Source organism: Conger conger, chromosome 11 (genome assembly GCF_963514075.1).
Source record: "Conger conger chromosome 11, fConCon1.1, whole genome shotgun sequence".
NCBI lineage: Eukaryota > Metazoa > Chordata > Actinopteri > Anguilliformes > Congridae > Conger > Conger conger.
Genome location: NC_083770.1, coordinates 35,867,468 through 36,010,982, shown reverse-complemented (window position 1 = coordinate 36,010,982; position 143,515 = coordinate 35,867,468). Strand labels below are relative to the sequence as shown.

General features: G+C 42.3%; 7 protein-coding genes and 1 long non-coding RNA gene across 11 annotated transcripts; 5 read left to right on the top strand and 3 right to left on the bottom strand.

Annotated features, from left to right (window-relative positions):
• Positions 1–16,547: 16,547 nt before the first annotated feature.
• On the top strand, positions 16,548–19,743 carry LOC133140068 (uncharacterized). Its single transcript, XR_009709986.1, has 3 exons — positions 16,548–16,641; positions 17,634–17,702; positions 19,368–19,743. It is a non-coding gene; the product is annotated as an uncharacterized LOC133140068 (long non-coding RNA).
• Positions 19,744–59,520: 39,777 nt separating this feature from the next.
• hscb (HscB mitochondrial iron-sulfur cluster cochaperone) lies at positions 59,521–62,759 on the bottom strand. 2 transcript variants are annotated; one of them, XM_061259890.1, is made up of 6 exons: positions 62,272–62,757; positions 61,957–62,053; positions 60,745–60,834; positions 60,248–60,392; positions 59,938–59,985; positions 59,521–59,794 (listed from the first exon to the last, which is right to left on the bottom strand). In XM_061259890.1, exons 1-6 carry the CDS (start codon positions 62,637–62,639, stop codon positions 59,697–59,699), a joined length of 846 nt encoding a protein of 281 aa, XP_061115874.1. In that variant the 5' UTR covers positions 62,640–62,757; the 3' UTR covers positions 59,521–59,696. The 2 variants fall into 2 exon arrangements, with proteins under 2 accessions (XP_061115874.1, XP_061115875.1); XM_061259891.1 differs by lacking the exon at positions 59,938–59,985 and having other exon boundaries at positions 62,272–62,759.
• A 245-nt stretch (positions 62,760–63,004) lies between these two features.
• chek2 (checkpoint kinase 2) lies at positions 63,005–75,018 on the top strand. 2 transcript variants are annotated; one of them, XM_061259888.1, is made up of 15 exons: positions 63,005–63,114; positions 63,997–64,241; positions 64,960–65,084; positions 65,334–65,466; positions 65,557–65,647; positions 65,755–65,851; positions 65,965–66,018; positions 67,176–67,240; positions 68,548–68,647; positions 68,862–68,948; positions 69,346–69,509; positions 71,424–71,539; positions 71,909–71,994; positions 74,436–74,495; positions 74,770–75,018. In XM_061259888.1, the coding sequence occupies exons 2-15, from the start codon at positions 64,001–64,003 to the stop codon at positions 74,857–74,859; spliced, it is 1,509 nt and encodes a 502-aa protein (XP_061115872.1). In that variant the 5' UTR covers positions 63,005–63,114; positions 63,997–64,000; the 3' UTR covers positions 74,860–75,018. The 2 variants fall into 2 exon arrangements, with proteins under 2 accessions (XP_061115872.1, XP_061115870.1); XM_061259886.1 differs by lacking the exon at positions 63,005–63,114 and adding an exon at positions 63,216–63,270.
• gstt2 (glutathione S-transferase theta 2) lies at positions 74,941–79,320 on the bottom strand. Its single transcript, XM_061259892.1, has 5 exons — positions 79,116–79,320; positions 78,348–78,435; positions 77,415–77,565; positions 76,033–76,209; positions 74,941–75,561 (listed from the first exon to the last, which is right to left on the bottom strand). The coding sequence occupies exons 1-5, from the start codon at positions 79,237–79,239 to the stop codon at positions 75,415–75,417; spliced, it is 687 nt and encodes a 228-aa protein (XP_061115876.1). The 5' UTR covers positions 79,240–79,320; the 3' UTR covers positions 74,941–75,414.
• Positions 79,321–79,730: 410 nt separating this feature from the next.
• On the bottom strand, positions 79,731–94,389 carry slc2a11b (solute carrier family 2 member 11b). The gene is made up of 13 exons (XM_061259889.1): positions 94,326–94,389; positions 92,896–92,951; positions 91,192–91,290; positions 90,094–90,254; positions 88,437–88,561; positions 87,712–87,841; positions 86,152–86,300; positions 83,770–83,957; positions 83,165–83,275; positions 82,416–82,517; positions 82,026–82,101; positions 81,413–81,540; positions 79,731–81,193 (listed from the first exon to the last, which is right to left on the bottom strand). Exons 2-13 carry the CDS (start codon positions 92,941–92,943, stop codon positions 80,990–80,992), a joined length of 1,521 nt encoding a protein of 506 aa, XP_061115873.1. The 5' UTR covers positions 92,944–92,951; positions 94,326–94,389; the 3' UTR covers positions 79,731–80,989.
• A 3,407-nt stretch (positions 94,390–97,796) lies between these two features.
• Positions 97,797–105,862, top strand: nelfb (negative elongation factor complex member B). Its single transcript, XM_061261089.1, has 13 exons — positions 97,797–98,660; positions 99,105–99,265; positions 99,450–99,549; positions 99,782–100,012; positions 100,633–100,818; positions 101,176–101,288; positions 101,626–101,728; positions 102,343–102,438; positions 102,783–102,925; positions 103,219–103,325; positions 104,138–104,279; positions 104,888–104,996; positions 105,273–105,862. Exons 1-13 carry the CDS (start codon positions 98,559–98,561, stop codon positions 105,429–105,431), a joined length of 1,752 nt encoding a protein of 583 aa, XP_061117073.1. The 5' UTR covers positions 97,797–98,558; the 3' UTR covers positions 105,432–105,862.
• A 1,106-nt stretch (positions 105,863–106,968) lies between these two features.
• LOC133140035 (P2Y purinoceptor 2) lies at positions 106,969–116,108 on the top strand. Of its 2 annotated transcripts, XM_061259554.1 has the most exons (4): positions 106,969–107,416; positions 108,142–110,986; positions 113,869–113,919; positions 114,424–116,108. In XM_061259554.1, exon 4 carries the CDS (start codon positions 114,472–114,474, stop codon positions 115,540–115,542), a length of 1,071 nt encoding a protein of 356 aa, XP_061115538.1. In that variant the 5' UTR covers positions 106,969–107,416; positions 108,142–110,986; positions 113,869–113,919; positions 114,424–114,471; the 3' UTR covers positions 115,543–116,108. The 2 variants fall into 2 exon arrangements, with proteins under 2 accessions (XP_061115538.1, XP_061115539.1); XM_061259555.1 differs by lacking the exon at positions 113,869–113,919.
• Positions 116,109–118,425: 2,317 nt separating this feature from the next.
• Positions 118,426–143,156, top strand: arrdc1a (arrestin domain containing 1a). The gene is made up of 8 exons (XM_061260285.1): positions 118,426–118,635; positions 133,372–133,482; positions 136,815–136,865; positions 138,115–138,269; positions 138,433–138,615; positions 139,164–139,340; positions 139,912–140,362; positions 140,784–143,156. The coding sequence occupies exons 1-8, from the start codon at positions 118,518–118,520 to the stop codon at positions 140,831–140,833; spliced, it is 1,296 nt and encodes a 431-aa protein (XP_061116269.1). The 5' UTR covers positions 118,426–118,517; the 3' UTR covers positions 140,834–143,156.
• The last annotated feature ends 359 nt before the right edge of the window (positions 143,157–143,515 follow it).

The window sequence follows — 143,515 nt, the reverse complement described above, 5'->3', positions numbered from 1 at the left end:
TTGCAGTTATGCATTAAAGGTCAATGAATAAGTAGCTGTTGTTTATTCCTGTAGGATGCCGAAACACGTTGGAAATGCAAGGGAATGTACTTTTTAAGACACCCGGGAGGATAATCCATAAAACCAGTGCATGCATCTGTTGACATTAAAAATGCTGTAAGACAAAAATCAGATAAGACAAATCTCCTCTGCGAAGCATTAGTGAACGCGGATGCAGCCTGTTTTGCATACATAATGAGCACAACACCTTTATGCCTTGGTCGATATCTTCATTAAAGCCTCCACTTGCAGCTCTATTTCAGATTTCACTCGGTTGCGATTAGCGGGAAGTGTTGTTCTGGAACACCGTGTCTATGCCGAGGAGGGAGGGAGCACAGTCTCGCGGATGCAGATTCACGCCGTGTATCATAATAACACCACAAGCAAGATGGAGATGTCTCACCATCCATCAGATATTAATTGCATGCAAAATCATTCTTGTACGTTCTCTGGTTGGCCGTGTCACAGAGAAAAACAGTTGCTGCGGCGACAGTAATTGATAGCTACGGACTGCAACTTGCATTGCTTTTGCTAAAGCTAATTCAATGATGCCCCGGTGTTGCAACCAGACAAACTTGTTTCAACAATAGTTTGAAAAGATGTCCACCCTGAGCCAGTACAAAGCTTGCTGGGTGATTTGTGTCCAAAGAGAGGCAAGAAATGATGAATGAATCCTTTAGTGGTGTTGCCAGATTGAGTATAACAGCAAAATCATTACAGTAAGTACAATTACAAGTACCTTCAAGGAGAACCGTGTTTAATTACTGAGTAATTAATGACACTACCGCTGTGTTCCATATGTCACCTCTTGAGGGTTTCATGTTTTCTCCCCCTAGTCTGAGTTAGAAGTTGAAATATGTGGTTTCTAGGGATACTGGGTGGCTCATCCTGTTAAGGCGCTGTTCTTGTGTGTGGATGAACCCCACGGTATTTTATTGAGTATGCTGGGACAGTGGTTGGCACATAAAGGGCTGTAGCATCAGCCGGGGAGGGAGAGATCTCAGCCAGCTGGACATCGCTTCCTCTTTATGCACCCCCTGGTGGTCAAATGGGTATCTGCAGTCTATTTGCACGAGCTGCACATGAAGGATGGCCTTCGAGTCACTCATGCTGTAGACGGTCAGGCAAAGCGTGAATCCTGCAACCAGGTGATTGAGTCCCGGTCATGCCATTGCCAGCTATGGCTCAAGGTCCACATTAGCGAGGCAAGAATTGGCACTGCCTCGCTGGGGAATGATAGGGGGTAAGCCAGACATTTCTGTTGGTCTCATCGCTTTCTCCAGCCACTCCTGGTCAGACCATGCACCTGCAGATGCACAAACCAGGAATTTGCTGACCTCACTCTCCTCCTCCTCCTCCGGGCAGTGTATGATTTGTGGTACACCTGCAGTGAGAAAAATAGCAAGAAAAATTTGAAATATCAGGAATAAAATATGAATTAAAAAAGCTGCAGATGAAGTGCTCTCCTCGGACTGAAATGCCTGTGTGAGCTTAACTGCTGAACAGTGTAGCGAAACCAACCAGCAGGTGACATGTTTCCGGCAGGTTTGTGTGTGCTCTCTGAAAATTGAGAGGGTGTTGTGACAGTGGGTATGAGTGCACAAACACAAAATGAAAAAGAAAAATATAAGGTTTGAATCTAACCGTTGCAAGATGACACTACTAAGGTAAGGAGAAGTCTGACCGAGACAGATCTTCCCCAAGCTTATTATTAGATTATCCTAATTCTCCCTACAAGAACAGTGTTATTGAGGGCATAATTGTTCTATTCCCCCCTCCTGAGTCTTGAGGCCTTTATAGTGGCAGTTATAGTAGTGACAGTTACAGTGACAGCAGAGTCCTCACCCTTGCTGAATTGGCTCCAGTCGTGTTCCAGAAGGGGAGAAATGGATGACGGCTCATTTTTTTGTGTTGTAATATCTGCAGGGTGACTGTTGAAAACACCCTGGGGAGATGAAGAGGGTGGTGTGCGTTGCACAGTATTAAAACTGTCCATCCTTGCTAGCAATGTCTGCCTCTCTTTATTCTGCATGGTAATGGCGTTGGGGGAAGGGGTTGATGTTTTAGCTGTCAGCTGAGTTTACCCGACCAGTATACCAGGCCCCAACACGGCGGTCCCGGGCGGACGTCTCCGGTCCCCCTGTGGGCGTCACGACGGCCCTGTCAACCCACCATGCAAAGTGGGAATGTCAGAATTAAAGGCCTGGGTGCACTTCCACCATAGACTGAAGCCCTCGACAGCTTTCCTAGCACACGCTGGGATGAAAGGACCATCCAGGGGAAGGTGGCTCCAGCACACCCTCGACAGCGGAGGACATGTCAAAGTCAGCTTAACACAGCTATACGGCACAAATGAAGGATAGCTCGCAGACCCCGTACACGTAATTGGCGGTCGCGCTTGCCTAATGAGGATGTTTTTGAAGTGATAAGGAGGAACATGAGGGAAAAAATCACATTGATGCTCTACCTGTGAGTCACTAACGGAAATTCAATAAGGAAAATGTCAGGGCAATGTTCTTGTCAAAGAAAAGGCATATTAAAAAAGGTAAGGACAGCGTAACTTTTTCAGATATATGATTGTGTGAAAGGTTAGGTGAACACAATACAACGGAGGACATTTTGTGAAAGCTCTGTAAAAGATCAGGTGTAGCCCTGTGTGATGATGTTGTTGTTGTTGTTGTTTTTTTGGGGGGGGGGGGTTTTCCACTCCCAGACACAAATGCTTGTTTTTCTTAGCTTCTGTACAGCTCAGGTGAATAGCTTACTTTCAGTGCTATGAAAAAGTATGTGCCCACTTCCTGATTTCCTCTGTTGTTGCACTTTTGTCACACTGAACGGTTTCAGGGATCTTTTGTGACTTCCTGGATGAGTTGTCACCGCACCCCTGGTGAAATTTTGGCATGCCAGCTACATTTAGGATGATTCACCGCTCTTCTAATTATTCTCCATTCGGAGATAACGGCTTTCACTCGGGTTTGGTGGAGTCCCAGAGCCTTAGCAATGGCTTCGTAACCCTTTCCAGACTGAAGTATTTCAACAACTTTTCTTTCTGGTCTCTTCTGGAATTTCCCTTGATCGTGGCATAGAAGCGTTGTGGTGACTTCTTCACTCTGATGGTGAGTTTCAATATGAGTGAGGTTTCGATTGAACAAGGCTAGCTGCAGCAAGCCTGGTTGTGTTCAATCAGCAGAATTAAATTATCAATTACATTTGGTTGATTGAGGAAATTTCTTTTTCACATGGGTGATATATCGGGTGACCAGGCACCCTGGTTTTCTTGGAACAGCCCTTGACTTATTCTGCTAAAATCGTGATTTCTGCTTTATTTCAATTGTTCCATATATCAATGGGCTTTCTAACTAATTGCAATTTCTGTCATCCTGGTCCGCTCTGGTCACCCTACGACATTTACATTTATATTACATTATATAAAAATATTACATTTCGTCTAAAGATGACAAATATGCAATGATAGAGGGGGAAAATGAAGGGGGCAAATGCTTTTCCAAGGCACTGTAGCTCACGTATTGCATGTAAGGTCTCACTACAGCTGTTCTGAAATCAGAGGCGGTCTGGACCAGACCTGGCCCCAGGCAACTGCTTCTCTGCTTATATTTAATTTCTCAAAGGTTTCAGGGCTCAGTGGGGGGGGTCATATCGATTTTAAACTGAGCTCCTGCTGTTGTTGTTGTGCTTTGGTGTTGCTACAATGTGTGTAATTTATCTGTTTTCCTGGACTGAGATGTGTGTTTTTCCTCCAATGAGATTCAAGAAGCTCAAAGTAACATTTGAAATCCAAAGCTGTTTAGAATGGAGCCAGCTTGCCTATCCAGGACCATCTGTAAGTGGAGAATCTCACTTGATTTCAGACTAAAGTCAAGATGTCCTGAAATTTCCCGCTCTGCGATAAAGGTATTGTTAAAATAATCTTGAGGAGACACTTTCAGAGCCCTGTTTGATCTTGCAATGTTTTAAAAGGTTGGATAAGCAGGCAATGTTTTGCCACTGCTAGTTTCAGAAAATCCCCCAAATCTCCTTTTTTTATCATCTTCGCAGGAAACATGGTCTCAGCCTTGTGCTATGCTTTGAAATCGTTATTGTTCACTACATCGTAGTTACAACTTAGTTTGTGGATGACAAATATTTTTCAGTTTGCAGGTGATTTTTTTCTTCTTTTTATCATGTGCAGTACACATTCATTTTGAAATTAATTTGAATAAATAACATGAACACTGCTAAGAAGGTTCGGGTAGAAACTGTTCACTGTAAGCAGGGATTAAGGCAGTTATTTATTCTGTTCAGAGAAGTACTTCCCAAGATAATAATAGTACTCCACCTATGTTGCCTCTAAAATATATCAAGTGTCTGAGTAGTTGTTCTGTATAAGTAGAAGCAAATTAAATAAATAACCTTCTCATTGGCTCAGAGAATGTGTTTGTGGTAGGGAGGAGAGGTACAGTGCAGGGGGGAGGGGGGGTTGGTTATTCAATAATTCAATTTGTTGCTTGATATTTGGTGTTCTTTTCGCCCTTTTTCCACCACAAATTTTTTTGAATCACCACTCCGGCTTGCCTCAGTCGACCCTCTAATTTACGGGGCCTCCTTCCCCCGCGTAGGAAGCCTCGAATGCGGCCGGTATATCTCAACACTCTCGCCCGTTCGCCGAGGGATATTTTTCTCTCCACACACCGTAGAGCGAGCTATTGGGAGGGCCAGCATTGATTGGAGAAGAAGTGCAACTCTCGCCCGGGGCAAAGTTTGGGAAAGCTGTACGTGCCCTGCCAGCTGCAGGGAGGAGCCCAAGCAGAGATGACTGCGGGAAAGCCTTCGATGTGAGCCCAGCCCATCCCAGCAGGATGAATCCAATTACATCCTGCCACTCCAGCCTTCTGGTCACAGTCAGTGAATTACACAGCCCAGGCTCCAGACTCGTGATGTCCAAGGCGATATATCTCAGCCAGTGTCCAGACCGGGCTGCATTGGAACCCCAGTTAAGGCTCTGTGAAAACAAGTGCTTGAGGATTCTGGAGTGGATTTTGTTTTGAGGACGTATGGCAAATATATGTTTTGTATACTGGACTCTCCCCGCTGAGAAAGCACAAAGTCTGTATTGATTTTAGGGTGGCATGATGGTGCAGCGGGCAGCTCTGCTGCCTCAGAGCAAGAAGGTCCTGGTTCTGAATCAGACAACACAGGGCCTTTCTGTGTGGAGTTTGTATGTTCAATGTGGGTTTCCTCCACTCTGGTTTCCACCCTCTGTCCAAAGACTTGCATTACATTACATTTCATTTAATTTAGCAGACACTTTTATCCAAAGCGTGTATGTACAAAAGCGTGGGTTGCAATAAAAACTTGCAGGTTTGGCTAATTGGAGAGTTGAAATTGCCTGTAGCTATGAGTCTATGAGTGAATGGTGTCCTGCAATGGATTGGAAGATATGTCCAGGGTGTACTCCTACCTCTCGCCCAATGCATGCTGGGATACGCTTCACCCCCGGCAGAATATCCTTACCGGGAATAAGCAGGTTAGATAACACATGGACGAATGGATGGGTGGGTGGGTGGGTAGATGGATATATTGATTTTAACCAAACAAAAATAACATGCAAAAAATATATATGTTTGAAAGTAACCATGACTAAAAACTGCATTAGAACTACCAATGCTGAGTCATAGGAAGCACAAACAAGTTCAAACTAAATTAAAGTGCAAGATGACAAGAAAGTAGCATAAAAACCCTGCTGTATCAAAACATACAGTTATAAAGCATGAAAGAGTAAGTTATTTGGTATTTATTTGAGTTACAGTTGGTATGTGTAAATTGAAGGGTGAAACTTTTTTAATATGGTGTCCTTTTTCTAAGCAGCCAAACAGACCGAGCAGTGAGCTAACCTGGGCTGAACTCCTCAATGTGGCATTTTTGCTTGACAAAAAGATTAAAGTCAGACATTTAATCTTTTTCTCAAGCAATGGGAGAAATATGCTAACAGAATGGAGAAAATATGCTAACAGAATGTAACCAGAGGTGAATGAAGGTATGTTTCTATTAAATTAAAGGCTTTAAAAGAGGCATCATCTTAGATAATGATCAAAATTAATTAGAGCCAACTAAATTGCGCCGTAGATTGAGGATTTAAGAAGCTCCCAGTGTAATTACTCACGTCACGCACAGTGATCAGCCCTGTTATATTTTTGTTGTAGCGCGGCCACTAGACACGCGGCGGATTTATTACTGTCGCGTTTCTGCTTTCCTCCGATGCTTCTGATCACGCGGCTGACTGCGCTCTCCTGCGGCAGATATGAAGGCTTTTTAGGTCTTGTTTAGTGAACTCTGCATTAATGCTGCACAGTGAGTGCTTTAGCATGTCTTTTATTTTGTTTTTTAACAATTTCCCAAAGAGTAATGAATATCATCTGATCCTCATCTATAACTCTCACGGCTGCCCCAAAAATGTCATACTGTACCATCATTTCTCCCTCAGGGCCAGGTTCGCTGTCTCTTCTGCAGTCTCTGAACGGCCCTGCTCAACCCCACCCCACAACCAACACCCTCACCACCTTATTTCATGCTTTTAACTGGTACAAGGATCTGCGAGCAGGCTTACAACGATGTGCCCACTTGATTGAACATTAATCTAAAAGATTAAAGAACCACTTCATGGTCTGCACACTGGTGCCATATTTACACATGTACAATAACTATGTGACATACCGCCACACACTCTTTAAAGCAATCTGTTATTATTAATCAGTGAATTGATGAACGTATTCATTCACTTTAGTCCAGGGGAAAAACTGCTCCGGCACACAAAAACAGTACCAGATGTAATGCGCTGATGATGAATTGCAAGAATTAACATTATTAATTACAGCGTGATTGTAAGATGAAGTGCTTTGGTCTCTGCCGTAGCAGCTCTCTGTGTATTGCGGATGCTGTAAATGCGCTGAATCAGCAGAATGTCACTCAGCTATTCAGCATGGCGTCGTTCGCAGTCCCTATCTCAAGGCTGCAAACATCTCTCCCGTTTTGTTATCCTGCCACAGTGTGTCTCTGTCTCTCTCCCCCTCCTTTTCATTAGCTCTGACTGCAGCATATCTTGTAACTGTCAGTTCTGAAGAGGCCTAATGCCAAACAGTCCCATTTTACTTGCCGGCCAAGATGCAATGATAGCTAGTTATGGGATAGAGGGGATTTCTTCCCCCTGCCTAGCAGATTAGCAGATGTTTCACTGCTATCTGGAGATTTAGCTCTCACCCATCGACGTTATTATTTGATCCTCACCGTGGGAAGGCAGGCAGTTTTGACTGCTGGAGGTTGGCCACTTGCAGTTCCCACTGAAAAGCTTTTTAATGTTCTCATTTTTTAATATCGTTTGATCAATATTTGATAGACCCATAGAAGCATTTCTCGCCTATAACCCAAAAGATATTTAATCAAGGGATGAAGACTCAATGGGTCATTAGGTTGTGGAGCTGTGTCCCTTCCTAGTCCCTGGAGAAAGAGCCTGATGTTTGTTATAGCCACAGTAAGTTCCAGTAAGCTCCAGAAGTGTGAGCAGAGCACCACTGGCTGGACGACCCTGGAGTAGAGGCATATAAATCTGGTCCTGGTGAGCGAACAAATAGGCTCTATAACAGGCAACCTTGGTCTTTCACCCAGTAAGCTTGTTATGTCGTTGAGGAGCTGCTGTTTATGGGAGAGCATGGGGGTTGCGGTAGTGGGGGGTCAGCTCCAGTGTGTCTGTGTGTGAGACTGCTCCAGGCCACACAGGCCTGTAGGCCTCCCTAGCTGTGGGAGGGAACAGGAACAAGTGATATCAATGAAAGAGGAAAAACAGCCCTGTCTGCTCCTCCTTTCAGGCCTCTTGTATCTCAATGGCTTGTTTAAAAAGCCCTATATACATGTACAGTACATACAGGGTGATACAGTGGTGCAGTGGGTAGCACTGTTTCTTCACAAGAAGGAGATCCTGGGGTTGAGTCCCAGCTCGTGCAGATCCCCCCTGTCGGAGTTCACGTGTTCTCCCCGTGTTCTCCCTGTGTTTGCGTGGGTTTCCTCCCACAGCCAAAACATGTAGCCCAAGGACTATAGATGGCTAACTATCCATTGACCCTGTCAATTAATTTAAATTTAAAGTATGCCTGAGAGATCCCTATATGCACATGTGTGTACATTTTGTACACATGATCATGCATTCCTGTATGCAGATAAATGTACATTGTGCCTGTGAGATCATACATGGGTGATGCATATTCCTCCTGCAGTAAAGGGTAAAAATATTTGTCATAACCACACGCAAATGTGCTATTAAACACACCAGATGTGCACTTTTTTCTGTGTTACAATTTTGAGCACTTCTATAATAGCTCAAAATTGACGGAACATTTTTAATAGCCTAACCTTGACAACAAATGATTTTATAGTAATTAATCTACCAAAAACACGATAGATTAAATAATAACACAAATTAAATAATTCTTTGGTCCTGACAAAGTGCATCCCTATGTTTGGCAATAGTTTACAATGTGAAACATGGCACAGCATGTTCTGGGAGACTGTCATGGACAGCTCTTACATTTACAATTCAGTGTTCCATTTAATGACTCCTAGATATGATAATAATTCAACCAAATCATATTCATAAGTTCACACACATTGCAGTTCTTAAGCATTCTCACATACAAACATACTCAGCTACTTAATGCTCATCAACGAGCACAAAGTCTATTGCTCATAGAACTTTTGCAGTTTCTTTCTCTTGTGTGGCTGCAACCATTAGGTCCAAACTGACCTGAATGGCTATGATTTCAAGACAAAATAAGAACATTATTCATATTTGAATGCATTGTATATATTGATCAGCTATTTTACAAATGCATAAATAATACTTTTCTGGCTGAAGAGAAGGTTTTCACCCTTTTCCAGTCACTAGAGATTTGGCCAGTGCTTTGAACTCTAATCATTATTTTTGTGAAATATATTTTTCCATAAATAAAACTGCATTCGGGCATATTTTTTTGCACAATGCTGTACTTTGTACTCCGCTGTGTTGCCCTTGAGTCCGTTCAATAATATTTGATAGACAATGCATTGTTAAGACCAATAAAATTATTTACATTGTGTTCTTGTCCTATTGGAATACATTGCTGCATGTTTGACTTATTAAGGTTACTACAAGCCTCTGTTACTGTATATAGGTATATTGGACTATGCACATAAAATATTTACATGATTAAATTCCATATCACATCCATGTAAAAAATAAAATACTCAAAATGGATTAGGCTAATTCTACATAGGCTCCTCTTTGAAGCATGCTTGACACTCACAGGCTACCAGTTATGAGGGTTTGTATCTTCTCCACTCAGGGAAGGATAAAGGGTGTAAGTAAGTCCACAAAAAGTAAGAATGACTTAAAAAAGTAAGAAAGAAAACTTTGGGGACACTTGTCACAGAAGATAAGTTGTGGCCAGATTCATAATAGGAAGCACTTGGGAAAAAAGGTTATTTCATGTTTTTGTTATAGTTTTTTTCCCCTTTCTCCTGTGCAAACTAAAGTGTGGAACAAAAGTATAAACGTTTATAAGTCCCTGTACACAATAACGATTTAGATGACTGTTAGCTTCAAACAAGGTTTTGGTCTTTCTAATTTATATTTATATGCAAATTGAAAGAAATGTTTTAGGTGGTTTTCTTGAGGATTTTCCTTTCCCTATTTGTTTTGCATAAAAAGAGCCTCTTTGGAATAAGAATTAAGATTCTGATCATATTTCAATTCAGACGTAGCTTAAAGTTGTTTATGCTACCAAACAGACATCAGAAATTTAGGAACAATGACTTAAATTCATGAAGCAACTGAGGATATAACGTGGAGGGGTTTTCCGATGTGCAAATAAACTGGAGAAAAAGTTGTCTTTTGTAGCCTTGTGGAAGTTGCAGATTTCTGCGGTCGTACATCTGTGCTGACTGTGCACCTCAGAACACAGCTCTCATAAATAAATCCCGTTATTGACCAACTTCTTATTTTGTGGCAGCCGTGCTGATGGCGGTCTGCCACAGATGAGTGTATGTTGGGGAAACACTGGTACACACATGGCTTGTGGTTGAAAAGAAGCATTGAGTGATTTGTATTTCAACAGTCTGAGTTAATGTGATGCTGCAGAGAAGCTAGATAATTTTTTCTAAATGTCTACAGATACATGACAAAGCAATATTATATAAAGTGTAATATTGTCTTAGATTTCAAGCATGCACAATATGCAGTCAAAGTATTTCAGACCAACGTAATTAATCAAGTTTTAGCAATCATTTTAGCAATGCAGCATATCCTAGTGGCTAAGGTATAGCCACAAGGAGATCTGCACAGCTGTTGGGCCCTTGACCAAGGCCCTTAAACCTGCATTGCTCTATGGGGGATTGTTCCCTGCTTAGTCTAATCAACTGTGAGTTGCTTTGGATAAATATGATAAATAATTATAATAGCTTCTGTCTCTGTGTGGCTTTGTATTGTGATTGGCCATTGTACAAGCTGTAATGTGTTCCCCAGATTTTTTGCTATATAAGATACATCCTGTTTAAATAAAATATTAAAAATATGCAAATGCTTGCCATCCCTGCAGGTGGAGGAGATAGGAGATCTCCTATCTGGTCATCTGGCCAGCACAGTATACTGTACAAATCTTGTTACCATGGAAACACCAAATGGCATCCATATCTACTACATCCATACCTCACTGACCTGCTTTCTTTTTTTCTTTTCAGCCCCTTGTGTGCCCCAGGGTTCATCAATCCTCCTGCTCAGAGAACCGTGACCTAGATCTTCTTTCTGAAGGGGCAAAATTGATGGGAAGCTACCGCTTCTGGAAAACGTCACCCCTTGTAACACGCATCAACCTTTTTTTTTTCATGACTACGCCACCCGGCGTTCTCTCCGCACCGCCCTGTCCCTCTGTAACGGACAAACAGTGTCCTTACGAGACAACCCCATCCCATTCCTGGACCTCTTCCAGAACAGCACAATCGACCTTTCCTATCTTGTCCACCTAATGTGTGCTCAGTGTGACACAGTGAAGGTGATGGGAATGGCTGTAGTCAGTGCTAGTCAGATGATAGATGGTGTGTACTTCTGTGCCACATTATACAGCAAGAGGAGGCCTTGCACTGCAGGGGTAACTAAAGTTATGCCTACCGTATTTTGTCGACATGTAGCAACTTCCTTTGACTTTTTTCTTCTCCTGTTGTGAAAATGTAAAAAGATTAGTAAATGAATGCGTATTTTCATAGTTCTGTAATACACTATTAGGGAGATAATGAGATATATCAGAGTGCAGTGGCACTATATGTGTGTGTGGGTGTGTGTGTGTACACAAGCGTGTGCATGCATTTGTGTGAACAGGCGACAACTAACCCATTGACAGTCAACAGGCAATTACTGAGATTCATTATTCAATGTGCACTTTTCTGTCACAGATGGGTGCATAATTCACCTTCGCCTCTGTCTTCTGTGTTACTGTTTTGGATCACTAATCACATCATTCTCTCTGCAAAGACTTCCCAAATGTTGGGTGAATTTACTGCTACTTATTGTGCAAGGTCAGCCATTTTTGCACTCCCAACGTACTGTATCTGTGCCTATAAATACTGAGAGTGGCTCATAATTCACAGAGCTCAAAAGATGCTTTACCCCTGCCGGCATTCAAACAGAAATAGCATTTTGATTATTATTACTGTTGAGTTTGAAGGGTACATCACATTGCCTGTGTTAAATTTCAGAATCTCTAGCAGAATATTTTTATTTTAAGTGTTAGTTTTACACCCTGTGTCGACAGAAAGGACACTGGTGTAGAAAAGTTAGTTATTTTATTTTTATTTTTACGGTTTATTTTTAAGGATAAGAGCATCTGCTAAATGCCTTGTAATCTAATGTAATACTGTTAATATTACCATTAGCACTCTGAATTACAACTGAATCTTGTAACTCTTATAACAAACCAGTGGGGTTACAGTGTGTTGCATGCATGGACTTTGGTTCAGCAGATGCTTCTTTCAACCTGCATTTTGTCCATATTTCCTTAAAACGTTGGTAACTTTCTCTATGTAACACCAGCACTCAGTTCACTCTCCTTCTCTATGAAAACCCAATTTCGTGCTCTTCTTAGTTTAGGTACTTCAGTGACCACCTGGTTTGCCTTGCATTGCCCACTACTGGTCAGAGTACCAGTAGCTATTACCCATCTACCCATTCCTCTTTGAGACACAACAGAGTTGTCAAACATACTGATTGATCAATTTCAGAAAATCTTAAAATATGACTTACTTTTAATTTAATTTGTGTTTACCACTTTTAAAACTACCACATCAAAAAGAGGTAAAACATTAAGAAGCCATCCCTCTGGGGCCCAAGCTGACGAATGTCCAATTCCTTACTAAGACGTATTAACACCATGGCTTATCGCCTTGACCCAGATAGATGAGCAACAAGTACTGGAGAGGTAGTGCTTATTTAATTCCACTGACTCATTCAGCTTTTGAAAAAAAATCTTTCATTACAAAAGGGATACATCAATCTCAAAAGCAGTCAATTTTCCCTCGAGACGTAATCACATAGAACATCTAAAAACCCAACATTACTATTTCAGCCACCGTTAGGAAATGAGTCTTTTGAAAACATTAATTTTTGAAGGGTGTTAAAGACTTGAAACTTCATAGATTGAAGGTGTTAGTAGAAGGCTAATGCTGACAGGGAAGACTAATTCTAAATTATATTTTAATCATGTTCTTTTATGTCTGATCTATGATTGAAACTGTTTGTTGGTGTGTTTTTGCTTATCAGCCAATGTCAGTAAACGCTTATAATTGCAAAAATAAATCAAGTAGCTCATATGTGAAAACCCCAGGTATAGCTGTTGGTATTTTCCGGTCAGGTTGAGTTGTCTGACAGGTGGTTTAACCAGTCGTTTGGTCGTTGGGGTCAATTGATTTGATGGGGTTTACCATCAGACCTCTGCACATCACAATGTCCGTTCTATCGTCTTTCTGACATTTTTTACCATTTAAGTCTATTGATTAACAGCTTGCAGGTGACAGCATCCTTGCACCAGGCAATACATCTCCTTCATGTCTCTTACACCTTCCTGGGCGTCAGCAAGGCTCGGTACACAATCCACAGACAGACCCTGCGGTTGGGCCTATCGATCCTATGATTGAGGAGCGCTTGCACTTGAATGCATAAGATCCACTCCGCTGCTATTAACGACGTTAACATATGGCCTAAATGTGACTACTGCTGCATTTAATCATTTTTTAGTGTGCATGTTATGAGCTCAAATTGCAGGGAGATTTGCTGCAAGTAAACCCACCGGTGGCCAATGATCTGATTTTACTGCAAATGGCATCAATGACCCCGTATTTCAGTATACTATATAAACCTGAAGGTGCTTCGGTGACAAACTTTGGTCGCTCTGCTGACTCACATTGGACTTTTTTTCAGGAGTGTAAAAGAGAAAGTATGAAAATGTTACTAACGAGGTCAGAAATGGGCTGGCTCAGGTCTTGCATCTGCGTCAGTTGCAATCGTCAGAAATATAAAGCACTTTGTCACGCACATGAGAAATAGAAAGCACTCTGTCACGCACATCAAAAATAGAACGCACTCTGTTGTCGGCAACACAACAGATGAAGGCACAGCACTGAACACTTTTGCACAGGTGAAAGATCACATACCCACATCTTGGTCATGGATAGTCTTTCATTCTCAGTATCTAATGTGAACTGCTATAATACACTTGGGAGAGAGTCAGAGAAGTGGTCTGTACCTAGAGACCTTTTCTCTTGTTTCAGATCATTTCTTTTCTAAAGATTTTTTGTTTTGTTTTAAGATTTCAGGGTTTAACAGTCTTCTGTGATGTTATCTCTTGCTATGGCTCTTGACTGACAGCTACATGCATGCACAGGACCCCATAGCAGACCTGGGTGAAGTCCTTATTTGTTTTAGATTCAAATACTTTCCCGTGTCCGATTGATCTTGTCTGGTGCAATTGAGCCAACCGAGAGGTGGGGTCTTCACTTTTTCAGAGTAGTTTGTCGATGTCAATATACCAGACAAGCTCAGTAAAGCATGGGAAAGCATTTGAATCCAAGAGTGAAGTATTTGACCCAGGTCTGCCCTATAACCTGTACATTGCCAGCTGGAGCTTTGGCCTCTTGTGACTGTGCCTGGGACTCATCAGTCTAATATAACTTACCAGATCCGGCTGCAGGCGGAAATGTGGTTGGTTAGGGCCAAAACCCTCAGTGAGCCACACAATCCACATTTTAGATGCTTTTTATTTTTTGAAAGACATTGAAATTGTGCAATATTCAGAGGGAGTGAATAGCTTGTTCTTGTGCCGGTTCCCTGTTCCGTGATTGCCTACAGCTGACAACAACCCCCCCACCCCCCGATTCATGACTGCTTCCCACACCCCTCCCTACCCTCACAACCACCCCCGCCCTCCCCTATTTTTCTCTTTTCTCCCAGTTTCTCTGCCTTCATTCTTCTTCAGGGCCATGAGAATCCAGCCGGCACTGCAACTGACTTTGACTTAGACCACCCTACCCTGGTAAGACTGTCAGGGCTGGTGAGTCTAGGCAATTATGGACCATGGTCCTAATCTGGACCAGCTGTGGCCAGCAGCCCTGCAACAAGACCCAAAATTGGCTCTAGCTATGCCCAGGCGTGGTGGTGGATGATGTCACATGCTTTAGAGAAGAGCAATCTTCAATTACTTATTCTGCCCATGTAAACAATGTAGTTGACTCAACAGCGTGATTTTTGTGTCAGTCAAAATGGTTGCGAGCTCGTTCGGTCTATCTCCAGACATAGTGGAGTGCAGACGCTGTATTTACCCGTTTAAGTATAAGAGAAACTGTGATCTCCACATGCCAGTATTTTCTGACAGAACTGAGAAGTGAGGCCAATTGTTTCCCCTCTCTGTGGGGAAATCAATTCCCCTAGCTTGACTGTTCAGCCCCTTTTATACCCTGATATCTTGGTATGTATTGCTCATTTTTTAGCATTTACCAGGATCTTTGAAAAATTTGATAGCAGGCATCTGACTGCTGTCTGCAAAAGTGAGTGTGGTTGTTTGTAACAGCCACTTAACTGCTCTATTCCTCAAGGGGGCGCTGTGGCAGAACACGCTGCCACTTCATTAGGGTCTGCATCTCATACCCTCCTGGGCAGAATTGTGTGATTTGAGTCTAATTTAAAAAGCATGTCTATTTAAAAATTTAAATTTGGTTTTTTTTTTTTTTTTTTCTGCATTTGGCTCCAGGTATTCTCCTGCCATAATATAGCAGTTTAATTTTTACCAGTGCACCCTCTCCAGCTAGAGTGGCCTTTCGATTAGCATCAGAAATGTGTCCATGCTGCTGTGTCACTCATTAGCTACAGTATTCATATGGGCCTCCCCCTGTGGACTCTCATAGAAGATATTCGCTGCTGATTGGTTGATAAATACCATGTGACTATGACATGGACAATAAGTTGCTGGAGTCTGGGAACCGGGATTTGTTTTTGAAGCTCATTTCCTGGTCATGCTGAGAGACGTTGCATGCTAGCGCCAGTGTGGTAGGTTTCAGTATCGGTGTTTCAGGCACCCCTTTCATTGTAAGTCAATGGAATCAATACTGTAAAAATTCTAAGTCAATCATTTTTCCCACAGGAAAATGTAGCTGCAATCATATTATTTTCTTCAGCTAATGTCTCAAATGCTCAGCCGACGAGCTGCACTCGGTGGACTTGGTGCCCATATTAGGGCTTCTCCTTTCCCTACAGGCCCTACAGTCTCTGGCTCCAAATTGTACAAAATGGCAGCACCAGAAAACTTCACTTCTGCGGTTTAAAACTGCTTTTCATAAGCCCACGGGTAATCGGTGGGTAATACACTTGGTCCATATTTTTGGCCGGACTACCCTTCTATTGACTTAACTTGACTGCACATGTTTTAACAACACACTGATTGGCGGTAAATATAACCTTTATTTTTTTCTGTTTGTTTTTGTGCCCCTTGACCGGGTCAGAACCATTAATCTAACCCAACATAAAACAGGCTCTCAAATTTCAAAAAGGTGTATGATAGCGTTCAGCAGAAATTCATGAATGCACACTTCAAAGATGAGTCATGGACATGTCGTTACTTATAATCGAAGTGAAAGTTGTTTCCAACTTGCATGTGTATGGCCCAGGGCCAACGTGCCCTTTTAATGATATCCGGTTTCTGTCCGTCCGTGCATGGAGCAAGCTTGTGTAGTTTGCTCCTTAGGCAGACAGGGTTCGTTATTTTTAGCAAGCCTGTCGCTCAAACCACTGATTGATGCTGCTGAGAATCCTGGCGCATTTCAGTGAATTATCAGTCACCTGTGGAAAAACGTGACTTGTCCATACAGTGCCAAACTTGTGACAGTGAGCGAATGATTGAACAATTGGATGCGCATCTGGAGGGATGATTGATTGATTCTCTGCAGAAGAAAAAAAAACCTACAAAGGCCGGATCCTTGCGACGTGGGCGGCAGCGATCGTAAAGAACAATCTCTCTCCTTATCAAGAAATGGACTGAAAAGGTTGGCCATTATTTTTAATGACCTCTAAAATCCAGCGTGATGTTAAATGTAATCTGATCTGATAAAGGCTGAGTCGGAGGGAGGTTATTAATTTATGCCTCCCCGGAACGCGCCGCCTCCCAGTCACAACGTTCGTTTAAATACGCCGATGCCACGGAGCCACATTCAGCTCCATGCGGCAAAACACAGAGGGAATAACGCAGATAATGAAACAAAACCTGTCCCCTATAATTCCCCAAATTGAAGCTGATTGCACATCCAGTGAATAAATCTTTCTCCGTCAAAACGAATAACCCACGGTGTGCGGCAAAACAACGTTTACCTTCATATGGTAAAACTTAATTAATCTACCATGTATATATATATATATATATATATATATATATATATATATATATTCATTTTGTCTTCCTTTTTTCAATGGCACATGAATACTTAAATATCAGTGCCTTCCCTTACTGCCCATTTCACTGTTCTTTGTGCTCTAATGTACAGATAATGGAGGCCTTGACAGTTGTAACAGCTTTGCATTCACTGCGTGATATGTTCCTCCGTACTGGATTCACTACCTTTTGAAAGCCATTGATAATAACTGTAATGCATTTACTTATAAAGCACATTTTCTCAGAATACCATGCAGCACAGTGTGCTTCACAATAAAAATAAATACAGGATAAAACTAAAAATAAAGGACATAAAATTTAAGTAATCAAATGACAGGAAATAACAAGATATAATAAAACAAGTGTTGGGAACCTAAGGCTATTTCTGAACATCCCAAAGGACATTCCATCTGGTAAACATTTTTTATAATAAATATACTATAAATAAATGAAAAAATACATACAATATATAAAATATGCAACATCACTATATATTTCAAGCAGAGTATACGTTTGTAAAAATGCACTGCATAAACATGCATGTACATACTGTATTTTACAAAAGATTTTTACCAATACCAATCTCTATCCTCTATGTTCTCTGTTCAGTTGGCATTCCTCTTCCATCACTGCAGGATCCCCATCAGCCTATCAGAGAGCAGCACCTTCCCCCCAGAAGTGCGTGAGTCCCATCATCATTTTCTATTCCCCTTCTGCAGTATGCCAGGGGTGAACTGCACAGCCACTTACTCTGAGGTCTGCACATCGTAACAAGCTACGCAGTCAGTGTATCTCAGGTGTACACTTCATAGACAGCTGTGCAGTCAGTGTATCTATGGTGTACACTCTGTGGACAGCTGGGCAGTCAGTGTGTCTATGGTGTACACTCTGTGGTCAGCTGGGCAGTCAGTGTATCTATGGTGTACACTCTGTGGTCAGCTGGGCAGTCAGTGTGTCTATGGTGTACACTCTGTGGTCAGCTGGGCAGTCAGTGTATCTATGGTGTACACTCTGTGGTCAGCTGGGCAGTCAGTGTATCTATGGTGTACACTCTGTGGTCAGCTGGGCAGTCAGTGCATCTATGGTGTACACTCTGTGGTCAGCTGGGCAGTCAGTGTGTCTATGGTGTACACTCTGTGGTCAGCTGGGCAGTCAGTGTATCTATGGTGTACACTCTGTGGTCAGCTGGGCAGTCAGTGTATCTATGGTGTACACTCTGTGGTCAGCTGGGCAGTCAGTGTATCTATGGTGTACACTCTGTGGACAGCTGCGCAGTCTGTGTATCTATGGTGTACACTCTGTGGTCAGCTGCACAGTCAGTGGGTCTGAGGTGCACACTCTGTGGTCAGCTGGGCAGTCAGTGTATCTATGGTGTACACTCTGTGGACAGCTGCGCAGTCTGTGTATCTATGGTGTACACGCTGTGGTCAGCTGCACAGTCAGTGGGTCTGAGGTGCACACTCTGTGGTCAACTGAGCAGTCAGTGTATCTATGGTGGATTATCCTGGATTAAAAATTCTGCTCTTAATTATTTAATTAGCCCAGTCTTATTTCATTGTATTTATTCACATTTTAGTTGTTTCTTCATAAGCTTGAGTGTCCCTGTCTGAGATGATAAACCATCGTTAAACCAGCACTAATGTACACAGATAATCAGCTGTTGCACACTGCAGTTACCTGACCTGTCCTGTTTTTAATGTCGGTATGCATGTTCATCTGATCTGATGATTGATGCCTAATCTGATTCAAGGAATTTACATCAAGGTTTTGGAAATGTGTATATATAATAAAAATTCTGTTTGAAAAGTACATTTTTACCAGCTTGTTTCTGCCAGCGAAAAATATGGTGCACATTTAGGCAATTTTTTGGCTTTTTTATTGAAAGAATTACAGTACACAAAATATCAATATCAGTGATAAATTCAATTTATAGTTTGATTATTCGCAGCATGCATGAACAATTCTCCATCTCACATCTCCGGTTTTCTCCTGTGAGTGAATGGCGTGTGTGTGTGTGTGTGTGTGTGTATAGGTATGAGTGCGGGAGTGAATGGCGTGTGTGTGTGTGTGTGTGTGTGTGTGTGTGTGTGTGCGTGCGTGCGTGTGTGTGGGTATGAGTGTGCGAGTGAATGGCGTGTGTCCATACGATGGATTAACCCTGACCAGAGATAAGGGGATTAGTTAAAGGATAGATGGATGACTGGATCGGGTTTTGTGTCCCATATCTGACAGTCCTATATCGCCCTACTCATAAGCCTTCCGGTGAGTGGCACTTTTCTGTAATGTCTCAATCACTGGACTGTGTGTGCAACTCGCTTTGTCTTTCCTCTTGTTTTTTTACAGAAGGTAAGGTTTGAGGGTGTCAGCAGTGAAAGGTACCATGTAAAATGATGTGACCTGCATAGCTGACCACCCTGTCACAGGATCTGACACGCGGATGTGACCCTTCTCCAGTGCCGGTCAACACCTGAAGTCTTCTGCCTCCTGCTCCTGAGATGATTTCACCTGATGTGGTTTCACCGCGGTACATGGTGTTGTCATTGTGTCTACACTGGCAGATCGGTGATCTCTCGGCCAGACTGTCTACTAGCCAGCGCCTTCGAGGCCAACAGCCATCTCATGAAGTATGCTCTTAATTGTATAGCCACAAGGAGGCAGGGTGATTACAAATTGGATTTCCGAAAAATAGAACTGGCACGGGTGGGAGTTTTGAACAAAATACTGGGTTATTTGTTTATATACATGAATGAGCAAAACCGACCACGGCACTCTTTGTCCATTTTTAACCAATTTTTAGGAATTTAGAAATCCCACCAGGATGCATATTTCCAGTCCTGAAGAGCAGAAATGTACAAATAAAGAGGACATCAGTCAGCCTACAGGGAGATCTTTGATTTGGTCATCCATTGATGCATTTCATCTATGTCAGGGGTGCTCAAACTGTGTGTCAGAGTCCCATGTTCACTCACCTGATTTGAGGATGGGGTCAGCTGAAATTTTGGGGGAAATGTTTTCTTTTTTGTCTCTTCATATAATAAAGCAACAAGACACAAGAGGTCATGGTACATCACCAATATAATATAGTATAGGTGTGTGTCTGTGGGGGGGGGGGGGTGTTGGGGTTGGTTCATTCATTTTTGAACATTCATTTGGGCACGCTTCGGGGAAAAAGTTTGGGAACCTCTGATCTCTGTAATGGTGGACTGTCAGAGAAAAGCACGGCCCGCCTTGGTGAGTCAGTCTACGCTCACTGGGAGATCTTGGGAAGGCAGACTGGCCATTAATGGCACCAGAACAGAACGTCTCTCCTGGGAGTCCGCCGACTGCCGCAACACGAGGACAGTTCCTGGAAATCTGCTTTCTGTTGATAATGTGTCACTCTGTGCTTGTAGAAGCCATTACGGCAGTAAAGTATACCGCCTAATTACCACATATAGTAATGTGCCACATGTGGAAAACAGGCATAATGTGTTTGTGCCCATTAAGGTATAGAAGTACAAAATAACACACTGTCACTAGATTACTCCTGACGAGTCAATTTCCACTGTCTTTTACCGCCTTTTCACTTTCTCAGTCATAATGTATAGTTTTTTGTTTAAAAATAGCAAGCCTAGATGGGCTTACTGTTTTTTTATCATGTCTTATGTTATTATAATCATGCACCAGTATTTCTCACTTCATAATGATTACGTATTCCCTTGACTAACATTTCTATGCAAGGGATATTTACCAATTTTTTTGTTAACATAACATTTGGTGAACAGGTAAAATTGTTTTCAAATCTGGCTACCATAAACAATCTGAATAAAGACTGAGAAGTCACATACAATTAAGACTTAAAATATCGTTATATCAATATCTAAAATTTTTTTATGAATGAGGTAAATTGGTAAGCGCTGCGCTTGTGATCACAGAGGGAGACTGCGGTCAAGGACTCGGGGGCACTCTGTAATAAATATTCTGTTAAAATGATTTAGTAACTCCTTAGCAGCTGGATAGTAATACCCTAGCAGCCACCTGGTACACCGCAGTAACTACCTAGTCAGATCCTTGCAACCACCTAGTGCACAGAGGAAATGACCTAGTCAGACCCTAGCAACCACCTAGTACACAGAGGAAATGATCTAGTCAGATCCTAGCAACCACCTAGTACACAGAGGAAACGATCTAGTCAGATCCTAGCTATCACCTAATAAGACCCTAGCAGCCATGGAGTGGAGACTGGCAAACACTGGCAAAAGTAGAAGCTGTATTCAAAGTAATAGCATTAGCAAGAGCAGCAGCAGTCCACTCATGCAGAGCAATCACACTCCACATTTTCTTTAGGAAATTCATATCTCTAGCTTTAATTATTTTTTCATTATGTAATAATAAATCCAGATGGAACAGAAACCAGAAGTTACTCAGGAAATCAGTATTCTATTTTGTACTAATGAGAGGAAAATGTTTATTTTTTTCCAATTTACGCTGAACAATGATGCATCTGTTCCAACAGATCTCTGAGCAGACGGCTCCTTTCCACCCACTTTGGCTGTTCATGTCCTAAAGACAAAAACATTTTCATGTCTTTATTGAATCTCCGTCGCTAATTTTAGGCGGCGTTTACCTAAGAGTTGTCACACCTCATTACCTTCCAGGAGACTCGTCTGTAATTTCCAGAAAGCCTGCCATTTTGCATTTCCACACCCTGTCGATTTTCATACTCGCATCCATCACAGCTGTCACATCAGAGAGGTTTTGTTTTACCTCCCTTAATTTAATCGCTAACATTTTGGCCTTCTGTCATTCCCTGGGCGATCTTTTTGCAGTTGCCTGAAAATGCTCGCCGTACGGTATGCGCCGTGCTGGGTTTTATGGGTCAGCGTGTGTGTAAAAACTCAGCTAGAGCGCACCGTGCCCTGTTGAGGGCTACAAGGCGGTTTGAGGTTAGCATTTCTCTTAGCAGTAATGAGGCATCCTGTGCTACCATTCCACCCTGACCCCTGTGTTTCCTCCATTAAGCGGAGACCACACTGACAGCTGCTATCTTGCCAAACGCTCTCCCTCTCTCTCTACCTCCCTTTCTCTCTCTCATATGCTCTTTCTTTCTGTCACACACCTTCTTTCCCTCTCTCTTTTTCTTCTCCCTCTCTCTCATACTAATCTAAATCTAATTTCTCTCTTGCACACTATTTCTCACTCTCTCTGTCTTCCCCTTGTTGAAAGGCAGGAAATGAAAATGCCTTCCATTTTGAGAAAGCGAGTGATCAGTTATTTATTTATATTGTTCTATTTATTATTTAAAGATAATGGGCGAGGCGACCGTTGTGCCGCCCGAGGCTCTTAACGGAAGGAGAAGTGCATAACAAGCCATGAAACATGCTAATGCTAAACTCTGAGGCGGCAGCAACGAGAGTGAGCGCACTGGCGTGTCTCCGGCTCTTTCTTAAACAGCAGCTGGTAATTACTTTTTATTTAACATTTGACTTCACAAGAGTCTGGCTGAAACAAATGAGACAAGGGCATCAGACAGCCTCTGCCTTCTCCGACGCTTCTCGACGCCGCTCTCCCTCCGAATGTTTTACGATTCAAGGCAGCCGGCTGCTGCCGTGGAAACCGTGGGCGTCTACATAATGAGAATGTAGACGTCTGACTGACACGATATGAGTCTCTTAAGCCTTTGTGTGCGCTTGACGGTTTGACTGCACGGATATTGCTCTGCCGAGTGAGTGGGCCAGGCTGACTGCAGAATCTGTCTCTGGTGTACGAACGCGGGCTCGACTGCAGCATCGCTCTGCACCACAATTCCCCCATTTTGTTCCCACCCCGGACCTGCCGGGCGTTCGGCGGTAACTGAAACCCCTTTCTAAAATTTGACCTGCGAGATTAGACGAAATAGATTCTTGTTTTTTTTTTTAAAAACCTCAGTGAAAGCAGAGTGCCAGGCCTTGTTCTAAGGCACACTACAAATTGAACCATTAATGTTTTTTTTTTGTTTTGTTTTTTTGGGTGGGGGGGGGGGGTGTAGTAGCTAAGAGCGGAGTGTATTGAAGCTCTGCACTTATTGGATGGACATTTCTCTGTGGTGCAGGCACATCATGTCTTCCTCGCTGGCAGACGGGCAGTAAAGGAGTGAGTCCGGGGGCTCTACTCCCTTATTAACTGTGGCAGATACTGACCTGAAAGCCAGGACTGGGGACTTGCTTGTGGAGAAATCACCTCATGAATAGGTCTCAAGGTCAAGCAAAGCACAAAAGAGCATGGATATAGCCACTGTGGATATTTCTGCTTCTTATACTGACAGCGAAATTCAAGAGTCTATAGTCAATATCCATATGAAACATATATGTTTGCATTTAAATGGCTGGCTATGGTTTCAAAATTCAATTCCATTGCATTACACTGCCATGTTGAGTGGGTCATCGTGGAAATAAGTGTTGCAATGAATTCAGTCTTTAAATGCAGTGTGTAACATGGTAAAATATTAAATACAGCATCAAAAGACTGTGTGTGTGTGTGTGTGTGTGTGTGTTTGTGAGTGTCTATGCTTTCAATACATGCAAAATGCCATAAGAAATCTGTATAGGGGTTGTATTATTTATTTTAAGTGGCTTGTATTAAGTGTATGCCAGGAATATATGGATTCAATTTCCTATAAGAAAGTAGCAATTCTTCACTGATTTTTCATTTATATGCTGTTTTAATCACCTTTGTTTTTTCATTGTCTGTTTCAAAAGTCTGAATTTGCATTGTTTCCTGTTTTTGCGATATGATTTCCTTCTGTAAATTGAGGTTCCTTTTAATGCAAAAGTACAACTAAGAGCTTTTTTCATCCAGCTGATAGTGGAATTAAATTAAATTTGTTGTATAAATTTGGTTCGCAAAACGACGGGACAGGGGTTCTGAATCAATGCAGTCAGGAAACACAGATAGTCACACCTTTTACCTTCTATCTTGGTACAGTTAGCTACATCTCAGTATCCTCGGCAGGGGGTGTGATTCTGTCAGCGTGTTTATCCGTTTTGTCTATTTGAATTATCGTAAATCCTGACCCTGGACCCGTCTCTGCCCTCGCGGTAATTTTGCTGCCTTTGCATCTTATTAAACGAAGGCCCCTGGTGGGGACTGAATGAATAACCCAGCACTTCCACCAGTTCCCGGAGTCAATCCTACCTTTTTACATAAGGAAATTGAGTTTATTGATGGATGGTCCGGAAGACCTGATATGAGATGATTTAGGATCAGATTAACCCAAGCACCATGAAAGGCAGATTATAGTTTATCAATATGTGTACTGTATGTCTATATTTATATCTTAGGGGGGGGGGGGGTGAGTGACACAGCCATGATGTTCTGAGCAAACTGACAAATAATTCAAAGGAAGCTTGTGATCATCGCCCTAGTTTATTATTTATATTTTGTTCTCTATCAGTCTGCCCTTGTCACTTTTTTATTCAATTGTTTTACAAAAAGTCTGATTTAATGGCTGACAGAATTCAGGCATCAGCCCACACAAAAATGTAAAATTATACATGCTTTGATTGATGGAAAGTTTCCCATAAAAAGCAAAAAGCCCCTGGCAGACCAAATTGGTTTGAAATGAGTAATTGGCAAGTGAATGGGCTTTTAGAATTTGATTATGCCTTCAATCAGCTTTGTTTCTGAATAATTATTGCTTTATGCATATCATGCACTTCAGGACTAGCAGTTCTCCATCTCCACAGTAAGTACACACACACCGCACACATACGCACATACACGCACACATACACACACACACACACACACCGCATCCAGTCCTACTACTCAAAACAGTAAACTCAGGCCATTTTCAGTAAAAAAAAGATATTAGCAGAAGATATTAACAGAAGAAATCCATGGACACATTTTTCATTCTTCTTATGTCAAATTGTCACTCAAACTAGATTTCCACTCCTCCAGACATCTAGATTTGAGCTTTTGCTTGCTGGGTCTTAGCAAAAAGCGACAGGTTGTTAGCCAATCAAGTCCTGCTGTGTGTTTTGATCCACCATCATTTTAATTCTAATAAGAAGCAAGATTTCTGATTGAGCTGGATAGCTGCAGCGTCTAAAACCCAGAATAGCTCTTTTTACTTCTGATACAAATCAATCACCAGGCAAAATACTGTATGTCCATGAATAAAAGACCACATAGTCCCTATACAATTACAATTGATAGCGGCAGTTAGGCAAATATGTAAAACAAACATGAACAAATTTTATTTTAAACCTTCTAAGGAGGATTCTTTATCAAATTTGATCTCCGGATTTATGGAACTGACCCAAAGGGTGTATTTTGATCCATCACACCCCTGCAGCATATTCCAAGCTTTCCTTTATAAGTAAAAAAAGTTTGAATCAGTGCCCTGGGGTACCTCTTGGGCCATTTCCCATGCAGCTTTCTAGAGAAAATCTTGTCCTATTGGCATTTCAACAATGCCGTTGACCTTTAACTCCATGATAATGGCTACTACAAAGAAAAATGACAGGGTCAGCTTCTTGTGAAAGTTTTCATAGCTATCACCTTTCTTGTGAAGGTCGGCACCCCTGATATTTGCCAAACATGCTTACAATTTGCAAATATCTTGTTAGGTAGGCTGATCATCTGACAAACCTTAAAACATGAGCGTAGAGAGTTTCTTAGAGTGCTAGCCTCGCACTATTATTACATTTCTGGTCATTGTGAAGCATCTTGGATTTTGACCATGACATGTGATATAAATACACTGGTATAGACAGGACAAATCAGGACATGACAATGTTGAAACTACAGAAGAACTGCAGATATTAAATATGAAATTGCATATCTCAGTCTTGAAGGAATGCCATCTCTGCAAATAATGTGCAAGCTGAACATAGTAAATAACAAACCAAGGGAAAATTCACGCCAGTGGCTTTTAAACATGAAGGAATTCCTGGGAAATCCACTTTGGTATTCTACATCCAGAATCTACTGTTCAGTTGTAATTTTTGTAACCGAGGGAAAAAAAGGTTAAATACAATTTTCTGGAGCCAAATTTCTGGGTGAAATATTGCCATGGGGTAATTTTCTTTCCCAATATAGGATATTCAGCCATACAGGAGAGCCATAGTCGCAGAAAGCACAGCTAATGTGATGAAATGTAATGACTGGAAATCCAAACTTAATGATGAGACAATCTCGCCTGTGTTCATTGCTTTTTCTCTGCTTTTGCTAGGTCAACATCCACTGCCTAAACTGAGATACACAGACACAAACAGAATAAATCTACCTTGAGCAATATGCAGGAGTGGCATGTCATTATGAAATATATTGAATCCGTTCAGAATTCAGGACATATTTTTCTTTTGCTATGGACATTTGTTTATATGTCTGCGTTGTGGCTGTCAAGTTACTAAATTAGAACTGATCAATAGAAGGAATAAAAATAAAGACAAATGAAAGTCAGACCAAGCCTGATTATTGTCTTTGTACTTTGTTATTGATGTACAATAAACAATATGAAATATCAGCATATCTATCTGTCATTAAGTTGAAAAAGGGATGATTATTGTTTCTACAATGCCCCTGTGATCCTTATAGAGGACACTCTGCATTGAAACCATGCTCCAGTATACAAACAGATAGCTTCACAATACATCTTTGATTGGGGTGACCAGCTACAAGTGCTCATACTGTCCCCAAACTATGGCCATGTGGGTAAAATCTATCAACAAACATAATGTATGGCAGGGAGCTGGCCCTCAAATCCAAATCCAGCCCCGGTTTTCTTTTCTCCTGGGCAATTTCCTGAACAAATGGTCCGACTGATTGGCCAGACTGTGTTCACACCTGACTCCCAGGTAAAGGGAGGGTGGAGAACCAGCAGTTATCCGCCCTTAAAGACTGTGATTTCATGATGCCTGGCGTACAGTGCTATATGAACATAGATGGCTATCTAGGTTAATTAATGATATGTCAGTCAGTGACAGGCAAGCCCTTATATCACATCTTATATCAGAGAGTTTCTGACCCAGGAAGGTGAGTAAACGTTTCAAAATGCTCTTTTGAAAAAGGTTTCAATGCAATATGTACTTCAATATCAAGAACCTATTGTTTTTATTCTCTCTATGGCACTACTGGGCTGGAGGATTATTATACTTTCAATGCATTTCAGGAACAAATGTCGAGGGATGGAAATGCTTTTGCATTTATGAACTGGACTTATATTTCCTTCTTGTCCAAGCCTTGTGTTTGGCAAGTATTTTTTTTTTACAAAGGAAAATAGATGAAAATAAAGCACTATGAAACTGAAGTACAGAAGACTGCGTGTGCCTGCTTTTAAATTTCCTTTTGTGTTCAGCGGTAAAGGAAGAGGGGGAGACTAAAAGGGTGTCTGTGTGTAAGGAATGCACCCCTCAGTCTTCATGTTTTTGAAAAGATCAGTTCACAACTCCGATGGCCACGGTGATATTTCAAAAAGGTTACATCGCATCTCCCAGCTTGCTTTGCGTTTGTTCTCGGGGGTTTATCAGAAACGCCAACGTTTGACTTCCAGCGATAACAAATGTGCAGACTAATAGCTGGGCATGGTGCCATTTGAAATTACGTGCAGAGGAAAAATAAAACCTTCTGTGCCTCCACACAAGTCTGAACAGAAACTCTGCGTGACTGGACCAGGTTAGGAGGTATAATTGGATTTACCGTGGTTATTGTTGCCATCTACTCTAATAATTGCATTTACATTCGTAATTACTTATTGTGTAGCAGCGATTAGATTCTTTTTGTGAGATTGTGTGTGCTCAAAGCTGGCTGAGTGTGGAGCATGCCGCTACTGTAGCATCTCTGCGTGGTGCCACTAACAAATCCACAGAGAGGGGGAGCCTGCAGCTTTGGGGGCCTGTGAAGCCGGTGGGGGGGCAGGGGCCCAGGGGGGTGGTGAAATTCCCAACTGAGCTGACGTAGTTTGTCAAATACAGTAGTTCCCCCCATTTTCCAAACAGACAAAGTACTGTACAGTATGTTCCAAAAGGGGACCGACAGATTACAAGGGATGGGAAGGGGGGTGATTACTGTTTTGCTGTTCCAGTACTCAGTTCTTTGTGATCAACATTTTGGGCAGGGGTTACCGCATGGTTACCTGGTGGTCGTGTCTGTACATTTATTTTATTAACCTGGCACACAGCATACCAGGTACTCAGCATACTATTACATTTTCTTTCCCATACCATGCCAGAGAATTACAATGAATGTTCCAAAAGTGAATCATAGGATGTGACCAAATACAGCGCTGTAGAGAGCACAGACAGAGGGTGCCGAGTGTCTGCTGGGTCTTTAAAATCTGTGTCTACCTTTAGCCTTCCTTCCCTTTAACTTCTTATCCAGAGCATCTACGGTACAGTGGTGGTGCCCTACGTGGAAACTGAACCTACATCCTTCAGGTAACAAGCCTTTGGCTATTATACTGCACTGCCACCCCATCCCGATCTCTATCACTGCTCCCAGAATCTCTGCCTGCAATGTATGAGATGGCTGGTATAGTCAGCAGTGCCCGATGCCCACGTTTTCACGCTACACCTTGAAACAAGCCGGTCTGTTTTTTAAACCACTTATTAAACCCTGGTCCTGGCGTTTCCTTCCCCTCTCTCCAGGGGCTCCCCCTGGTTTCCCCCACCCCCGCGGGGGTACCCGGAGCTGTCGCCAGCATCCAGCTGGGCAGACTTGATTTCGTATTACACCTCCCACCTCTTCCTGGGCCTGTGTGCTGTTAGAGATGTGGACGGCCAAGAAAAACACCTCCGCTCCCGTCCTCTGTGCCTTGTGTCCCCCCGTCCTGTTATTCTCGCCTCTCTCTGTTTACACTGCTTACAGAACAGTGAAGCGAAGCGAAGTGCAGCATTAAAACCATCGCTGGGAAACTGGGAGTCATGCCGTCCCTATTGGACTGTGGTAGAGGTGCGTTAACACTGAACGTGTCACACGATCCCCCCTGTCTGCATCTTCATCTTCCATTCCTTTCACACTTTCTTTCACAGGGATCACGTGTACACGTGTGCCCCTTCAATTCATTCACGTGCTTGACAGTGATTACTTTACACCCCATAAAACCTTATCCTTCCTCTGTGAACCTGAGATCAAATGTAGTTAGCAACATAGGCTAGGTTCAAATCGGTTACTATAGGGCAGGGTTTCTCAATTCTGGCCTTCAAATTCCAAATTCAGCCCTGTTATTTTTCCTTGGGTAATTAGTGCTGCTGATTGGCCACACTTCTTCACATTTGAGTTGCTTATCCCTGCTGTAGGGTCAGCCTGCACTCTTTATTCATTCGACTACCAGGTGATCCCTTCTTTTCCACTACTTGTCCTCCTCCAGGTGTCTGAACAGTCTTCCTGAATGAGCCGGCCTCCTGCTTCTCTGCTCTTCAGCCCACAGCTGATTCTGTGAGTGACTTCAGGATAGGTTCTGAAAAGGCTGTAATATTCTGTGAGGGTTTTTTTTCTGATCAGGAATGGAATTGTACTTTCATTTCCTGCATTGAACAGGAAGTGGCAGCTTCACCCACACAGATAGGCTCCTCCCACTCCTCGTGTCCTTTCCCTCATTTGCCGACACAAACCAGGCAGGCGACACAGTGGGGGTGAATTTCACGCATGTGAAATTATGTAAAATATGATCATATTGCTGTGCACTCTCCGTATAATGGTAAGCATTACTGTATTAGCGGGGTAGGAAATGCCTGTCACAATCGTTTCATCACCAAGCGGAGTTACGGCCACCCCATGTTGTTAGCTGGGTATTGTTACCCGTGTTAACTTCATTTATTATGGTCTATAAGCCTAATTTCACTGGATGGAAAAACCCAGATCCGTGCTGCTTCTGTCCTCTTCGCCTTATTGCCATCTACAATGAGACTGGGAATTATTTCCATAATTTCTCATTTTAAAAGGTCACCAGAAGCCATAGATTTGCATGCATAATGTTTGCCCTCTTACGAAGTTTTATTTGTGTCGTACTGCAATTTGCATTTAATGCCATATATTGGTGAATACAATCCACATTTTATGTAACAGTGACTCTTAGTGAGTAGAAATATAGAAATGGAAATATTATTACATAGAAATAATATATAAATAATAATAATAATAATAATAAAGATGTGACCACAGAACAAAGATACAAAACACGATACACAAAGATGCACAAAGATGCACAACATGCTTGGCAATGCAAAGTCATCTGCAGCAGGACCTTTTTTCATACAGATCCTGTGCTTCCAAAATGTCCCTTCCCCCACAACCCTTAATCAGCGAATGCATTGCCTCTGACCCAGCCCTTACAGGAACACTGCATGGCATGTACATGATAGTTAGTGCAACGATGTAACAAAGACGGTGTGCTTTTGAAGAAAAATAATAACTTTCCATCTTCATTAACAGGTGTGCTAAAGTGGAGATGAAAGGCAAATCAGCAGTGTTCAAAAGACCTAAGAAAGGTTGGGGGAGTCTGAACCGGCTTTGAACTTTTAGCACCACCTGCCCCCCCCCCCATCCCCCCCCCCCCCCTTAATGTTGTACCTTCTGAGGTCCAAAACATGGCTACGCTTGTTGTGAAAGGACCCAGAAGGCCATGAACAACACCTTCATGTCTGTGGGATCAAAGAAAAACAAAATAAAACTCCAGGCACCCAAGATCAATCAATCGCCCGTTCTCTCATCGAAATTTTCCTGCGGAAAGAATCTCGACTGGCTTATAATGAATGAATCATGAACACATTACGCTTTCCAAAAGTGAACAGAACGTTCCTTTCGAAAAACACTGATCACACATAACTGTATTTGCAATAAGTGCAGTACGCATCGTAATTAAGATTTACTTTCTCGTTTCTCGTGAGTTCCAGAGGCAAACTAGTAATTGGGATACGCACCTCATTTTCCAATGTTCAATACCTAAATATCCTATTCACACCCTTCTTGTTGAAAACTTAAAAGCGGTTTCTCCAGTCTCTGTAATTTTTATTTCTAATTGACGAAACTGAAAGCAAACCGTGGAGTCGTTTGTAAAATAATATGATTATGTCTTCCCTCCAACTCATTTGCCTCTAAATGGATTACTAGGTTAGTATTGAATGAAAATAATATGAAATGGACACATGTCGGCATAACCATTCACTGCACAAATTGTGGCAGCAATTTATAAGCAAGCAAAATATAAGGCATAGATAACAAATAGCAAATTTGAAAAGGAAGGGTATGATGTGTTCATAGAATGTTCTGTAATACTGCCAATGCAAGCGCATGCATTGGATAGTGATTACTCAATTGCTCAGGTTATGTTGACATGGGGCAAGGCATTCTGGGTAAGTTGAAAAATCGAGAGGGCTGTAATAGGTCTGGGAACCAGGGTTTTTCGAGGTACAGTATTAACAGCATATTTGGAAACCTATTTGGTTGCGTTTTGAAATAAAGACATTTCAGAACCTCACCTTTCACATACATGTTATTCTTAGTATTGATATTATTGTTATGATTATTATCATGATGATCATTATGGATGAACCAAAGAGGAGCCGTTCTAACCTGGCATATAAGGATCACTGCTGGGAAAATGTAGGATCCCCTGAAAGTGTATGGCACTGACTGAGCCTGCTCATTACTTGGGGAGTAAGTAGTCAGCATTTCAATTGAAAACACAAGCCGTCAGCAGTCACCCACCCACATACACACACACACACACACACACACCAGTGCGCACACACAATTTAAATTGCTCAGCGAGAGCCGGGCCAAGCCTCGCTGGCCTGTCAATTAGTGTGTGTTTCCCTCTCCCGTGGTGCTCAGCCACACGCGCTTTCTCCCTTTCTCTCTCCCTCTCTGCTCCTCTCTCTCCCTCCCTCTCGCTCTCCTCCTCTCTCCCTATCCCTGCTCCTCTCTCTCTCCTCCTCTCTCCTCCTCTCTCTCCTTCCCTCTCTCTCTTCCTCTCCCTTTCTTTCTTCCTCGCTCCTTTTCTCTCTCCTTCCCTCTCTCTCTCTCCTCTCTCTTTCCTCCTCTCCCTTTCTCTCCCTCTCTCTTCTCCTCTCTCCCTCCCTCTTCTGGGGAGGGTGGGTGGTGGTGGGAGGTTCTGAGGGGGGTGAGGGGCGGTGGGGGTGTGTGGGGGGTTCTGAGGGGGGTGCGCGGTGGGGGTGTGTGGGGGGTTCTGAGGGGGGTGCGCGGTGGGGGTTCTGGGGAGGGCAGTGGTGGTGTGGGGGGTTCTGAGGAGGGTGAGGGGCATTCTGAGGAGGGTGAGGGGCGGTGGGGGTGTGGGGGGTTCTGCCGAGGGCACACTCACTCCGGCCTCCGGCCCTGTGAGGCAGAGCCATCCACACGCCGCACCCCTCCATCTGTTCACCGCGGCTGCGGGGGGAGAGGGGGAGGGGGGGAGAGGGACTGGCACTGGCGGCCCCGGTTAACAGCAGCCTAACCTCTGGGCAGGAGGCCCGCGGGGAGGGATCGGATCCAAGAGCAATCGACGGCCACCGTATCCCCTCACACCCTGGGGCAGAGCCATGAACCCCAGCACCCCCCTCCCCACCCCGGACACGAATGATCCCCTCCCAGACCCCCCGATGATTACACACACTGTCGTTCCCTATCCAGTACACATAGCGTCCCAGTGCTGAACGGAATACGTCAGCGCTGGCACCGGCATGGCCTGTGACTGCATGCTGCAACCACCACTCCTTTGTAACTGCGACATGTAATGCAGGGAGGTGGTGAAGCTGTCATTCAGTATGCATGCTGTGGAAATGTAATGCGCAATATTTCCTTTAGCATACAATAATTCCCCCCCCCCCCCCCCCACCAGCCCATGTTGCTAATATCAGGGTAAGGGCATCAAACAAACAGTGAAAATGGACTTGAATCAGTAAATTCCACTGAATGACATCGTGCACACAAGACGTCCCCCTAAGTCAGAGAACCCAATCAGAACCAAAAGGGCATTTCCTGCCCCCGGTAAAGCTCAGATGAAATATGCAAAAATAAACCACTTTACACAGAATCAGAATTGCTGGGTACAGAAATCAATTCAAATGCATTTCATAAAAAAGTATGCAGACAAATTTCAGTTGAATAATGTCGAAGGGTTTCAGACCTTGGGCTACAGTATTCTGCTACATTCTTACACATTGCTTTGCATTGTATTGGTTAAGATGACTGATGTGATGAACATTACAGCGTGTTCTTGTTATGAACATGTCATTCTTCCATTTACCACCGTATTTATGTAACCATCTGATACATTCCTTTCAACTTGTTTCATCTCCTGCTTCATTATTGCTTGAGTAATGAAATTTTGCTATTGGTAGGATAGCTGAACTCACTGAGGTCGTTATGCTGGTCATTATTATGGTTAGGGATGAATTATGGACAACAGACATCCCACCTCTCCCAGAAGGCCCACAATTCTCCCTGAATATGTCATCTGATCCCTGACACCCTCGAGTGGTCAGAAATCTTCTGCAAATCAGCACTCTGCACCACAGGTAGGAGTGAAGTTAAGACATTGGCATTATCCCATCGCAATTTGACAAACAGTCAGGAAACCGCAAAGTGGAAGGAAATCCCCCTGGTCATCAGTCGGTCAACAAAGAATCATTTTCGCAAACAGTCTGGTACAGCATACACCATGAAATGGTGGCTTTTGGTATTCCTGAATACCGGAGCCCCGGAGTATTTCAGTCCTGCAGAAGCCATGCATGAACTTTCTGCTTGGAGGAGGTGCTCAGTTGCTGCATCGTATTGTGTTGATTTTAGCTTTCATTGTCATAAACAGTCATTCAGACATTGCTTTGCAAGCTTTGTTCCGTCCATGAACACTTTATTCATTCATGAATACCATTTCATTCCTGACGTTAAGAACTGAGAGACTGCAGTCCCAGTCACTCCATAAATGTAAGGTTTTTTGCTCAAGAATGAATTATGATGTGTTATCCATGCAGGTGTATTTCCACATAGATGGTATATTCCAAATTAGCAGTTTATATGACTAACTATTAACTCACTGTTTAATAGAGGAATAGTCCATGTTTCATACCACGCACTCTACTCCACGCACTATAAACCAGCATACTGGTTTATTTGGGTAACAGTTACAGGAATAAGGTGTTCACATTGCACTGTGATTGATGTTATTGATGGAATATTTCAATAATCCAGTCAACATTGAAATGCATACCTGTATGTTGTGTTCCTTGTATTCAGCCATACAGTTGGGAAAGTGGTGACTTGCAGTAGCCAAAATGCCTCTTTTCAATTCAATAAATAATGCACACAGTATATTTGAAAAAGAATTAGCTGCGAGTGATCCAACATCTGCTTCAGTGTGTGGTTTGGGGATGTGATTTTGGAGGTGTTGAGACTTATGGTTTATCGTGTAGCGCAGTCGTTCAGATAATGGCGCTCTGAAACAGTCCAGTTAACAGTAAGTAATGGAGCAGCTCCTCAGCCTCCCTCATATGTGATTAGACTGGCTGAACGCTGAATTTCACAGACAACTGAAAACCTTATTATTATTATTATTATTATTCAAAAGAGGAGAAACATCCACAGTGGGTCAGTGAGCAGATCACTGATAATTACAGTCAGATTCATTAATTCATCTGAAACTTGGTGAATTCGAGGGCCTGTTCCACAAAGCAGTATTACTGAGTTTTCTGGATAACTGCACAAAGTAAAGCCCAAAACAACTATTCTTACTTCAGTCCATGTTCCAGATTTTGGTAGGGTCCGGGGGTTACAGCAGTTATGGCAGCCAGTGCAGTTATGCAGCTAATTCAGTAATCCTGCTTTGTGGAACAGGGCCATGTTTTTCTGTCTCCGTCATGCCTTCTGTCCTGCTCAACACACTGCAAGAACCAAAAATGAAGTCAATAAAAGTATTTTAGTCTTATATTGAGACTTAGTCATTTTACTTTTATTCTAAATAAGACAAAAAAATGGCCAATGAGGAAGGAAAGCCAGACTCATTTCAAATGTGCCAATGGGATAAGAAAATGTCACTTTTCAAGCAAACGGGAACTTAAAATAAACGAATATGTTCTACTTGAGAGAAAATGGTAAGAGCTTAAGTCTTATTACAAGGCTAAAACACTTGTGAAGACATTTTTTGCAGTGCGTCGACAAAGAACAGTAAAAGGTCTCCTGCTTTCAGAAGCTTGACAAGTGACATTGTGAGAGTCGTTTGGCGGTAATCTACACTGATGTACAGCCTCAGGCCACTGGCATCACAGCGTGAGTTTCTCCGGTGGAGTTTAAAAGCGTAAGTACCCGCCGCGCGTGTAAAAAGCGCGGGCGCGGTCCGAGTCGCCCCTCCTGGACGACGGGGTCCGTGGCCCTCAGCAGCTGGGCGCAGCGGCGTGGGAGATAACGGGGAAAACTCCTCTTCCGGACGGTTTACAGAGCGCTGCGGCTTTATCTGCGAAACCCGCTTAGTTTCACCTGGAGGCTGTGATCTCTTCCGCCACCGCGCTCAGCGCCCAGCCAGCATCCTTCTCTCTGTCTCTCTCCGCTCCGCATTGTTAAACCGAGTTTACTGGCTCGCTCTTATCTACCGTCTCCATGTAGCAGTCCCAACCGTGACAATAAACAGTCTGCCCGCCCCACCCCGCCCTGCGGGCTTAGTTTGTGTCAGGTATCTGGTCTGCAGCGGTGAGGAAAATCCCTCACAAAAACCACCAGCGCCTATATCCCAGAGTTCCATGCGAATGGCTTGGGTGGGTCAGGACCTTCCATTTCCTTTCCTCTTCATGAAGCCATTCTGTATGAACTTCATGCCTGAGACGGGTGCGTGAGGGGTTGGACCCAAAATGCACGACTCAGAAACAGTGGTGTAATAAAGTCCCATCAGGGCTTTATTCAGGGAATATCCAGAGAGCGTAGTCAAAAAACAAGCAATGTTCGTACACGTAAAATCCAGCCAAAACCAAAGTACAGTACCGAGGGAGAAGACAGTCTCGTAATCGGTACACCATGCAAAGAGTCCAGTAGCCAGATAAGCTGTCAGCGGGGCAGAAGTACAGGCGGATGGTTGGCAGGCTCAGGATCGATGACCACGCAAGAGTCAAGACCTAAGTCTGCTCCGCAGGGCAAAAGCACAAAGACAGCAGGCAAAGTCGTGGTACAGGCAGGCAATGCTCAACAAAACAATTTCGCAAAGAAATTACGTGAAACTGAGCTTTATATGCAGGTGTAGACAGACAAAAAAAAAAAAAAAAAAAAAAAAAAAGGCCCTTGTCCTTATCTTTGTTGTACAGGTAGCAGTTGAAATTGTACTTACCTCTAGGGTCTTTCAGCGAACTTATCCCTGGTTATGGGTATGCACTTTGTTGTACGTCGCTCTGGATAAGAGCGTCTGCCAAATGCCAATAATGTAATGTAATGTAATGTGTAGACAATTAGCTTGAGAGCAGCATGAGAATGTAAATCAGGTGTGGAGGATTGACAAGTTAACAAGGTAATTAGTAATCGTTAGTAATAAACCTATCCTGCCCTAGCGTTAGTAAATTAGTAAATGACATGCACAAGAAACGTAAGGTAACATGAACACATGGTTAGAATGTTAGTATTACCCAAACCTGATCTAAAGTTAGTAGATTAGTAAGAAGACAAGGGAAATTTAAACAATTAGGGTGTGAGTGACAGAAAGGGAGAGAGAGAAAGCAGGAATGCAAGATTTGCAGAAAGACAAAAAAAAGTGTATGCTAATCAATGAACAGTACAACATAACATGAAACATAAATTGTGACAAAAGTTTGCAAAACTATGACAATAAACTATATTACGTGACATGACAAGACTAACATAATATGTGACATGACAATAACATAACCAAGACAATAACTAAACATAAAACATGACATGACAAGCATAAAACGTGACAATGCCAGAACATTCATTGTTTCTTTTTTCTTTTTTCTTTTTTGATATGACATTTTCAATGTCATATCATTCACCAAAAATTTCCTTGGTACAAAAACTCCATTCCTAACATAGGATTATCACACTCCAAAAGGTCTGGTCAGATCCCTCACAAGGTTGGTCATTCCCCTTCTGGAGTTGAAGTTGTGGATGTGGACTTAAATCTATGAATGATTGTTCTGACAGCTGATGCATTGCCGACCAGAGCAGAAAGCAGGTAATTAATAGAGGTAAGCTACCATCTTTCCTGCTGACTTCAGCCATTAATTGTATGCAATTTTTCAAAGGTAGACCCTCATACACATGCTCATTTATCTTTCAACAGGATTGACAGGCCCTTTGCATAACATGAAGATGATTGTGTGACTGAGGTGTATTTATTTCTTTATTTGGAATGTATCAGTTAAACAGAATCCCCCCCCCCTCCCCCACACCCACCCCCACACCCACCCCCACACCCACCCACACACACACACACATACAAACACATACACAAGCACCCACCCCCCTGGAAAGAAAAAGAGCTATTGCATAAATGGGGTGAGGGCTCCAATGTAGCTCAGTAATGGAATTTCTAATGGAAATGAAATGGTGGCTGTGGCTACCTGGCTTTCCATGGGAAATAGCAGACTATTTTTCTCACCTGTCATTTGTGAGATGGATTCTCGTGAACGTTTTGTAAAACAAAAACAGAAGCACTTGATTTCTGAATGAGTTCCAGGCAGGCCAGATCTGTCCGCCTGTTCATGTGCACGCAGAGCGTAACCAACCAATGAGAGGCTAGATAATATGCCCCTAAAAGCGAACAAAATAAAGAATGAATCTGTTTTCTTTTGTGTTTCCTCCGGCTGGTAATACCTTTCAGTCTGAACCTAAATGCAGTTATAACGCCCACACAAATTTATCTTACTGTTACCTAACTCTCCACTATACCTAACACTGTGTGCAGCAGCAAATAAATAATGAATAAATATATTTGAACTAAAAGGAATAAATAATTGAATCTGAGAACTAACAATCATTTGTGTTTCCTCTGAATCTCTAGCACCATCTAGAGGTGTCACTTGGTACTGCAATACATTTTTGAAGCATGCGCCTCATTGGTTTGTGAACAGGATTTTAAAGCTTTGCTGGGTGGCAGCCTGGCCACGATTGGTGGGGATTGTGCAGCTGCACACCCCGGATTCATCCAATGAGACGGCAGGGGCGAGGCAGCGAGCCCGCCTCCCAGGAATGGCAGGGCCCAGGGCCGGCACCCTGTTTGGCAGCTGCAGAGACTCCAGATGGTGTCCGGAATAACGAGCGCGCGCGTGTCCCGCCCAATCCGTCACCCCTGACAACGCGCGAGATGCCACGCGTGAAGTTCCGAAGCTTCTGCTGCTTCTGCCGCGCGATCATCCCCGTGCGGCGGGCGGGCCGTGCAGATTGATTTCTTCCCCGTCCGTACCCGGTAACACCTCGCCCAATCCCCTGCTGGCTCCCCTGGCCTCTCACACTCTGACACTCCGCCTCGCAGCTCCGGGAGAGGCCGTCAGCCGCCCCCTCATTCGCCCACGCCTGTCCTTTCCTGCAGGGAAATCATCCTCCCGCTCCGCTCTCTGCTTTTTTTTTCTTTCTTTTTTGGAGGTGGGTAGGGGGGTGGGGGTGGTTTTTGTGAGTTCTGAAGTGGTTTTCACCCCTTCCAGGGCTGCTGACATCCCACCGCGGGCCAATTTAGAAATGTCACCCAGCTGATTCCAATCACTCAATAACAAAAAACGGTCCTTTTGTTGTCTTTCTTTATTACTTTTTTGTACGTTGTTTTGGATAAAAGCATTTGCTCAATAAAATGTAATGTAATCTCTTACAATAATGACTTTTCAAACATTGTATTGTGCAACTGATTCTTTTTGTGTATGTGTATGTGTGTCTGCAGTCAACCTTTCAGTAGGATTTCAGGAGTTCAGGAGGGGTTGAGAATGCTCCCAGTTAAAGGCAACCTTTTTTCTTTGCCGTTGACTTACAAGTCCGGTGTGCCCAGTCCTGTTCTTCTGCCGCCTTTGACTCCTGAGTGCTTTCTCTTTGAGCACACTGTGCTGAACGGGCACTGTACGTCTAACCCACTATATGCTCTAGCAAACATCAATATGTTGTTTCCAAATCCCAGTACAAATCTTCCGAGGAAGGGAGGCGGCAGAACGGATGAAATTGCCTGGGAAAAGCCTCCTCCGGACGGGCAGTGGCGGTCTCCAGTGCCTCTCCCCCCCCCCCGGTGTTTATCGTATGCACACACTCCCGGTGTTAATGAAGCCAGTCAGGGAGAAAGCAGCTCACTGTATAATCTCATCTTCCACGGGCAGGGTTAATGAAAGACGGGTTGGACACCACCATATGCATATGTGCGGTATACAGTGCATCCGGAAAGTATTCACAGCGCTTCACTTTTTCCACATTTTGTTATGTTACAGCCTTATTCCAAAATTGATTAAATTAATTTTTTTCCTCCAAATTCTGCACACAATACCCCATAACGACAACATGAAAAAAGTTTTTTTGAGATTTTTGCAAATTTATTAAAAATAAAAAACTAAGAAATCACATGTACATAAGTATTCACAGCCTTTGCCATGAAGCTCAGAATTGAGGTCAGGTGCATCCTGTTTCCACTGATCAACCTTGAGATGTTTCTACAGCTTAATTGGAGTCCACCTGTGGTAAATTCAGTTGATTGGACATGATTTGGAAAGGCACACACCTGTCTATATAAGGTCCCACAGTTGACAGTGCATGTTGGAGCACAAACCAAGCATGAAGTCAAAGGAATTGTCTGTAGACCGCCGATACAGGATTGAAGGTCCCAATGAGCACAGTGGCCTCCATCATCTGTAAATGGAAGAAGTTCGGAACCACCAGGACTCTTCCTAGAGCTGGCCGCCCGTCTAAACTGAGCAATCGGGGGAGAAGGGCCTTAGTCAGGGAGGTGACCAAGAACCCGATGGTCACTCTGTCAAAGCTCCAGCGTTCCTCTGTGGAGAGAGGAGAACCTTCCAGAAGGACAACCATCTCTGCAGCAATCCACCAATCAGGCGTGTATGGTAGAGTGGCCAGACAGAATCCACTCCTTAGTAAAAGGCACATGGCAGCCAGCCTGGAGTTTGCCAAAAGGCAAAGCTTGTGGCATCATATTCAAAAAGACTTGAGGCTGTAATTGCTGCCGAAGGTGCATCAACAAAGTATTGAGCAAAGGCTGTGAATACTTATGTACATGTGATTTCTTAGTTTTTTATTTTTAATAAATTTGCAACAATTTCAAAAAAAACCTCTTTCATGTTGTCATTATGGGGTGTTGTGTGTAGAATTTTGAGGAAAAAAAATGAATTTATTCCATTTTGGAATAAAGCTGTAACATAACAAAATGTGGGAAAAGTGAAGCACTGTGAATACTTTCCGGATGCACTGTATACCCTTTTTATCCTGCCTTCTGCAGTTCACAGCTTTGAATAACTAAATGCTCCAAAAAACCCTTTACAATCATTTGCATGCAAGCCTGGTGCTAAATGAAATGAAAAATGACAAGCTAATTAAGTTATTGCTGCAGGATCATCGCTGGGCTATCTCCAGTAAAGTTTAAATATTGCATCAGGATATTCGCGCCTCTCTTCCTGGCTCCACTCCCCTGCTTTGGCAAACACAGGCCCGTCCTGTACACAAAGGCCCAGTTTTTATCAAACTGGAGTCTGTGCCATAACATGCATCACACCACCGTCTCAGTTGCCTGTTGCCTGTGCTTTGTCTGCCCAAATGAACCCTAATTTGCATAGCATTAAGAATCATAAAATTAAAACGGGCCCTCTCGGACATTTCACGCTCTTTAATAACAGTAAAAAAAAAAGAAAGAGCAGCAATGTCCTTTTGGCTGGAAGGCGGTTTCTCACAAATGCAGAGTATATTCTTCTCCGAGTGAGCTTGGCCAGGCTTGAGCAGTAGCCTTAGCCAGAGACACTGACACTGGTAATACCCACCAAGCTGCTATGGGAAAAACCACATGGACTGGAGGACGGGAGGTTGAGACCCATCAACAATGAAGCCCAATGACGGACTGAACCGCAGGGCACTTTGGCCGTATTTCTTTTGCCTAAGTGGAGAAGATAATGGTGCTCTTTGCCGCTCGTTTCGGGTTTTTAGCGCAGCCTGAAAGTGATATGGGTCTCCTCCCTGGCCATTCCGGGCTGACCACTACAGCCTTTTGGCCTGGAGCTTTGTGGATCTCTGAGGATCACTGTGGGCTCAAAGTGCTATGAAGACAATCCAGGTGTCAAGCTTATAAATTATTACATATTGATTATTGTCTCTGCATGCGAACAGAGCTAAAAGGTAACCCTTCATCTCAATAAAGGATTTAAAGGATTTTTCTTTGTGTGTGTGTGTGTGTGTGTGTGTGTGTATGTGTGTGGATATGTGTGTGGATGAGCATGCATGTGTGTGTGCATACAGTATATGTATGCAGTGTGTGACTTTGTGTGTGTGTGTGCTTATATGTATGAGGTGTGTGCCTGTGTGTGTGTGTGTGCTTATATGTATGAGGTGTGTGCCTGTGTGTGTGTGTGTGTGTGTGCTTATATATATGAGGTGTGTGACTGTGTGTGTGTGTGTGCTTATATGTATGCAGTGTGTGACTGTGTGTGTGTTTGTGCATAAATGTATGCAGTGTGTGACTGTGTGTGTGTGTGTGTGTGTGTGCATAAAGGTATGCAGTGTGTGACTGTGTGTGTGTGTGTGTTTGTGTATTCTTGAGTGAGTAGAGAGGCAGATTTTTTTTATCATTCTTACAACCTCTTCAGTGAAGGATAATTGTTTTCGGAGGCTACACACACCATCTCAGGGGTAATCCACTAAATTACAAACCAAAAACCGTACTGTCACCCCGCGTTGTGCCTACATCTTTAAACACCCGCTCATGATGCTTTATTCAGCACGTCATTAGAACGTAGCCTAAAGAAAGCGTGACAGATATTTCCAGCGTGATGCATTGTTAACACGGTGTTGGTCCAGGAGGAGAGCCTCAGGACAGCCCTCCCTCACCAGGTTCATTCAGTTAACAACGAGTAAGGTCAGGACAGTGCAGCTTTCGCTCACGCATGGTAATCAGACGCCAGGGCTGACAGACGGCTGGAATCAATATTACAACATTTTGTCTGTAAATGATTCACGTGTTACTGATACATTAAGTGCGTTACGGCGAAACGGGGAAAAAACACAATGTTTTCGTTTGAAATTTATAGCGTTTAAGGCGGTCTTCTGGGAACCTCTTTCTGGTGGATGGTTGTACACCCCGCTGAAAAAAACAGCTCAAGCCAGGTTTTGAAACAGCTGGTAGCTGGTTGACCAGTTTAGACCGTGCTCAACATAGTTTGACCAGTTCAAGCTATGTTTTGAAACAGCTGGTAGCTGTTCATTTCAAGCTTGTCATAGCAGTTGCAAGTGTTTCTGAACATTGTATCTTATCTGACATGTTGGGTTGTTTGTGGTATGACCTGGATAAGCATTGTTTTGTACATTGCTTTGTAGACAAAAGCGTCTGCTAAATAAAATGTAATGTAATGTAATGTAACTGCTTGCCTTCTGGCTACATCAAGAAAAGGGTTTACAGGTTGAAGCCCTCATACCAAAGCTCAAATCCTTGATCCTCAGCAGTGATCTACGTTTTGTATTGCTCGATCTTGCCTTGGCATCATTAGCATTCGTTGCTATCGCTGCGCCTCTGTTGTTGTCCCACCACATCTGGGGACAATACGTTTGCAATTTGGAGCGTCTTGGTGCACATCAGCAGTTTTGTTTGGAGGGTAGGTTTTACTAAATCTGCAGCTGTGACAGGTGCACGGTGTTGGGAAATTGTTATTCTGTGAAACGAGTGTGACAGTTTGCATGCTTGTGCTTTGCATGTAAACAGTGCATTCCCTAGTTGAAAGTGTTGTCATAAAAGTTGGATTAGTCTCAAAATGTATGAGTCACCAGACTGTAAGCACGGATTTCAGTCTGAGAATACTAATGGTAATAAATTTAAAAGGACAAACTCTCTTTATAAGGCGGCAATGATGGTGCAGTGGGTAGCACTGCCGCCTCACAGCAAGGAGGTCCTGGGTTCGAATCCCTGTCGACTGGGGCCTCTCTGTGCGGAGTTTGTATGTTCTCCCCTTGTCTGCTTGGGTTTCCTCCGGGTACTCCGGTTTCCTCCCACAGTCCAAAGACATGCAGGTCAGGCTGATTGGAGAGTCTAAATTGCCCGTAGGTATGAGTGTGTGAGTGAATGGTGTGTGTGCCCTGCGATGGACTGGCAACCTGTCCAGGGTGTATTCCTGCCTTTCGCCCAATGTATGCTGGGATAAGCTCCAGCCCCCCTGTGACCCTGTTCAGGATAAGTGGGTTAGGATAATGAATGAATGAATGAATGAACTCTCTTTCTATTTATCTCCCTCACTATCTTTCATTATCTCTCTCATGCTCTCTTACACACACCACTCACACACACACACACAAACACACACACATACACACAGGGAGAAACAAAGATGCCATTCTCCATATGGGCAAAATAAAAAGTAATGACAGAAAGCAGGGATTAACACTAAAATGAAGACAGGAAGGGCTCATAACTGAATAAGTAATGATAATTAATATCAAGACATTTTACAGCAGTTTCCAGACTCCATTCCACTAAGGGGAGGTGGAAAAGGTTTGTCTCCGACAACCATGAACATATATTTCTGCCCTAATTGTTTTCCCCAGGGATGTCAAACTCAAATCCTGGTTGTGTTTCATTGATTTAAGTCATTGATTAGTAAAAGAGAGCACACCTTGTTTTCAAGACCGAAATCGGCAGTTGATGATAAGGAAATCACAAAAACTAGCAGTGACTGCGGCCCATCAGGTTTCAGACCCCTTCTATTGCATGGATCTTCAGATGAAGGTCTGAGAACTGCTGCTTTTTCACCCTCCCTTTACCTGGGAGTCTGAAGACAGTCTGGCCAATCAGTAGCACTAATTGTTCAGCTAATTACTTTGGTGAAAAGAAAATCAGGCCCAGATTTGGATTCAAAGCCCAGATTTGATGATTGCTGTGTGTTAGGTCCTGTTTCTGCTCAGTTTTTTTCTCTAGATTATGCCTATTTCTACCATTAGGTGGAGCCACACAGCGAGCCTGTTGATGAGTTGATGAAGCACACCTGGGTACCTGCACTTTCATTGACTTGTTCCCCGGAGTGGTGGCTCATATTTAAAAAAAATTTTTTTAAACATTCATACACACACTCACACCGACGGCAACTGGCCTCCACGCAAGGCGCCGACCAGCTCGTCAGGAGCATTTGGGGGTTAGGTGTCTTGCTCAGGGACACAGGGGATCAAACTGGCAACCCGCCGACTGCCAGACAACTGCTCTTACTGCCTGAGCCATGTCACCCCCGTGGTGGCTCATTTAGTGTCTTTGTTCTATCTTATAATGATGTCACCTTTGGTCTTGCTCCAGTTTATGTCCAAGTCTTTCTTTAGCCCTTTGGTTTGCAAATGGCAGGTGCCTTCATTATTATTTTTTTTTACATATTGTTTGTACGTTCTTGTTATGCTTTGGGTCAGAGTAAAAATGAAGACTCACCGTTTTGGTAACTGCTGCTTTTAAGATCATGGCAGTAGTCTTTGTAGACCCTGCTCTGGCCTGTCTAGTTCAACATCCTGAAATGTACACATTTTCTGTGTATTCTATTTTTCTTCCATCTGTATAGTTTTGTAATACAGCTGTTTTGTTTTGATTACATTTGGGGTTTTCAGCACAATACATTATGTTTTGCACATACAGTAACTCTTGGTTTGCTTGTTATGTCTATATCTTTGTCCCCTGGTTATTCTAACATGGGTGTGATTTTGGATGTAACAAGTGGAACATCCAGTGATGCTGGGTATTTAGAGGTGAAAAGAAGGGTATATTATCTTGTTTGGTGTTTTGCTTCTTCCATTGTTTACAAAGGTACAGCAGCAAATTTGAAATTAACATGTTTTTTTTCCTCTTTGTAAAATCACAGTGGTTCCTACATTAAAACTATAACCCACTCTTGATTAATATTTAATTTTTCTATTCACTGCCACTGTCAGCCTTGATGCATGATGTACTAAATCTTTCCCAGAGTGAAAGTCAGCCATGTATCCAAAAATAAGTCCTTCACTCTACGCAGTTAACCCAGAATTCCTTGCAGATTCATCTTGAGAAGTAGCCAAGGACAAGCAGACATTTTTCCCCTGCCCAGGACAATAATTCATGTCCTGCTGCTGATGGAACCCTGAAATCAGGCTGCTCTTCAGGTAGTAATCAGGATAAACCTTCTTGCTGCAGACTCCTCCGATCTGCTGAATTCTAATGACAATGTAACGACCTTAACATCTGCCATTTTAATTGCTGTACTTTAAAATTAATTTAGTGGCGTTTAAAATATGGCAAGAGTAGCTTCCTTCTGCCGGCCCTTTTAAAAGTTGGCAAAACATTTCCGGTGGCGGGGTGGGGCTGGGTTAAGTTCTCGTCAAACTTTCAACACTTCCACAAAAAATGAAATGAATGAAAAAACGGATGTCTTGTGGAGCGAGACGGCAAATATTGACCGACGCCACTCTGTGCCATGTCGGATCTGCTGAAGCGCGTCTCCCCCATGTTTGAGTGCCAGTCTGACTGGCTTAAGTGTAAACCGCTGGGCCAGGACACTGCACAGCCGAGCGTCCTGACGGCAGGCCCCGGACGCAGCGTGCGGAAAATGCGCTTTGGAGACGCCGCGGCGCCGGCTTGTCCTTACCTCGTCCTCGCAGAGTTAATGTAGCTTTTGACAATCTTAAGCTTCCAGTCGGAGCGTGAGTGTTTTCTCTATCGGCTGCGGGGCGAGCCGGGGTGGGCAGGCCTCGGCTGAACTGCTACATCGGCTTGCATTCCCAAATCCCTCCCTGGTTCCGCACAGAGACGGGACCGGCGGACGGAACGCTTTTTTGATTGCGACGCCGGCTGCCTGGAGGTAGCAGTGCCGCGGGTTTCAGTGGAACTGACGGGTTTCAGCCGGGAGAGCTTCTGAACGCCCGCGTGACGACTGCGGGGCGTCGGCCAGCATGTGACGCCCCCCCCGCGCCACTCCAGAGCTCGCTTCACTTAGCGCCGGGGCTCCGGGGTTCTGATCGCGCATTAGCATGCCTTGTAGCATCTCATGGAAAATGTCAGCGCCAGGCCAGAGGCGAGCAAATGATGGTAATCTTCCTGAAGACATACTTCCCATATTCAATAATCTCCTTGATCGAGAAACAAGGCAAACAAAATGGAGCATGTGGCAGAAGATAGAGACAAACAATTATTAACATATAAATGCAAAGTGCTGGGGTAACCATAGTTACCTTTGGAGAGGACTTGCTGGGCTTTTTAAAAAGCAGCTATTGTAGATTAGATAGTATAGCCTGAGGATTTCTGAGACCCTCCCGCTGGCACTACTGATAAAAGCTGCTGAATGTGCTAAAGGCAGGCTGATAGATCTTGTAAGGGTTCGTTAAAGGGTGTCATTTAGGCTAATGTTAATGAATTTTATTAGGGAATCTCAGAGTCGGTTGTTGAGGAGTCTGGCAGGAAGGGCTGGAGTCTTTTGGCAAGCCGCTGTTATGAGAAGCGATGGCAGTAGATTGAGATGTTATTGACTCTTAGGAGGGGCCCCCGTTGGATAAATCAACAGAACATCTGCGGCGCGCTCGTTTCCCTCTCAGGAAGGCTGCGGATGGGGCGGCCGAGCCGCGCGACGCCGTCTGGCGAGGAGAACGAGGCTCCCGCCGGCCGCCTTCATCAGGACGCCACTCACGTCCCGCCAAAGATGAAAGAGAATCTCAAAGACACACAGGCCAATCCAGATTTAACTGCTGAGTCAACCGCAAACCCTGCCGCTTTCTTTATCAGTGAGTCACTACCTCCAGGCACACATAAATCCTCGGCCCGACCTGATCGGCGGTATATGGTTGTTTTCACTCTTTTTAGTTGTTGTTGTTGTTGTTTTGTTTTTTTTTGGAGCGTGTGGGGGGCGGGAGGGGGGTTGTCAACCCGATTTTTGAAGAGAGGTCCCTAAGCTGCACCGGACTGCAAGGACAAGCTGTAGTTCTGACATAGTTCTAGCTTGTTCCCCCTCCCCCCAAACATGAGGGGGGGGGGGTGTTTATGTCTCTCAGATGAAAACATGGCTAAAATGAGATGAAATGAAATCAGATCAGCTTGCAATACACCTGTTTTTGCCGCAAGTGAGAGGAAATAGATTCCTGCCAAACGTGAGGGACCTGTCTACGGTACATCACTGCATTAAATTCCTCTGGGTTGGGTTTCTGACACCTCTTTGCCCTGCCGCCCCCAGACGTGGAAAATCCAGGTTCAAATCCTCCCCAGTATTTTATCCCATTCAGCTGGATTAGCCGATTAGCACCATACAGTCAGCCAGGAGGTGGACCTAATTTCTGAAATAAGGTGAGTTCATGAGTGGAAGAAACACATGGTAGGACATTTACTTTCTGGCCCCCGGACTTTCCACCTCTTGGCCACCATGTTGGATGGAGTAGCTGGAAGCCCTGAGGTACAGTATCTGAACCCCGTGCAAGCAGAGCTCACGTGGGCTCGAGCAGGGGAGATACTGTCACGCTCTACCTACGAGGCAGCTAATCGCGCTTGATCGTTTTCTCATCACATTAGTATCAGTCGGGGGGTGGGAGGTGGAGGGGCTCTGATTATAACCACAATTGCAATTTCACAAGTTCACGGGAGTGTGACAGGACAACACGCAGAACATTGGTGGGGGCGGGGGGAGGTCACAGGGGCATTCTGGGAAAACCCTCTACAGAATGCCTGCTTGTGGCATGTGATTCGTTCAACGGACACATTGCTTTTGTGCTTCAACGTTGTGATGTTATGTTTGAATCTTTGTGCATATCTATACATTTCTGTATGCTGCTGGTAAACATGAAAACATTACTTAAAACCTGACCCTGACCCTAGTAATTAAATGGGAAACGGTAGGTTTTTCTGATAAGGGTTGCTTCAAGCATCTTGTTTAAGGTAAATGTTATAGGTGAACTTTAAACTAATGTAATCTTCAGCTAGATGCGTGGTTTTCACTGTTATAAGGTGAACTGTGAAAATCACATATCTAAAGCTTGAAAACAATGTATTTCTAGCATTCCTTTAATGCAGGCTCCGGGGAATGTGTTTCATATGACAGAAGGCTATGTGGAAATATGGCCTTGCAGGGACTGTTGGCTTTATGTGCTGAAAAGCCTTCGCAAGGCAATATGCATCTGTTCGCAGTTAAATTTGTGTTTTGCCTTGTTAATTCCAACCTCTTATAGTAGATCATAAGCACACAGTAGAATGAACTGTATGGTACGTTTCCCATACCATTACCCCACCCGCCTTATCGCAAACACCAGTAATGACTAATGTAGCAGTACGGACTGCGTAGTATGAGTGAAGCTAAGGAGGTGCATCTTAATACCCACCTCTAAGGAAACCCGATGGATGTGCTGAACCTCTGTAGCATGGGGGGGTCCCTCATTGACCAATCAAACAGCCATTTTACTTATACCTCGGATGGAGAAGGAGCAGCGGGGGAGGAGGAGGAAGCCGTAAATCTGGCCAAAACGAGCCCAGGCCGTGAAGCAACCTCCAACGGGCAATCAGTGAGTAAATCCTCCGGTTGACGGCGATAACCATCTCGGTCTAATACACGCTCCAGCCTGCTATGGGACGTTACGGTTTTCCAACCTGTGATAACTTTAGCTGTTTGTTTTAATGGCCAGAATTAGTGACCACTTGATTTCAGTTGATTTTTTGTTGTTGTTGTTCATCCGATGTCATGCATGCTGAAAATGCCCAGCCCATATGGGCTTATAAGACTTTTTAAACTAAATAAATTGAAAAAATATAAACAATCGAAAATTATTTTGAAATAATAAATATAGCTGCAACATTTATATATATAACAATAGTAATATGCAGCAGCATGTGTGGAAAGCACATTAATTTACCTTGCTACATTTACGTAACCTGCTGATATGACTTGTCTGTAATCGTCAGTCAGTGGAAGACTATAGTAACTCAAATCACAGCCCATAAAGCATGTGAATTTTGCAGTTCCAGCTGTTAATATTAATCCATGTTTCCACAATGTGATTCATGTCAGGGAACAGATCCTCGGGGTTCTGGTCAGCAGAGGGGTTTATGTCCCCATTGATGAGTCCTGTGTAAATGTGTCTCATCTCTGAACTGCAACGTAAATTTGACATTTTATAGCTCATGGAATGACTGCTCCTTAACTTATTAAATGCAACAAAAATTCATGCTGTAAATTCCAACCATTTCAGGTTTTAATGTCTGTAATTGTGTGTGATTTGTAATTGCAATGCTCTACATTTATGATAACTGTGGAACATGTAGCGCTGAAGCATTTGAAAACCCCAGAAAGCAATTTACTAAAGGTAAAGTGACAGGCTATTCAAAAACTATATCACAGCAGTGCATACAGACTGTGGCTTGGGCAATACTTAGCAAACAATACCTTCTTAACTGCAATGCAGGCCATTGAAAGCCTTGTCTGTTAAAAAATATTACAGTGATGATATGTTGAAAATTTACCTGGACATATATTGAAGTTGTGAATATGGTTCGAACCATAATGTTGAATTATATTGTAATAATATAGTATAATATAGTACGTTTGAATGTGACAATAGTGTCATGGTAATTACAGTGTGTTGAAAACGTAGATTTTTTTATTTGCATACCTCATTGTGATATTATTTTATGTAAAATGACCAAAGTAAAACTCAGACACATTTCTTTCAGCTAAGCTATTTCGGAATTTGGAGAAAGATATATCACCACATGGAAAATGGAAAAGCATTTGCATTTAATGAATTTTATTGCTGTAAATGGGCTGTTTACGGTTCCGTTCTTGCACTGTTACTAGTATAAGCTGGATTCATCAATCTACTGTTGTCTCTGATCTGTACGCCCTTATTGTATACCAGCAAATTAATCAAATAAACAGTTCTTGTCAAAGTGCAAACTCTCCGGTCAAAAGATGGATGACTCCTCCCTGACATTAACCAGCGGTTGTGGGAGTATTTCATTTTGTACTTCGTGATTGGCAGAAGACTAAAGCTAAGGACCATATCATTTCTTCACCGTTCAACTTAATGCTCAACTCAAGGTATGGAAATGCAAAGGTGCATGACACACATTTGAAGGTAATATTGTAAGCTGCAGGGCTTAGAAAACTCCAGGTCAATGGTGAAATGCTTTTTCGGGGGAGTTCAATTTGAGTGTTGACAGGAGGATTGAGTTATGTGGTCACCCTCCTGTCAAATGCAATAACCGCAATAAGGCAGACAAAAGGCTTTTATCTCTCTCTCTCTCTCTCTCCCTCTCTCTCTCTCTCTCCCTCTCTCTCTCTCTGTCTGTTTGTGTCTCGTAACACAATGAGCTAACTCCTAAAGTCACATCATTTTCATAATCAAAGATTATGTGCTTTCTACAAAGCCACCTAAAACACCTATTATTACAGTATTAGCATAATATTTATGTAAGTATGCAATTAAATGTCTAGCCACCTATTAAATGAGTAGGATGAAAGGAGCCTGAGCAATTTGCGGTTCCTCTTCTGCAAACAAAAGCAGGTTATGATCAGAATGACCTTCCTGCGTGGAGCTGGAGAGCAGCAGAATGGTCTGTAGAAAGTACACTGTATCAACACTGCAGGTGCAATTATGTATTCATTATTTATTTCTCTGAAACGTAAATGTAAAGATGCTTTTGGTTTGTTATGTATGCAGAACCACTAGCCATCGTTTGTCCAGAGAATGGAGATCAATGGTATGAATATGAAAATCCATAATGGGCCTCTTGTGTTTATTGTGCAGTAACATTACAGGAAAGGCTTGCGTTGGCATGGCAACTGTGAATGTTGAAAAGGTTACTGCCCTGTTGAACCTGCTGAGATATGCACAAAATTATCAGCAGCACTACCCTGGCGTCGTCTTCCCCAGGAAAGTGAAGGGCACGTGGTGTTTGTTTATTTGGAAATAAAGTGCCAAAATAACATGTTCCTTATGGAATTTGAAGCAGAAAAGTTTGTTGTTGCTGAAATTAAGCTGGTGGAGAGAGTCATGGGTAAAAATAAGAAAGTCATAATACCTTCCTGTGACGCAGAGAGGCTGTTGGATTTATGTATGGATTTAGATCATAGGGAATCATTCTTACACCTTAATGTTAATGGCATTAACTAAATTAAAGCTATATAGATAGAAAATATATTACATTTGTTTTCAGTCTCACATTCATCTGATGAATTTAATATTCAAATTAGTGCATGTCCAAAATTTGTTTTGTAATGGATTTACCTTGTAATACTAATGCAATACTAACCCTCCACGCCCCCCCCCCCAGGCCTGCTGGGAGCATTCTCAGTTTTATTAAGTCTTACATTAAGGAGACAGCAGTGTTGCTAATGAGAAGAGAGTGTATAATAATGTCTGTAGATAGTTCACCAGGTCTCTCAATATGACAATCTTTTTCTATCTGTTACAGCAGTGGTCCTCAACAGGGGGCCGGGGGCCCGGAGCCCAAAAGGGGGCCTCAGGGAGCTGCCAGGGGGGCCTTGAGATGATTGAAAGCTTCAATCACAAAATATCAAGACATAAGGAATTATTCAGCTAAACAAATAACACAAGGCAAGTAATTCATAAATATACTGACCTTTTTACTTTCTGTAGTTATCACATTCATATGTTTTGCTAGGAATGGGAAAAAGTAAGTAAGAGGATTACTATGGCCAATATAAAATATTTGTATTGTTTTATGGGGTTAAATGGAATAAGCTTTGTGAACTGCAGTAGGTTCAGATGGAGCTGCATGGCCATAACATTCAATAATGTGTTATGTAGCTGACACTTTTATCCAAAATGACTTACAGTTGATTAAATTAAGCAGGTGACAATCCCCCCTGAAACAATGTGGGATTAAGGGCCTTGCTCAAGGGCCCAACAGTTGGGTGGATCTTATCATGGCTACACTAGGGCTTGAACCACCAACCCTCTGGGTCCCAGTCATGTACCTTAGCCACTGGGCTACAGGCTGCCCCTAGTGGGGAGTGGGGGGCAAAACGGTTCAGAAGCACTGTGTTACAGAACCCTGCTGTGTGCTATCCTGTGTTCTAAGCAGATAGTTCTCAGGGAACCATTTGTATGGCAAGTTTTTAAAGGTACCTGGCTTGCTTCTAAAATGTGAGTCATTCTCCTGGAAACTGGAAAGCTTTAACCTGCTGCTAAGTTGTACACTTTACTGATATTTTATGCATTCCTTTAGGCCTTTATAGACCCTATCTATCAAACAGCACTGTGGTCAAATTTTAGGGGAACCGTGACAACCCTAAAGCCACTCACATGAAACAGAATATCACCTTGATGAGACGGACTCTGAATGAATGTGTTAAGTGGAGCTCAAACAGGTCCGGGGGGGGCTCTCAGATCAGCGAGCAAAACGAGAGAGAGTGCCCATCTCTCAGAGACCAAAAAAGACATCAAACGGAAGCCAGTCAGAAGATAATTCAGTGCCTGTGAAAAACGACACAAAGCATTGATGCACTGAAGTGGAGAAGGGCTTTATCTTTCTCTCAATCCAGTTTCCATAAACAGAAACTCTCATATCATGGGAGACCTAACCTGGAGCCCGAAAGCGTTTCTGACCGATGTGTCTTAAGGGACGCTGACGGATGTCGGCGGTGGCCTCCGTGATTGGCGTGAGCCGGCTGGGAGCCAGCTGTATTGGGAAAGCTTAATTAAGATCTGGGAAAGCATTCCCACCGCAGAGCGAATCCTACTGAGAATCATTTTTTCTAATACATTCAGCTGTTTGATTCTGCATGTTCCTTTTAACTGCATTCACTAACAATCTTATTTGGGATCCATTTCGTTATTTTATCCACTTATTTTCTGAATTGCATCTTGGCTTTGTATTGATTTGGCTTTCATTTAAGGCTTTCTCAGGGCTGGCGATTCCCGTGTTGATAATATCCAATAAAATGAATGAAGGGGCAAGGAAATGAATTCGTAAATTATCTTGCCCATGATGTTGTAAGGAGGGAATTAGTCACACAGTGTTTTTGTTTTTTTCTTCTTATCAGGAAGGGAGATAATATGTTTGATACAGGCAATCATACTTGGAGGTGTGTGTGTGTGCACGTCAGCGTGTGTGTTCAGAGATGAAAGTCATTACTTTACCCTCCAAAAGATAGTTTTTGAGTAGGACGGGGCTGGAGATCTTTCCAAAACTGTTTTCTGCCCTTCCTGGGGTGATAAATTATATGAATGCCTTTTTTTCCCTTTTTTTTTTAACAACTTACTTGCAAGGTCTCCAGAAGACTACAAATCATTACATTGGCACGGTAGGGGTAAATAAGTTGGGTGCCTGCCTTCACAAGTGTGGGATGGATTTATGCGGTCTGCACACACAAGGGATCAGTGATGTGTCAATTAGTCTGAGCCACAGTGTACAGCGCTGCACTCCTAGGGCGCTCTGTGTGTGACAACCAATCATTTATATAAGGTGTGATGATGTCATTCTGACAGAGGACGGTTCTGCGGTGTTCGGTGTTGCTATTACTTCAGCTAAATTTCCCCTCTCTGAAATCTCTCGGATGGGTGCTTATTCAAAACAGAGAAATGGATTTCACACAACTACATGTTTTTCACCTCCGCTGACATTCAGAGTTATCAGTGTAAAAATGTGCTTATTTTCAAGTCTTTTTTTACAGTTGAAAATTGTGTGTTTCTGATTCTGAGAAGAGTAGTCAGACTTCAGCTAGCCACAGTCATACAGGTACATGTGAGGGTATGTAAATTGACGCATTGTTCAGCATAATGTTTGCTCTCATGTAATATTCAGTAAGGCGCAAAAAATTCAGACATGAACTTGAAGTGGAGTGAGGAGAAAATGCTCTGTTCACATGATTAAGTCTAAATCACTAACTGACCTTCAGAGGCTGTTAAGGAGGGATGAGAAAGTGAATTCCAGACAGCATAATCAATTTTTTTTCATTAAAAACACAATGTCACACTATGGCAGATTAATTTTAGCAGTATAGCCAGCTTCACAAGTGCTGGCCAGGAAATGAACGGCTGTAATAAGAGATTTCAGCTGCTACAACAATAACCGGGCCTCGGGGGTTTTTCAAAGACAGACTTTAAAATGTGATGTGCTATCCAACTCTTTTAAGTTCTGTTAGAAGAAGGAGGTGGGGAAAAAAAAGGTTGTGGCTCTAAATGCAGCCTGCGGAGGTATAACCAGCCGTTATGAATGTTGAATGAGTCCTCTGTCATCGCTGTGGTCCCTTTCCCCTCAAAGCTTACTTTTGTGGGAATCCTTTAAGTGAGATTCATAATGATATTCTGTGTAAACCACTGTAAATCCCACAGCAGTGGGGAAATGGAGACTGGTGGGATTCAGCTGTGCTGAGACCTGCAGACGTGCAGGGATTCACCGTGCACAGGGAATGTGCCGGAAGGGGTTAGAATGGGAATTACAGCCAACAATTTAATCTCATCAGCAACAGGTGAGGCGACCCAGTGCAGACCCAACAGCTGCCCTAGGCCGTATAGCACACTGCGGGGATCGTGTGGGGCCAGACCCGGGATGGGGCAAATGGCGATTACGAGAGTAGGGGGTTGCCAAGAAACATGTCAGATACAATTTGATTCAATGCAAAGATTTTATCCAATTCAAAAGCTATGAGTCATTGAATTCATACTGATACAATGTTGAAGGTTTTTCCAGCTTTTAGCTGACCGTGTGCCTATCTGTGTGAATTCACTGTTCATAACTTCAAAACCTAGGATTGGCTAGTATTCCTCAACAGGAATCCTTAAAATCAGGAACAGTGCACTACCTTACATTTTAATTTGATTTTCACACCCGTTGTAAGGCATTCACAACTGCCAGCTTTCATTAGGTTCTTACTATTGTTCTGTTTCTCACAGTGTCACTCAAACCACTCTTGGAACAAGCTGTCTTGCTCACTGGAAAACCATGTAGCCACAGTTGCCTCCGATGCACATCAGCTAGAGATTGTAACAGATAAGGTCCATAAAAAATTCATTTTCAACGGCATCAATAAAAAGGGACCTGCATGCGATTTGACAGCTTTGTTTGTTTGGCAGGTAATTAATGGTCCTTCTTCCTGGACACATAACGGATTATTAACAGCGGGGTGTGCATCACCTACTCTCGATTCTGACACATTCATCTTCAGCCTGTACAATGTTCTAGATAGAACATCTATTGGATTTAATCTTACTTGAGGCAACAGACTTGCACAAATCACGGGCAGCATGCAGCATGACAACATGTTCAAATGTAAACAAACAAAATCCCAGAGGGGAACATACACTATTCATTTACAGCTTTAAATTAATTCAGTTGATGTCAGTCTGGCTGTATAGGCTACGGTCAGCCAGAACCAGCAAAATATGTATTTCCTCTCATCTTGAAATCTGGTTCATCTTGAACCCGTGATCAAGGCTTTGTTTACCATTTTAACAAAATATATTGGTAAGCTAGACTTTTACGAAAATATATCATTTTCATGTATCATGTTGCGCCTGGACATATGACCCTGCCACTAACAGGTTCACTCAACCTCATAAACAAGTTACATTTCACCCAAAATGATGTAAATACGTATCTTGTCAAGCATCAAGCAAATTTGCCAATATTGTAATGGAGCAGAGAAATCTGATGCACAGAACAGCCCAGTTCATTTCTGTCTGCAAGGTCGGTGTGCAATGCTTACAGAAACAATGAGAACCTGTGTGATGTCCGCAGGCAAAACCAGCGCCGTCTGCCTTGTTTATCTGAAAACACGCGTTCAGTTTCTTTCGCTCCATCTCTCCACCTCACCAGCCAACCTCGTTTGGCCCCTTGTGTGTGTTTTCTCAGTTAATTTTCAAAAGAGCCTTTGGAGCTGACAAATCGTGTTTGCTCGTTAATTTTAAGATGCCGTTGATGTCTTCTGATTAGGTGCTAAATGATGAATTAGGCTGCAGTCCACCCTGCAGCAGTTGGGCTCTATTGGGCTCTATTGAACTCATTGTCCATCTGCATGCATTAGCAAAATGGCTTCCCTGCAGTGGACACTGGTTTCTTCACGTTGTTATTCCATGAGCGGCACTCGACCAGTTATCACTACTAATACACAACTGCCAACGATCTCCATCAATGTGCCTGAATATACCTTTACCGCTGTTTTTCTTCATTTTATCTTTTAGTCAGTTGTCCTGAAATGGTCTCATCTGGTCATGAGCATCCTTTTCCAAACCACACTTATACAACACATTATGCTCTTGAGTTTCCGAAAACCGAGTACGAGAATATGAGAGGACTCTCATGCTATCTGAGCGTGTGTAAAGAGCAGCCCTTTCTAATTAGTATGAGATGCGAGTCTTATTGTGATTAAGTCTGCAGTAAGACAAGGGGGCTGAGATTCCTGCTGCATTCTATATTTAAGCTCTATAAAACCAGCTCAAACAACAGGGGGAGAGCAACATGAGATGTTCATTCCACCTTCATTTCGGAAAATAAAAAATAAATTATGCTGCAACCCATCCAATCCAAAAGTGACAGAAAGGGAATATGGGTTGTTGTTGTTGTTGTTTTTTTTTTATCTTTACCGCTTGCTACTTGAACCCGAGTGCTTCGGGCGTGTTGCAGTGCGGAGCATTTTGACTGATCAGGGGGGCTCTCCTTCATCTGCATCTAATAGACTGCAGTTGATTACCATGTCAACTTCATACTGTGAAAATAATCACTGCATGAATAATCTCATAAACCTACTTCCAAGTCCATATTTTTAAATAAATAAATGAATAAATACATTCTCATAATCAGCCAAAGATATATTTTACCTTTGCGTTTCCCATTAGTGCTGAATTTCCCAGGTAATATGGCTCCCTCTAGAGTCCAGACATGGTACAACGCCAGCTTGCATGTAAAAAGGACTTAACAGAGCATAATAAGCCCTGAAATCCTGCCTAGATAAGAGGCATAATCGCATAATTGAATTTTTAACCTCTTTCACAGCAGTACCTCCATCAGCAGTGACATGATTGACAATTTTTCAGTCTTAGTCACATTTAATTACTTGGCTCCACTTCAGATCTCCATCGTATGTAAGCTATTACAGTATGTGTGCATCTGTGTGTCCTATAATGAAGCAATCATACTCGTCTCATTAGTCAGGAATATCATTTTCTAATGAGCTTGATTTCTCTCATTCCAACATAACACCATGAGAACATACTGTATAGTGAAACAAGTAAATTAAGATCACTATTAAAAATAAGAGTCTTAATGACATCACGTTGTCTGGGTCACACCATAATAACAGCTCATACTTGGTTTAAGAAAAGCGACAGCTGGTATTTCCTCCCACTGACGGCTTTCCTATCACCTCTTTTAAATACTATGAATGGCAGCAAATCTATATATTTATCATTCAAATTGATAACGATATGCAAAAGCTTTGTCAAACCGAGTTAGGGGTTGTCGTAGCTGTATACTTTCATGTCGATACGAGTCATGATATTAGGCAATGTGTAAGCAGGGTAAGGTAATTGTGAGGATAGTTTTGCAATTCTAAGGTTGAGGGTTCAGTCCCCAAGTGTAACTCAGCTATTAAGTAAGGTATTTAACCCAAATTGCTTCAGTAAATATCCAGCTGACTGCATATAAAAATTATTTAAGCTGTTAGTTGGTCTAGATAAGACTGCCTGCTAAAATGTAATGTAAAATTCATTTTTCCTCCGCTACGAAGAGATAAGCTTTGTGTAAGTGCAGGAAACTGCCCTCTGATTATATAATTAAGTTGACTTACAGTACCATTATAGGAAGCTTAACTTAACTGAAAATGGATACTTAACTCAAAATGGATTTTTTAACTAAAAATGGGAACAAATTATAAACACAGCAGTTGTTTTGCCAGTGCATAGACTTCAAAAGATCAAAGTGATATGTTCTATTTTACTGGAGTATTAGCTAAAATGTATCCAATTTAGTGTTAGAGCAAGCTTAGAGTAGTTTTGAATACTGAATATTGACATCTGAAAGACATACAAAGAGATCAACGGTCTTGCTATAATATTACACATCACTTTGTTGGACTGCCTATTTTGCCAGCTAATTTGGATGTCTCCAACTGTAAACTGCCACATCCGTTTTGTCGTTTGCTCTGTTAGATCCTTCATTACATTTGTTACCATCTTAACTATTACACTGGGCTGGCCTCCCTCTATAGCAGGGTTCCTCCTGAGATTTCTGGCCATTGGGTAGTATAATCTCACCACCCTTTCAGTGTTTCTCTCTTCTTTAATCACAAATGTTTTTTGGCCTATATTCTGCTGTATTTCCACTGTAAAGCATCTTTTACCAGTGACTCTGTAAATAAAAATGAACTGAATACATGCTTAACCAGAGGTAAACCTATTGAAACGATTAGAAGCATACCCTAACTTGTACCACATTCCATTGTTCAAATTAGTTGGGTTGGAAATAACTTCTAACGTTATTATAAGCTGAATTTATGAACTCTTGTCCCCCCTGTACATTATATCTTCAAGATTGTATTTTTATGTCCTTCCCTTTTGGGGGATGTATTAGCCCAAAATTAAAATGCTCCATCTGCTATCACCCGACACATATATTTATGATCGATAGGCTACTTCATCTTGCATTCATAAGAACGACTGAAGAAAACGTTCATTAGCAACACACAGAAAAGGCACAGAACAGAGCAGTAATTGCAGCATCCTCTGATACCAGAACATACTAAAGAAAAGCATAAATATGAAAAAACCATGTTTGTTTTTATAAATTTCTGGGTTTCTGCCATCCCTCGTTAGAATGACCTTCCTCATTGGTAGCATCCCCACACCCTCTACCCACATCGATTCAGGGGTAACTGAAATATTCATTGGCGAGTCTTACAAAATACACTGGGAGGTCAGTCCGCACAGCTACTCACACATCGCCTTGCTCATATTGCGGTCGAGACGATAACAGACAAATAAAATGCAGGAACTGACTTCACACACCCCAGAAGTGCGACTTGGCGGGGACAAAGGTGCTGTCACATGAATACCATATTTAGCTATTCGGAAAATTCCCATTAATGCAGGGAAAGAGGCTTTCATTAAAAAGCAGACAGCTATATGACAGCTTGCACCACACAAGAGGGCACCCCAGCAGGAGATCTTGGGCTGGAAGAATGCGAAAGAACATCGCCACACAGAAAGGAAATTGAAAGGGGAAAGAAAGAACAGGTTTTTTTTGGGTATGTAATACATGTCTTTCTGCTCCAGAGACTTCTCAATTCAGAGCTCAGTCAACATGGAAGTAGTCATATTTGACAAGGCTGACTACAAGAGATTCGGCACCGTTAAACAAAGCTGTGAGACTCCATACAGCACTTTCTAACCAGTATATACGAACAGAAACGTATAGCAGGGAAACCAATTCTTACTTAAAACTTTATTTCACTGGTTATATAAATACTGACCATTTAATATATATTGTGTAAACATGTACATTAAAAAATGTGATGGTTTGCAAATAGGCACACATAGGATCAGCCTGGCAGGAGACACACAGGATCAGGCTGGCAGGAGCCATCAGAGAAGATGAGAAGATGATCAGACCAGCATCTCAGACAGCTTTTCCTTCACCTTCTCCCGTATATTCACAAAGTACTTCATTTGGCCAATCAGGAGTTTTGCTGATGAAACATCTCCTGAGAATAAAGGACAGTTACATAATGAAGTGTTATAAACAGAAATGACTGCCCACCCCCTCATAATTCCTGGAGCGGATTCATAACACTTCTATACAACTATAAAAAGTGGAAAAATAAACAACAGAGGCTGATGAACATACCTTTGAGAAAAGATGCATTTATTTTCTCTGTTAGGCCCTGCAGTTGATCTGAAGAACAAAAACTGATGTTTTTTTTCCTGTTGCTATTTAATTTTCAAAAGGCCGTCACTCTATCACAGAGATGTAGATAAAGACTATGCACCTTTCTGCTGTGGTACGGAAACAGTATTCCATGATAAGATAATAATATCTAGAGAAATCATTTTTGGAGCGCAAAATGAATATATTTGCCGTTCATATAAATAATCAGGACTGTTTTTGGTCATTGGTAAATGGTGTAATACATGGGGGGGGGTGGGGGGCAAATTACCTTCAACTGAGAACCCAATGTTGTCAACCTCCTCTTTGCTCTGCGTCTCCTCCAGCCTTTCATTAATCTCCATTATGTCCAGGAGAAACTGTTGATCAGCCCCAATGTCAGTCCCTTCCTCCACAGGGACGCCCCCAAGTTCCAGCTGAAACGGATGACTGAAGTCATTTTCCCCGACACACTTGGGTCTCAGACTTTCATTTTCAAACACTGAATATGCAAGAGGAGAGGCCCTGTTCATTTCAGTTCATTTCAGTTCAACAGCCTATGCCGTGTGAACCTGGGACAAGTGTAGTGTATTTTAAATCCAGCTCTCTGAGCAGAACCACAAGGTATGAATTGCGTCAGTGTTAATGAAAATCCAATTGCTTTGCTTGAAAATGGAAATTTAAGAAAGCACAGCACATGATTTTGATAGTGCAGCATGAATGCACAGCTACAGTATATAAAGCACAGTAAATGAAAGGTGTAGGGCCTATACACAGGGCAATGCTTACCATGTAAATACCACGGCTCAAAGGCTTTAGCAGAGTCCTGTAAGCCTTGCTTACCAGCGCTGACTGGGTTTCCGAATACTCCTGCTCTTTCTGTAAAATGGCATATGGAGAAAAAAAAATCACTATTTCGTGGAGGTCACAACCTTTGTTTTGTTTACTCCGTACAAGGGTTACAATGGTAATAAGTGTATACAATGCACACCTACGCAGCATTATCATAATTAGAAGAAAAAATGTTGACATGCAAGGCATAAAATCTTTATTCTGTGAATACTGAGCCACAGGGGAAAACAAAGCAGTTACGTATTGTTTCAAATCTACAATGACAAATCATGCCTGGCCTTGCCAATCGGCTGCTCTGCGTTCTGAATACGCCTGAAGCAGCTTACTACACAAGTGCAGACACCTGCCTCATGGCGGTGATTGGATTTTTTCCTCTTTAAAAAAAATAAAATAAAAAATAAAATAAAAATCCCATCACTCTTTAATGGCGGGATGGCTCAAATCCATCAGTGGACACCGGGTGTGTGTGAAATACGCAAAATGGGATAAGAGAGGAAAAATGGTTCGGAGATGGCTTACAGGGAGAGAATTCCCATTTGTCAGGCCTATACAGTCAGATGGGACCAATAACCTACAACGGAGGCCAACGGGAATTTTCTTAAGGAAATTACTTCGTATTCAGCCCCAGGATTAACCTTCCCCCAATCACAGGTAAAATTATTGGGCCAGTTTAATTATTTAGCAGCTAGTCCCCCTACACCCTTAACTAAAAGCTAATTGGAGCTCTGGAGATTGGAATGTCCAAAGGTACCAATTAATAGCATGTTTCTCAGGTTATTGGGCTTAAATATGTGTGATATCTAACAGTACTTGTTTGAAGAGTAAAGCGAGATTAATACAACAATTTACTGTGTAATAAGATGTGGTAATCGAGGTATAAATCAGCGGTCATGGGTATTTCTACTCTTTCTGTCGTCATACTTTTTTTTGAGAGATTCCATGATCTATTTATTATTGGGTTCGGCTGTCATGGAGCTTACACTCTTAATTGGTGATCAGTGCACCCAATGCCACTGATTTGATTGTAGCTGCTTACCAAAATGTAAGCAAACTCTAGATGTCGGTATGTTGAATGCGCCTTTGTAAATCGCTTGGGCTAAAAGTATCTGTCATATTTAAATTGTACATCGCACGAAAAATCTTACCTACCTGAGTTTTCTGACTGAAGTTGTCAGGGTGAAGAGAGCGTTGAAGGTATAGGTACCTCCGTTGTAACTTCTGGGTATCCAAAGCAAACGCCTTGTCACTGAAAAGATGCCAATACAAATTCTGAAATTCAACTGTTGACACCTAGGCCATCGTTCACTGAGTGTCAAATTGCTGAAATTACGCATTTGGATTAAGAACAAACATTGTCTTTTCATATTTAAGTCCTGTTGCGCAGGATGACAATTGCACGAGTTTTATTCTGAGGCTATAAACATCAATAAAGGCGGCATTAATATAACGTCCGTGAATTCTCACCAGTCCATTATATCGAAGTACGTCGCATGGTCGTCCGGAGCTTGTATAACTTTGCAGGCAGGGCAGAAGAATACGGGAACTACTTGAATTGAACACTCGCACTTCCAGCATTTATCTAAAACTGTAGAGAAAGTCCTCGATTGATTTGTATAAACTGCCTGGTTAGCGTTGAAACGTCCCAAAAGTTGTGATGTGGTGTTGCACAATCCTCTATTGCCTGTTATGTATTTATTATGTAAAGTGAGCTCAGCATTAAGGACTGCGTTTGAAGAGCTGGGCAGAATATTTACAATGTACTTTCCAAAACCATTTGCATTCTGATAACAGCGAGAACTGCAAATCCACCGTAACGTATTCAGTGCCTGCATGATGTACCAGCCTCTACCTAAATCCTCGATCTACCTCGATCAATATGACACTTCCTTGTGTGTCGCTGGAACAGGTTAGCGCATGACGATTTCGTAGAAACAGGAAGTTTTGCGAACATTACCGGGTTGTACCACGTGGTTATTAAAAGTACATGTATAAACAACACACACGCTAGTCTTTTACAATATTCATTGTAGCTAGCTATTTATCTCTGTGTTTCAACATTGCATTCGACGTTACATTTAAAACTACGAGTTAAATGGTACCAATTGGGTAATGTCAAACCGCACACACACTACATTTCCCAGAAGGCAAGTTAAGGGATTTCCATTCTGGCGGTTGCGATTGGCCGAATTTGTAAAACGTTTTGTGGATGTTGTTATGTGTGATGCCAGGCTGTAGGCTGCAATAATAGTGACGAAAATCTATTTTGGCACGTGTGTTCGAAATCGAAAACAGTTCCCAAAAATTCAGGTGAGTGTCAATGTAGCGATTTGAAAAGTGTAGACGGCGCAGTGACAGTGTTTCGATAAACGTGTACGGAAAGCGAGCAGACCTTGAATGATCAAAGAGGTTCATGTGCAGGATCTGTTTCGACCTGTCGCGGGTTTTTCTAAGGCAGCTAGCTCGGTAACTGGGAAGTTAGCCAGCCAGCTACCTCCGGCTTCTAGATTGCTTGCAATTATGTTGAACACGATATAGCTATGTTTCTGGAAGTGACCGAATGCATGTCTTTATTACTTTAATATCTAATATCTAAGTATGACTTATTCTTGAAAATGTATCTGGCATCAAAAATGTTTGCCTGATTTACCCACCGTCTGGTATTGCAACGTTACTTAGCTACATTAAGTTCCAGTTAATGCCCTCACGATGCAGGCAATTTACGTTTTGTTCGTTTGTTTGTATACATATTATCTCCCTGCATTTAAGTTAACACTTAGCTAGCTATGTACGTTTTTGAATGAGCACGACAGCATGCCTGCATTTGAATATTCTCATATTCACAACAGGCGAATTTCTGCAAATCATCACAAATCGGTCAGCAGAAACTATTCATAAGCTATAAATATGTTGTGATTTATAACGGGAGGTGCAGAGACACACCTACTGGAAATGTCAGTGTGTTGTAAAAACAAATAACATGACTTAGTGTATATAGGCAAGATAAGGTATTAACCCACTTATCTTATGTGAGCAGGCATGTGTTTCAGCCAATTGTGTGACAGCAGTGCAATGCATACAGTTATTACAAATATGCCAAAAGGTAGAGGTTAGGGAGCAAACGACGATTCAGTTGGACCCCCAAACCTAACTTGGTGCAATGGCCTGTTGGTGCGCCCTGCCCCTTCTCAGCACTATGTCCCAAGACGCAGACTCCAGCCAAGCTGAGACGCAGTCGCAGCCTCAGACACAGTCCCAGAGTGGCTCCAGCTCTTCCTCAGGCCCCGCATCCGCCAGTCAGTCCTCCTCATCCTCAGGGTCTGGCACCCTCAGCTCGGTGGACACTGCCCCGGTGACCCTGGCATCCATTCCAGAGGAACCGGAACCCCAGCCCTGGGGCCGTCTGCTCCCCATGGAGAAGGGATTCAAAGTGCACAGTGAGTGCCTTCCCCCGCTACACAAAACACAAAAGCAAGCCCACATCTGAATGGCTGATGAGAAACAACATTTCAGTTTTGGAGTGGCCTAGTCAAAGTCTTTACTTGAGCCCAATAGTGCACCTGAAGTGAGCAGATCATTTTCGATCAGATATTTATAGTCTACCAATTTCTCTGAATTAAAGCAGTTCTGCAAAGACTAGTGGGCTAAAATGTGTTCACAGTGATGTGAAAGGCTGATGTCAAATTATAGAAATCCTTTGGTTGCAATTATTGCTGCTAAAGGTTGTGCAACCAGTTATTAGGTTTAAGGGGGTTATTTTTTCCACATGCGTGATATGGGTGTCTGATAACTTTTTCATTGAATAAATGAAATAATTTTTTAAGGGTTTTGTGTTTAATCAGATTCACTATGTTGAATATTACGTTTTGTCTAGAGATCTGAAATCATTTTGTGTGACAAATATGCAATCATAGAGGAAATCAGGAAGGGGGCCAATAGCTACACTAGCAGACTGCAAGTGTATTCTAAAGGTTTTATTGTGGTGAAGTACAGGAATGAACCAACATGGTTTATAGAGCTGTCAGAAAACTAAATCTAAGGTAACTGGTTGGAATGAAAGTCACCACAGACCAGCCCTCCAGGATTGGAGTTCTGCCCCCCTGCTTTAACAATGTGAGTATTGCAATGATTTGTTTTTACCTTTTATTTCTCCAGATTGTATAGAGGAACAGTACTGGTTTGGACGTGACAAGGGGTGCCATTACTGCTTTGATGACCCAGTGTTAAAAATGACTGAAAAGTACACGACTTACAGCAAGAAGCACTTCAGAATCTTTAGGGTAGGTGGCAGTGTACATCTTTGTATTTCAATGCATATATATATCAGAGATATCAGAGAAAAAGCTATTATGATAGATGATGTATTTTTGGTGGATTTTACCCAACCTGCAAAACATTTGGTTCTAGGTTATGATTGATTGTTGGGGACAAATTTTTGATTAATTGTTTGGGACAAGGACGGGGAGGGGGTGGGGGGTGATTGCATGACGTTCAAGAACTGACACTGACTTATTGTCCATGTTTTATAGGAAGGGGATATTGTCTACATTGAGGACACAAGCGGGAATGGCACTTTTGTTGATGGAAAACTCATTGGGAAGGGCAAGAGGCTTCCACTCGCCAACAATGCTGAACTGGCACTTAGTCAGCCCCGCCACAAAGGTTATGACCTCTCTTTATGTTCAACTAGCGGGTCACATCCAGTGAATGTCCAAATATATTAATTTCCCTTTTTTTAATTCTGTCTTGCAGTGTTCGTGTTCATAGATCTCATGGTGGACGAACAGTCAAATCTCCCAAAAGAGTTCAGGGAAAAGTACTTGATTTCCAGAAAAATTGGAGTGTGAGTACACCAGCACGTGCTGTTTTTTGAGGCTGTCCTCCATTTTGGGCTGTGTTTTTGAACCATGTTTCTGTGTCTGCCTTTTAAGTTATTGTGTGTTATTTTAGAGGAGTGTGCGGCGAGGTGAAGCTCGCATTTGAAAGGGCTTCATGCAAGAAAGTAGCGGTCAAGACCATCAGCAAAAAGGATTTCCCATCCAGCGGAGTAAGTGTGAGGGGTGTTAATTTTATTTTCTCCTTTCTTGGGGAAACAATGTTTCGGTTTGGATGAATTTACACTACGCTGTAAGTAATATGTGTTTTTATTTTTCAAAAAAGACTGCCACACGAAATGCAGAGAGGGAAATTGAAATCCTAAGAAAAATAGACCATGTACGTAAGTATATATTTTTGTACAAGTAAAATTGATGTCACAGTCAACCGCGTTCTTAGGCTCATATGAGTACAATATATTGGGTTATTTCGGGGAAGGCTGCATGGTTTGTAAGGGGTTCAGGGGGGAGTTTGAGAATTATATAAAAAAACAAATTACTTGTGTGTTCTCCTCCAAATTGGAACGCTGCACCAGTGGCTCAGACAAGCAGTTTAAGCATTCTCTATATTAATTGAATAATGTATTTGATTATATGCATTCACCAAGCACTTTAGGTATTAGGTATTTATTAGATTTTTTTTACTTCTACTGCTGTAGCCTATCCACTTAAAGTTATGACACGTTGTGTGTTCAGAGATGCTCTCATGCAAACCTCTGTTGTAATGTGTGGTTATTTGTGTTACTATCACCTTCCTGTCAGCTTTAACCAGTCTGGCCCTTCTCCTCTGACGTCTCATTAACAAGGCGTTTCTGTCTGCAGAACTGCTGCTCACTGGGTTTTTAAAGTGTTTTTGCACCATTCTTTGCAAACTCTTACTAGTGTGCGTGAAAATCCCAGGAGATCAGCAGTTTCTGAGATTCCCAAACCACCCTGTCTGCCACCAACAATCATTCCATGATCAAAGTCACTTTCCCCAATTCTGATGGTTGATGTGAACATGAACTGAAGGTCCTGACCTGTATCTACATAACTGTATGCATTGCACTGCTGCCACACAATTGGCTGATTAGATAATCGTGTGAATAAGTAGGTGTAATATAGTAAAAATGTTCCTAATAAAGTGCTCGGTGAGTGTATGTGTGCACTGTAGCATGGGTCAAGTGGGGTGAAGCTTTGCATGTCTCATCTGTATTCCACAGATGCGTTTTGTGTTGATATAGAGCCATGTCTACTTGTGAAAGCATTACCCATGCTTGAGGGCTCTTACTTGACTTTTCCCATTTTCTGGCATTGAAAACTCCCTTTTGAACTATCACTTAAAAAAATAAACTGTCTGGAATTGTGAATTTGAATCCTCTCTTCTCTTTTTTTAGTGACATACGTATACGCACATAGCCATTTAATTCAGCTGTGGGTTATTTGTCTTGGTTAAGTGTGTGCTTTTTACAAAACTCCCTCAAGTCTTTTTTCCCCTCTCTCCCTCACTCTCGGAAGCCATGCTTAATCAAGACGGAAGACTTCTTCCAAACAGAGGAGTCTTACTACATTGTGTTAGAACTGTAAGTAAAACGCGTTGACGGGTGATGCACATTGCTACTTGCCTTGTGCTTCACTGAAGGCACTTTCTCAGATATGTTCCCCACATGTAGGGGCGACATGGCTCAGGCCGTAAGAGCAGTCGTCTGGCAGTCGGAGGGTTGCCGGTTCGATCCCCCACCCGGGCAGTGTCGAAGTGTCCCTGAGCAAGACACCTAACCCCCAAATGCTCCTGACGAGCTGGTCGGCGCCTTGCATGGCAGCCAATCGCCGTCGGTGTGTGAGTGTGTGTATGAATGGGTGAATGAGAAGCATCAATTGTACAGCGCTTTGGATAAAGGCGCTATATAAATGCCAATCATTTACCATTCATTCATTTACATGTGAGCAAGCCAAGGAATTCCGAACTGTGTCATGCACATTCGAAAGTGTCTAGGTGGAAATGGAAGCACACAGTTTGTACGTAAGATCAGTGTTGGTTTAAAAAAAACAATAAAAGGGAATGAGATAATGAAAACATTCATTATTAAAGTGGTCTTCTGGTAGCCATTCCTGTTACCTATCACTGAACTATTTTGCATACTGTAAAGTTCTGGGGAAAAATGCAAATGAGTATTCAAAAAGATAGCAGAAATATTCTACCCATGGTCCATTGTCACAGGTGAAGCAAAACGAGCTTGCTGACAGCTTTTTAAAGAGCCTATCCCAAATAGATCATGACATTATTACAAATCTGAGCCTCTGGCAGCAGAATGGTTTGCCAGGCAGGCTGGTCAACACAGAGGGATTAAGAATAATCTGTGCACCTCCAACTTCCTCAATCGCCTTGTGAAGAGATAAGGTCATGTTATGTTTTATCTGTCCAGCTTTTGCACTTGCAGTGACAAGGTCATAGTTTATGCTTTGTTTCTGCATGATAAACCTAAAAACGTGTGTATCCTTCATAGATTTGTCTCCACCCTTTTGATCTGATCTGAAATCCAATGATTTTCTCTTAATACAAACTGATTTATCGAAATACCATTTGAAAGTGTTTGAAGTAATTTGGTTGATATTAGCAGAGGTGTGCTATCAGGGAGTCAGAAAGTAAACGTCCTTCCATGTTTCCGCTCCACACATGCTACAGCTGAGTTCACAATTGGTTCTACCTCTGAAAATGTCTGTTACTGTAATTAGCAAATCCAGGTGTTTGGAACAAAAATCTGGGGAGGACTTTCACTTTCTTAACCTGGATTTTCCACCTCTGGATTTTAGTTCTGTAAAAAAAAGGTATTTGTCTAAAACTGCTTCCTGGCAGCACATTTTGACGTTTTAATGTTTTTTCTTTCAGCATGGAGGGCGGCGAGCTCTTTGACAGAGTCAAAGCTAAAAAACAACTCCCAGAACCCATTGCCAAGATGTATTTTTATCAGATGCTGCTGGCAGTCGAAGTGAGTGAATCGATATTGTGCTCTGAAGCGCAGTTAATGCTCCGAACCATGATTCTTCCCACTTTCAGCTAAATTGTTTCATTTTGGATTTCATACGCTTCTGCTGTGTGTACGATGCCATCTGAATTTGTGTCTGAAGCTCAAGTGTTGATATCGATGTTTAATACTGGAAAATAATTGCTTAACAGTCCCGCGTCTCTCATTTCAATGGCAGTACCTCCACAGCCAGGGGATCATTCACAGAGATCTCAAACCTGAGAATGTGCTCCTGTCGTCCAACAACGATGTCTGCCTCATCAAGGTGCGCTGGAGTGCTGTTTCTCCTTATTGCCGTTGTTGTTTTTCCTCTTCTCCTTTTTTCATCTGTATTTATCTTTCACCAGTTGTCAGTAAATTACTTTTAACCATTTTTAAACGGGCAGTGTTTCCCAGGCAGCGCCTGTTCGCACTTTCATATGTCAGTTGTTACAATGAGCCACAATGGAAATAAACCTCTGGCTTTTATGCCCGTTTATCCTTTTGTTTATTCTGCAGCCACTCTGGCTAGATGGACCTCCTGTATTTTAAATGAACGATTCAATTAATCTTTTCAATCAATTAAATCAATCAAACGTATCCTAAAGGAAAAGCATGTGACCTTATGATGTCCAGGAAGTGATGTGCGTGACATCGCTGTGACCTCACCCTCCTGTTCCCAGATCACAGACTTCAACCAGTCGAAGATCCTGGAGGAGACGTCGCTGATGAGAACGCTCTGTGGCACACCCACCTACCTGGCACCAGAGGTGTTCACGGACGCCGTGACGGTGGGGTACGGGCGAGCGGTGGACTGCTGGAGCCTCGGGGTGCTGCTGTTTGTGTGGTGAGGTTCAGGGTGGGGTACAGGAGGGCGGGGTGCTGCTGTTCGTGTGGAGAGGTTCAGGGTTGGGTACAGGAGGGTGGGGTGCTGCTGTTTGTGTGGTGAGGTTCAGGGTGGGGTACAGGAGGGCGGGGTGCTGCTGTTCGTGTGGTGAGGTTCAGGGTGGGGTACAGGAGGGCAGGGTGCTGCTGTTCGTGTGGTGAGGTTCAGGGTGGGGTACAGGAGGGCGGGGTGCTGCTGTTTGTGTGGTGAGGTTCAGGGTCGGGCACAGGAGGGCAGGGTGCTGCTGTTTGTGTGGTGAGGTTCAGGGTGGGGTACAGGAGGGCAGGGTGCTGCTGTTTGTGTGGTGAGGTTCAGGGTGGGGTACAGGAGGGCGGGGTGCTGCTGTTCGTGTGGTGAGGTTCAGGGTGGGGTACAGGAGGGCGGGGTGCTGCTGTTCGTGTGGTGAGGTTCAGGGTGGGGTACAGGAGGGCAGGGTGCTGCTGTTCGTGTGGTGAGGTTCACGGGGGCAGCCTAACGAATGCAGCAGGGGATGCGACTTCTGGTGTAACTGGGAGATGTAAAACGGTAATCCTGGACAAAAGCTGCCTCTGAGGAGTAAATGAATGCAAAAACCCAGCACCAAGGATAAAGGCCGTGGCTCCGGGCATGGGATTGTTAAATAGGTGAGAAGACCAACATGTAGGTCTTAATCAGGGTTGTGATATACTTATTTTTCTTGCTCTAGCCCATTTAACAATGGCTTTTTTTTTTTTTTTTTTTTTTTTTAATGTTTTCATTTATTTGTTTTCACCTGAAGAAAGAGTGCCTTTCATCCTTGGTGCTGTACTTTTTGAGGTCATTTACTTCTTAAAGGTGGCTTTTATCAAGGATTGTTGTTTTATGTTTGCCTACCTGCCATTCCAAGGTCCCTGCAGTGCTTCTTCCCCTTGTTTGATTACTTAATTGGGAGAAAGGTTTTTTCCCCCCACAGATTCAGACTCTCATCCTGGGGCAGAGGTCTTGGGGCTGTCATAATGTCCACACACCGACAGCTTGTGCGCATTTAACAGCTGGGTCCAGGATGTTGCACAGTGGAGCCAACTAGTGGAAGCGCAGCTATATTACAAGTTGCGGAGTCAGTATTTCCAAATGAATCAGGAGAAATCAGTGTGACATCCTGACCCCAGCCCTCAGGGGCCCAAACCTTCATTGCGCTCTCCACCAGAAAGGACACTTATTAACGACTGCTCCAATTACTGCTGCAGAGCTATCAATACTCAAATACGTTTACATTTTTACATCTGTACCTTTACCAGAAGCTCATGCCCAGAGCAGCTTAGATGGCTTTGACAGAAGTTTTACTGACTATCCATTTATATCTATATTTATATATTCATATTTGAAAGAATTCAGGTTAATTAGCAAGGGTAAGGGGCACAACAGCAGTGGGAATCGAACCTGCAACCTTTAGCCCTGTTACCTAACCCTTATACTACACTACTATTGGTCTTATTTATCTAACTAAATATAACTAAAATGAAGGAAGGACTCATCCCATACACATGTAAAACACAAGTTTGTTATGCAGTGCATAGCTTGCATGCAGTGTGAATGCATGTCATTACACATTACATGTTCTTCTGAGTTGAGAGAAACATGAGCCAAAATATGCATTCTCAGAAAGTTTCATCTCCCTTCTCAAACTCACCCAGTTGACTAAACCTTGTCTGCACAACAAATCATTAAAAATATGGAATTCATCTGTAAGCCTTCACTGTAAAAAATGTGGAGTCTTATTTCTGTTAATTGGATTTTTTGGTTACATGATCTGATTTAGGCATCCCTGCAAAAACCGTATATATTTTATTGGAGTGTATGTGCCCTTATCTTAGTCCTTCTCTCTGCTCATCTGTGGGATTATTTTAACCCCTCCAGTTTATCAGGGTACCCCCCGTTCCACACGGAAGGGAAGGGAATATCCATCCGGGAACAGATCACTCAGGGCCGCTACAGGTTTATCCCAGCTATTTGGGCCAAAGTCTCTGAGCAAGGTAAGGTCAATATATTCTCATTGCAATCAGTCGCATGTTTGTTTATTTATTCATTTATTCATGTATTCATTTGTTAGAGATTGCCTAGCTCCAGAGGGAACATCTTAATTAGGTTAGGGTTGCACCATCTCTATGTGTGTTGCGGTAGCACCCTGCAGGGTTGAAATAGTTCAGTGGATCCCTGAATTTACTCATTATGACTATGTTTTGAGGCATTCTGCACACAATTCACACGTGCAAAGCATTTATTACTGGTTCTGGATTGCCAGTCATAGTCATGCTTTAATGACAATGCTAATCAGTGCTGGTGCATCCTGAAACACAAATTCAGATATCCACAGAAAATCCCTGATCTGTTTTTATTTTAAGCCAAGGATCTTGTGAAGAAGCTCCTGGTTGTGGACCCCAAACAGCGGCTGACCCTGGAGGAGGCACTGCAGCACCCGTGGATGCAGGCGAGTCCATGCAGAAATGTGCATTAACACCCATAAGTGCCACTGAAATGTTCCTCTTCATTCAGTAACCAATTGGGTTACTGTGAGCTGTCAACCAATCAAAAATAATCACCATTAAACTACCAGATCGCTACTATCAAACAGTAAAATAGTCATGTTTCTAAACGGTCAATTTGCCACGCAGTCCTTTACTTTAAATATTATCACTCCATTATTATTAAATATATTATCATTATCATCAATAGAACTGAAGACATCTGTCGCATCTGCAGTATGGGCCATAAAATGCACTAAAGAAGTAAAACTGTGTACACTGTGTAGAGGTTTGGAACACATTTTGATCATTTGTACACATCCTTTACTGAGTCAGAGATATCAATATATTGTGTTATTAATGGCTGAGAAAGCCCTTTGCTTTCAGTCATATCTAGACTGCCAGGCGCTCCCACTACCCAATAGTGTGCAGTGTGGCAGTGAGTCTGTTTTATTGCACTCTGTAGATTCCTGAGCAAAGCCATATGGTTGTTTATACAGTAAGCGTGTGTAATGACTAGACCACCAGGTCATTTGGTCCAGAGAACAACAAAAATGTACTGTTTGTTCTTAATTTTGGGTAAGCTGGATGGCATTTAGTGAAACTGCTTTACAGGAAGTTATTACTACATTTATTTTTTTTGCTTCCCTCAAGCTTCTAACCAAGATTATGACAGCTCGGGAAGACCATGAAAACCTTGACATTTTTACAGGGTCCTGATATTCCCCAACAAATTATTGAATTTTCTGAAGCTTTTTTCTTACTTTTGTTGTATCAGAAGAATATTGTGCAAACACTTCCTGCTCTGCAACACAAATGGTAAAAGTTCAAGACCTGGATTCAACCAATATTTACCCATAACTTCAAAAATAAATGGATTTTCTAAGCAAGCGTGGTGGGGTTTTTTTAGGTTGGAGATGGCTGAACTTGTCAAATTCTGTTGGTTATATGAAAAAACATGGGTCGTTATGAGTCAAATGTTAAGGGCAAATGTTTATTGAATCCAGGTCTAAATAAAAACTATTTAATACCAGAAAATTCAGTTTGACCTCAAAGTTTTAAAACATGGTTTCAAGGAGAACGCTGTTTCAAAAAGTCCAAGAATCCATAGATTATTTAGTAGCCTTTACAGAATGCATTTTAAATGTTTTTATGCGGAGATATTAGGTTACTGAATAGAGCTCAGCTATAGGCAATGGTAAATTGCTTCCCGTAATGTATTTTTGTGAGGGATGTGTCTAGCATGTTAATGGAAGATCACGTACCATATCTCTCATTCTCATAGCTCTATAAAAATACAAACTGGGGCCATAGAATCCCATGGATCATCCCAGACTCGCATCTCTACATCAGAGTAAACTCTGGATTCTCTGTGCTGTACTATGTGTAACATCGCTGCTAAAGAAAAATCATTATTACAGGTGCAGTATAAAGATCCGTTTCAAATAACTAATTTATTTGTATTATACCATAACAGTTTTTCCTGGTTTGTTTGTCTGCCATTGGTCTTGTAATGAATTGGCTGACTATAAACAGCATTTGACACGCTTAAAGTTGTCTGGACCAGCTCTGTGTGATGAGATTTCCCTGGTGGCTTCACTCGGTGTCCATGTTAAGTACAACAGAAAAGTGGATTTTGGCAACAATTTATCAGTCATAAAAATGCACTGAACATAGTCCATCTGTTTTGTTTATGCTGGTGCTTGATACTATAACCCGCAACTGCTGCTTTGCATTATAAGGGAATGCACACCTATTCATTAAGGCACATTCATTAAAAAAGGAACAAACATTCAAGGCTATAAGGAAAATTTAGGGGGGGAGGGGGGGTCTGTGGATAAAGTGGCCTTTTCCCTGCACAGAAACCCTATTGTAGGATACTATGTCCTGGAGAATTAAATAATTAGTACTTAGTAACTTTCAGCACATTTTTGTTTGTTTTTAGTTAATTTTGTTGCTGCCATTTTTACCAGGTTTTCCATGATAGAGATGTATTCTAAGTATTATTTAAAGGGACTTATTGGTTAATGGGAAGAAATTGCATTACTGACATTTATTTGGCAAATATTGATTTCTTGAGCTTATATATTTATTTAAAAGTATTATCCATTTATACTGTGACTGAGCAGTTTATTAGGACACCTGTACGCCTACTTATCTAATCAGCCAATCATGTGGCAGCAGTGTAATGCATACAATCATGTAGAGACAGGTCAGGAGCTTCAGTTAATGTTCACATTAACCATCAGAATGGGGAAAAATGTGGGTCCCCATTGCAACATTTGGGTTACAAACCCAGTTCCTTAACAATGCTGCCACTCATATACAGTGTAACTGCAGCACACTGGCACGATAACGAGGCCGACCACAAGGGAATAACATGCTTTTACTTTGACTGTCTCCACAGGATGAGCAGATGAAGGCCACTGCCTTTGAAGTGATGTACCCTGACGGAGAAGGTCCTAGGGTAAAGGCTTTCTTCATCGCACGCTGCCTTCCCCTTGCATGCAGTGCATTGTTTGTGTCAATGTCTGCATGTTCACTTGCGTGCCCTGAATTTCTGGATTCTTTTGGAATGTTTTTTTTTTCTTCTTCTTCCACAATTCTAAGCCCATGTTCTAGAACTCTTGCTTGCTTTCAGTTACCATTGGTGATAGTTAGAATGCACAGTTAAGAACATTCTAATCACGTCTGTGATGTCAGACGTGTAAAGGGCTAATTGTGATTGCTTGTATTCGTAGCCCTCCACCAGTCGCAAAAGGCCTCTGGAGGACCAAGAAGAACAGCCAGCGAAGAGACGGCCAGGCCCACCTTCAGCTGAGGGCGAATGACACCACTACCTCCCTACATTTAACCTTTTTTTATTGTTTTTTCATTGTTTCAGAATCGTTCACTAATCACTGTCACTTGAATTCCTGTTTGATTTGTTTAATAAATTATACATTTTGTACAAAGTTTGCTGTTTTTAATAAAATTACAGTATAAATCGATTCAGGCAATGTTTACATTTATTAGAATGCACACACATTCAAGCATTTTGTTCTGTTCTCACCTTTTAAGTATTTCACCTTGGTGCCAATTGGATAATAATGACATTTTATTATAGGTATTGACACGTTTAGCCAAAGCAACATAGCTTTTTAGCCTACATTAAAAATTAATTCAGTGTCTATTTTATGCCTCTTTATTAAACAAGTTTATAAGGAAATTCTGAAATGGCATTGATGCTCCACAGACAAAATTCCATAATTACAACCCATTATTATAACCAGTGTCCCCAGGTGCACACACACACACTCATGTTGCGTGTTTAATATTTATTTCACACACCAGCCGCTCAGAAGAAGCAGCAGGAAATCTCGGTTCTCACTGAGCCCCGGTTTCTCTCATAGCTTTGCTCTGAAGTTGTCCCGGACGCGGTAAAGCACTCCGTGCGCCTCATCAAACGAATCCTTCAACACCGACTGTACCCTGCTTTTCCAAGCCAGGAGCTTGGGCCGCTCCTTCAGGATGTCTCTGTCGCCACCTAGAGGCTGAAAGAGAAGTTGCAGTTAAAAGTCACAGCCAGTTGCAGTGGGCTGGTGCAACACCTGCAGTGGTGTTATTACAGATTCTATATACCAGGGCTGTGCAACCCTGTTCATGGAGATCAACCGTTCTATTGGTTTTCATTTCAACTATAATTTGGCACACCTGATTCTACTAAATAATATTCTAGAGACTTCCAATTCAACAACATCTCTAACTTTGTTGGGGTTTGACTGAAAATCTACAGGATGGTAGAGCTCCAGGAACAGGGTCTGAACAAGACACCTAACCCCCAAATGTTCCTGGCGAGCTGGTTGGTACCAATTGCTGTTGGTGTGAGTGTAAACTGGTGAATGAGAAGCATCAATTGTACAATGCTTTGGATAAAGGCGATATATAAATGCCAACCATTTACCATTTAATGTTATGAACTGGGAGCTTCCTTACTTAGTGGAGTTTTCCAGACAGCCTTTTACCTGCATGATCTCACAGATAGCCAGGAGATCGGCCAGGGTGATGTCATCGCCACAAAGGAAGGGCTTTCTCTTCAGGAACATGTCCTCCAGCTTGTCCAGCATCTCGTTCATCTGCCCCAGAGCCCTCTGCAGCTTCTCAGGGTCTGGGGGCTGCCCGTTCATGCGGGCCAGTAACACCTGAGCAACAAAACCATCCTGTCAGTTCAGTGTCCCCCATCACATCAGCTGTTTCTTTCCCTCTCTGCCATGTGGACATGTTAAGCATTTAAAGACAAGCTTAAATCAAAATGCACTTTTTCTTCAATTTAGTCCATTTTACATAGCCATACACACACACCAAGTATACACTCACTGAGCACTTTACCTATGTGATTACTATACTATGTTATCACTGCCCTACCCAGTATTAGTATAGTTTTCCAAATAAAGTGCTAAAAGTTATATATCCATCCATCCATTATCTTAACCCACTTATCCTGAACAGGGTCGCAGGGGGGCTGGAGCCTATCCCAGCATACATTGGGCGAAAGGCAGGAATACACCCTGGACAGGTCGCCAGTCCATCACAGGGCACACACACCATTCACTCACACACTCATACCTATGGGCAATTTAGACTCTCCAATCAGCCTAACCTGCATAACCACGCATCCTCATTTGACGTCACTCAAATCGACTCCCAGCCCTTCAGAAATTCGCCCAAAAGATCCGTTTCACTTGAGTATACATCATAAGCTGGTGCTGCTCTAACTTCTGCTTCAGCTCTGCTTTTTTTTTTGGAATGTTTCAGAACTCCCTTACTTTCAATTTACAGTACGGATTGTTAGATCAGCATTAGAATGTTAAATTAAGAACAATCCAATCACTTATATGTGATCTTACACCTTAAAGGCTTAAGATCTCCCATGTTGTGATAACTCTCTAAATTTGAATATGGGGCAGCGGTATTAGTTAGACTGAACCATATTACGTAAACATAGTGGAGTACCTGTTGTAGTCTGGCAGTGCTCTTCATGAGAGTTACGATTTGTCCAGTACTAAAAGCTCATTCTTTCTGTTCTTGGCACAACAATCCGACAATTTCAAAGGAACATTTCCAGGCTATTTATTATTGCTAGTTCTCTACTGCAGTGGTTTTCAACTTTTTCTGAGACCCCTTTCATTTCTAATCCAGGGGACCTCCATCAGGAGTTTGACTTTAAAGGTTATATCTTTTGAAATATTTCCCCAAATCTATATATATTCACATATAGCCAGTCAGGTCTGGCCAGAGACCCCCTCCTACAGTACCTTCAAGGCCCCCCAGGGGTCCACAGAACTATTGAAGACCCAGGCTTTAAAGATATTGGTATGGGCACCAAGCTAGGTATGAGTGTCCCTACCTCCATAATGAAGACCTTGGCAGCAAACGGCCGTGTGTTAGTGTGGTGCCAGGCTGTGTACTCATCAACTCTTGCCCTTTTCTCTGGTAGTGTGGGGTACCAGTGCTCAGGAGCATTGTAGTTGGTGGCCAAATACTTCAATATGGCATCACTGTAACCACAGAGTTTAGGTCAAGGTGCATATAATGTGCAATAGCAGTCAACCCATTGTGGGAGAAGCACACTGGAGTGTTGTATGGGGCAGATCACATTTAGTGTTTATAGAACTGGGCTTTTAACCTGACTGGGTAACTACATGTAATCACTTGGACAAAGTGTTTAATAATTGTAACCATTTCTGCATGGAATAGTGTTAAAACAGGGGTGGAGCACAAGGGCCGATCCGTTTCAGGATTTTGTGGCAACTTCTGGTCTTAATTATTTTGTCATACCTTATCTTATCTTAAATGTGTATGAGTACCAGCTACAGCTACAGACTGCAAACTTTGTATCCTAATGATTTTACTGTGCCCAAGTACAGGCTTGAACCAGGGTAATGTATTGAACTGAGCAAATTTAAAGGCAATTGGTTGGAACAAAATCCAGTACGAAGACCAGCCCTCGAGGAGTTGTGCACCCCTGTGTTAAAACCATGAATACAATTTTGACTGCTAAAAATAAGTTGTAAATAAAAAGTCTCCCATTTAAAACAGCCTTATGAAATATATTCATTACAGCCGTCAATTAAGTATGCATTAATGTTAAGATGAATCAATTAACAGGAAAATGAATTGATGGAGTGGAATGAGCAAGAGCAAATCATAATTGATTCATATGCTACCCATATAATTAACATATATTATAAGAAATGTGCCTGATGAGATTTCTATTTAAAGCAAAGAAGTTCCGAATCCTGTATCAGGTAGCCCATACGATGTGTGGTCACACACTTACCTCTCTGTCAGAACAAAGCCATTGTCTACCATTACTGGTACCTTCTGCATAGGATTGAAGCTGGTAAACTCTGGCGTTTTATGCTCACCTAAACGGAACACAATGCACACGGTAACTAGCTACTATCTGTTACCCTATTATATTTAATTGCATTTCTCAAATTGTCTGTTAAATATCACTGAAGCAAATTACATGTAGGCTACATGAGGTGACCATTTAATATCGTGTCCAGATAAAGGGAGTTTGTGTTTTTAACCACTAGATTGTGATATGAGATTTACATTTGTGATACGAGCACAGAAATGTTGTCTCCACAAATATAATGTCTTTGTTTATAAATTGTCAGGTACACATGTCAACGGCATTTCCGAAACATAATGCTATCTTGACGAAAACTAAAGTAAAGAAACAAACTCTAGTCAACACTAATATAAGAGAAGTTAGCATGCATATCCACACCAACCAACAAGTGCAAACACAAGCGCAAACATTTGACTGGCTAGTTCAATAGTTACGGGTCAAAGTAGGACACGGTTCAAGGTGTTTAGCTAACTTCAATGCAGGACACGACTTAACGTTAGCTCTTCTGGGTATATCGAAACAGTAGTTTAAAATAGTTTTTTAAACGCAACGAAGAAGCCATTGACACTAAAGGTAGCCTACTATTTATAAAGACATTTACAGCTGCATATCATGATATTTGTTAGGGTTTAGCAATTGTAGGCTACATAGCCGAGCAACAAATCACCAACTTGGAAATTTTCTCACCTTTTCGCAAGGCTACCATTTTCACCTTATGTGGTATTTTATTGTGATTCAGAAAAATATGTACTGCTCTGCATGGCTGTGATAACAAATCCACATAGATTTCTAGCGCCTTTCTGCCAGCCATGTCGGGTTTCTGAGATCGTATTAGCTAGCTAGTCTGTTTAATCACACTCAGAAATGAAGATGGGACGATGTCTCTAGCAGCCTCGGCAAAAAGATTCCCTAGAGCAGTTGTTTGAAACCATCGTGCTGGTAATTTGTGACAGCTAAACTCTTGAAAAGTTAAAATTGGAGAAAACGTACTTAATTATTAAGCATATCTACTATAAAAATACATAAATGTATTTTATCACAGTGCATGTTTGGCTCGTTTCCAGGATTTCACAATTGTCTTCCTACCCCAGGTATTGCTATTAATTGACCGGGAAACACTGATTGGAGGGCATTCATAATTTGTTTTTATTTTGTTCATGTAATATCATGATCTTATGATCTTGTCTTCTTCAAAGGGGCAGAATATTTAACTTAGATGCAGACCTATATATCCCAACTCTGCTGGGTTATTAATCTGAAAGTAATAATTGAAAACATTGTATTCCTATATTTCCTCAGTGCCACACTCTTCCTTCTTACCATGAATAGGTTCTTTGTTCTGTATTTGCTCTTAGATCACATGCTTGAGTCATGGCTTGGATGCAATGAAGAAGAATCCTATTCCTTTTTTTTCTTCTTTTTTTTCAACCCCAAGGACTATCATCCTTTGAGAAACTTTTAACTACATATTGCAGAATATGTCTGAGCTGGATAAGGCAATGGACATGGTAAGGCAAGAGATGGGTGATAATGACCTGGTGATGGCTTACAAAATTATACCATTGGTCTACCACCTTTTTTTCATACAAACCTATCAAGTTTTAATGTAACCAGATGGTTACAATTTAGTTTTTAGCTTTTGATGATTTTACATTAATCTAGTGATACAAATTCTGAAATGATTGATCAAACCACACAAATAGTACAATCACCTCTCAAAATCATTGTTGAAAATGTGATACTTTCATAACTTAATGGTACATCCGTATGATTACACTTTATAATTGACCAAAACAATATCTAACATTTTTTAAAAGGTGTTATATTACTGTCTAATAAATATTACTTGTGTGAAGGTTCCCCTTCATGTTATCACGTTGATTCCAATTAACCTGTCCAACCCCAATTTACAATTCGAATTTGCAATTTGATATTTAACAGAGGCTCTTATTCAGAGCAACTTATAAAGTAGCACACTATCAGCAGTGAACATTCAACACTGGCACAGTCAAAGTGCCAGATAAACAATTAGTGCATTGGCAATACAGAGTAGAATGCACAACATATGCCCTTAGGACAAAGAAAAAGACAAAGTACACATCCAGCTAAACAGAAATCAAGCAACATGTGTGCATCATACAGTAACACATCCAAGTATAGGTGCATAGTGAGCCAAGTGATCAGACAAGGGTATCGGTTAGGATGGACTATGCCAGGTGCAGTGGCTAAATCTGTGTGTGAGGTGCTCCTTGAAGAGATTTTCAGTTTTCTTGTTCTAGATTCTCATTATCAGGGGTGTTATATGGGAGGGGGTTGGGGGTTAGGATTATTGACTTATATTTATACTGACTGACAGGGGCCCTCAAAATATTGTGCTTTGATTGTGCAGGGATGGGGTGGCCAGTGGTGGCAGGGGCCCAATGGGAGACCTGTTCATGGGCCTCAGAATCCTTGGCAACACGCCTGCCTGCTATGATGATGCAGCTACAACCTTGTTCTGTGCGGTAAGATGGCATGTGCCAAATAAAGTGAACATAAAGGAAGAGACTTAAGCAAGCCGTTCAGATGTGTGTTGACAGCGAGTTCTGTCCAAGGCCATTGCTGCCCTCTGATTTCTGTGTTCTGCTCCTGTCCCTGGACAGGAACTCCTCTTGGATTTCCAGGAAGGTTTTGTTCTTTGTCTCTGGGACGATGCAGAATATGTATATGACCACTAGGACACAGATGACCAGAAACACCAGGAAGCAGTATTGCTGTAGCCCATTCTGTAAAAGAGAGGGTTAAACACGCACACACACAAACACACACAGGTCAAGGTGCTGGCCACATGGTGATGTAGTGATCACTATAATCAGAAGGTTCTAGGTCCAACTCCAGGCTGGCATGACAGACATTGGTTAAAGGATGAATAACATTAATCAACCAGAGTGTGTTCTGCAGACTGTCACAGTATACTGGACAACACTAGAGTGAGATGTACTCACCACAATGAATGGAAACACCATGCCTATGAAGAAGAAGCTCAGCCAGTTGACGGATCCTCCGATTACGTAGGCCGCTGGCCGCGCGGTTTGTGTGAACAGCTCTATGGTAAGAATGTTGGTCACTCCACCTGCAGATCACACAGAACATGAGCCAACATCCGTCAAAGCTTCATGGTCTTCCAAGGAGTTATATTTTCTATTTATTTTATTTTCTATTTCAATTTCATGAAATGCTCCACTGCATAAAGGAGCACTGTCATACTTGTTTCAGTTGATCTTATTTGCCTAAATATCAAAATATCAATATATCAAAACCAGTGAGTGTCCAGTGACGTCACTGGGTGTGTTTGGCTTTAATCTCCAGCAACCAATTGCCTGGATGGATGGCCATCCATAAACCAGTCTCTGCGTTCAAGGGTGCAGTCTGAGTGCTCGTTGCCTTCTGAGAAACACAGGGTGGAGATTCAAGCCAAACACATCCAGTGAAACACATCCTCTTTTAAAAGGCAGTGAAAGAGGGGGTTGCTGATGACCGACAATGCAAATCTATCCCTACAACCACAGGTTTTACAATACAAGTAGCTTGATTATTATTATTAGTTTGCATATTTACCTGGTCCCAAGCCAAAGCTCAGAATGAAGGCAAGTACACAGGCCATGCTAATATATGGAACCCATGGACTTAGGTCCTGTTGTAAAAAAGAATAGAAGAAAGATTTATTATGTTTTTAATTAACATAAGTAATATACAGTATATATATACAGAATTCTTTATAGTAAAAATTTCTAACGATGGCACACGGTAGATTAATTAATTTGAGTATTTACACAGGACACTTACATTAAAGCTTCTCTTCACCTACTGTCTGCCAGCAATATATGTTTCTGAGTGAAAATGCAAAACTAACAGGGCAAGTTTCTACTAGGCTAGGTCTCTAAAATTAGACTCTTCCCTAAGGAATGTTGACTTCTTTTTAAGGCCAAATAGAGAAAAGAACATTACTTGTAAGGTGACGGTTATAGTGATGCAAATGCACCAGACAGCCATGAGTGTATATCCCCCGATGATCAGCACCCTTCGGCCGAGAGAATCAATTAGCATGCCCTGGAAGACACAGTAAAACAGTGTCTCACATGACAGTCTGCCAGACCAGCTGTGGAAGCCAGCTTATGAGCACGTCCAATCCTATTAACACATGAGCCAGTTTGTTTCAAATTTTTCCCTTTTTCTCCAAATTTGGTAGTAAATTGTACCCTATCTATTCCACTTCTTCATGTTAGCTGGGGATACACCACTTACGACCCCGTCCCTCAGCGGCCTGGATGGATCTAGCGATCCTGAGAACAACCCGTCTCATGACCGTGATTTCGAGGCGACCGGGGCGCTGTTGTACTTGCCGAGTCCCTCTCTCGGAGCGGCAAGCCAATTATGGCCCTCCACGTGAGCCGACCAAACTAGGCTTTGGCAGGACCGATAAACGAATCGAATCGGTCGTCGGTGTGCAATTGTACGAACTGATGCCTGCATCAAGGTCCGTTACTTTAGCCGTGTGCCGCCACGGCTCAACCAAGTCAATTTTCTACTGTAACAGTTGTTTTAGTACTACTGGAATGAAGGGGGAAAAAAGGTATTTTTTTAGAACTTTTGAGGGAAACAGGCAACAAATATTTTACAGAGGCATAGGAAGGATGTAACAGGATAAGAGGTGGGGTCATGAGTCAAATGGCCACCAATGACAAAACTTGACTTACACATGTGAGGGCTGTAAGACACTCACAAGCTCCAGTTCCCACTGTAGCATAGAGGATCTTATCTTCAGGAATCCCCGCTTGCCTAAAAATGTAGCTGGCATAGAAGTAAATCTACAAAAGGGGAGAAAGTAAATAATTGATCCATCCACACTTCCGCAGCACAAAAACTGCAATAAAGAATGTGTGTATTTCTCCTGCCATGGGATTCCCACATAGTAGAAATGTTTCTGACTTAAATGAATATGTCACTCAAATTGGTTTAAAAAATATGCATTTCTGTGTACATACTATATTAAGATATATTACATTTATCCAGGATTTAAGAATATGTGCATTATCTTAAGCTATAGTGCTTCTGGTCAGGTTGAGCTTATAAGCTACTGTATGAGCCAACTGAAAAACAACAGCAGGACTATCTTTTCCTAACCCATAAAACATTATTTTGCAGATTAAGTTAGGTAAAAAGATTTTTTTTTAAACATATACTTTTGCCCCCACACAAGGAACTTTCAGAGAAGATTTATTTTTCTTGGAAGGGGGTGAGACATGTGACGGTTGCCAGGAGTAACCAGGCGGGGTGGAATGCGTTGGCAGGGTTCACATACGGCATTGATGCCGTTCAGCTGCTGGGCGGCGTTGATGAGGACCACAGTCACAAGCTGCCAGCGGACACTGCGGTCACCCAGGAGCTCCCAGGGCTTCTTGGCCTGAATGCCCTGAGAGGTGATCCTCTCCTTCTCCATGTCCTCCATCTCCCTGTGATAGTCGTCTCCACCGTGGAGCTGCTTCAGGGCTGGGTTAAGGCAGGTCATGTTACAGTACATTACAATTTCAGCCATTTTGCCAACTTTCTCATCCAGAGCGACTTACACAGCTTTTGCATTTTCACAGAGTATCCATATGGCCATTTATACAGCTGGACATACTGAAGTTTAGGTTGGGGGCAGCCTGTATGGTCCATGACTGGGACCCGGAAGGTTGGAGGTTCAAGCCCCGGTGTAGCCACAATCCACACAGCTGGTGTGCAAGGCCCTCACCCCACATTGCTGCCGAAGGCGCCACAGAGTGGCTGCCCACTGCTCCTAAATAACCAGGATGGGTCGGGATGGGTCAGATGGAGAGGACAAATTTGTGTTCAATAAAGTATATTTAATCTAAAGTGCCCTGCTCAAGAGGACAATGGCAGTGTTTTACCTGGAATCAAGCCTGCAACCTTTTGGTTACAGTTCCCTAGGCATTACACTACATTGCCGCCCAAACAAGGAACATCCACAGCATCTGTCGTGCCACCGATTGGTTCATTCATCGTTGCTCACTACCGCTCGCTAAGCCGGGATCATGGAGGCCCTGGGTCTGGGTAAAGTATTTACCCAGCCAGGCAATTAGCTGCTGTTTTTACAGAGACTGCCAACCCCCTCCCCTCTGCATGGCCTACCATGGCCTACTGGGGGACTGCACTCAAGCATGAAATGGCTTCTGAGGGCTGAGTGTACAGAGAATCACTGCTACTCTGCTAATTGCTTGGGAACATCCACCACTCAGCCGTGGATGCGTTATGACCCTGTGCTCAACCATGCCCATCATGTTGAGGACATTTTGAGGTACCTTCGCTTTAGAACAGGGATCAGTGACTCACAGTCCTCCAGGGCCGAGAACTGCTGGTTTTCCACCCTCCATTGACCTGGGAGTTAGGTTTAAAGACAGCCTGGCCAATCAGTAGCACTAATTACCCAGGAGAAAAGAAAACCAGGGCTGTATTTGTATTTGAGGGCCAGAGTTGATGATCCCTGCTCTACTTCCCTACCCAATGAGCACTGGTAATAAAATGAATGGAAGGCTGCACAATACTGTATGGAACAGAAGCTCAAGTGATTCTTCCAGAATTATATGGAACTGATAGGGCTGGGCTTTTCAGTTAATAAATACAGGCCTCAATATCATGACCTTAACCTCTTTTTAAAATACTTAATTGCCCTTCTCCCCCCCCCCCCCCATTTGAAATGACAAATTTTAAGTGAAAACCTATGACACTGAGATAGCCTACATTAATTCATCTTGTGAATTGGAATAGGATTTCTTTTAAAAAGCCTGGATGGAGAAAGGAAACAGAACTGAATTCAAACACTGTATTCTATTCACTTATGGAACATTCATTCATTCATTATCCTAACCCGCTTATCCTGAACAGGGTCGCAGGGGGGCTGGAGCCTATCCCAGCATACATTGGGCGAAAGGCAGGAATACACCCTGGACAGGTCGCCAGTCCATCGCTGGGCACACACACAATTCACTCACACACTCACACCCACGGGCAATTTAGACTCTCCAATCAGCCTAACCTGCATGTCTTTGGACTGTGAGAGGAAACCGGAGTACCCGGAGGAAACCCACGCAGACACGGGGAGAACATGCAAACTCCGCACAGAGAGGCCCCGGCCGACGGGGATTCGAACCCAGGACCACTTATGGAACATGACATTGTCAAATGTGCCTCCACCATCTTCAAAAAACATCTACCATTCATCACTGCAACAATGCTTATAGCAGTAAAGTTGTTTTCCATTTGAAGAAGCACTTGTGGAAGGCATACGTTTAATTAATAATAATAATAATAATAATAATAATAATAATAATAATAATAACAATAACAATAATATTATTAATAATAATCTATTTGTATAGCTCTTTCCAAGCATACAGCACAAAGTGCTTTATAGCAGTAAAAAACAAAAAATACACACAATGCCATTTATGTAGCGCCTTTATCCAAAGCGCTTCACAACTGAGGCTTCTCATTCACCCATTCACACACACACTCACACACACACCAACGGCGATTGGCTGCAATGAAAGGCACCAATCAGCTCATCAGCAGCATTTCAGGGTTAGCTGTCAACACACCCAGGGCAGGATTGAACCGGCAAACCCTCCACCTGAGCCAATGTCGCCCACGAAAGATAACACAATACTTGAAATGAAGTGTGTACCTTTTGTGCAGGCGGTGTCGTCGCCCTTGTCCAGGAGCAGGTAGCGCGGGCTCTCAGGGAACCAGGGCAGGATGAGCAGCTGCAGGACTGCGGGGACACAGGTGGTGGACAGCAGGATGGGCCAGTGCTCCGCTTTGCCTAGCAGCTCACTGAAACAGAGAAGGGCCTGTGATCGCAGCCAGGACTCCTGTTACATATGCATCACCACACGCAGTACCCTGCTGAGGAAAAAACTGCCAAAGCTAGGCTTTGAAACAGCTGGGAGCTGGTTGACCAGTTCAGACAAGCTCCGTACTCAACACGCTTTGACCAGCTCAAGCAATGTTTTGAAACAGCTGGTAGCTGGTCATTTCAAGATGGTCATAGCCGGATTTTACACCAGAGTACACCAGCCAAAGTAGCAACAGTGCATTCTTCATTCTACAGTATTTTATTGTACAAACTTTCACTTTGATTCATTTTTTTCCATGTGTTCACTACTAATAAATTGGATTCATTTATTTTCACAGTGAACTCACTTAACACAAAGGTGCACATAATCTCCTTAAAAATGTGTGCTCACTTTGCTGTCTGCCAGCTAAAGTGCACCATCACAGCAGTAAAATATTTCCTGTTCAGGGTGATGCAGGTCTATACATTTTGTGTGCTGGCTGCTTGCTCCCTCACTGGGGAATGTTGTGGCCAACTGTGCATCACCGCTGTACATTTACATTTACATTTTAGTGATTTGGCAGATGCTTTTAATCCAAAGCGATTTACAAGTGCATGGTTAGGCTAGCCAATCACAGTTATGGCTAGAATCTGAAACCAAGAACTGAATCACCACATCACCCAGCACCTCCGTCCACATAGACTCTCCAGTTAGCCTACATTGCATGTCTTTGGACTGTGGGAAGAAACAGGGGTACCCAGAGGAAAGCCACGTGGACACATGCAAACGCCACACAGAAAGGCTGCAGCCAGGAATCAAACCCAGTGGAGCTTTTTGAATTATGCTTTATGCCAGATTTCACAGTAACAACAACAAACCAAAAGTCAAACATGGTGATGTTAGTGTGATGCTGTGTTGCTGTGTGGATGCTTGGTTGTCCTGGGACCAGGGCAACTTGCCGTTATTGAAGGAACCATGAATTTCTGAGAATTAGAAGGTTCTGTATGCGTTCTGAGAGTTTTGAGATATTGAGCTTCAAATATTCCAGTGAATGGGCTCCAAGCAGATATGACTTTTAAACAATATGTTTGTATAAAACTTTGCACATGTATTTAGTGCCCTATGAACAACATATTTATGACACTAATTTTTTCAAGAATGTCACTTAGAACCTTCTAATTCTCAGCTCACAAATTCTACTCTGTACCAGAAAATTCAGGTCCATTGCACCATTGTGATGCCTCTCAGCAACTCCTGACTGTTATATTTTGAAAACAAATGTTAAGCAGTTAAACACCACTCATGCTTTTCACCAAAGCCACCAAAAAGACATGCCATCACAATGTTTTACAGTGGATGTCTTATGATGGTGGCTCATATTAATGTGCGATAACGGGGTCATTACTTACTGGAGTCCAACCACCTGTCCGGTCAGGAGTCCTCCGGTGAGGAAGATGGACGTTCCCATGGACATTCCCCCCCGGAGCGCCCTGGGGGCGATCTCCCCCAGGTAAAGTGGTTGAACACACAGACCCACACCTTAAAGCCCCAAATCAAAACAGGTCATTGGTATTCTATCATACCACAATGTTTCTCAGTGCAGTCTCGTGTGTCTGAGACTGTTTAATCCTCTGAAAGTTTAAAACAGTTATGTGTAGCATGCCGCAATTTGTTCATTAAAGTTAAAAAAATACTAGCTGTGCAACATTATTTGGTTTTAATGACATGAAAATAAACAGTTAAAACTTCCACAGCCATGAAAAATACAAAAGCTAAAGCTAATGATGTCAACATTATTATTCTGGAACATCGTCCAAAAACTGACCTCAGTATTTGTGTAAGAACAACATACTGATGTGTATACTTGTATATAGTTAGCTTGTACACCTGTAGTGACATTATAGAACATATGCCATTTGAGCCAAGCCTGTATTGTGTTAAGGTAACATTAAGTTAGTAAGTTATATGTGGCTTAATGGGGTGAATAATCCCTAAAAACATGAAAAGTGTACTTGAGAAAATTTAACAGCTTGTTAAAATTCTGGAATTATCATGGTTGAAAACTAGCATACACAGCAATGAGTTTGAAAACCACTGGTCTAATATTACATTTATCATTTCACACCTGACTCACCTGCATTTACACCTGACAAAAACCTTCCAATGACCAGAAGTTCAAAATAGCCAGTTGGGTGGCTTATGCCCATCAGCAGTGCTGCCAGCAAAGCGAAGGTGTTGTTTAACAACAGTGCCCCTTTTCTGAAATAAAGAGCAAATATTTGTTGTTTTATACCTAGACCTTCTTCCAGCCTCTGCATGCATCCATCTTAGCATGGTAAGCAGCTGCCAATCAGTCTCACAAACCTTGCAGATTCAGAGAATACAGTAGCCAGAAAAAGCAGGAAAAACTTGGCTTAGAAAGAATGGCATGTGACTGACATTCTTTAAAGGCCGCTGGTGCAAAGAACTGTGCGATATGTTGGAGATTGGAATGTGGATGATTTAGAACCCACGTACAATTAGATGATCAACTCGTATTTACAAAAATGTTTCCTCAAGAAATTATATAAGAAATTATATAGAAGTTACACTGTAGCGACCCAGGGACTACAGCTGAAAATGAGCCATGAGCTAAACTGACACATTTACATAAATGTTTACAATGTGCACAGGGTCTGTAAAAATAATCTCAAAACAGTCATGATAAGTCCATGAAAGGAGTACCCCTATGGCTTGCTTGAGAAAACTCCTGAATCAGTTTTGTGTGAAGCTGTAAGGTACATTCACTTATTAAATAGACCATGGGTCAGTTTTACAGATGTAGATTAAGCATACTCCTAGACTAAATTCCATTTTGAATGGAGATTGGACTAAGCTTTATCTGTGTCCGTGGAACTGGCCCCATTCGTAATAAATGTTAACTTTAAGGTGGGTTACTGCTATCGTATCTAAAAACAAAAATGATTGTCTAAAAGCATATGCTTAAAATAGATTAGTAGTGATTTATTTCATAGACCAGCCGAATGCACAAAATTATATCTTTAAGCTACTGATGATTTGTTTCATAGAGCAGCCATTTCAAAGTAAAAGTGGCAGTTATTGTCAGTTACATTTCCAACCCTGACCAGTCCTGACCTTAATAGTAATGCTTATAAAAATTATGTGAGAACCATGTGAACCAAGTTTTTCTTCCTTCGTGATGCTCACATGTTCTTCATGTAGCCCTAGAGCACTACCCTCGCCTGGAAGATTGCAGTCTGTTGTTCTTGGCAATATAATTAGTTTGCTTGTTTTTGGAGACAAACCTATCTGATAATATTGACCTTTTTGACATGAGAATGTCCTGAGTGAACCTGACTGGCAAGTTCTTGTGATGCTGAAATTGATTTGTAGGAGTGGTATGTCCTTTTCCATGTAGTACTGGATGTTCCATCCACTTGAAACCCCCATTAGACCCAGTGATCTGAAATGTAGGGAACTTTGGAACAACAAAAGGTATTTTATACCTGTTGTGTAGCGGTTAAGGTACTTGACTGGAACCCGCAAGGTCAGTGGTTTGATCCCTGATGTAGCCACAATAAGATCCGCACAGCTGTTGGGCCCTTGACCAGGGGGGACTGTCTCCTGCTTAGTCTAATCAACTGAATCTGGATAAAAGTGTCCGCTAAATAGCCTGTAATGTTATGTAACTGCATGGGAGTAAATTAAAGATGTGGGACAATTCACAAGCAGCTGTCAGTGATGTCCTGAAAGCATTTTCAGAACTACATAAATAAAATAAAATCACATACCTCCCAAACTTCATAGCCAGAGTTCCTCCGACTAATGATCCAACAAGCCCGCCTATGGTGAAGATAGACACTATTGTGGACCACAGCAAGGTCAGCAGTTCATCCGTGATCTTAACATCGTATCGATAGATCCAGGTTTGGTTGATGAAATTCTGTACAGTCTGCATCACCAAAGAAAGACTTATGTAATACAAAACTGAACTGTAATCGGAGCACATCGGATGAGACAAAACGAGGTGATAAATTAAGGCAAATCAATAACTTGCAGCATGTGAACATGCTTTGGGGTGGGACACATTCTTGCTGCAACCACACAGCAATGTCAAGCTGAAATCTCTGCCCGATTGATTCTGTACAGTGCAGTCCTCCATGCTTTTCAAGTGTAACAGAGTCAACTCCACTTCCCTGTCCAAGTGCTTCACGTGACAGCTACAGCAAACTCTAAATGGTTAAACATGAGACCTTTCTGAAAAGCAAGATTGCTTTTGATTAAAAAATTTTACTGTTTAGAAATGATAAAAAATGAGTTTTTATAAAAGTATTTCCTTTTTTAGTATTTTGAAACTGTAAAACTGTAAAAAAAAATAAAAATAAAAAATAATTTAAAGAAATGTGTCATGTTCACTTAGATATTAATTGTAAAATGCTTTTTGACCAGGGGTGCCCAGAATTTTGCACACTACTGTAACTAGTATTGGTATTAGTATTTACTAGTTCTAGTATCTAAACTTGCTATAACTCTGCTAGAACATCCAAGGCCTAGCATCTCTTTTCAAGTCTGAGCTGGGAAAAATAAATCTAATTCAATTCTGGGTATTTATTCTGCTCCTAGGAGTCCTTCCATCCATTATCTAACCCACTTATTCTTGTTCAGGGTCTCAGGGCAAGCTATCCCAGCATGCATTTCCCAAAAAGAAGGAATATACCCCGGATAGGTTGCCATTCCATCCACCGTGGATGGATTGGTGACCTAGGCTTGAATGTTCACTTGGATGTAATTTATTGCTGTTTTCAACACATACCAACAGACTAGACCTCTGCTTGTAACATGCACACACACACACACACACACACACACACACACACTTCATGCCATACCTGGGTGGGAGCATTGATGATTGATACATTATAACCGTACTGAAACGTGCCTCCAATGCATGCTGCACAAACAGCCAGTAGTAGAGACTTGTTGGGGACCTGTAAGGAATAATGACCTCATTTATTAAGGTGCAATATGTGATTAGAATGTTCCTTTTTTTGTTACTTAGCTGAAGCTTTTATCCAAAGTGACTAACAGTTGATTAGTTGAATAAGCAGGGGACAAATCCCCCTGGAGCAATGCAGGGTTAAGGGTCTTGCTCAAAGGCCCAACAGCTGTGCAGATCTTATCATCGCTATACCTGGGTTTGAACCACCAACGAAAGGGTCTTCAACGATTTGGAAGTTTTGTCTGCGACTAGAATTGTGGCAAAAATCGCACAGTGTATACCCAGTTTAAGCCACTAGGCTACAGGCTGCCTCTTTGACGTTCTTAATTGAACATTGTTGCTGATGTAACAATCTCTATTGGAGTTCTAGAACACTGACTCTGAAGAAAAAAATGCATTCCATTATTATCTTCTTTGAAGAAAACACACACACAAATTATTTATACTGAATAGAATAACATTAAAAGCATATTAACAACACTCATGATATTAAATAATGCCTATAATATACAGGTGCATGACAACAATAGCAGATACAGGGATGTGGTTGTATGTGGTCATATTGATTGTAATCCTATCAGAATCAAACTAATTGAATTAATCTTATGCTATAGTACCATACATGTGTTGAGCAGCTAATGGCAACCATTTGGATTAATATGCAATTTGTTAATTATAGATTAAATTCGTCTAAAATACATGAGCTGGAAAAGGTATGGTATTTTTTTAAATGAGAAATTAACAATACTGATGTTAGCCCCTAACCAACAACAATGGAAATGTAATTTAAAAACATTGTTTCGCAGACTTTTTAGAACGTTGCACATAACGTTCTCCAGTTGCCCCAAAAATTACATGTTCGTATGACGTTACTGCAGCGTTATGAGAACTCCCAGAAAACTTGACAAATTGAACGCTCTGGGAGCTAAAATTGTTTTTGACCAAAAACGCGTAACAAAAACGACTTGCCATTTCAAAGTATTATTATTATTATTATTATTATTATTATTATTATTATTATTATTATCATTATTATTATTATTTATTTTTTTATTTTATTTTATTATTATAATACTTACTCGACTGGGCCGGTCGATATCTTTAAAGCCTTTAAGCAACGGTTGGTATTCCGTCGTGTCCCCTTTTTCTTTGGGCATTATGACTGCAAATATTCCTGTTTTCAATATGCCTTTTTTGTTTTGAAGTTACTCCTGTTTCATAACCAATGTGCTCACGAAAATCAGGCTACTATTTGCGCCCACAATTGTCGAATAATGTCTCTATCCGCGTTCTGTTCATCCTCAAGCGTCCTGTTGCTCGAAGAAGAACAGGGATGTGCAGTAGCTACATATACCGTGGAAGGAGCACAATCAATCAGTTGTGAGATGGCCCAACCGCGTGGTAATGCATAACATTTCATTTGAAAGCGTTTCTTTTCCAGAGCAAATCTTTAATCAACAGATACGCAGGCAAGTAAGGATGTCATCACTAGGCAACCATCCGACTTAAAATGAATGGGGTAGGCTAATGTGTCTTGGTCAAAATATACTGTAAGTGATTTCATGGAAAATCAATCAGAAAAAGGATGCATTACCTGTCGCTTTAACTGTACAGTTCCGTCAGCTCTTAAAGAAGTTTCCATTTCCAGGTCTGTACATTTGTAAAAAATACAGTAAATTATTTATTATAATTGGATTCAGATGAGGTTAGAATTTAAATCGTTCTTTTAAAACTTAATTTCTTGCGGTTTCTGTTTGCGAGATCTGTTGCATGTAAAAGGTATGGTAGTTTGGTCTTTGATCTTTTTCTTAAGTGCGTGTGTGTGTGTGTGTGTGTGTGAGTGTGTGTGTGTGTGTGTGTGTGTGTGTGTGTGTGTGTGTGTGTGTGTACAGTGTTGTGTATATTGAAGGATTAAAGATAGATAATAGATATTAATCAAAATTGACAGCACCAATCAAAACTGAACTGCTGGTTGTGGCTGTTGTAAGTTTTCTTCAAGTTGACATACTTTTTGTTTGTTCAAATGCAAGGAATGGTTCTAAATGTTGGATTTCATCATTATGCTTCACTTCTTCCAAGATAAAGAGTATGCCATGCATGGTTTCAAGGAATGTGATTTGCGATTTGTACATAACAACAGTTTAAACAACACAATAAATACAGTAATTAACAGCATTACAAACAGAAAGAAATGCAGGTTGCATGTTTTTGAACTCACTGAGCAAAAACAGTTTATGTAGTTTCAATGTTTTCTGTAAATTTACCAAGGCACATAGTGATTTTTCTTTCTTAGTCCTTGTTGGTAGTACTATAAATTAAATGAATGTAGCTTGAACTTACTCTATTCTTGTGCAAAGCAAAAAAAAGTATTGCTCACTTCAAAATAAAAATCATAACATGAATAAACATGTTTTACTGCTTATTGAAATGGAGATCTTCATCAAACCAATTTTAGTAAATGTTACTGTTACTTGAAGTTTTACTGTGCCTGTGAAAATATAGCTGTTTCTGACCTGAATTTCTCTTCTTAATCACTTTGGTATTTGCCTTCAATCAAAGAGATTACATTTTTTCATAGAGTCAAATGACCAGTCTGCATTATAAGCTGCTTTTGTTCAAAAGCCCAACAGGAACAGTTGCTTTAAAGGACACGTACAGTTTTTTGCTCAAATTTGAATTGGATACTAACCTGCATGTCCACCAAAATGCATAGAAATACGTAAGCGCACTGCTCAAAAAGTATTCTATGAAATTACACAGCTTTATTTAACCAGACACAGGCCAGTTAAGAGAAAAGCTCTTTTTCAGTGGCACCTTGAGAACTCAACAATGTACAAATGAAACAAACTATTTAAATATCACAAGAATCGGGAAACGAGATGAAAATGTACAGATAACCGAATGAAAAGCACATACATTCTTACTAAAAAATGTCTTATCAAACTTATCAATATGTCCGGATTTGAGGACAGCTTGTAGCTTATTCCCATTTGAAAGGTGTAATGAAGGTAAATGCAGTCTTACCTTCTGCATTCAGTATTCATACGCGGGTTACAGAGAGTAAAATACTGCAAGTATACTGTTCAATAAATCGAAACTGAAGAGGGGAATGGATATAAGATGGCAGCTCATCAAACAGTAGCCTACTTTATAAATGAACACGAGGCTGCCTTTGAGTATTAAGTGAGGTCAAGCCAACTTCATGATACAATGTAGAGTGATGTGTATGAAAGCTTTAACCAGTAAACCCAAGTGCGCTCTGATACACTGCATCAAGTGGGCATATGCATACATATAAATTGCATCTGCATAATCCAACACAGATAAAAATGTTGCATAAAGAACATATTATCTAGAGGCCCTTGTTTAAACAGCTTTTGTTCCAGTAGAATAAACTCATCTGTAGAATATCTGCCTTTAAAATAGTACTCAAACCATTTGCATGTAAGTGACTGCATACATTGCTATCATAACCAACTGATTTAAGTTTCTCTAAAAGAGTAGCATAGAATTTAGCTAGGCAAGAATATTTGGGGTGGCACGGTGCAGTGGTTAGCACTGCCGCCTCACAGCAAGGAGGTCCTGGGTTCGAATCCCGGGACCTCTCTGTGCGGAGTTTGCATGTTCTCCCCGTGTTCGCGTGGGTTTCCTCCAGGTACTCCAGTTTCCTCCCACAGTCCAAAGACATGCAGGTTAGGCTGATTGGACAGTCTAAATTGCCCGTAGGTGTGTGAGTGAATGGTGTGTGTGCCCTGCGATGGACTGGCGACCTGTCCTGGGTGTATTCCTGCCTTTCGCCCAATGTATGCTGGGATATGCTCCAGCCCCCCTGCGACCCTATTCAGGATAAGCGGGTAATGGATGGATGGATGGATGGATGGAAGAATATTTGGACTTTGGGGATTGGATAGTAGTTATTTTTGGGAAAAATGGAGGCCAAGCGCAGTTCGCACTCGCACAGTTCGCACTTCAACTTGTAGTGAGCCAATCTACAAGTGTTATGTCCTTTACATCCTACCTACCTCATCCTAATCACCCTTCCTCCCCACTTCCTGTGATATGTTTTCATTCGTGGAAACGATCATTTGGCACTGTGTTTCCATTGAGGGACTGGGTATATGTGTTGACATTCTTCCTCAGTTGTTGGTTCTTGTTGATCTGCACTTGGGGAACAGACCCACTTGTCCCTCTACTAAATTAAACAATCTATTTTTAAACAAAATGCATTTATTTTTCTCCTTACAAATACAAACATACAGAGGAATAGATTTAACTCTTTTACACAGTAATTATCAGACTCACAAGGCTGTGAGTCTAAGGGAAAGAGAATAGGAGCTGCCAGCAAAATAATCAAAATAATCAGCTCCAGTAGCTTTTCTTGGACCAATTGACATTAACCAAGATGAAACATGATTTTGATGTGTACTGTGACCCATGCTACATCTCTTGCCCTTAACAAATCAGAGATTGGTTTGGCTCAGAGCTCATTTGCATGGCTGGTAACTCAAAAATTATAAATTGTTACCAAATGGAATGGGGTATACATTTACTCTATAGACCCATATCTTTAATTGTCTACAGGATTTTCTGTGAAATCATGTTCCCAGCAATTGTTGTTGTGTGTCAGGTGTGGGGTGGCCATACGTTGCTATAGACTGTCAATTGCCAACCAGCTCATTTGCATAGCCGATAACTCAAAAACTATACATTGTTACCAAATGAAAGGGGGTATACATTTACTTTAGACACCCATCTCTTTAAGATTCTATAGTCTTTTCTGTGAAATCATGTTCCCAGCAACTGTTGCTGTGTTTCCAGTGTGGGGTGGCCATACGTTGCTATGGACTGTCAGTTGCCACCCAACTCATTTGCATAGCTCATAACTCCAAAACTATAAATTGTTACCAAATGAAAGAGGCCTAGACTGCGAGTGTATAGGAGGGGGAAGGACTAAACATGACAGCAGTGCCAAGAAGATCCATGTTTATGGCTACTCCATGATAAGCAGAGTGAAGTATTAAGTATAAGTTTTAGTGTAATACACTAAAATGTACAAATACATTTTGTAAGTCCAATCAATGGTTTGTGTGAATACACTATAGAGCAAGCAACATTTTTCAACAGCCTCTAGCTAGCTATGTACCATATAGTTTGATGTGCCAGCTATGCAGTTGCAATATTCCTGCAACTATTTCTAAAAACTGCTTAGTCTAATCAACAGTTAAGTCACTTTGGATAAATGTCAGCTAAAAAAATTTTTTATTCATGTGGGGCATTTTGGATATATACCTTATACAGTGGTTAAAGGTCCAGTTGCTTAACCATAACACCATAGAGCAGATTGTCAGAACAGAAGTGGCATGATGGCTAAAAACATGTAGTTCTGTGGCTGAGGAAAATGAACAAAACATTTTCATTTGAATGCAGGGTTTTGGGAGAGCCAATCACTCTGTTTCCACAGAGAAGCTGAAGGCTTGCTACCCTGAGGATGAAGTGATGTGGGATAACAAAGGCTACTAACATGTCATACTGGAACAGGTGAAAAGGAGTTATTCTCTGCAGATAAATGGAGGATGGTCCTGAGGAATGTGCTGTACAATTGGACAACAAACAACAAAGCCCTATTCCTTTCTTCACTAGACATGCACATGCAAATTAATGTATCATTTGAACTGACTGACAAAATGTGGTGCTGCACAGAGAAGTATTGAATACCAATAATGAAAAATAGCCAATCACTCACACTCACTTCCAATTCTAGTTCCAGTTCTCAATAATTTGAATTATGTCCCCTCACAAATGTATACTGTATGATTGTTTACACTTACTGCAGTGTGACGTACTTATAAACCAATTCTCAGAACAATAGAAAAATCTAAGCGTGGAAATGGCAAAAAGAGAAAAATAAAAGCTGTATGACATTAAAGCACAATTCTTTAAAATGTTCTATATGGTATGGGCGGAATAATAATATCATCTGTGAAGGTTAAGAAGGTTTTTGTTTTTGCAGGTGCGCTGCGTTAACTGTGTAATGAACTGTTCTAATTGATTCATTAAATGCAGAGGAACAACAAAAACCAACAGACCTCGTACCCCTCCAGGTTCAGGGTTGAAGAACCATGATTTAGACCAGGGGTGTCAAACTGAATCCCCAGGGGGCCGCAGTGTTTGCGGGTTTTTGTGGTTTCCTTTCAATCAGCTGCCAATAAAGGCCAATTAAGGCCGTGAGAACAAGGCGTGTGGATACTTTAACCAATCAATGACCCAGAACACCCCAAAAACCAGCAGACACTACAGCCCCCCAGGACTGGACTTTGACACCTGTGATTTAGACCATTTGAGATGAGCACCAGGTCTACAGAGATTATGCAGTGCCCACTGGTGGTTAGCTGTGGTAACACTGAGAATGTCATAACGGATTGTATTTGTGAGATTGTATGTTGTGCATGCAGTAGCATTTAAGGGTAGGTACCCATGACCACTGTTGTGGTGAGTTCTGAAAATTTCTTTTTTTTTTTAGCAATTTGTTGTTTGTATGGATGCTTTATATGAAAGACCAACTGCGCGATACATATTAAAGAATGTGATGTAAAATGATAAGAAAAGATGAACGAAACGGAATGGGAGAGGATTAATAATGTCTGGGACATCTCACATGGATGATGTTAAAGTAATGTTACCAATTATTGTGGTATATATTTTTGAACGCAGAGGAAGTGGCAAAGTCCCCAGGGATGATTAGAAGATTGATTAGAAGATTAAGAACATGTAATAACGAATGTACTGAACACTTAGTCATTATCATATGCATCCTGTTACATGTCTGCTGTAGCTAAAAATGGTCAATATAAATATTCTTAAACGTATAATGTTGTCAAATCGCAATCTCAGTAGTAATACTGTATTTCAGATCTATAATGTACCTATATAGATATTCTTGTCTGTAATGCATACCTACCACATTTCATACCTATCTTATTTAAAACATACATACAAAATTAACTTTCGTAGATCAATCGTAAAATGCAGACACGAACATCGGCTACACATATGCAGCGTAATATTAATAGGGAACCAACTTTCTCGCTCCTTTGTATCCCTATGACTGTGGGACTGTTGATTAAGAAGCACTCCCAGGAAGTGTGTTACGCTACAAACAATAAGTAACGTTTTTAAGTGGCTAAATATATTCATAGATATATTAAAGCATAGTATTTTGCCGATATCGCTTGCATATAAAAATAACGTTTTTAAAATATGTTTGCCGGGTTACCCGAACTTGGAATCTCCAACGGCGAGGATCTAAAAGAAACACTGACCAACTGTACAGAACCTCTGAAAGCCATCGACCAATTTCAGGTAACTAGTTAGCTAACCACCTAGCATAACCTGCCTAGCCTGCTAGCTCGTTATGTACCGTCTCCACGTGTGTTTGCAAACCATATCATTTTAGTTCTGTGACATTTCTGAATTTCGAGCAGAGTAATAATAGATTCTCATTACTTAATGGAATGAATGAAATATTTTTTGGCTAGCTAGCACAGTGAGTCGTTTATAGCAATTTTTGCTGCAATGTATGATACGTGATTGTTCTACTTTAGTAACCGTTATTAAGTGGCTCTCGGGGAGATCAACACTGGCTCGGCAATGTTATTTATTGTCAATTTAGCAACGTATTTTCCAACAGTATGTCGCTAAAACTAGCTAGCTAAACTGGAGTACTGCTATGTTTTATGCCCTGTTATGAGTGTCCTATTGGCCAAAGTTACCTGACGATCTATACACGCGTTGCTTTGAATACAGACAGAGAATGGCATCTTGCTGCCAACATTACAGTCAGCACTTCCTTTCTTGGATCTTCATGGCACCCCAAGACTGGAGTTTCATCAGTCAGTTTTCGACGAGCTTCGAGACAAACTGATGGAGCGGGTTGCCACTATTGCCGAGGGGAAGGAGGAAGACCGGTGACACATGCATTTTTTTAAAACAACAATATGATTATATAACAACATTATTATTATTATTATTATTATTATTATTATTACTTGTAGTACTACAAGTAGTAGTAATAGTAATAATGAAGTAGCAAGGTTATCACTATTGCACACAATACTTATTCTATATGTTGTGTTACTCTTGCCTCTGCAGATATGGCAAGCTCGAGGAATTGCTGGAGAAAAGCTTTCCTCTGGTTAAGATGCCATCCATCCAGCCAGTGGTCATGCAGGTGTTGAAACACCTGCCTAAGGTAAGTCCAGATCACCTAAACTGCATGACACAACCCTCAGCATTAATTTGCTTTCTTCCAAGTAAATTTCAATTGTTTGTGCGGAAAGGGAGGCATATTTTAGTTTTCATAGATGCTTGTCCTGTGTCAGAAAATCACACCAGTACTCCTCTTCCCCCATCCAACGTGATCCAAAACAATATCGGGCTATGGTTTGGTACTTCCTGCATCACTTCTCTTCTTGTCCCCCCAGGTCCCAGAGAAGAAGCTGAAGCAGGTGATGGCAGATAAGGAGCTGTATAAGGTGTGCGCGGTGGAGGTGAAGAGGCAAATCTGGCAGGATAACCAGGCTCTCTTTGGGGATGAGGTATCGCCGTTGCTGAAGCAGTACATTGTGGAGAAGGAGGCGGCGCTCTTCAGCAACGACCTCTCCGTCCTGCACAACTTCTTCAGCCCCTCACCAAAGACACGACGACAGGGAGAGGTGGGCACACGCGCCTGCACACTTGTGTAACCCAGTCTCACATGGTGGCCCCGTCTATCCGATTTGTGTTTTCTGGTGTATGAGCTCGAGTAGGAAAATCACAATTCCGTATAAGAACTGGATGTGAACTATATTGCTTCAGTAATGATCCAACTGTGTAAATGGATAGTATCTAAAAATGTGAGCTATGTTAGTCACTCTGGATAAAGGCATCTTCTGAGGCAGGGATGGGCAAGGTCGTGCCTGTTTCAGGATTTCAGGGCATTTTTGCCATGTTCCGCAAGATAAACAACTGATAAATAGTCTTGTCTTATATAATTTTATTGTGGTCTAATTTATGAATGAATCGATCATAGTGCATATGGCTAATTAGCTTATTGAGCCAGGGTAACTGGTGGCAGCAAAATCCTGCATACACAACCGGCCTCCAGGACTGGAGTTGCCCATCCCTGTTCTAAGATAATAATAATAATAATAATAATAATAATATTAACACCAACAATGGTAATAATAAATTACATTTCTATCATCGATTATCTGTTAAGGTAGACACTAAACTGTAAACACTAGACACATTTGTTGCCCTCTATGTGAGATTGTGTCGCTGTTGTTCGGAGCAGGTGGTTCTGAAGCTGACGCAGATGATTGGGAAGAACGTGAAGCTGTACGACATGGTGCTGCAGTTCCTGCGGACGCTGTTCCTGCGCACGCGTAACGTCCATTACTGCACCCTACGGGCCGAGCTGCTCATGTCCCTCCATGACCTGGACATCAGCGAGATCTGCTCTGTCGACCCCTGCCACAAGGTACGGCCCACGCCCGAGGGGTGCAAAGAGAGCAGTCACAGTTTGGAGGGGTGGGGGTCTGACTAAGACTGAGAGCCTGCAAGGAGAGGGGAGGTGTTGGTGAACGTAGGAATTAAATGAGCGAGTGTTTTCGGAACTAAAGAACATCAGGTTAGATGGTCAAAAATCTTCATGTGAGTGCACATCGAGGCGCAAACGTTCCAGATGCACCACAGAGCTCTCGGCGGGCTTCACGGGTTCTGGCATCTTCTGGTAGATAAGCTGTGGTGGTGGTAGGTTTCAGCTCTTGTTCCGATGACTGGTTTCTCAAGATAACCCTTTTGTTTAATTGACGTTGACTTTTACCCCCGTGATCAGTTCACCTGGTGCCTGGATGCCTGTATCCGGGAGAAGTTTGTGGACGCCAAGCGAGCCAGAGAGCTGCAGGGCTTCCTGGATGGAGTGAAGAAAGGACAGGACAGAGTGCTGGGGTGAGCGAGGGAGTGGAGGAGGCCGAGGGAAGAGGCGGGGGTGGTGGTCAGGGAGAAAGGAGCAAAGAGAAGCACCTGCATGCATTGTATTCGCAGCATTGGAAAATTTCCCTCCCACTGTGGTTGAAGCCAGACTAGGTCTTAGCACTAGCAGGTCAGTGTACTGAGTGAGATGCAGCAGGCACATTCCACGCAGAACACTTGCATCCAGCAAGACCTGGAACAGCTTAAATGCTCGGCAATCAGTGTCCTCTTCACCACAAGGTCTCTGGTTGTTGTCGGGGTCGGGGGAGCTGGTGCTACCCATGATTTTTAATGCATTTGTTTTCTTTGACAGAGACCTGTCTATGATCCTCTGTGACCCCTTTGCAAGTAACACCCTGGTTCTGAGCACAGTTAGGAACCTACAGGAGCTCCTGGGACAGGATGCACTGCCAAGGGTGAGTCACCTCCTCCTGCACCAGCCTACATGTGCCTCAGGGACCATGCACCACTGGCCTATCTTCCCTTATTCAGGTGGCTTTGACTAAGTTTGATAGCCCAGGGATTTGGTGGTTTGGGTTTCCTGGACTTTGAATCCATGGTTTGAATCCGAGCAGCCCTCTTATGTCGTACACACATTCTTCAAATACACATGTGACCAAAGGTCTAGGTCCTGATTTGGCAAAAGGATATCAAAGAAATATGTCAACTGTGTAGGTCGCCCAACGGAATGGCATTTGCTAAGCAAGTGTGCTGTGAAGTAATGCTTGTTCGGTGATCTCAGTTGTTTATGTTGAGTCTTCGGGTCTTTCTGGTTAGGTACTCGGTTTAAGGCCCACTCAGTAATTTTAGTGGCTATATGTAATGCTAATGACATTCAACAGTAACAAAGGCTCAGTTTCACAGAGTTCAGTGGGCTACGCATAGCTGTTGCCCAGGTTACCAAGATGCCAGTGCAAGATATAAAATATTATTTAGTTGCCAGTATTGGGTCTTTGATGTTAAACTGGCTGGACATGCTCAAACTGTAGCACTGCTGACCCGTGATGGGTGTGTGTGTGTCTCTGAACAGGACAGCCCAGATCTGCTACTGCTTCTGAGGATGCTCTCCCTGGGCCAGGGTGCCTGGGACATGATTGACAGCCAGGTTTTCAAGGAGCCAAGACTGGTATGTTCCACTTCCTGTCAGAGATATTCCCCTCCACATTCTCTGAGGGTAACGTAATCCCCTGGTCCTAGCGTACAGTAGGTGTCCTGTTGGTGCCACGTCTCACATCTGAGGTCCAAACATGCTTAACTGAAAATGTTCTCAATGTTACTGAAGTATTATAACATTCCTACATGTCATGGCAGCAACTTTGTGAGACCATTTTGTGTTAGCTGGGTAAGGCTTTTAAAAGGTTTTGCCTTTGAAATGGAGGCACGCATTGAGCCAAGATGGACTGTCCTCTGGGCTTATTTTCATTCTGTTGCCTGGGTTCATCTGACCACCGTTTCCCACGTCCTCCCCAGGAGCTGGAGGTGGTGACCCGCTTTCTGCCAGCCATGTTGTCTGTGGTGGTGGATGACTACACATTCACCGTGGAGCAGAAACTGCCCAGTGAAGAGAAGACTTCACTCACTTACCCCACCAGCCTGCCTGATGCCTTCATCAAGTAAGTCTGCATTGTGTTCCCTGAGTGTCTCCCAGCAGTGTAGACATGCAGCCTAATCCTATATATATAAGAAACACAATAGAGATAAAATTAAATAAGAAACCTGCAAATGCATAGCAGTTTCGGACACTAAGGACTTGCTCAAAGTATTGCACATAAAGAGTTTGCGTTCCTTCCCTGAGCAGTGTGCTAAGATACAATTCCCAGCATGAGAATAAAAGTTACTGAAAGCGTGTAAATACTACTCCGAGAAGGTTTTTTGTCTGATGTGATTGCGTATGCCTTGGGTCCAGGTTCCTGCAGGAGAACAGAGTGGCCTGTGAAATGGGTCTGTACTATGTGCTCCACATCGCCAAACAGAGGAACAAGAACGCCCTGCAGAGACTCCTGCCGGCCCTGGGTGAGTGCTGCCCCGCGGGTCTCGTGCACTAAGGGAGGGAAAGCATGGTGTGTCTGGAGATACCGTACACTGAACAGTGAAACTGTGGAAAGCAAATGATAAATCATTTCCCTTTTGGAGAAGTTATTTAGCAATGAATCTATCTCCCTATTGGAAAGGCCACTATGACTGACAAAAATTGGCTGTGATAATTGGAGACTTTGGAGAGTTGGAGAGTTCTGACAGGTGGGCTAAAATCCAAATCAGTTGGAGGTTGAAAGGAGAACGTTCTTTGATTAAATACTTTCATTATTTTTGATATCGCTATGCCAACTTTTATAAATATTTTCTGTGTAAAATTATTGGCATTCAACATTACAAACCGCTTTTGTTTTAGTGCATGTCATTTTCCAAATGTATGTGCATCTGACATACCTCCTCCAGTCCAGTCCCAACAGGGTTTAATATCTGGGAATATACTTCATAGATATGTTTTTATAGAAGATGCTTTTCATCCAGAACCATTTACCAGGTCATCATAGCAAGGTGATCTGGTAAATGCATGTCGATGAAGCAGCAAGGACAGAAAGAACCACACAAGCATGTTGTGGTGGTGCTGGCCTTCTTCAGAGTGCAATGACAAGTAGACACCAATGACCGACATAGAGGTTGTGTTCTATTTAATATAATGACAGACAAAACATAATTGCGATAGTCATATACAGTAAGTCATATACTGCAAGGAATGCAGTTATCCATTGTCAAGTGCTATGTGGACAGTTTGTAACATGCTTTGAGAAATGGAATCAACTGGTCATTCTTGCCTCTGGCAGTGGAGACCCACAACGACATGGCGTTTGGTGACATCTTCCTCCACCTCCTGATGGGTCATCTCACCCTTCTGTCAGACGAGTTCGGGACGGAGGAGTTCTGTGCCGCAGTTTTCGATGGTTTTCTCCTTACCTCCTTCTCCAGGTCTGAATGCTTTGGTCAACACATTCACCCTGGTTCCAGAATGCTCTAACGTGGTTATGTAGGAAAGTTTCCAGTTTTAACCTGTTCCCTCACAACTGTGACCCAGGTTGTCTCTTTTTATTTACACACAGCTTAAGCCAGGGGTGTCGAACTGAATTCCCAGGGGGGCGCAGTGTCTGCGGGTGTTTGTGGTTGCCTTTCAATCAGCTGTCAATTAAGGCCTTGAGAACAAGGTGTGTGGATTCTTTAGCCAATTAAAGACTTAAATGAACCACAGGTGCCAGGAACAACCCAAAAACCAGCAGACACTGCGGCCCACCAGGACTGGAGTTTGACACCTGTGCCTTAAGCTATTGCTCGTGGCCAGTGATTCTGTTAGTTGATGAATCTTCCCGTTATGAATGTTATCAACAATGCAATATTCTGATAAATGCAAGAAGTGGTCTCATTATTTCATTGCAGTCAACGGTGCTTTAATGGCCAATCATGATGATATATTTGATTTTGTTCCTCAGTATCTAAAAGACTGAAAGTGAGTGTAACTCTGTATCTGGTGTGTTTGCATTGATGTCACTAATATATGGCGTGTATGTCTGGGTTGTGTGCAGCAAGGAGAATGTGCACAGGCACACTCTGCGCCTGTTGCTGCATCTCCACCATAAAGTTCTGCCGTCTCGCCTGGAGGCCCTGATGAAGACCCTGGAGCCCCCAAAACAGGTCAGCAGACTCCTAAACCTAACATAGCATTATACAAGGTCTCTATAACCCTTTCAGACCCAAGAGTGCCATAGGACTGCTATACTATTGTTTTGAGCCCCTATCAGAGCCAGACTAAATTTTCTCAATTTTCTCAACCAAAGCAAAAAACCCTTGGGATTTTGGTGGAGCCACTTTATATCGGTCTTTGGACTGAGATGATTAAGCCATCGGTTGAGCTCAGCTGTTATTTACATGATCTGTGTGACATGGTTTCCTCTCTACTGGACCCCACAGAGCAGTGACCCCCTGAAGGACCTGTACACCCAGCTGACCGAGAAGCTGGAGGCCCAGAAGAAGAGTCCCCCACAACCTGCTGAAACCCCCTCCCTGGACCTGGGGCTTCACCCTGTGACAGTTCCCACCACAGCCTCAGCTCCCACCACCCCGATTTGAGAGAGTACTGCTGATGGGTTGGTTTGAAGGGAGGGGGAAGAGCCATGGCCTCTATTGCATGTGGCCAATGAGGAGTCGTGTCTGAAGGACAGTTCATTACTACTCCGCCCACCATTTGCTGGAGTGAAGACCTGAGCTTAATACAAGTCTAGTTCAATACAACACATGCAAAAGGATGTTTCAAACCGTTGTGGGAATTTAAGTAGTCACAACCCTGTGTTTTTCTATCTTTTGTATATATTTAAAAGTGGCATTTTAAAGCTTTTTTCCAGCTTTAATAATGTACACCTGAGAACGTGACAATTTCAATGTGTATATTTTTTTTTCATGGAAAAATAGTCTTGCGTAATTGTTGTACAACTTTAAAATATATTTTCATATATACCTGGACTGAATGTGTGTACTGTGGTGGGAATTCCATCTGTGGTTTAACATGCTTTAAATAAAATGATTTACAAATGTAGGATGCCTGTATCGTTTCCAGTTCCTTGGTGCTATGAGGAAGTGGGGAAAGATACAATAGAGGGTTACTGGGAGCCAGAAGAATATTTAAAAATATGCATCTGAACCAAGGATGTTCCACATACTATTCATAAAGTGCACCAATACCATATAATGGACATTAATTGATTAGTTAGATTAGTTGATTTTTTAACAGAAGCATGATATGGAAATTCTGGGTTGATATTAATAACTGTTTCTATGCCAATATCACATTATAAGATGAGCACTGATGTCAACTGGTGGAGGAAAAAAGCGACGTTATTTCTATTTTAAAAAAAGTTTCAGTTTGCTTACTATAGCAGAACATGAGTCGGGAGACTTACTGAGCCTCTGCATAGGCTTGCTTGTGGGTTAGGCTGAAATGAAATAAATGAAATAATGACCAAAAGTAAAACTTTCGGTTAGTTAAACAAAATATAGCCTAGAGCATTTCTACATGACAATTATGATGAAAATGTAAGTCATAAGATATGTTGGATTCACCTACCGTAGTCGGGCACGTTTTATGTTTAACTTCTGCTACTTTCGATTGAACTGTATTCGCCTGGAATGTCCTAGAACTGTATTAATGCTCTATAATCATTGCAAAAATACATGTGGACGAAGAAAATGTTTAATCTAATGTGTGTATATATGTTTTTCGAAAACCTCAAAGTGTTTCCCCTACCTTTTAACCAAAATGCATTACGTCGAACATGTATGTGCCAGGAAAAGCCTGGAAAATGCACGACGAGATTTCGCTGTTATGCAAGATCGCATAATTCTACAGTATGTTTTGATATGTCCTACAAATACGTGAATATACTTTCGTCACGATCAATGGTGGCCATGACTGTAGGCGATGTGAAAAATAAATCAACATCGGAGGACATTTCCATGGCAACGTCCATCGTCTCCATGACAACATCATCTCGGTTCCATCACAGGTCCTCTCTGAGGTTTAAACACATATTTGCGCTTTCAGTGCGGTCAGTTTATTTTGAAAGTATATTTTAAATGGTAATTTATGTCAATTTAAAAGAACGATTCGTGTTGGAGGATATTACGTGATAATGATAAGCAGCTCTCGTGACTGCTTTATTTATTAGTTTCTTTGCGTAATTTACAATTCCCGATTCAGTTTGTGCATTTACATTTTAGTGAATACGGTAGGTATACTCGAAAAATATGTCCTGCAGTTCTGGACAACGAGGGACCGCGCCCGCTCCCCATAAAAAATAAGCGACGAAGCGCAGTTCATCCCACGCTTTCTCAGAATTCACTGCCCTTCTATTCATCTGCTTTCAACCTCTCTCCTTCGTTGCTTTTCTCTGTTCTTTTTCAATGCCTTCACAACCCGTCACCACACAAAGAATGGACCCCACGATTCTCATCTTTTTACTTTACGTAATGATAGCCCATGAGCTGGTTTGCGGCTGGATGCAGTATCGAAGACAAGCAGCAAAGCCCCGAAAACGTCACTGCCCAGTGTGGAGCTCGAGGTGGGTATTAGGATAAATGTTGATACCTGGGTGGTGAGGCGCAGGGCACGTGTTCATATTTGTAGAATTGTGTTGTGCCGTAAATGACTGTACAATTTGTGATAGATTAGTCTTTATGGGTTTTCCACCTTGTTTGTTAATTTAGGAAAATCTACATCAGTGCATTCCTCTGTATGTGCGCATGCATGCATGTGGGTCTGACTGTGTGTATGTGAGTGTACAGTTTGCCTGTAAATTAGCACCTAAATGTGTGAAGCATGCATATCTATGTGTGTAGGTCTACATAAACGCACCTGTGCACACGGTGGGTTGATCACTGCAGAAATTATGAAACTAAATCACTAGTAAATCATTTTAAGTTAAATTGTTGCATTTGGTTTGATATACACTCAGTGAGAACTTTATTGTAATGTTTGCTTATTTGCGTTACTGTCACCTTCCTGTCAGCTTTGACCAGTCTGGCCCTTCTCATTCATTGCATGGTCAAATCACTTAGATCACATTTCTTCCCATTCTGACATTTGGTCTGAAAAACAGTTTAAACTCTTGACCATGTCTGCATGCTTTTATGCATTTACTTACTGCTGCATGACTGGCTGATTCAATATTTGCATTAACAAGCTGGTGTACAGGTCTACCGAATAAAGTGTATGTCACTGCATAGTTTTGATTTAATGAATGATGGGAATGATGCTGACAACCAATCCCACCCAACCCTCCTGCAGCATCCGGGCCTGCCATGGGACGTTTCGGGTCAGCAGCCAGCCGGTGAGATCGGAACGGTTCAGAGACTGGAGGAAGAGTGGCAGGATTGTCAGAAAGGCCTGAGAGACGCAGTGATGAGGAAAAAGATACAGCAGGAACCTTTATGAGAACAGGACCTCTCCTGTGCTGGTTTTCTGTGTGATGATACTGAACAGTTCTGCTCCCTCCCACTTTTTCTGCTCTGAATCAGCATCAAGATGAGAGAGTCATGTGGGGGAGACCTTGGTTTGAGGTGACAATCTTGTCTATTTTAGAAAGCAGGAAATGAGCTAAAATGTAGGTGGCAAAGAGTAACCACAGCATTGGAAGCCACACTTCCATTTCCAGGGGATGACATTGTCCATTGTATTCAGTCAGGAAGGTACTCTGATAATTATGTATTCAGGGTGTGAAGTTTTTGGTTTTGTGACATTCTGTGATGCACCTTTTTGTTGTTGCTGTGGAGAAGTTAGGAGGTCAGTAAATGCAGAAAGCAGAGTTTCGAAAATGTTTTAAATGCCACAGTTTGTGGTGTGAGTTACTGCTGATGGGTTGGTTTGTTAGTTTGGTTTTCATTGAGGCAATCAAGGCTACCATATTAAATTCACTTGAATGAAGGTACTAATGGTTGGATTAAACATAATTAAGTAAATGTTTAATAAAGGGTTTTCATTGATCAGTTAAAATGCAAAAAAATGTATTTCATTTTACAGACCACGACTCATAGGCAATGGTATTAATGTGCACTCACTGAGCACTTTATTACATACTTATTCATGCGATTATCTATTATCAGTTCATGTTCACAATAACCATCAAAATAGGGAAAAAATGTGATCTGAGAGATTTTGACTGTGGAATGATTGTTGGTGTCAGACAGGGTGGTTTGAGTATCTCAGAAACTGCTGATCTCCTGGAATTTGCATTCACAAGTTTGCAGAGAAGAACGAAAAAAAACCATCCAGTAAGCAGCAGTTCTGTGAGCAGAAATGCCTTGTTAATGAGAAAGGTTCGAGTAGAAAGTCCAGACTGGTCAAAACTGACAGAAAGGTTACAGTAGCACAAATAACTACATTACAACAGTGGTATGCAGAAGAGCATCTCTGAACACACATCAACCCTCTAAGCGGATAGGCTACAGTAGCAGAAGACTTAATAAGTCTCAAAAATAAGTCTAATGAATACCCAATAAAGAATGTATATTCAAAGACAAGTTTAGAGAAGTCAGATCCGATACATGACATACTTAAAGGTTGGTTTCTATTCTCGGTCATCAGTTCTCTGAAAAGGTTCAGACACTCCTGTTTGTATTTTATGAAAGTACACATTGACATGTTTCCTTATATCTGATATTCAGAAGGTAGATAGTTTGTTTATTTGTGGATGTGGAGAACATGTTGTTATGTATTAAATAATGAATATTAATGTCAGTGGTGGTCTGTTACTGTATGTGAAAAATGTCTGTACTGTCATGGTGACTGTATGCTAATGCTGTGGGTTTCACAGTGATATTGACATATTGCATGTTCAGAGATGGTCTTCTGCATACCATTCTTGTAATGTGTGGTTATTTGCATTACTGTTACCTTCCTGTAGCTTTGACCAGTCTGGGCCTTCTCCACTGACCTCTATCATTAACAAGGCATTTTTGCCTTCAGAACTGCTTCCCACTGTATGTTTTTTTATTTATGTTTTTTTATTTTTATTTTTTTATTTTTTATTCTCTGCAAGATCTCAAGACTGTTGTGTGTGAAAATCCCAAGTGATCAGCTGATACTCAAACCACCCTGTCTGGCACCAACAATCATCCCATGGTCAAAGTCACTTCGATCACATTTCTTCCCCATTCTGACATTTTGTCTGAAAAAGACCTGAACCTCTTGACCATGCTTTTATGTATTTAGATGCTGCCACATGATTGGCTGATTAAATATTTACATTAGGAACCTGGTGTACGGGTCTACCTAATAAAGTGCTCACTAAGTGTATAGCCGTACAGTGATATCAGTGCAGTATGAAGGACTGTCACTTCAGACAGGAAAGACATTGGTGAAAGAGTTTAAAGTGCAGACTGTCAGTTTTAATGTGTCAGTTTTAATCTAACAAACACATCTGTGCATTTAGTAATGTTGTACATTGTGTGGATGAGGCGCCATTGTGGCAGCTGGGAAGTTTTAGTACTTGATGGAACGTTGTATTGTATCAATTTCTTCTCTCTTACTCTTGATGGTGTTATTCTGTGGCTTTCTATTTTTCCTTTTGAAAATCAGCAATTAAGCTTCAATTCCGTTCTCAGTTTCTCTTTCAGGTCAAGTCATGCTTTCAGTACCTGTCTCCATGCTTTTTTCTATGATATTGTATTTTTGGAGTTGTATATTTTATAATTTGGTGGTTTGTTTTGTACTTACAGTATGTTCATTGTAACATTGTTCTGCAGCTCATAGTGTATGGCTGTAATTACCAAACATGGAGCTCCACAGTGAGAAATCCTTCAACTTTCATAATGGTCTCTGTGCAGGTCTTTTTTCATTGCTGTTTAAAGATTGGGAAATGAAACAGTTGTTTTAATAACCTCCAGTCTTCTGCTATGTTTTTCTTCTGGGTTTTTAAAAACCTTTTTATTTACAGGGACTGCATGTAAGTGTGTTTTTGTGAAAGATGTCTGTTCCTTGTTCATGTAACAGTGCTACAGTGTGGTCGGGTGACGAGTGCTTGCTGTATGCGGAGCTTGCATACGCACACGCAGCAGGTCACACATTTTCAACATCTCGTTGAGAGTGAGATCTTCATCATTCAGTGGAGGAAAGCTTTGTTGAGCTGAGACCAGTAAGTATTAAAAATGGCACCTAATAATAATTTAATCATGCAACTTGCATACAATCTATATTTACTGGTGTTCTGCACCCTGCAATAGAAAATCTATTTGATTTGAAGCATTATATCTGTGTATATATGTGTATAGCCATTTTCTATAGGTCATCAGTCTCTCGAGTCTCAACTCAATTGTTGTTGAGTACAATGGATTGTGTACTTAATTAAATGTAAAGTAAATTATGTTGCTATGTTTAGTTTTTTGCCTATGTTCAGTGTATCACAATGACATGCACTCACACATTATTAGCTGGCTAACTGCTCCCTCATTTTAACTCTAATAATCTGAAATAATCAATATTTAGTCAGTAAATGCAATTTAAATGACTTTTAAAGAATGTCTTCTGCTGATCTTGATGCGAGTTTAAAGCAAATATAGGCATACAAAATGATCCCATCACCAAAAGATTTCAGAATACAAGGGGATGGTGATGATGATTATTAATATTATTTATTCAATTACTTTCATCCTAGAATGAAAGAATTATGGTCAATATAGTCTGTATGGTAAATATAGTATCGCAATCTATTAGAAAAGACGGAAACCTAGTGTGTAAATACATTGCAATGTAATATAATGTGTGTTTGTGCCCAGTGTTTCTGGGCAATCTAATAGCACAAAAATGAAGCAACATCATTTTTCAGATTATACTGGAAATTATACTTAAAAATCAATTTCCTTAGTTGACTAATAAGTGTAGTTTTGTGAATTTCTGTTCCTCATCTCACAAGTCTATTTATAATTGCAACAGCCACTCCCTGTGAATGTCACTGATGAGCGCTGGTATGAGTTCTTGATCAAATGGCAAATGAGTACCAGGGTAATGAAGCTGTCTGAACCCTCCTGCTTTATATAAACTCTGTATCCACTTGTATTACTGAAAAGGGTACTTAGTAATAGTGTTCAGTATGTCTGTCTATAGGTTTGGCTAAAGCTGCTGTTTGTATTGGTGCTTCTGAGTGTACACTCACTGAGCACTTTTAGGAACACTATACTAATACTGGGTGGATTCCACAAGATTCCACAAGATGTTGAAAACATTCTTTGAGATTCTGTTCCATGACATGATTGCATCATGCAATTTCTGTAGATTTGTCAGCTGCACATTCATGCTGTGAATCTTATATTCTACCACATCTGAAAGGTGTTCTATTGGAATCAGGTCCGGTGACTGGGAAGGCCAATTAAGAATATTGGACTCATTGTCATGTTCATGAAACCAGTTTGAGACCACTTTTGCTTTGTGGCATGGTGCATTATCCTGCTGGAAGGAGCCATTAGAAGATGGCTACATTGTGGCCATGAAAGGATGCACATGGTCAGCAACAATACTGAAATAGGCTGTGGCATTCAAGCGATGATTAATTGTTATTAATGGGCCCAAAGTGTGCCAAGAAAACATTCCCCACAACTTTACACCACCGCCACCAGCCTGGACTGTTGACACAAGGTTGGTTCCAAGGATTCATGCTGTTGGCGCCATTCTGACATTACAATCTGTATGCCTCCGCAGAAATCGAGATTCATCAGAGATGCATTCATTCTGAGATGCTTTTCTGCTCACCATAATTGCACAGAGTGGTTATCTGAGTTACCGTAGCCTCTCTGTCAGCTTGAAGCAGTAGGGCCATTCTCTGTTGACCTCTCTCATCAACAAGACGTTTCCGAATGCAGAAATGCTGCTCACTGCTTTTTGTTTTTCGCACCATTCTGAATAAACTCTAGACGCTGTTGTATGTGAAATCCCAGGAGAACAAACCAGCCTGTCTGGCACCAACAATCATGCTATGGTCGAAATTACTGGATCACATGTTTTCCTCATTCTCATGGTTGATGTGAACAGTACCTGAAGCTCCTGACCGATATCTGCATGCCTTTATGTATTGCACTGCTGCCACGATTGGCTGATTTGATAATGACATGAATAAGTAGGTGTACAGGTATCTAATAAAGTGCTCTGTGAGTGTAAATAAGGCTGTAGTTGTACTCTCCTCATTTCTCATTTCCTATCCTCACAATCTAAGGGATCAACTCTTAAATCATCTATCTTCTCAGTGCAATACTTTTACATTTTACATGTTATTTAACTGACACTTTTATCCAAAGTTCATTGGACCAAGCAGCAGCCAATCCCCCCTGGTGCAATGTGGGGTTAAGGACCCAACAGCTGTGCAGATTTTAGGACTGTATAGGATCAATGGTCCGCCATATTATTATGTTTTGCCAAAAAAGAAAGAATGACAGTCTCAGTCGTCCTTTGTTCTTGTTAATACTATTGGCCATACATCCGACGGAACCCACCTACAGTACCATATATACTGTATCATAACAGACACCTTCATTGAGGATAGTTGTCTGAAGTTAGGTGCTTTTCTTAAATCCAACGTGGCACACTCATGAGCCCTCCATACTAAAAAAGTAAAAGAAGTTCATGATAGGAATCCTGGTACTTAAATACGTGACCTCAAATTACAAAAAGTAATTGTGCCTCAGAAATGACTTTTCAATGAAAGAACCTGCAATTGTACTGCAATTTTGTGTGCCTCCTCAAGATATTTCCAGGATTATCTTCTGTGTATGCAGAAATTTCTCTTACAGCTGTTTCATGTTGGTACTGTTCCTTCAAAATGTCTGCTTTCTGTATCATTCTTATGCAGCTAGCTTCTCTGCCATCAAAACCTTACCTGTTGGTAAGGTTCCCTCAAAACTGCTACACTGATACTTCTTATTGTTGTTTCCTGTTGGACCTCCGCCCTTTGTACTTCAACCTTTTGTTGCTGTTACAGTACATGTTAGTATTCCTTCCTCAATACTGCTGTTCTATTTTTAATTGCAGTTTCTATTTGAATCTCATCCTGAAGACCATTTGATACATTTGTTTACTCAGGTAGGCAAGCCTATCTAAGGTTTTACTTAAGACTGTACTTGAGCAAACTCTACTGTTTTGGGCACCAAGCTTTTGGTGTGCTACTTTTTCAAAAGATTCATGAACCACACACTCTAAGGTTCAAAGGAGGTTCAATCGATGTTTTCTCCAAATAGTGTTTCATGCTGAAGACTCTCTGCCTTAATCTGCTTGATAAGGTGCTCCTTTCCAACAGTAATTATGTTAGGTCCAGTTCAAAATGTCTTATCTGCTATATACAGTATTTCAGGGAAAGGATGTGGTGGTATCTGTGGGTCCACTGTAACATAGGGATCAGGGCTTTGCTTCAAAGTTAATGGGCTCAATCTCTAATATTATATTATATTTTTTATTGTGAGAGCTATGCATGGTTAAATGGCCTGGTTCAAACTCAGGCCTCAGCTTTACCATGGGAACCTCATTATACTATATACTATATACAGGGCATCATTATACTATAACCTAACATCCTCTGTTTCCTTTAAGGTGACCAGACCTGTTTTGATATCCTCCAAGCTTAACGTGTTCCAGAAGATGAATGGCACGCTGTCCCCTTCCATCTTTCCCATCAACCACAGCCTGTCAGCGCCCTGCGAGCCGGGGCCACAGCACATCTCCATCACCGTCCTTGTCTGCCTGCTCGGCCTGGGCGGGGCGCTGCTCAACAGCTTCAGCCTGTGGGTTTTCTGCTTCCGCATGAAAACCTGGAGCGCCGGCACCATCCTGCAGTTCCACCTGGGCCTGAGCGATGCCATGGCCACCCCCGCCATCCCGCTGATGGCCACGAGCTTCGCCATGGGCAGCTGCTGGCCCTTCAGGCAGTTCGTCTGCCAGCTGAAGATCGCTCTGCTCGGCATGCACTTCTACGGAAGTGTGGTGTTCCTCACCCTCATCAGCGTCCATCGCTACGTGGCTGTGGTCCGCCACAAAAGCAACTCTGCTATGAAGCGGGTGGGCTTCATTCACAAGGTGTGCGGGGCTGTCTGGCTCTTTCTGCTGGTGCAGGGCATGTCCTGCTTTGTCTTCCTGGGCACCAGCCAGGTGGGTAACTGCACCCAGTGCCTGAACATTCACCAGGGCGAGTACATCGACGCCTACTTCGCCATCAACTTCGTCCTGCTCTTCTTCGCTTTCCTGCTGCCCTTCTCCATAGCTGCAGTCTGCTACTGCCGCCTGGCCAGCTCTGTGTCGCGCATCAATGCCAACTCCGCCAAGGGCCAAGCCATCAAGGCCAGGTCACTCAAGATGGTGGCTGTCTGCCTTCTGATATTTGCTGTGTGCTTTGCCCCTCTCAACGTTACCCGGACTGTGGGCGTGATGATAAAGAAATACTACCCTGAGCAATGTAGGCTCCTCCTGAAGGTGGAGACAACCTATTATATTGCGTGGATCCTGGCCTGTGCCAACTCCTGCTTTGACCCATTGCTCTATTGCTTCGGCTCTCCGGACTTCAACAGAGCTGTGCGCTCCTCCCTCAAGTGGCTGGGGCACAGATTTCAAGAGGCCAGCTCCAACAATGAGCAGGACAGTCTAGAGCTCCCCACCAGGACTGCCCACTCCATCACCTTTCTGGACAAGGAAGCACCATCCAACACTAGCAAGTGAAGTCTCTGAGACATACTTGTGTGGCTGATGTGGCTACTGGGTGGCTTGTCCTGTTAAGGCTCTGTTCCGATGTGTACATTCACCCCACGCTGTGCTATCTAATCAGGACTGACCTAGTGCTGACTGCTGCAAGCAGGACAGTGTAAAATTACCGTAAAATGTCCTCCTCCTGTTGATTATGTGCCTACAGTCAGGCTGTGCCAGCCATGTCTGCAGTGCTCTCCTTCAACATGATGGCTGTGTAGTCCTGTAAAGTCCATGCTGCCAGCCTGTTCTCACTGCGGCCTGCCAGATTAATTCCAGGATATGACTCTCCTGAATTGACGGAGGAGGTTGCAATAATGTAATTTCCCAACAGTTAGACATTCCTAATTATGACATTAGCAGAAGATACTAGTTAAGGTAGTTAAAAAAAAATCTAAATGTTAAAGCTTACAATCGCAACCCAACCTATAACTTTATTTAATCAACAAGGAGCAGTTGTCACATGCCAATCTGACTTTTTTAATGCTGTATATATATATGTAGAGCCACTGTGTCCTAAGAATTAAAGGAAACTAATTTTAGTACAGGGCTGACTTTAACCTCTGTCTGTGAAATTGGACTTCAAAGTTTTAACATGTGCAAATGGTGTTAGCACTAGCATCACCAATATTTATATAAACTTTACTAGTCAGGGAAGTGGTTTGCATGAACACATGCAACAAAATGAGTGAATCTGGCCTTTGGGTGTTTGTACTGCGTAAAATATGTTTTTTAAGTTAAATAAGTATTTTAATTGTATTTATTTAAAACTATGTACAGGATATGAGGTAAAAACTTAAAACCCTGGGAAATTAAAGAAAATTAGTACTGTATATTCAAAGCAGAGGCTACAAAGTAGTCTTGTTCCAGAATAAATTCTGACCAGGCCTAATTGCCTATAATTATGGCTAGCATGGCTGCAAGAGGAGACCACACTGATGTTGAGAAGGTGATGATTGTCAGGGCCTCTCTCCTGATAATTCAAAAGCAATTGTGTCCAAGTAAATTAAAGGTCATACCAGTACAGAACTCCAAGAGAAATGACACTGAAACACACACATCTGCACACTGAAACAATGTATGGTCCAGGAACATTCACTTAATGCATGGACAATTTAAAACAGAGCACCAAGACTCTTTTTCAAACAGACTAGCAGTTGTCAAAGGGGAAGGGTCAGAATGAAAGTGCTTTCAAAGCAGAACTGAACACATTCGGAAAGTCTTATTTTGCATTTCTACTAGAGGAAGCAAAGATCTCAAAAGACTGTGGACCCACTGATGGCTGCCCTTAAATTTGTGGTCAGAACCACAAACTCACTGTTACACCCACTCACCTAATCTGACAAACAAAACAAAAGCTCAAAGATGAATCTGTGTACAGTAAATGCACTTTTACTTTTTTTTTTACATAATATTATTGGCTTGTGTCAAATGCAACTAATTAAGGTCCAAACTGAATCAATACAATCCTTTACAGAATTATACATTTCTTACAGAATGAAATTTATCTTTGTAGCAGGCACAGTAATTCAGAAGAGTAATATCAAAGTCTGCTGCAAGTGACAAATTTGCGCCTCAGGCACAATTGAAAACTGTTCTTGTGAAACAAAAGTGTGTGTTTGCAAAACAATGAAAGTTCAATAATTCATCCAAGTCCAAGTAAATTGAAAACAATAAATAATTTGTTGGATATTGCAGCAGGATTATTTTCTTTTTTGTTAAATTAAATTAGCATGAATATTGTACACTTTGTCACTGGCCAGTATTCAATGAATATTTGGCCTTCACTTTGAACTCTGATTAGACACAAGTATGAGTACAAGCATTTCTTTGCAAACTCTGATGGACAAGTTAGTTAGTTACTGCTGAAGTTTCCAAATGTTGGTTATCAACTTTTCAAAACACCAGTAGATGGCAGCACACACTGCCTTAATTCGGAAAGTGGCTACAACAATGGGAAATTCAAGATGAAGTCCTGAGAATATATATTTTTTTTTATTCTGGTGACAAATGCTGAATTTAAAAAATATATATATCGTATCAAAGTTTTTTTTTCAGATATTTTATACTGCATCAAAAGCATATCCAGTTCAATCAGATGAAACAATATTCCCAAAAAGATTGATATAGAGCATACTTGTATTCACTGGATACATTTTAAGATGATAAAAGAGATCTACCATGGTTCTACATGTTCAAAGAATGGATCCAGTTTTGAACTCCTAGAAACTCTTTTGAAAATATTGAAGAGGTGCAAAGAAATTAATTAATGCGTTACTCTTACATATGTGATTACAGGAATGGCAAAAAAAAAAAAAAAAAAAAAAATTTCACTTGTAACAAGCATTAAAGCTGAGGCGCATTAACTTCAGTCAAATACTGCAACGTTATTGTGTGCAATTACTGCCAAATAAAAGTATTATGGTGCCTACGTTGCTTTGTCAACCAACAATGGACAAATAATCTGCAGCAACTTCAAAAATGTTTGAAGAAAAACCAGGGAAAAACAAAGAATATTTCACTATTTCACCTTTTTTGCCATTTTGGTATTACCAAGAAGGAGATTTTAGTGTACAGTAAACTTGTGTTCTAAAGAGATTGAAATACCCTATATTCCTCCTCCATTTTTCATCATTCCTTAATCAAATCTCAGCTAGAGAAACAGTTTCTTTAAGCATACAGATTATTTGCTGATGCAAATTGCCTCGAAAACAGGAGAGTTGAGGCATGCAATCTTTACTTACAGTCGCCCCTCAGTGGACAGAATCTGTGTAGCAGATGAAACCGAGAAAAAAACTGGCAATCCGTCCAATAGTCCCACCCGGGTGCCGCCCTGACGTCACGCTCCCCGAAGCTGGATGGCGATTGAGCCGCAGGTGGGACAACAGTAGCCGAGCAGCTAGGACGGTAGCCGGTGTCACTGTACGATTTGCCTGTGTTTGAGAGACGACATGGGAAAACTCCTGGAATTCGATATCACTTTCGCCAACAACAAATTGGTCTATAACCCCGGCGAGTCGATTTCTGGAACTGTGAAAATAAAAATAGGCAATTTGCTGCACTACAAAGGTGAGTTGGAACGTTCTTTTTGTCGATACTTCGTACAGCCTCCTTTGTATTTATTACTCGTCGTAGCATTTGTATCGTTTCCTTGACATCTGTTTCAATAGGACAGGGGAGTTACATCTTATTTAAGAATTCAAGTTCATACGAAAATATGCTCGTAATCAATGTCCATGATACCCCAGTTCAAAGTTCTGATGAGTTCAGGATAAGTTATCTGTTTCAAGTTTTAACTTGAAATCAGCAGTTGGCTTTGGCAATTCGATTGTGAGGAACCTACAGTAGTCTACTATATTTCATTATCGATTGGCTTCCATTTGTTAAATGTTTGTGGGTAATGTGGGTAATAACTGTCTTATTTTACGTGAATAGCTATGTGTTGATATTTCGTAGTTGTGTTTAGTCTATATTGATGACAAAATGATATTTCTCCTAACGAAGTTCGGTTTCTTTGTTCTTGAGGAATGACATTCGGTCTCCCAACAGCCTATCAGTGCTGGAAAAACCAAGCGATATCTCGGGAAAAGTACAGTTGTTCGCTAAAACTGGGCTGTTGCCCTCGTTCCTGTGTATTTTCTTGTTTTTTTTTCGCTGTTTTGGGGGTAAATTAGCTCGTCCTATTCAAACCGATGTTGTCTCTCCATTAAATCCACCTTGCGCAGGGATGTCTCGCAATATCTCACAAGGTCTTACATTTGTGGAAATATGTCTAATAAAATCAGTCAGTATCAAATGCGCTTCTACAAATGGCAACTTATAGGTTTTTATAATTCATCTTCATCTTCATTTGTTCAATTAAAATGAAGGTAAGGCGGTTTATACATTATAATATAATTCAGAACTAGTCCTAAATTTGAAACCGATCAATTTATAATTTATACATTATGTCATTGTATGCTATAGATCTAGTTGTTGACATAATGTATTACCTACTAAGCAACTGCGTGAGTCCGTGCATCTGTTGTGGTTCTCGGAGATTCCTGAGAAAGTTGTGATTAATGCGACGTGGGCTCCGGGATGTCCGAAGCCAGTAGCCGTGTGACGCAAAACGAAAAGAAATCACCCCGTTGAATCAATGTAAATTTGGTTATTCTACATTGCATATACCTTCATATACCCCATTACCTCAAAACTATAGCTTGTTTCTCACTCTTCGATTCCGGTGATGTTTAAAGGTTGGTTTCAAACTGAAAGTTCAGAATAGAACTTTCATGTTATATTTTCAGATCATGTGAAGTACGGTCCTTTCTCCGGTTTGTTGCTGAATAACTTTGAAAACTGTAGCCAAGTTAGTCTTGGCTTGTATTCACATGTGAAGTGGCAGTTTCTCAGAATGGTGTAGATTTTCCTTGGCAAGTGATGTGACACAAAACCGTCACAAGATTCAGCCCCTCCAGATGAGCTTTACAGTCTCTGTCAGTCCTTGACCTCTGACTTCTCCAACTGTTATTAGCTGTTGCTGTTGTAGACCGTGTGGGCAGCCCTAAAAGGGCGCCCCCTTTCACTCTCACATAGGACTCACTACTCTTTAAATGAAAAATTGACACTCCAAATAAAAGTATTTCTAACATCCAGATCTGTATGCCCTGTTTGACAAGGTAACAGAAATTACTCCATTTGACGTAGTGATGGCTTTCCTCTTTAACACAGAAAGTGCACTGACAATCATGCACTGGGCTGTTTGTTGTTATTGTTACAATTGAGAAATTGGCTACATTTGCACATGTCTGTCAGTCAAGCAATTTTTGTGTCAGTACAATGTTCCAATACAAATAGGTCATTGTAGATGCTTTGATTATGAGATGCGAAACACTGGATGGGAATTGTACTCTAATGTATTATAATGCCACATCTGAAGACTTGTTTTGCCAGACACACAGAACATAGGTGCATGTTATAACTAACATGGGGACAAAATGGATGAATAAAATTGCAGAGAATTGGCAGAGTTCAAATTGTCTAACCAAAAATAACATAGCACTGACAACAGCTTAATTTCTATTATTGTTGTTGTTATTGTCTTTGTGTCAGGGTATTGTCTCAATGGCAAAAATAAGCATTGAAGTGTAAATGGTCTGGAAAATGGATTTGTGTGGGATTACAGAGAGGAAAATAGAATCTGTTTGACTGCTTGTGTGACCCTCAGAGCCAGCCGCACACGGTGGGGTTAAAACGCCTCATAGCATTCCAAATGGTGTCAGTCATGCCTTAGAGTCGATTCCCATGACAACAAGGAGAAAACACCTCGAGAGTGTTAAAAAAGAAAAGAAATCAGGAGTACCCAAGACCAGTCTCCCCATATTTCTTGATTGTTGGACAGAGGAGTGTGTGACCCATAGTTCTATTTTGTGAGAAGGATCGTGGAGTACAAATACCTACCTGAAGCTTGAAGCACTGTGTGAAGTGATCTGAATGAATATGAGAATGGGATGTAACCTCAGGGCGTGTTTGGTCACATGTTCCAGGCACGCACTAGCCAGTCAGCCTGACAAGTGAAACACTCTCCCTGGGCTTTCATCATAGAACCCCCCCAGGAACCCTTTGTCTGGGGTGCGAGACGTCCGGTTTAAAGTGGTCAGGGCCAGGTTCCAGCAGGTCAAACGAGGGAGAACATTGGGCTGAAATCATTTTCGCATTTCATTTTTTGCCTGCCAGCATCACAGTATGAATGTAGTATGTCAAGTTCAGTGACAGCATTTGGCCCACATGCAAACACTGTATCCCCTAACTCCTCCTTAAAAGAAAAGAATGCAATTAATTTCTTTAAAATCGAGTCAAACGATCAGACCCATGGATTTGTTAATTTCATGTCTTTGTTTTTGATGTTCCATAATGCGTTTGGGGAATCTTTGTTTGTAATTCATACTTTGGTACAGTACCTGAAAGTCCATTTCGATGCAGGGCTGTCCTTGCCTCATTATAAGTACAGTTTTATATTTTGTATAGCAGCGGAACAGGTATGCCGAGATTGGCAAAAGGTGCTACATTTGCTGATACAAAGTGGAAATATTTTTGGCATGTTTCACAGAAATGGTAACTCTCAGAATTTTCTTGTGGTCTCTGGAATGCTGCCATACAATGAAGTATGTTTCTTCCATTGATAAATATCCGTTTGTTTGCATTGTATGTAATGAAATCATAGACAAACATAATAAAAGTTTCGTAAAGCACTTTGCATGTTATATTGATATTTGATATTTTTGTCTTGAGACTTCAGACCAGTTTGGAGAAAAGCTAATGCTTTTTTTGTGCCACCCTCTGGGCAGAACTTGACATAGGTATTAATTTATCCAAAATCAATCAATCAATCATACATAAAAAATAAATTCTACAGATACAATTGGGCAATTCATACTGCATCCTCCAGCAGCTCTTGTCTTGGAGCTATGGACAGACGTGCTGTGTCAGACACAAGCTTGTTCTTTCCAGAGGAGTTGTTTACATTTGTTGCTGATGGTTTGGATACCGTGGAGCATGGCATGACAGCTGCTAGGCCTGCTCTCCCCTGGTGGCCAAACCGTGTGGGATGATAGCCTAGCTATGCACCTGCTAGGTTTGGTATTTCATTTTTGCTGTCACTGAACTCTATTGCGAATGGTGATGTTTGCCTGAAAAGTGGAGGGGCACACTGATTGATTGGTCAGAACTTTACTTGTAGCAGCAGTTTACAGCATTGAAGACCTCTCACTAACGAGACTGAATTGGGTTGTGCAATCATCATAAAGGCTAACACAGACTTTGCTCATCATTAGCATGTTAGCGAGTCATTGTGAGGCTTACAGTATCCACTGATGTATCTTTGCCTGTCCTTCTCCAAACCTCTCTTTGCAGTTCTGGTGTTCTTGTGAAATGGTCTGTAGGGATTGAGTTGTGCAAATTAGCCAGTGGCACAAATGGGTACATACAGTGCAGTCCGTAAGAAATTGGACAGTGACACATTTTTTGTTGTTTTTCAGTATATTAGAGGCATATCCCCTACACTCTGTACTCCAGCAAACAAGCAGTTGAACTAAAACTACAGAGCAAGTGGAGTGCAGAGCAAAAACTATGAAAAAAAGTTTCACAGTCCAAATAATTATGGACTGCACTGTACGCATGAAACTGACTCGCTCAGGTGACGTGGCACAACTGGACTCCTGGACCTGCTGACCCAGGTGGGGCTGTGGTCAGATAACCGGTTTGGCCATCTGCTCCAGCAGCCTCTGTGCAGGAGAGCCTCAGCTGGCTGGGACACCTGTTGAATACTGCTTGTCAAAAAGCAGGTACCTACCCCCTATCCCAGTAAATGAAAGCTCGGAATCCCATGCAAATGTTAGCACGAGCCCCAGGCCCCGTAGCGGCCTTAGCTTGGAGAGGGAGATGAAACAGACACTGTTTCAATAACAGACCCCGGTGTCACTTTGGCCTTTTTATGTTTGCATCTTTAATAGTGGGCTGATGTAGATTAAAGCTGCTGCTTCCTGTTCAGCGGTTAGCCTTTGTGATGATGGCTGTTGTGATTACTGGAGCTGAGCTCAGCAGGTGTCTGAAAGGGAGAGGGGACTGCAGCAAAAGCAATAATGAGGAAGTGGCTTACATGACACATTTGGACGTAAATGTTTGAAACGGCAAAGCAAAAGGCTGCAGTCTGATCAAGTTTGGAGGAATGTAATTTAAATCAGCTGGCTGCATAGTCTAGTCTAGTCTAGTCAGCATAAAGCCTAATTTAACCAGGCTTTTGTAACTGAAAAGTTTGTGTGTTCGGTTGTGCCTTTGAGCAAGGTAACGGTACTTAACCAAACTTATCTCAGCAAAATATCCAACTGTGAAAATGGATGCAGGGATGATGTAGTCTCTTTCTGTAAATGGTGGAATGTAAAACAAATGTGAATGAGTACCATTCATATCGAACCTTAAAGGGTTGCGGGTGGAAAGAGAAGAGCAGATAAAAAAGGAAAGGGAGAGGTTGTTCTGGGGTTGAGGACTTCAGGCTCATCCGTCAGAAGTCTCTGCATTTGTTCAGTGGGTCAGACTAAAGATAGACCAGGCAAGACAGCTGATGTCCAATTACAGCAGTCTAGTTCCCGACCCCTTAGTCATTACCTCTTATAGGGACAGCTGGAGTTGGAGCCAAACATGCCAAGGAACAGCAGACCTGTGCCAAATGCGTAATTGTTTTGGGTTCAAACATTACTAAGCTTGTCTGGTGTATGGGAACCTATGAAAAATTGCTTTCTGGTCCTCTTGGTTGACTCAGTTACACCAGGCAGGATCAATTGAACGCAGAAATGTGATTCAACCCTGGTCTGCATCACAGTACACTTCTTCTTTTGTTATAGCATTAGGAACTGAACATTACGGAAAGTTTACCTCAGAAGGCAAACCAAATAAGTCAGCCAAAGGTCAAAATGTTATTTACGACTAGTACTTTTTCTTGCGAGCTTTCCAGCAGTGGAACACGAGAACGTGGCCTTGTGTCTGAGTTCATCCTTTCCCTCGCATTGTGCTCAGAGTTGTTGGTGTTCTGCTGAGAGCGCGGTGGAAGGAGGGCTGGGTTTGCACTGCATAAAGATGCTCTGTGAAAGCTGGGTGGGGGTGGTGGGGAGTTCTTGCTGCGCTTTATGACTCTTAATTAGATTCCTCCTCTGACCCACTCACCCTGGTTTATGGAAAGCATTGAGCTGTATTTTTTTGTTTGTTTTCTGTTTCCTTTTCACTTTGGTGCTGTTTTCGGAGATCCGAGGGGAGGAGCTCCCTCAAGTGTGACCTCCTTGACGAGGGCCCACTCTCTTAAAGCCCCTGGTAAGGCCTCAGTGCAGCCAGAGGAGCCTGGCTCTAGAACGCCCCCACTGTGTAGCCTAATACTTCATTTCAGAGCAAAGTGAAGTCTTGAAGCTGACTGAATCCATCACTCATTTCTGCACAGGATATGATAAGGAGTCGCTGCAGTTTTGGACTGTTAAACCACAGCATGCCTCTCCCCTTCCTGTTTTTGTTCTTCTGTTAAATGCACACCCTATGAAATCTGTGATTAGTATCACTTCCGTATCCATTACTCAATTATTCTGATACCTTAACTGGTGAGAGGTGCTTCTCTTTGGACTGGCTGCCTTCATTTGTAATCTTAGTAGCCTGACTGCACATTTTCCCCATCATTTGTTGAGCACAAAGCTTTCCTCTGTCCTGTTTGGATGAGTGTGAAATGTTTTTTGCACACCACACAGGGAGGTTTAAAGGTATGAGATATGACTGAGCTTAGTTATTTTTATAATATTGTCAAAGTTAAAAATCCTGCATAGTATGCCTTCAACATTCCAGCAGAAACGTGTTTTTCTTTCAAATGTTTGTCAAGTGTGAAAGAATGTCTGAATCGTTGTTGGCCGAGAACCTTTGCGCGGGGCTGTGGAGAATGTGCCTCTGTGCCGTCTGCTGATGGACATTCCTGGAGCGGCAGGGCTTGTCCCCTCCTCCTCCTCAGCCCATGCCTTCCGCTCCAGGGTGAGAGCTCTGCTGAAGTTTCCCCGGTTGTGCCCTGAAGTCGCGGCACTGAAACTCACCTGTGTTCAGTCACGCATGAGAATGTAGTCTTATGTGAAACTAAGCCAATAACAAGACACTGTGTTGCCCTTTGGCCAGATCTCTATCTGCAGTGAGTTTCACCTCACTGTGCTCCATTAGTGCTACGCCTGTCACCATCACCCAACGAACAGAGCGCAGGGCGGATGCTTCAGAGCAGACGTCACATGACTCATTTTGTCTCACTGTCCACATTTTGTTGTTTTGAAATGAGTCTCTTGTGTAAGGAATTTGGGCTGTTTAAGATTGTCTGATGTATGTCTGTGGTAAGCAGGGTTGTTATCAGGTGACGGGTTGACAAGCCTACCAAAAAGGTCTTTCACTTCCTCTCACTGCATCAGCACAGTTCTGACCATTACACACCGGGGAAAGGCGGTGGTTGGTGGGGGTGAGTGAAGTCAAGAATTGGGGAAATTGAGTCCTGGGCTGTTCTGTGCGGGTGTCCATGTCCAAATGAAAGGCAGTGGCATACAAGAATAGTGTGCGTGCTTGTGCTCGTGTGGCATGTGTGCATGGGTGTGATGGATTACCTTGTCATGTTGTTTCACAGAAATGCTTTGTGCCTTTGTTTGCACGAGGAATCTCAGATTTATTTGACTGTACTTTACAGGGTGCATGGGTCTCAAAGCATTTGCATAAAGGAACGAAACAAAAGCTGCTGCTGGACACAGCCTATTGCAGCATCACTGTCTTCACTGATTTGCCACACATGGCCTAAACTTCAAGGGGTCCATGTGATAAGCGATAGCCCCTCCCCCAGGTTCTGCTAACACTAATAAATTCAGGGTTGCCAGAATGTTGATTTAGTGCTATATGTAGCAGGTTGGAAATTCACAGGGAAAATTTAAGAACGAAAGATGGGGAGTCAATTATAGATGGGAAATATTAGAGAACAGCATGGAGAACCGAAATCTGAAAAAACCTTTAGAGGGGAAGTTTGAAGTGTATTTTGGGGGAATAAAATCCTAGGCGACTGGCAACCCGGCTAGCTGCACTCTGTTGTGTGACTTCCTGGAGCGGTGTTTAAACACTGGGTGAATTATAATTTTTGACATTCATGCTAAAGTGGTGGAATGTTGCGGAGCTGGTTTTACGTATGAGATATGATCGCAGGGCGTTTGAGATGATATGGCTTGTAGAAGGTGTGTCATTCTCTAGGTCATACACATGTGTATCCTCAGCTGTTTGTAGCCTGATAGAGCTTGTGATTATGATCAGTGCAGTTTTCAATTTCTGTTGTCTTGATAATGTCAAGGTTGGTTAAATCGTAGATAGACCAGATCTTTTAATCATACCTTTCCAGTGAATATTTTTCCCCATCTACACCAACACTTGATGTTACATTCATTTTTGTAATTATTACCTTGTAAGCTAAATCACAAACATTTGTAAGTAACTTGATACTTCCGAACATACGTAAGCCTGCATTAACTTTCTGTGAATCACTCAGTTTTCATGAAGTCATTTGTATGTGCTGCATCTTTACAATGAGATACTCCTGAACAGTAGGCAGTATGAAGTGAAAGTGAGAAATTGCGACCAAGACATTAGCAGGTCAGTTGGTGAAAGGGAGGGGGTGGCTTCACTGAGATAGCAGTGCTGACTGACATGTAGACTCCCTCCAGCTGTTGAACACACTGACCCCCCCCCCCCCCCCCACCCACACACACACCCACCCCCTGCCAGTCTAACATCCTGGTACTGAACAGCTGTGAGCAGTGAAGGGTTCCCAGGTCGGAAAGAGCAAAAGAGCTAGTACAGGATCTGGGGTCATTAGATACAAAATAAATAAAGCCATTGCAAGTCAATAAAAAAACCTGGCCTCACAAGGTTTAAACATTGCGTCTGTCCATGGTGTGAAGCAGTGACCCTATTTTCATTGAATACAATATAGTGGACTTTACATTATTTCTCTCAAGTTTAGTTGTTATTAGTATGGTGCTAATTCTCTTTAGGATTTAAAGAAAACAATCAGTCCTCTCTAATTTAAGCCGCTGCTATGTTTAGATTTTTATTTCCGTCTGGAGAAGAGAATGGCAAACCTCAGAAAACCTTTACAGGAGAAGCAGAAATAATAGCAGGGATAATTGCCTGGAAAGCATTTCAGAGGTCGGAAGGTCAGCAGCTGTGAAAAGACTGGAGGAAACACAGCCAAACCACACATAAACAGATGACAGTTCACTGAGTGTGTTTGGTTGTATGTCTGAATATTTGACTGTGTGTGTACATGTGAATTCATAAATATTCGAATACTCATTGCGCAGTATTCTTCTTCTTTGTCATAGACTGTTTGAGTATTTCTGCTGACTCATATCAGCATCTGGTGGAAGACAAGTTTTTCCTCTGCCTCTCATATTGTGTTATTCTCAAGAAATGAAACCAAAATGAAGCTTCCTGTGTATTGCTGTCTTCACTTCACTGTGCAGCTGTAAACAAGGAAGTATAATTAGGAATGAAATGTTTTTTCTCTTCCTGCCAGTTCTGCCATTTTTACCCACATGCTGCATTGTTCTAATGTCACAGAGGTCAGATTCCTGTGCATTTGTTAAGTCCGTTCTCTGATTGGCTAGCCAGCGTTGCAGTGCAGCCCATTGTTACCGGGGAGATTTGTTGTGGGTTTTTTTTTTTTTTTTTTTTTTTTTTTTTCTTCTTCATTAGTTTCATGTATAATCCTCAAAGATGTTGAGGCTCACTATGAGATGGATTTAAATCAGCTGTTTGTGCTGAAGCATAGTTTCTTAGTCATGGCTGGTCTTCTGAAGCTTCTTCCTGGAGGATTTCAGTGTTCCCTGCTTTTTCTCAAACTCAGAGCAATTCAAAGGAATCAGAAATCCCTCCTTCATCAACCCTGCAATTGATTAGATCAAGTAACCTAAATATCTGGGGCAGATTGATTCACAGGCTACACCCTGCATTCATCTGAAATGAATGTCCTATTTATTGTACTCTGAATACGGAGTCTTCTTGGCAATGTGCAGTCTTTCACTGTATGCTTATCTAGAAAACCGCGGGGCATCTTGGGTTATACCAAGAGGCCTGAGGCGGTAACAGCTCAAAGACTAATAAGGCACAGCTGGGTTTGAGCAAAATTACATTGAGCTCTACAGCTCTTTGAAATAGGACTGGAGTGGAGAGTGAAATACCACCCAGATACACTTGAGATTAGCCTCATCCCCAGACGGTCTTTCAAGGTTACGAGCCCGTAGGTTATGAGCCTTACAAGCGAGTCCTTGCTTAGTTTGATATCCCCATCGTCATACAGGAATGTCAGATAGTCACCACTGCACTCGGCTACCCTGTTACCAACTCCTGTAGCCCCACTAACATAAAGCCCTGTGTTTCTATGGTTTCATGTGAATTGTCCAAAGGTAATGCTGTTATCTTGGATGTGTAAAAAGATTGAGTGCCTGTGGAATACACAGTAGAAAAAGGGTTCTGGAAAAGTTGAAATAGGTTCTCTGCCTTTTCTGTTTAGCTTACCAACAACCCCTGGATGAACATTAATATTTTTGGCTGATTGGATGACTTCTTTGAGAATTATGTCATAATCACTGGATGATTCTACACCCTGATTTTGATTTCACTGAGATGTATCAGTGTCACATATGCAGGAATGTCAGACGGAATATCTGTTTTCATGTACGGGAAATGGCCCTGCCTCACATGCGTGTTTAATGTTCAGGCAGAACCGGTTAAGAGAAAGCCTTTATGAGCCATTGGGATCAACATGCAAACCCAGCCCAAGCTGTCCACTCCCATGACATTGTTCTCTGGAACGTTTACCCAGTGCTGTGCTGCTCAGCTCGAAAGAACAGCAAAAACATTCCACACTACCCAATGAATGTTGACTATGTAAGTCTATGTCTCTGCTGTTACTTTTCATCTACAGAGTTGCTCAACTTAATTTTGGTGAATTGGGGAATACTGAGACTAAGAGAAATAAAGAGAGACAAATTAAAACAAACCGAGACAAGGAGAGACTTACTAAACTGATTTTGATTGCTTGGACAAGTTAGATTGCCTTTCTGTTCTTTAATTTTATACTATGACATATCAGTGTCACACTCTGTCTGACTCGCCTGGGATGGAGATGTGGCACTTCCAGAATTTTCCTGCTGTTCACCACGTGGAGAGAGAGAGAGAGAGCGCCCACACCAACACAAAATAAATGATAAAAAGTATTTGCCCTTCCCCCTCACAAGTTCTGGGCAAAAATAATAAATTAACACAAACTAAGATTTAAAAAAAAGGCTGGGTCAGGGAGATATCTAGACATGCCCAGACATGCCTTGGCTTGTCCAGATAAATTCTTAATGGCTGGTTCCTTAGTCTATGAGAGAAGCTGCTGGCCTGTGGCTATAGCAGATTATGTAATTCAAGAGGTGGGGTCAATGCGATAGTTCTGGGACTGCAGCACACCCAGAGTATGCAGATATGTTGGATGAGCACAGAGCTGGCTGGGGAGCAGGAAACAGCAGAGGGAAAGCACTTCCATTTCTGCTGCTGACTGTTTCCAGATGCATACTTATGGGTCCGCCAGGGGCTTAAACCTCTACTGTTGCCTGTCAAGCAACCTACCACTAGACCAGTGGTGCCCAATGTCGGTCCTGGGATAGAAACTGTGTTTGGAACAAAAACTAGCATACACAGTGGGCCCCAGGACTGAAGTTGGGAGCCACTGCACTCAGCTACCCTGCTACCAAATATTGTAGCCCCACTAATTAACAGTGAACATTTTGGAGCATTATGTTATAATCACTGGATGTTTTTGCATTTTGATTGACTTTGTGTTCTTTCATTTTACTGTGATGTATCAGTGTCACGTGACCCCCCTGGGAGGGAGATACGGCAATTTTGGAATTTGTCACTTGCCACGTAGAGAGAGAGAGATAGCAAAGTGTAAACCCGCAAAGTGTAAACCTGGCGACATGGAATGATCTCCCAGTTTGGGCCCCGTACTGTGGAAATTAGTGCACTTTAAGCACCTGGGCTGATTAGTTACCGCAACCCAGGTGCATGTGCTGTCTCCGCCAGTAGGCAGGGTTGAGATCTGCTTCTCCAACATAACATCTGCTTCTGCATAACAGGTTTATGTATCACCCTCTCCCCCTATACCTCAGGAATCTGATCTAATTGAAGTTCTTTGGTTCAAGTGCAGGAGTTCGGCAAAGTGTGGAAAAACAAACAGGCTTTACAAGATGGTTTGAAATCCTTGGCTGGTGCTGCAATAAGTTACTGGTACTGAACATTAATAGATTCCGGATGTTTAGGAAGATTATAAGATTACAGTAAGATTACAGTATTTTGTGTAATAATTATTTTTATATTTGTTTGTTTGCTTATGTTCTGGCGGCACGGATGGTGCAGTGGGTAGCACTGCCGCCTCACAGCAAGGAGGTCCTGGGTTCGAATCCCCGTCGGCCGGGGCCTCTCTGTGCGGAGTTTGCATGTTCTCCCCGTGTCTGCGTGGGTTTCCTCCGGGTACTCCGGTTTCCTCCCACAGTCCAAAGACATGCACGTTAGGCTGATTGGAGAGTCTAAATTGCCCGTAGGTATGAGTGTGTGAGTGAATGGTGTGTGTGCCCTGAGATAGACTGGCGACCTGTCCAGGGTGTATTCCTGCCTTTCGCCCAATGTATGCTGGGATAGGCTCCAGCCCCCCTGCGACCTTGATCAGGATAAGCGGGTTCAGATAATGGATGGATGGATGGATGGATGGATGCTTATGTTCTCTTTATTGTTGGTAGGTCCTCTTATATTATGCAAGTTTGTGGGTTTACAAACCTTCTCAGCCCATGACCAATCCACATATCTTGATTGACAGTTTTGTGCTGTGAAATGTTTCTTCTAACCTAGCTCAAAGAGGTCTCAATTTTCTGGTGTCTGGATGAAGAACAGTGTTACAGGATGGATTGCCTTTATCTCCCCATTACCTAATCATGGTCATTCTTCTGCTTTACTCCCCAAGGCTCTGTGTGAAGCCATGCTATCCCGGTAGATTGGGAGAGGAGGCGAGTTCAGCATTAGTTTGACTTTGGACCAGCCATTATTCGGTTGCAAGCCACTTTATTCCCACCATCCTTGCTAGCTGACTGGGTTAAAAACATAATTTGGATTCAAATACTTTTCTATACTTTATTGAGCTATCTTGGTTCTTGTCCTCTTGGTTGGCTCAGTTGTACCGGGAAAGATCAATTGAGCACAGAAACACATTTGAATCCAAAACAATTATGTATTTGACCCAGATCTGCTTGCAAGCAGCACAGTAAAATGTTTAGTGTTCATTCAACTATGTGGTCCATATGTGCTCTGTAACAGTTGATTTTACGCTGAACATTTTACTGTGAATGTGGCGAAGTGGTTAAAGAACTGGGCAGGCAGCTCAGCAGTTACATAAAGAAACAACACCCTTTTCTGCTTCCAATATGAAATCAGCTCACAGCTGTCATTTCTGTTTTTCTGTTCAGTGTTGGCTTCAGACCTTTTCTTCTTTTGACAGCTGTCCGACGGGGGTTTGTTTCGAGCGCGTTGTGCTGGATGAACTTTTGCATATTTGCAGCCGCTGTTTGCGTCGTTCTGGCCACCGCTCAACTCCTCCGAGCCTCCTGGTCGAGGAGCCAGAGAGGGCATCTGCCAACGAGCGGCCCAAACGGTGCGGGAAGCAGTGCTGAAAGAACATTCATACCGCTGCTGCTGCACCCTCAAGCCAGATTTGACTTCACGTGTGAAAGGCACGCAAGGCAGGGGCCAGGGCATGTGGCATTTAAGGCGTATAGTTTGCACCAGGAACAGAGTAAAATGTTCAGGGTTAAATGAACATTTAGTGTGTATGTGGTCTCTATTGTCCATAATATGTAAACTCTTGAGTTGAATGAACACTGGACCTCTTGTGAAGTCTGACCAGACGTTTAGCACGTCAATTAAATCTTTGACTGGGATGATGTGTAGCTGATGTGGTGCTGTGTGTGCAGGCGTTGTTTTTAAAATCTGCTTTTGCTTGCGATCAAAATGAGGGGGAGGTATCGATTCCTGCATGGCTTCAGCTAGCGGCCTGGTGGGGCCTCATCACCAGCTGTCTCTGGATTGGCTCTCGTCCATCTGACAGTGTCCATAATGTTAAACCCTGCATTACATCATCCGCTCTACACGCCCACCGTACTGTGTGGTTTTAGTCTGCACATGTGGTCGCCTCTTGTTTCTTCTGTGTTCTGATGAGAAGCTTTGATAGTGAGTGGATTAGCTTGCGATTCCAGGCCTTCCCTCCCCCATCCAGCAGTTCTGCTAAACCAGGGATACTCAAATCCAAACCTTTTCTCACAGGAAATCAACTGAGCAATTAGAGCAACTGATTGGCCAGACTGTCTTCTCACCTGACTCCCAGGTACAGGGAGGGTGAAACCAGCAGTTCTCAGACCTCAATGATTTGTCATTGGTCTCAACCAACCTGCTGTGATCTGCTCAACAGATCACACAAGATAACAATTTGAAGGGGATATTTTATTGTTGATGTAGTTGTCTGTTATTGCTATAGAAGATGGCTAGTTTTGTTGTGTCCTAATGTCTTTGTGTCCTGAGAAACATGAAACGCTGGAGCTGCTAATGCTTATAAACAATGCAAAGTGGAATTTGAAAGTATTGTCTGAGATATTTTCTGATGAATGTGAGAAGTGAGATGTAGGGCATCTGGGAGATGTATGGATGTAGTGTTTGATTTCAGACTTGGGCAAAGTATTTGAATTCAGTCAACATTTTTTAAAAGGCACCGTGGGTTAAGCAAGACAGTGCCCTCCCCTGGTGTGGAGTTGCTCTGCATTTGTGTCAGCCTTCCTCAAGCACTGACCCATATGCCTTCCTCAAGCACTGACCCATATGCCTTCCTCAAGCACTGACCTGTATGCCTTCCTCGAGCACTGACCTGTATGCCTTCCTCGAGCACTGACCCGTATGCCTTCCTCGAACACTGACCTGTATGCCTTCCTCCAGCACTGACCCGTATGCCTTCCTCGAACACTGACCTGTATGCCTTCCTCCAGCACTGACCCGTATGCCTTCCTCGAACACTGACCTGTATGCCTTCCTCCAGCACTGACCCGTATGCCTTCCTCCAGCACTGACCCGTATGCCTTCCTTGAGCACTGACCCGTATGGCTTCCTCCAGCACTGACCTGTATGCCTTCCTCTCCACAGCCGTCAAAGTGAACTGTCAGGGCTCCTGCGGGGTGTCCAACAAGCTGAATGAAGAGGATTGGGCGGTGGAGGAGCAGTACTTCAGCAGCACGCTGTCTGTGGCAGATAAAGGTGAGGCTCCATTGTCCTTCAGGAGAGCAAGCGGAGGAGTATGTGCTGAGCTGGGGGGTGACCAGCAGTAAATGTTGCTGTTGTGAAATGACCACCAGTGTGAATTAGTATATGAATTTGTATAAGGATTGTAGTGTAGTGTAATGTTTAGGGAACTAGGCTTGTAACCTAAAGGTTACAGGTTAGATTCCCTGGTAGGACATTGCCACTGTACCCTTGAGAAAGGTACTTAACCTAAATGTCTTTAGTATACAGTACAGTGTAACCATCTTAGGCACATGTAAAGATGAAATTCATGGTTTTAGATAGAGAAAGTTACTATAAAGAGCAGTGAAGAATTTAATCAAATCAATATTTGGTATGACCACCCTTTTCTTTTTGCATTTGCACAGTACAGTACATAAATGGATGATGGTGAAGACAACAAGCAAAGCTCTGGGAGCTGGCCTCTCCCCATAGCCACCAGCATATTTAACCAATTTACAGGACTCACACAAAGGACTGATGCTTTGAAGGGAAAAAAGAAAATAGAAAGTACTGAAATTAGTACACAGAATTTTTTTTTTATTAAGTGGTGAAAGTTCTCTCATATCTACTGCTGGTAACTCTCTAGTCTTTAGAGGTTTCTGCACATTATTGGCTGCCATAGTGTTTGTTTTTTATGAGCTTTGAAATATGAATTGCGTTTCTGGTTCTTCTTGAAGGCAAACCTCAGAATATTCCCAGCATGCAGTGTTCAGCCAGTAGAATCACAGATAACACACACTAATTTCTCCCCAGATTTCAATACGGGCACAAAGACACTACAGGTCTGTTGCTCGCACCAATAAATCAGAAAAATAGGAGACTCATTAGCAAATGACCATTTCGCCAATCAAAGTGGTTCTGGTAATGTGGCAATGCAATGTCAGTCCCCATTCACTAACTGTGTCTCCCTCCCCAGACATACTACCTACTCAAGCTAATTTGCTCAATTTTTGGAGGGAGGAAAATATACCCAATTGAAGCCATGGGAACTGTGCTGTAGAACATGCCTTCTTCTGAGACATTAGACTGAGTTACTGACTCATTCTGGTCATTAAAGGTCCCATGGTCTCTTATCGCAAAAAGCAGGGTGCTTCCTGGGAACCTGACCAAACTCCTGTTTGGGCCCATCTAATCATCAGCTCCTATACTTTCCTCAATAAATCCCTCCCTCTTCACCTCTCCAACTCCAGGCATTGTGGGCTTTTGGGACTGAAGGACTATAGTAAGGCAGGTGGTTACACATGGGTGGGGTATGATTGTAGCTATTCCCTCCTTCTCCCAATGTAAAAAGGTTTGAGATCTTTCAAAGGGATGAGCTATGTTAATGAAAAATCTGATTGAATCCATTGTGCATTTCTTCATGGCTGAACAATAAGAACTGAAAGGGCTGCCAATACCATAGTCACGTGACCAAAGCTCCCCCATTTCACAGGGGGATTTGTATATGGTTTGAGAGTCAACCTCCCTACAGACTATGCCATATGGTCTCCCCAGTGGATGCCGTGATGCATGCAGTAGCTATTACTTATTATTCTGTCACTAATTTCAACTACACTGACACCGTGCAGATGGATGCACATCGTTGCCTCGTTGCAGTTTTCATGAAACAGCTCTCCTCATTCTCCCTGTCAGAGTTGATCTAAGGCCATGAGAGAGAGGTGCAAATATTACTCAAACGGCAAGCATCAAAGGAACCACGGCAGTCTCGTCTTCACGCCATGTTCCGCTGTGCACTCCACACGGGCATGGAAGGTGTTTTCGGATTCTAAATGCGGAGACTCTGCCTGTTCAGAGATCCTTTGATATCGTTTTTTTCCACCCTTTCCATAAATAATTCCTTCTGAAGTTCTTCTGCTCCAACGAGAGTCAGTGCCATTAATTGTGCATTGCCCGGGATTGGGAAGAACTTGTGATAAACTTTGAAGAGTCCTGTGAATGCGTGGCCCCTGGGCCTGAGCTGCGATCACATGGTAAGGGAATCAATCACAACTCCAGAACCTGCTGGAAAAAACTGCTTAAGCTAGGCTTGACCAGTTCAGGCCAGCTCCCAGCTCCACATGGTTTGACCAGCTCAAGCTATGTTTTGAAACAGCTGGTAACTGGTCGCTCAATTTTCAAGCTGGTCAAGCTGGCATAGCTGCATTTCACAGTTGGCTTTGCTTAGCCTTGAGAAAGCAGAGAATGGGCACACTCTTCGTTCCTCGTAATGGAGGCTGGGGTGAACAGCGTCCCTGGATTGCACAGTGGACTGACTGCAGAGGAGATATCAGGCCTGAATGACTTCTTTGGTCTGCTTTTAATTATGTTGTCACTTTGTAAAAGAGAGTTCCTGCTCTTCTGTGTCACAAGGCGGCAGTTCAAACAGGTTTTGTGTGCCGTTGCCGGGATTTTGCTTCGAGCAAAGTAATGTTGAGATCGTTTGTGGAAATCGAGTACGATTGCAATTATATAAATATGTATAAACAGCAAATCACCTGTACATCACAGTATAAGTTACAGCACTGTGAAAAAAGTATCTGCACTTTCCTGATTTCTCTACTGTTACATATTTGTCACACTGAATGGTTTAAGATCTTTAGATAAAATGTAATATAAGACAAAGGGACCACAAAATACATTTACATTATTTCATTAATTATTATTTAATTAGTCTAATGAAAATATATCAAACACCGATATAACCCATGTGAAAAGTGCACTTGCACTTCGTAACTTACACTGACACTTTCAATACCTTTGGCAGCAATAACAGCAACCAAACACAAATAATTTTCATATCAATCTGACATGAAGTGTTTTATGACTAACATCATGATCAGCCTTTTCAAGTGAAGCATTAATGAAAAATTGATGCCACTTTGTGCCAGGTCTTGGAAATCTTATATAACGTAGTTACACTGGGGCCATGAAAGCCACTGTCAAGTCAGGATATTGCCCTTTGTTTTCAAATATTGTATTTTTAAACCTGGCAATGTGAGGTGCCATAAAGTACTGTGTCGTTTTGATGGTGAAAGTGTCATTGCATATGAGTATGACAGTATATGTCACCGGATCACTATGTCACTTGACATTAAGAGTGATGTCAATTTGACACTGAAAGTGGCATAATGACCGGTTATGACAGTGGAACAGACATTTATGTTATGTATGTTTATGTCAGGTGCTATGTAGTGTTTATGTAGGTGTCATTTGTGCATTATCTATACCCCCTTGAAGTGGTACCAAACCTTCTTGTTAATTTGGTGCTGTTCTGAGATTAAAGTAATGAAATGAAAGTAATTGGCCTCTGAATGTCCATCTCTCAGGTTCACTGGCTCGTGGAGACCACAGCTTCCCCTTCCAGTTTCTCATTCCAGGTGAGTTCAATAAGCAACATTTTGGCTCACATGCCAGTCAGCCAGTATTCCTGTGTGCTGTGGAGGCAGCTTGACATGAGAATCTGTCTAAACTCACTGAACACTCCACTGGAAGTGTGAGTCTCATGTTAAGTTGGCCTGGGAGACACTTACTTGGTACTTCTTCCTTTCTTCCTGCCCGCCCATCCAAATACTATCTCACCTCTCACCTCTTCATCTCTTATCTTCTTCTGTTTAGAGTTTCTTCTTTTCCTTCCCTCTCCTTTTCTGCTCTCCTCCTCTCTTGTTCCATGTCACCCTCACCTCTCTCAAAGTCTGCACTCTAGATTTCTTTCATATCTTTATTTAACATATTTTCCCTTTGTGGCCTCTGATTACACCCTTAATTGGAGGTGCTCAGTTCATGCTGTCAGACAAATTGCCAATTTTGCTGTGAGACCTGAACAATATGCAATTTCTTTGGGTTTCAGACACATTCAAGGACTGGTCTAGATTTTGGACATAAGGAAAGTCAAACCAAGCTGACCTGTTAGCTGTGGCTGTGGTGTCTAAGTGGCTTTTGAGTAGCTTTAAAGCAGGCATTATCAACTCTGGCCCTGAAATCCAAATCCAGCTCTAGTTTTCTTTTCTCCCAGGTAATTAGTGCTACGGATTGGCCAGAGTGTCTTCACATCTGACTCCCTTTAAAGCAACGATCAGGGTGGAAAATGATCCCTGCTTTAAAGACTCCAACCACCGCTTAGTTTCACAGCCTACTAACCCACGCAAACAAATGCACACTTCTTCACGTTAAGTTAGTTCAGTTTGACGGTACTGTTGACTAATGTAGGCTGTTGGGAGCATGATTTAATTTGAAAACTATGTTGGGCCAATTTGTTGGTGTCAGAAATACTTTCAAACTTTTACACTTACATTATTAAGCCTTGGCTTAACATGAGAATAAAGAAAACTTCTTCCCTTAAATTGCTTATAATGGTTCAACTTTACGATAGTGTTGACTAATGTAGACAGTTGGAAGCTTGAATTAATTAGAAAAGTAATTGGGCTAATTGGTTGTAATTGTCAAAAACATGTTCAATTTAACGCTTATATTATTAAGCCTTGGGGCAGTGCTGAATGAAGAAAAGACGTACACTGCCCCAAATCGATAGTGTTGGTTGCATGACTGATGAATATGATTGGACTATTCCAAAGTACACAGATGGGAGGGGGAATGCTTGAAGTAAATGTGCTTCCTGCCCCCCTGCAGATACAGCTCCCACCTCTTATGAAGGGCCATACGGGAAGATCACCTACAGAGTGAGGGCTTCCATCGACACTCCCCGCTTCTCCAAGGACTACAAGGCCCAGAAGTCCTTCTATCTGCTCAAACCCCTCAACCTGAATGAAGTGCCTGACATCGAGGTGAACACATTTACATTATTATTCATAAATATTTGTTTTTGTTGTAGTTAAAGTGCCAGGCTAGAAGGGTTGAATCTCAGGTTGAGAATCGTACTACCTTTTGAGAGGAAAGGTTGAACCTGAAATAAACACATTATTTAATCTCTTTCTTTAACCTTCGCAGAAACCAAACTCAACCACAATCACAAAGCAGTTCACGTACCTGCTGGTGAAGTCGGGCACACTCACACTGAAGGCCAAGACTGACCAGCGAGGCTACATCCCTGGCCAGGTCATCAAGCTGTCCACCGAAATCCACAACAAGTCCAGCAAGCGCACAGACTGCGTCCTGGCCAGCCTCATTCAGGTAGGCCATGGAGGAGGGACAGTGGGCCAGATCTGGGTCTGGTATGTACTAGCACTACATGTTTTGGACTCAAATACTTTTCTGCGCTTTACTGAGCTTGTCTGGTATATTGGAACCGATTAAATGCTCTCAAAAAGGGCAAGCCCTGCCTTATGGTACTCTTGGTTGGTTCGGTTGCACTAGGCAAGATCAATTGAGCACAGAAAAGTATTTGAAACCAATTACATATTTGACCCAGGTCTGCAATGGGGTTGGATGGACACTCACCTCAAGCCCCGTGGGAACAGAGCAGCTGTTAAAATATTACAATCACCCCCTTTCCTAAACTCCATTCTCCTTTCACCTTTGTGTATTTTTCACTTTTTAATGTTTGGGCTTTGTCTATTTTCTTTCAGTTTGTCCAAATGAATATCCCTTATTGACCCACTTATTTTCATGTGTTATGTCATACGTACATTTTGCTGTATATTCACCTGGACAGGGTATTAGAATGTCCGTGTGAATTGTGTGTGTTGGACTGTGCTGATGGACCGCTCTCCCGTGTGCAGAAAGTGACGTTCAAGACAAAGCGCGTGGCCTGTGACTTCCGGACGATCGCGGAGGTGGAGGGCGTGGGGGTGAAAGGGGGCAAGCGCGCCGAGTGGAAGGAGCAGATCATCGTGCCTCCTCTGCCCCAGTCTGGCCTGGAAGGCTGCACCCTCATCTCCTTGGACTACTTCCTGAAGGTGGCCGTTACCGTGGTTACGCTCATTCACTTAGTGTGGAAGTAGCCATCAGAGGCAGCTAATTACGTACAGAAAGAGCTGCCATGAAATCATTTGTTCTGTACGTTTCTGAATGGTTCACCGATCCATTCACATAAACTGAATGGGGAAAACTGCAGTAGAAGTTTGCCCAGCTGCCATCTGGTGATCCAACAGCGTTCCAGTTTTTCATTGGTTCAGACATTTTGGTTGCTATCTTGCAGTTCTTTTTCTGACCAATGAGAGGCATGCTGTATTTCTGCTGCACACAAGCGGTGTTTCTTAGGTCGTAGCTGGAGAGGGTAAAGTGAGGGTGGACATTTCACAGTCAGCCCACCTCAGTCAAAGCTCCCATTACAGTGCTTGAATAATGAAGTTAAATTCTCTGTCCTGGTTCCTGTGTGTCTCTCTCTGACTTACATTCAGAATAACTGAACTCAGAAGTCCTCAATGAAATGAAATATACAGTGGGCTTCAGAATTATTAGCACCCCTGACTTGCAGAAAAAATACTCCCTGTGTGAACATGAATGTGAATCTGTGCTGTTGTGCAGGTGTCTCTGAAATCTCCCGAAGTTTTGGTGATTCTGCCCATCCACATCGGGAACATCGCCTTCGACCCCACCATCCCCAGGGCCCCGTCCCAGCACCCCCGGCCCAGCGGGGCACCCCGGATGCCCCCCCGCCCCTCTCCGCGACGCTCCACCGGGCCCTCGGCGTCTCCCAGCGCCCCGCCCGCGGAGGAGAGCCCCGGGGGGGCCGAGGGCATGGCGAGAGAGGCCATTCCCACCAAGAGCCACTCGCAGCAGGACCCCTTCGCCTCCCCCAGCGCCCGCGCCCTGACCCCGGGCTACCTCACCGCCCCGACCCCCCCCGCCGGACCCCAGTTCTCCCTCTCCACGGGGGCTACCATCCCCTTCTTCTTCGAGGGGAGAGCCGGCCCCGTCCCCACCCCCTCTCCACTGGTCTTGCCCCCTGATTACAGCTCGCAGGAGTACCCGCACGGTGAGCGCTTCCGCAGTGATGGAAAACCCGCCATTTTCAGCGTGTAACCTAGTGGTGAAGGTGCATGACTGGGGCCTGGAACGTTGGTGGTTCAAGCCCCAGTTTGGCCACGATAAGATCCCTGCTGCTGTTGGGCACATGAGCAAGGCCCTTCAAAATGTTTTACTCACCCTGTTCGTCACCAAGCAACAACAGCTCTAACATACAAGCGTCTCTGACCAGTCTGAGCTTTGCATTATTGGAGCGTTAATGGGTAATATCTCTTGCCTTTGGCTAGGCTTTGAGGAGTGATTTTCTTCTGTACAGTGGGGTTCTGGAACATTCCACATACTTCCGTATTATCTGGTACCATGATGATGATTGTCTTTGAACTGTCTTTGGTCTATTCCTGTCTGACACTCTCCCTCTCTCCTTGTTATAGAACCCCCTCCCACCTATGAAGAGAGCTGCAGCAGTACCAGCAGGATTTAAAGTTTCAGGCAGAGTGCAAGATGCCTAATTTTACCACAGCATCTGCCTGGAAGTTGACTATCCCTGCTGGATATATGGAGAAGGCTGGTTTCATCTTGAACGGAATGACATTTTCATCATGTTGTAAACTTGTTTTTCCCGACTTGGAAAAGGGATTATCGTTTATTTATTCTTTTGTGCGTTTAAAAAAAAAACAACATGTTTCCTCTCCTGTCTGTTGAAGTTGTGGCTGTGCAGTTTTGAGCACTAAAAAGGATTTACACAACAAAGTGCAGTTGGGCTCTTAAAATCTTTGGGCCTGGCACAGTCCACAAAAACAGGACCAGCCTTTTTAATGTCAGGCAGTTTATGTCTCTGTTTTATACTTATATTAGCATCTGTGATGCCTCAAATTGAAAATACTCTCTTACTACTGAATGTGTTTTACTCAAATTCAATGTGGCCTTACAACAAATCATCACAAGGTGCAGCTCTTGCTGCCCTATTACAGTGAGTAGCAGCCTCGGACACACAAGTCATTGCGCGTCATGAATAACCGAATCTGTAGGCGGAGTTCCTGAACAGACACCAGCACCCGTACATCTCCTTGAAACAAAATGGCCGTATGACTGCACTTGAACAGCTGGACAATTGGACAGACTTGCCTGAAGGACAGGCTGGACTTGGGGTAAGAGGAGATGAGGAGTTATATTCTGAGCCATGGACCATGTAAAGGATGGAAGCATGTTCCCGATGCATACCCCCACCCACTCCAACTCAGCCTAATGTGATTGGGGGCACCCTCGAGACCACTCCCCCACTTTTTCGGCTGAACGGCAGGACTGACTTGTGCTCTGAAATATAATGGAAAACCAGCTGCTTTGCACAGATTCTTGTTTGAAAGGAAGGGGATTTGTGTTTCCCAAGAATGCCTTCTGTGTTTTGTTTTTTTAAAGTAATTTTATTTTAAACATAACTAAAATGTAATTGAGTGTGCTGGTCGTTCTTGCCACTAGTCAGATCAACTGACGCTTTGGAAATGTATGTATACATTATCTGTTTAGGTCAATGGCAGTACGGTCAATATGGTCTTGTTACATGTCCATCATGTTGATCAGATGTTGTACCACGGAAAATCGTGTTTTATGGGGCTAGTAGAGCATTTTTGATGTCAGATAAACCACTTATATTTTGCAAAGTAAAATGTATTATAGCTGTGTAGTCAAACTGCTATTTTTTAAAATATATCTTTCAAGATATGATTTTGTTTACTGTTGCTTAGACACAGTCAAAATGACCTACAGTAACTTCAAGTATCGAGATTTCAGCACAGCTATCTTCAGTTAATACTTACAAAAGTACCACTATTTATTAGCATTGCCTCCACTTTCTACTATTGCCAGGCCTGAGGTTGAAGTGCGATAACATCTATTAGATCAAACATTTGGACTGTTGGCCTGAACTGACAAGAGTGCAATGATTCAAGTTTCAACAAACCCCATCCCATTTCCTTCACAACAGCAGCCCCTAGTGGCAAAAAACTAAACAACCTTTCTACCACCTAGAGGACAACAAGCCCCGGACAGAGGCGGTCGGTTCCTGATTGGCTGCCTGCCTGAGGAATTAAGATGGCATGCCTATTCGTTCACATGTACATGTTTCTGCTTGTGGATTAGTACAGTTGCAGTCAGCAGTGATGGTCTATACACACCCAGTTTCAATCAACAGCAAAAACCAACAAAGAAAAAATCTGTTTCCTTGTTCCTTTTGCACCTTATGTTTACATTGTATATTATATTGTAGATCTCTAATGGCACTGCCGTGATGTGTAGGGTCACGGCAGTGGAATAAACGTTTGTTTATGCCACTTGCCATTTATGTAATGTTTTAGTCTCTCATTCCATCCGTTTCCTCAGGAATCACTAAACCCAGCCAACGGAATGCTAAACATTACCAAAATGCGAGAGTGTGCTTCTGTTAATTACTAATTACAATTACTATGCAAAAGCAATATTAGTCTGATGTTTTGAGGTTTTGTTGTCTGCAAAGGTGTAAAAGTAGATTTATCAGTCTACCCCACAAAAATAAAATTTGCTAGCTTTATTCACTCCATGTTGTACTGATTTCCTCTCTGGTGGTCTGTATGGGTGGTTTGCGCTTTTGTATTTTTCTGTTTGTAATGGTTGTCGTGTCATAATTATGTTTGAATATTTTATTTGAATATATTATTATTTTTTTCCTTTGGGTTTTACCATTTTTGATCAGTGCTGTCAACTTTGAGTCAATGTTACTGTTCAGAAAGTTTTTAATATACACGGTACTAATAAATTTATCTTAAAATGCACCATGCTTGTAAGACTGTGTTACAATACTTGGCCACCTTCTGTTTTCTGATTTTTTTATTGTGGTTCAGTCAATGAAGATTTGTGCCGTAAACATGGGTAAGACCCCATCAAACAGGCAGGCCATAACTGGCCTCTTCCTGGTGTAGGGTTGCTTCACCAGGTTACTACTTCATTAGCTTCTCCAACTGATGTGGCAGGTGCCTCTTGGCTACCAGTTGTCATCAGGGAGACACACTTCTCCTTGGCTCTAGCTCTCCTGTAGTAGGAGTAGTACTACTACTACTGTGTGTGTGGCCTATATTGTGGAATATATTCAGTTTTGGGCAAGCTCATCACCTTCAGTGCTGTGTGTGCTGGT

Coding starts and splice junctions, on each gene's coding strand:
- hscb (XM_061259890.1), bottom strand. CDS start 62,639: ATGCAGGCACTGAATACGTTACGGTGGATTTGCAGTTCTCGCTGTTAT. Junction 62,054..62,271: donor TACTTCGATATAATGGACTG/GTGAGAATTCAC, acceptor GCATCTTTTCAG/TGACAAGGCGTTTGCTTTGG. Junction 60,835..61,956: donor ACTTCAGTCAGAAAACTCAG/GTAGGTAAGATT, acceptor GCCATTTTACAG/AAAGAGCAGGAGTATTCGGA.
- chek2 (XM_061259886.1), top strand. CDS start 63,218: ATGTGCAGGATCTGTTTCGACCTGTCGCGGGTTTTTCTAAGGCAGCTA. Junction 67,241..68,547: donor TACTACATTGTGTTAGAACT/GTAAGTAAAACG, acceptor TTTTTCTTTCAG/CATGGAGGGCGGCGAGCTCT. Junction 68,648..68,861: donor AGATGCTGCTGGCAGTCGAA/GTGAGTGAATCG, acceptor TTTCAATGGCAG/TACCTCCACAGCCAGGGGAT.
- gstt2 (XM_061259892.1), bottom strand. CDS start 79,239: ATGGCTGGCAGAAAGGCGCTAGAAATCTATGTGGATTTGTTATCACAG. Junction 78,436..79,115: donor AATGGTAGCCTTGCGAAAAG/GTGAGAAAATTT, acceptor TGTTCCGTTTAG/GTGAGCATAAAACGCCAGAG. Junction 75,562..76,032: donor CTATCTGTGAGATCATGCAG/GTAAAAGGCTGT, acceptor CTTCTCTTTCAG/CCTCTAGGTGGCGACAGAGA.
- slc2a11b (XM_061259889.1), bottom strand. CDS start 92,943: ATGGAAACTTCTTTAAGAGCTGACGGAACTGTACAGTTAAAGCGACAG. Junction 88,562..90,093: donor CTGGCTATGAAGTTTGGGAG/GTATGTGATTTT, acceptor TCTTTATTTCAG/AAAAGGGGCACTGTTGTTAA. Junction 86,301..87,711: donor GGACAGGTGGTTGGACTCCA/GTAAGTAATGAC, acceptor TCTCTGTTTCAG/TGAGCTGCTAGGCAAAGCGG.
- nelfb (XM_061261089.1), top strand. CDS start 98,559: ATGTTTGCCGGGTTACCCGAACTTGGAATCTCCAACGGCGAGGATCTA. Junction 100,819..101,175: donor CTGTCGACCCCTGCCACAAG/GTACGGCCCACG, acceptor CCCCGTGATCAG/TTCACCTGGTGCCTGGATGC. Junction 104,280..104,887: donor CTCCTTACCTCCTTCTCCAG/GTCTGAATGCTT, acceptor GGTTGTGTGCAG/CAAGGAGAATGTGCACAGGC.
- LOC133140035 (XM_061259555.1), top strand. CDS start 114,472: ATGAATGGCACGCTGTCCCCTTCCATCTTTCCCATCAACCACAGCCTG.
- arrdc1a (XM_061260285.1), top strand. CDS start 118,518: ATGGGAAAACTCCTGGAATTCGATATCACTTTCGCCAACAACAAATTG. Junction 133,483..136,814: donor GCTGTCTGTGGCAGATAAAG/GTGAGGCTCCAT, acceptor TCCATCTCTCAG/GTTCACTGGCTCGTGGAGAC. Junction 138,270..138,432: donor ATGAAGTGCCTGACATCGAG/GTGAACACATTT, acceptor TAACCTTCGCAG/AAACCAAACTCAACCACAAT.